This window comes from Triturus cristatus, chromosome 6 (assembly GCF_964204655.1).
Source record: "Triturus cristatus chromosome 6, aTriCri1.1, whole genome shotgun sequence".
Classification (NCBI taxonomy): Eukaryota; Metazoa; Chordata; class Amphibia; order Caudata; family Salamandridae; genus Triturus; species Triturus cristatus.
Genome location: NC_140589.1, coordinates 270,194,605 through 270,338,783, shown reverse-complemented (window position 1 = coordinate 270,338,783; position 144,179 = coordinate 270,194,605).

Below are 144,179 nucleotides of genomic sequence, written 5' to 3'. Positions count from 1 at the left end.
CATTGTAATGGTATGTGCATTGTAAAGTCCTCATTGTAAAAGCATGCATTGTAATGATATGTGTTGCAACGTCATATATTCAGCATTGTACCTAAAAGGAGGCAGCAACCTGCAAAAAAGATAAACAGATTCTCTCTAAAGCTGCAGGATTCAAACATGAGCACAATTCAAAGACATCAAATCCAGGGGTATGTGGTAGATACATGTCTTGCTTCCACCCGTTACACAGCACATATTGAGAGGGTGCTTACAATGTTTCTATTTATGCAGCCAGGAGACCAGCAAAGCATGGAATTGGCAGAAAGTTGTTTGTATATTTTTTTAAACAATGAGCTGTCCTCAAGCAGACCTTTTTCATCTTCCACCCCGTGTTTGTTCCCCACTTACCAGAGGCTCCTTTCATAAACAACCAGTGCATTGTGCTTGTACTTTAATTTCTAAAGTTATGTATATTCATGAATTTTCCTTGTTTGCAAACTCCCGGCAATGCAGCTTCTTACATATTTATTCTGTGATTGATTTTTTACATGATTTATTTAGCACCAACTATTGCCTCCAAGCTGTGGAGATAATTAAGTCAAGTCACTGTAAACATACAGAAAGCGTTAGGAGTAGGTTTATTACATTGCGAAGGGTAAGTTAAAACAAAGAGACTAGAGAATCTCTGCTCAATCCCTAGTAGGTGTAGCACATGTAGCAGGCAATTGCCCTGTGAAATATAAGTTACAATGAGGCAGTACCAACAACTGAAAAAGTCAGAGACAACAAAATGAACTTTCTGAACCGAGTTAGAAAAATAATTCATAGAAAGACACCAAGATCATCAAAATCAAACAAGGAGAACTGGAGATAACAATTTTAAAAAATTTAAGGCTTAATGCAACAAAAAAAGGAATAGAGCAATTTCAAACAGACCACAATGGAGCAAACATCAGCTACATCAACCAGGACAAAGTTTGGAACGCTTGACATAATATCAGAAATGGAGCTCAAAATGTTCCAGCTGGTCGAGCTCTAATGAGGTGCCTGGCAAAAAGTCCCTTAAAGTCAGATACGTTACTGTTGAGCTCCCTCTGAACCCATAGAATTTGGAGCCAAAAGTTCGGAGTGGGACAAACCTGGATTCTGTATCTGCCAAGGTAGCTTCATGGGTTAGATAGACTCACAGCTACACTTTCAGCCAAGGTTTTACCTTTTGAATTAGTAGCTTTTTCGGAAGTGAAAATCTTTGCCATGAAGCCCCACCTGACTAATTCTCAGCACAACAAAAAGGTTCAAGCAGAAAAAAACTGGTTGTCTTGCTGCATAGAGTAAAACCTTTCTGCCATGCCACGGTATTATATCCCAATCCTCTGGAGCTGGAAAAAATGACTGGGTCACACTTTTCCCCAACTGCTAGAGTACTTATTTCTGTTTAGTGCTGCAGCCCACAATTCCTTGGGACAGGCATCTAGGCAATAAATTCCTCTCCTGCAAGGTCTAATCCTTTTTGGTCACCCTCTTAAAGTCAGGAGTCCTTCTGCTTTTTGGGTCCCAGGAGTAGATAAACAGGACCCATGAAGGGCAGTTCTAGTCTTGGGGCCAGCAAAGGTCAGGGTACTTCTTTCTTTCAGCGGAAAAAGGAGTCTTTCAGTCCAGAGACAGGATACCATAACAACAGGGCCTTCATCATCTGCTTTAATCCTCCAAGGTCCTGGAAAGTTCAGAGGAGGTTTAAATTGAGGTGCAAAATGTATCTTGTGTACTAGCCAGTGATTGGAGAAACTCTGCTATACGATCCTATTTATTCGCAGTCTTCTTCCTCCTTTTGAAGCACTTCTTGTTTGCCATACTGTAATAATACACAAGAGCCATTGTTTTAACATGTCAGAACCCTTCTGCCACCTAGCAAACCTGTCTTCAGATCCTTAGCCAAAACCCTATTTATTCAAACTCTCCTACCGCCTAACAGAGTCCAAATTGGTTCTCTTCCCCAGTCTAACTGGAGCCTGGAGGTCTAGGATCATTCTGGAAATAAACAGTGGAACACCTCTCTGACATCTCCAAGTCAAATGAAATAGTGCTAGAGCTGCTTTTGTACTGATATTTTTTATGTCCACTCCTAATAGCTAATCCTTGCTAAATGGCCCGCAGTTAATACCAATGTTCTCTTCCTAGACAGGAGCAAGGTGATGTCCTCTGAGCCAGAGTTCCAATTCTGGAGTGTGAAACTAGTTTTAATCCAGTATTGATGGAGACAATAGCGTACATTTTTGCTAAAAGTATCAAACATCGGATTTCACAATTAAATTAAGCTTTGAAAATCCAGTGCAAAGTAACTTTGAAGCATATTTCTAGCATTTCCCCAGGTAAGAATAAGAAATAAATATTAAAAGTAACACTTTAGATCTTACTTCTGAATATAATCACTAAAAAAACAAAGGTTACAGGGACGTTATTGTTAGGCTGACATTTCACTCAAGAAAAACCAGAGAAATTCAGCTGTTATAGTTACCTGAGTTAACTGTAACTGCTACCCCCGCAATGCACTGCTTATGACCTCACATATTACATCAGTCATGATATGGTCAGTGACATCACTGATGACATCCGTGATGACATCTCAAATGACATCAATGATGACATCAGTGATGACATCATCCAAAAAAGTTAGAGTGAAATATATATACTTACGTGTATTGGTGAATCACTGGCAGTATGAGTGACTTTTTGGATAACTGAGTGAGTGCATGACTGACTGTATAAGTAAGTGATTAGGTATCTCAGTGAAAGTATGGATGAGTGGCTGATTGTGTGAATGTATCTGTATGTCAGTTGATGTAAGTGGGTGTATAAGAGTGCTAGTGGGTACGTGAATGGCTATATGGTTGATTGATTGGTTGACTATCTCTATGCTTGTCAGGGTGTCTGTGTGGGTGAGGAGGTGTGTGATTGTGTATGGATGAGTGAATGTGCGAGTCAGTGTCTGTATGGGGTAGTGAGTACATGCGTGAGATGCTGGTGAGTGAGTATCTGTATGGCTGTGTCAGTGATTGAGTGCTTGTGTCAGTATGGGTGAGTAACTGGGTATGTGAAAGACAATAAAGATGAGTGACTGGGTATATGAGTGACTGTACATGTTAGACCCGGCCCTCGTAACATGGTCAGACCTGACCCCTGCACCTCACACCAGCCCCGAGCCCCTGGCCTGGCCGATCCTTCCCACCAGAACACACACACCCGACCCGACTTCCCCCGTCCGTAGGCCTTCCTCCTTCGGCCACCCCAGGCCCGCGTGCCCACTTCATGCACCAAGATGGCCGCCCGGACCCAGCGCGACCCTGGCCTAGAGGCGCCACTCCGGCTGGAGGACATCACGCTCCCCTTGGGATGAGAGAGGGAGGAGCAGTTTCTATCACACCTCTGCGCTTCCCTGGAACGGTGGGTTTTTATCGACCCGCCGGCCTCCCCGAGGGCTGGCTCCACGCCTGCTGGGTGGCTGAGGCTCCTCCCGACCCGGCCCTGAAAGGATCAAAAGACAATGGCAGGAAACCCCCAACAAGCGACCCCCAGGTGACAAGACCCCTGCCTGCACAGACTCCGGACATCAAAGAGGAGTCGCCCTATAACAAGGGGTGCCCTGGGACCGTCCGGCAGATTCGCCTTGGAAACACCTGAGCCCTGCTGAGTGACTCGCGGCTCCCTGAAGATCGTAAGACCTCCGAACTTGTGCTTGAGCCCTGCTGAGTGACTCGCGGCTCCCTGAAGATCATAAGACCTCCGAACTTGTGCTTGAGCCCTGCTGAGTGACTCGCGGCTCCCTGAAGATCGTAAGACCTCCGAACTTGTGCTTGAGCCCTGCTGAGTGACTCGCGGCTCCCTGAAGATCGTAAGACCTCCGAACTTGTACTCGAGCCTGCTGAGTATCTCGCAGGGCCCCCAGACTCCCTTGGTCCCGCCGGACCCCACGACGACAAGCGTAACCCCCAGCTCGAGGATTGTGAGCTGTGCGCCGGATACGCTCCTGCATTTGATCCATTCCCCCAAAGACTGTCCCGCTACCTCCTAACCCCCCTCCAAGACTTTGTGAGCCCGCGCTCTACTTGTATATATATTGCCTTGCTGATCATAAAGATCTTACCACTCCGATCTGATAAAGATTTGCTCTTAAGAACTCTCGGTGTGGTGTCTCTTTGTCGTGTGGTGCCGAGTGTACGATCCTAGATACGAGGTTCCTCCCCTGAGGAGTCTCCCGCCAGTGCCCGGCTACGATACCTCGAGGGTTGGTCTCAGGACAGTCAGGGCCCCCTCCGGGCCCCTCTGAGGTCGCCTTCTAACAGTACACATGAGTGAGTGAATCTGAGAGTGGCTATATGGATGAGTACAGGTTTCTGTCAGTGAATGTATAGGTGGATGAGTATGTTTTACTATTTGTATGAGCAAGGAAGTGTATGTGTATGTAACTGTGTGGGTTAGTACGTAATTGTATGATTGACTGTATGGGTGAGTGTTTATATGTGTGAGTAGTTCTATGGGTGACTCACTCAGTGTGTGAGTGCCTGTATGGGTAAATAAGTGGAATTTGTCAGTGGCTGTATTGGTGACTGAGCGGGTGTATGAGTGGCAGTATGGGTGAGCAAGTGGACGTGTGTGTAGATCTATGAATCAGTGAGTGGCTGTGTAAAGTACTGGTATGGCTCTATCAATGGTTTTGTGAATGGGTGTTTGGGAGTGGCAGTGAGTGTATAAACGATTCTATAGGGGTCTGAGTTTGTGTGTCAGAGATGATGTGGATGATGTAATCACTGATGTCATTTGAAATTTCATCAGTGATGCCATCAGTGATGCTACTGACCATGCCATGAGTGAAGTAATATATGAGGTCAGAAGCAGTGCATTGCAGGGGCGCAAGTTATAGTTAACTCAGGTAAATATAACAACTGAATTTCTCTGGTTTTGTACGAGTGAAATATCAGCCTAACTAAAAACGTCCCTGTAACCATTTTTTTGTGTGTGAAATTCTAAGGTTTTTTCAATTCTATTTGCTAAATATAGCGCCCTGGAACCTTTGTTTTTTTAGTGAATATCTAAGATTTTCTGAATTCTATTTGCTAACTATAACGCCCCTGTAACCTTTGCTTTTTTGTGAATTTATAAGGTTTTTTAAATTCTATTTGCTAACTATAACGTCCCTGTAACCTTTGTATTCTTTAGAGAATTTATAAGGTTTTAGGTAGCATTCATGTTTGCAGAGTAGTGGAGAAGGGGACTGGGCCTCCAACCAGCTCTCAGGAACTCAGTTGAATAGGACTTTTAGGAGATATCAGGAGGGCTTCTGGTCCCCAAGGTCCCTCTGGAGCCAAGGGGACTTTATCCCCCAACTAGTAGTGCACTGGAAGGCACATTTGCAGAGTGATTGCAAAAGGGTGTGTGGTCTTTGACAACTTCTCAAAAATCCTGCTGTGTGGAACTAACTGGAGGCAACAGGAGGAGTAGTTGGCCCTCCTATTACCTCCAGTAAGTCCCATACAGCAGGATTACTCAGTTCTGATAGCAGGCCACACCCCCTTTTGCCACCACTCTGTAAACATGCCTCCTGGTACGCTCTTGTTTGGGGGAAGTAGTCCCCTTCACTGCTGAGGGTCCTTAGGGGCCAACTATGGGAGAGGAGGAGGCCTAATTGCTAGGGCCGTCAACCTCGAATATGGGGAACTGGGTTTGAGTCTCGGCAATGACGCTGAACATCCTGTGATTCTGGGCAAATCACTTAATCTCCCCGTGCATAACAAAAATGAGTGTGTTCTCATGTAATGCAACTGGCGCTATGTAAAGCGCTCTAATACCCGATTCGGGTCAAGTTCGCGCTATATAAAACTCTGTAAAATAAAAAAAATAAAAAAATAGCCGACCTGTTACCTCCAGTAAGCCCAACACAGTGGGAGGTGGTTGCAGGCCACGCCCCTTTCTCCACCACTCTGCAAATGCGCCTCCTAGTACACTTCTATTTGGGAGATGAAGTCCCCTTGCCTCTTGATGGTCTCTGGGGGCAACTAGACGTCTTGTTACCTCCAGTAAGCTCCACACATTTGTATAGCTGAGAGGTGGTCAGAGGCCACGCTGCCTCAGTTGTATATCTGAGAAATCTTCAAAATTCTGAGGAACTACTGAACGGCATTACATCATTTAACAAAATGAATGCTCTCTGGACCAAGAGCTACCTTTCTGCCAAATTCAGTGTAATTCCGTTCAGCAGTTCGGCCTGTAGCTGTGGTCAACAAAAAAAGGAGGCACCCTACAGCAAAAATAGGGACAGGCTGAATATAGTCTAGAAAACAAAAGTGTCCCTGCTAAAAAGAGTAGTATAACCAAAATATAACATGAGCCACATTAAAAATGAACACATCAACAATATCACAAATAATACAAAAGGGGATAATCCAAAGATTACTGAAAGAAAAAAAATAGTAAGGTACGTCAGACTAATACAATAAAAATTCGTAAACATTTATTATACAAACTAAAAACAAGTTTATACATAAAAAGGCACAACATCATCATATTTTTAGAAAACACAGTCGACGCAGCGTTTCCGTGAGTTGACAGATGTTCACCTTCTTCAGGACAGTTTTCTCTAATGTAGGAAGGACTGTTAGTCTTCCTTATTAGTAATTATTGATACCGGGAGAGAGGGACCTTGATGATATCCCAAGTTTTAAAACCGCTTGGTAATTTCCAATAGGGTATATAAAAATTGTTCGTTGGAGCCACCGTCTAGTTATTTTTGCAAGCCATGGATGCTTATTCTATGGTTAAAAATGTTCATCTGTCATGGATCCTATGCCCGCCAAATAGATGAGTCGCGACTGGATGCAGACCCAAAGGTAGAATAGGTGATCCTAATGTAGAATTTTCACACTGGAAATAATTTGTCTTTTGGGCAGATCTAAAAAGCTCCAAACAGGCCTGATATTTAAAAAGCGGCCTCCCTCCATCTAACGAACCACACTTCCGGATTACGGAGCTTTTTAGATCTGCCCAAAAGACAAATTATTTCCAGTGTGAAAATTCTACATTAGGATCACCTGTTATACCTTTGGGTCTGCATCCAGTTCCTGACCTGGCCTGGCAGTTCGGGCTAGCCTATTCCCATAGGGAGCAGGGTCAACTGATTTGCATATTGCTGGTTCCAAACTGGAATGGTATGGTGAGGAAAAAAACATTGCATTTAGGCCCAAATTTGTGACTAGGGGTGAATGTTTGACAATGTTCAGCATTCTATCTGTCATCTGTTTGTTTTCATTTTTTGCCCTACTTGGGAAGGGCATGCCCAGACCTGGGTCCAATGCTTGCTATGCCACTGGATTCAAGCAAACCTGGCTGATGAGGAGTGATACCCCGAAGCCGGTTCTAGGATGCTTGTATCCAGTGCAGGAAGGACCAGGCCTGGCAGTTTGGGCTGGACTGTTGCCATGCTGAGCAGGGTCAAGAATGATTTGCATATGGCTGGGTCTAAACCGGAATGCTGTGGTGAGCAAAAATCTATGGATTAAAGCCTAGATCTGTGACTGAGGGTAAATGTTTAACAATGTTCAGCATTCCATCCATCATCTGTTTGTTTTTCATTTTTGGCCCTAAGTAGGTGGGGTATGCCCAGACTTGGGTCCCATGCTTGCTATGCCACCGGATTCAAGCTAGCTTGGTTGAAGATGGGTGATACCCTGAAACCGGTCACAGGATGCTTGTTTCCGGTCCAGGGAAGGCCTGGCCTGACAGTTCGGGCTGACCTTTCCCATGGGCATCAGGGTCAAGACTGAATTGCATATGGCTGGTTCCAAACTGGAATGGTGTGGCATTTCAGCCCAAATTTGGGACTAGTGGTGAATGTTTGACAATGTTCAGCTTTCCATCCATCATCTATTTGTTTTCATTTTTTCCCCTATGTGGGAAGGGTATGCCCAGACGTGGGTCCCATGCTTGCTATAGCACTGGATTCAAGCAAGCCTGGCTGGTGAAGAGTGATAACCCAAAACAGGTTCTAGGATGCTTTTTTCCAGTCCAGGGAGCAGCGGGCATGGCAGTTTGGGCTGGACTGTTCCCATGGGGAGCGGGATCAAGAATCATTTGCATATGGCTGGGTCTAAACTGGAATGGTGTGGTGAGCTAAAAACAATGGATTTAGGCCCAGATCTGTGACTAGGAGTGAATATTTCACAATATTTAGCATTCTGTCCATCATCTGTTTGTTTTTCATTTTTTCTTCATGCGTGAGAAGGGTATGCCCAGATTTGAGTCCCGTGCTTGCTATGCCACCTGATTCATGCTAACCTGGCTGATGAAGTGTGATACCCTGAAACCAGTCCCAGGATGCTTGTTCCAGTCCAGAGAGAACCTGGCCTGACTTTGGGGCCGATTCCGATGTTGGACAGACCAGACTCTGTCTGACATCAGTCAGGAACTGTCTGAATGACCTCCTGTTGTCGGTTACAGGCCTGGAAGTAGGATGGGACCGAACCCTGTTTGGTCGCATGCCTATACTTTCCAAAGGAAGCATGCATTCCGAACGGAATACATGCTCTCATTGACAGAGCAGAGGTGCAGTTCATCCCTTCACCCCGTGGCAGGCACCCCAAGGTGCCTGCCAATGGGTGCAGGGATCAACAGAGGGGCCAGGCTGCCATTCGGCAGCCTTGAACCCATAGGGGCCCCCAAAGCTGTTTCCCAATGCTTTTCTGAGCCAGAAAGGCTGGCACAAAAATGCAGTGGGAAACTGCTATCGTTATCCCTCAGTCGGAAAGAGGCGGCCGGGGGATTACTGAGGGCCTTCTGAAGGGCAGACAAGCCCGTCGGAAGCCATTCAAAAGACTGATTCGGTTTCCCTTCTGACCAGCCCCATCGGAATTGGTCGGTCAGAAGGAAAACAGAATCGGTGACTCCGATGCAGTTAAGATGGCTCCGACAGACGGTCGGAGCGATTCCTAACCACATCGAAATTGACCCCTATGTGTAAAAAACAGCACTTTTAGCAGAGATTGCCAGTAACGGTTCTTAGAATGTGAGTCAATCCTTTAAAATAGCCTTGGAAATAGTAACACTGATGTATTTGGTTAAAATGTATTAATTTATTAAGACATGTAATTAATGGGGCTTTCCAAAATAGGCCATCCAATCTATAGACATGGGTTGTAGTATTATCTGGATTTAGAGGATGTTGAGCGGCTCTGAAGATGTCTGGATGCAGTGCATGCATGGATGCCTGCCAGTGGTCCATGAATTCTGAGGAACATAAATGAACCCATGTGTGCGACAAAGAAACGAGAATTATTGCAACATGTATACCTATATTGCAACCTCCTGGATACAATGCTTATCGACAATGTAGAACTTGTTGAGTAACCCATACTAAGTGCCATGTATTCTGGTGAGCTGGGAAAAGAGAAATGAAGTAAAATTCTATGCTTATGCATAAAGCAGGGTTCAATGGTGATAATCTCAACCTCCCAAGAGACTAAAGTGACCAATTACCAAAAAGTGAATGAAGATGATACTACATTTGGTGGGTATGCATGCACTCATTACATATAAAGAGTATATCTCCTATTGACATGTTGCTTTTAATTTTAGACCGTCACACAATCTAGGCCATATTGTCTCCAAAGTGAGGGTTAAATTAGAATCTTTAAATCGCAGGCCCACTGACAAGCACACACATATGCACTTTAAGGTTGTAATGGTCCTATGTGAGATTACAGACACATTGTTAAAAACTTTTATTGACAATAACAAACATGTTTGCCTCACATAAGAACACAGGAGCAATGTTTGGATTCAACAACTAAGAACTATATAGACTTGTAAAAAATGTTAAGATGCCGCCTAGGCGAAGATCTATTTGTTTGTTTGTCCTTCACTGGTATTTATTCCTTGTTTGTATATATTCCGCACCTTACCTTACGTTCCATACATAAAAGAGAATTAGAAGCAGCCGGGTCATAGGAGACTGCACCACCAGAATCAGTCACTAGCAGTATGCAATATTTGCCACCTCAAACGATCTGCTGCTTGTAGATTGTAAATATATACTTGAGAATTGTTTTGATGACAACTAATCAAATGAACAGTAATGTTTCAACATAAAACATTTGACATATAAATGTTGTTTTCTGCCGTCTTTTTATTTTCCTAGTTGTACTTCATAAAAACAGCCAGCCAACTCGTTTCGCCCAAACATGGGCTTCTTCAGGTCAAGATAATATGAATGTAAAGCTTGTCTTCCGGCAAGTGAGTCAACGAGAACTGGACACGGATTCTAAAGCATGATGATATGGCTCACAGTGAAGCATGAGTAATCAACCAATGTTGGTATTAGCCACATCCAAAAGAATACCAGGGAGCCGTATCCGTCTTCGGCATCCTACAACCAGCACGATTGCCCATCGTGCTGGTTGTAGGATGCCGAAGACTGATACTGCTCCCTGGTATTCTTTTGGATGCGGCTAATTCCGACATTCAATAACTCTTTCAACAGACATTGGTTGATTACTCATGCTTCACTGTGAGCCATATCATCATGCTTTAGAATCCGTGTCCAGTTCTCGTTGACTCACTTGCCAGAAAATACGCTTTACATTCATATTATCTTGCACTGAAGAAGCCCATGTTTGGGCAAAACGCGTTGGCTGGCTGTTTTTATGAAGTACAACAAGGAAAATAAAAAGACGGGAGAAAAAAACATTTATATGTGAAATGTTTTATGTTGAAACATTATTGTTCATTTGATTACTTGTGTTATCATATTGCCTCTCATCCAAACAATTCTCACATACAGTCAGAATATCGAGTTTTTTATTTCGACTTGCACTAAGCGCAAAATATCTTGATACATAAATATTGACTGTCAGAATATCGTGGTAAAGAATATCGAGTCTAAGGTAAGTAATATTGTTTTTAACAATATCGAAGTCATTAATATCGTTTGCAAAAATATAGTTGTTAAAAATATCATTTTTCTAGTTAGGGGTGGATTCCGATCCGGGTCAGACAGCTCTCCGAGAGCTGTTCGTAGCCTTAACTTGCGACCGACATGTACCCGTAGCCGGTCCGTCCTGTTGATGAAGTACGATGCGAATAACTGCCAAAAATCCGACCGACACGTAGGCTGTGATTCAAGATCCATTCTCCGTCCGAGCCATAACTCCTAACGCCGAACCGAGTCGCCCGGAAGCAGTATCCATAGCAGTTTCCGCCCTGACAAGTATGATGCGTACTTCCTACGCGCCGGACGGGTCGCCACGTACGGCACGTCACAGCATTCAGAAAAGAAGCATATCAGCTACGATTCGCGCCACAACTCATTCCACAGCTACGAGACGGACCAGCTTGCAACTGGTACGAGACGGAGCAACAAGCAGCGTGTACGAGACGAACACATCATGAATCCCATCGCGCATGTCATACCAGTACTCTACATCTATGACCGGTTCAGGAACAGACGCGGACGGCGCAGACGGTAAGTCAGACACCTACCACACAAACAAACGACACTTACCCGTAGGGGACCTGTTGCCCATCACCCCTGCCACCCCCACTCATAGGGCTTATGTTGCGCATCACCCCTGTCAACCCCACTCATAGGGGACCTGTTGCCCATCACCCCTGCCACCCCCACCTATAGGGGACCTGTTGACCATCACTAATGCCACCCCCACTCATAGGGCTTATGTTGCCCATCACCCCTGCCCCCCCACTCATAGGGGACCTGTTGCCCATCACCCCTGCCACCCCCACCCATAGGGGACCTGTTACCCATCACCCCTGCCACCCCCACTCATAGGGCTTATGTTGCCCATCACCCCTGCCACCCCCACCCATAGCGGACCTGTTGCCCATCACCCCTGCCACCCCCACTCATAGGGCTTATGTTGCCCATCACCCCTAGCACCCCCACTCATAGGGTCCTGTTGCCCATCACCCCTGCCACCCCCACCCATGGGAGACCTGTTGCCCATCACCCCTGCCACCTCCACACATAGGGGACCTGTTGCCCATCACCACTGCCACCCCCACTCATAGGGGACTTGTTGCCCATCACCCCTGCCACCCCCACCCATAGGGCTTATGTTGCCCAGCACTACTGCTACCCCCACTCATAGGGCTTATGTTGCCCAGCACCCCTGCCACCCCCACTCATAGGGCTTATGTTGCCCATCACCCCTGCCACCCCCACTCATAGGGCTTATGTTGGCCATCACCTCTGCCACCCCCACTCATAGAGGACCTGTTGCCCATCACCCCTGCCACCCCCACTCATGGGACTTATGTTGCCCATCACCCCTGCCACCCCCACTCATAGGGGACCTGTTGCCCATCACCCCTGCCACCCCCACTCATAGGGCTTATGTTGCACATCACCCCTGCACCCCCACTCATAGGGGACCTGTTGTCCATCACCCCTGCCACCCCCACTCATGGGAGACCTGTTGCCCATCACCCCTGCCACCCCCACCCATAGGATGGGTGATGCGCCACACATCCATCATACTCCAACATTAGGTATGTCAGCAAAATACATCCCCCTCACATGACAACAGTGTGTAGTCTGTGACAAATGCCCACAACAGTGATTATGACTTCGAACATACAATGTAACTAACAGCACATGTGTGACCAACAAATGAGTGTGGCCTACACAAGGCAAGCATCACTATAGCACTGTGTCAATGTAAAAATAACACCCCTTCACTGTGTAGAACAAAAGTCAAGTGTGGGGTTCCAAACTGCAGCAAATGTCGAGCATTGTGGTGATGGGGTCTAAACCCCCCTCATCACAGTGACCAAAAGGTAAGTGTCATCATGGTCAAAGCTGCAAATGCCAAACAGCATGTATGATTCCTGCTCCCAACACATGAAACACTTTTGGGGCAAACTAGTGGTTGTGTCCCATACCCACAGAAATGTGGTGAGGCTAACAGTGCTGTGAAAACAAAACATACTCTTGGCCATGTGCAGACAAGCACCACACATGGGGGCTGACAATGCATACAGTGTACAATGACACAAAAGCAGAAGTGACCATCACAAAGCATACACACATCTCGAAAATAGACACACTAATCAAAACAACCTGTGCAGACTGCAGGTGTCAGGTCACAAACTCCCATTCCATGCCAGCAATGGCACCTAACAACCAGGATGAATGTGCAGAATGATGTAATATGACTCACAGGGACAGCAGTGAAAATCACAGAAACAGCATCCAGACAATGGCCCACAACAGCAATACCAATGCACTGATGCAAATGCACAAACACAAACAGGCAACCTCCCACTGCACATCTGACACAACATGTGTGTTTGTGTGTGTGTCTCAGTATCCCCAGGCAACTATACAACACATGAGGGGGGCTGAACCACAGTGACACAGATGTGGACACAGTGCCATACAAAAGTAAACCATCATTGGGACACCCTTAGTGGGCAATCAGGCATTGTGAGATGAGATGGAGCACAACAGACACATGTGACACAAGCTGGAATGAACACAAACTAACACAGCAAGACACTGACACACAACAGCACTACCCCCAGGGACCAGACATTGGGGTGACACAAGCATGCATGACACCTCCACTGTGATGACAAAGGTAGATGTCTTACAAATTGTGAAAACCAGACATGTGTCCTGTGCCACAAATGTACATCACATCTACTCAAACACAAATCACTCAGCATGGCCCATCATCCATGGACAAACAGGAGCTAGGGGCCCATCCATGCAAACATTTACATCAGTCCACCCCCAACACCACACACCCTGAACTGCAACAATGTGCATCTGTGAAGCCCACATGGACAGGTGACATTGCACATGCACCCATGCCAAACACAGTAATGTTGGGAGGAACTAAGGTGCACAGACTTATCACACAAGGACAGTTTACAACCCTGGTGAATGACAGACATACTGCACAGTATGCGGTACATGGCTATGACGTCAAAGCTTACGTAACCTTCCGAATACCTGCCACAGTCCCAGGACAATGCAGAAGCCAAGGAGAACCACAAGGCACACATGCTGACACCTGCAAACATTGCAGTCCTGAACCGGACAAGTGGGATCAGTCACACACACATACACGTCTCAATCACTGAAAGGTATCACCTAGGGACAACTACATGATATTGCGAACTAACAAGTGCCTTGGGGACCCCTGACTGTGTCCCATCTGCGTCTGACAACATCACCACAAATCAGAACTGAAAAATCCCAATGATGAAACACCAATTAACAGTAGTGTGTCATGCACCCACACATCTTGTAGCCCATGGCAAAGTTGCGGGATGAACACAGTACCACTCAGCAAGCATAAACAACAGGAACATATCAAGGGGTAGGAGGGGTACGGGACTGTTGGAGGAGGGACACTGCTGCCGTCAGGGAGGAGGCCATGGACTGATTGGTCCTCTGTAGGGCAGACATGCCCGATGAAATGCCCTCCATGAACGACACCAGTTGCGTCAACAGAGTGGTGTGTGCATGGAGGACACTCAGCATCGATGTCTGCCCTACATGGATCTGTCTAAGTAAGTCCACAGACTCCTCACTCAGGGCAGCAGAGGACACAGGTGCAGGGGGTGCGGTGCCTGGCACAAAGGAGACATGCTCCTGAACACGGGAGACTCCACGGACCTCTGGGATGGGAGCCAATCGGAGGGTGGTGAAGGTGGTGGTGGGGGCTGTGGTGGGGACAGCCTCACTAGCTGGGGTTTGGTGGCTGCTGACACCCGCCTCCACAAGGGAGTCATCCTCAGAGCTGCTGTGGCCCTCAGCTGGGGTGGATTGTGCTGACGACTCCTCGGTGTGGCTTCACTCGCCCTCCGTGCCACTGGGTCCCCCCGACTCCTATCCCTCTGTCCCTGTCAGGCTCTGTGGCTCCTCCTTGTCCATGGACCTGTCCCCTCCTGTGGCCGTGGATGTATCTGGATAGGAATAGGAAGAAAGAGAACAACATCAGTCACCTGCACTGACTGCACACACCACAGTGATATACATCACATCACAGGGCAAGCCCTGACATCATCAGCTGAACACTGCTCAAAGTGCCAACACTGTTTAGAATAAGCCAATTGTCATTCTCAACATCACCCATGGCACACATAACCCTCCTTGACTTGCACCCATACGTCTGTTGCATGTTGGATGCTAATACCCCAATGTGCCGACATGCACCACCCGCACATTAGTTGCACATGTAAGTGAACATATAGGAGTATGTCACTATACACACAGCACATCTCATGCCACTGACTCAGTACAGGTGTGCGGATGAAGGGATGGGCAGAGACTCATTTCACATGCTTGTGATGCATGCCAGCAACACACACTATGGTGTTCTCATGTCCTGATAGTCAATGCCACAATTGGGTGCATAGTGCACACTTGAACACAATGCAGGATCACTCATAGCAAGTTAAATGCCATGGCACTGGCATGCCTGGAAAGTCAGTCAACACTGTCTCCTGTCACAGGTGCAGGGCATCCAGACAACAACAGTATGCACTGTGTCACAATCATAGCTCAGGGGTAAAGCTAACTCTGCAGATGACAAGTGCATTTGCCCATCCCCTGCAAACAACATATCCAGGACCCAGAAGACCCCACACCATGCAAATCAGACATATGAGTCTCTGCAAACACAACTCCCTGTACATCAGCACATCACAGTCTGCCGTGCATGTAACCCAGCTGCCTGAAGTACACAGTTGCATACACCTTTGTGCGCTGTCAGATGATCACACACCTATGTGTCACACAGGTCTTGTCTCTCACAGTCACATCTCAGATGTCCTGCTGACCCTCAACATCATGGACACCCCAGTTGTACGTAACAGGAAGCCACACCATAATGACACAGAGGCAGACACCTGAATGCACATGTCACTAATCACAACCTGTAAATTGATACATGGGAGTGGGATTACAGAGTGTTTCTAAATGCCCTTGAGGAGGCATGACTGCCCAGGTCTACGTGAAGCAGTGTTTGGCCCTGGACAGTAGTCAGGTGGCTAAGCAAGTGTGACATACTTTATATACATACTCCTGAGGCCCCCAAATTGGAGTCCCCTGCTTAATGGGTTTGTTTGAAATACCCCAGCCACATGTGGCGAGTTAGACCAGCAATTGGAACACATATCTAGGGCACACACAGATCACATATCAAATCCCAGGCATTGGGTAAACAATTGAACCACCCATAAAACACACAACAGAGTCACGGGAACAGATGCTGTCCGGAAGCTGAAGCATAGCTGACTGCAGGGACACAGTGCCCTAGTGACACAAGCAACAGACTGTAGGGGCCACACCTGTGGAACAGATGAGGAGGGTGCATCACACAATTGAGGGACCTGAGTATTGGACTACAAGACCTATGTAATGTGGAAGTATGACCAGGCCAATAGACTGCAATTAGCATGTCAGACATAGTACACAGATTAGGCATGGATTTACCACCTCCTTGCTGCTGTCTGGCCTTCAGCTGCCCATCCAGGTCCGGGAAGACCACCGCCAGGATCCGGAGCATGTGGGGGGTCAGGGTCCGGTGTCTGACCCTCCTGCGTGGAGGTGACAGCTTCAGCTGGACTCTAGCGATCCTCCGGGTCCAGCCCCGAAGGTCCTGCTACCTCTTCTGGCAGTTGCAGATCCGGTGCTTGTGGACCCCCACTGAACAAACTGCCCGGGCGATGGTCAGCCATATCTCCTGCTTCTGGTGGGCATCAACCTGTGAGGATGACAAAGTTAAAAGTCCATTAACACACATGTCCGATATTTGTGCTGCACACATTTGGATATACATGTCATCATCACAAAGGGAAATGAGTTACACAGGTAGTGCAACCATGGGAAAGGACAAATAACCTGCATGTCTGACATGTTAACAATGCCTGGGAAGTTTAAGCTTGCACTAATGCACTTTAGCAGCAGAACACCTGTTCATTACATGTACCTACCAACTTTGGGGGATGAAAGTAGTCAGTGAGAATGCTTGCCACTGGTGTACACACTGCTAGTACTGCTAGTCAGACAACATGCACAATTAGGAAGGCAGTGGACTGCACACACCTGCTCCCCTGATTTCCCATACAGCTTGCTGTACTGTGGAAGGAGCCTGTCCAGCAGGGCCTGGTTCTCCTCCTCAGTGAAGGCTGGGGCCCTCTCCACAGTACGTGCCATAGCTGGAGCCAAAGGATACATAGACAGCAGCAGTGGTAGCAGGGATGTGGTCCAGTAGCACGTAGTGCAGGCAAGTGAGCTCCCTGGGGGCCAGCCAGCCTTATATCTGTGCTGCAGAGGCAGACTCTATGCCATGTGTCCCCAGTGATAGGTCCAACACGGTTGCATTCTATGAATCTGGCCAATCCATGGAAATGTAAGACTCATACACGTCTTCCGCATTGTTCAAATCTTCGCCTTCATGTAACACTAGGAATTGCAACATTGTTATAGGCATCCAACTGAATTTCCAGCACACAACTCATACAAGTTTTGAATCCGCATCCATCTCAATGACAGTCCAGAGCAAATGGGTGCGCCCGGCTTGGTCAACTGACTGTACAACGCGTATTTTTGAAAATACACATGCAGCCGTCTCCATACGATTCAATGGCCAATGCGTACGCCTTTCTCGGACCATGCCTGCCCGACACGCATGCATGATAGTCACCCGCGTCAGGCGTCATTGCAGTCATTGGCAAAGCGCACGCACGGCTCGGTCATGAACCGTGCAATGTGTACGCATTGTTACCCGCGTCGGACCTCATTGCAGTCAATGGCAAAGCGTACGCACGGCTCGGTCATGAACCGTGCAATGCGTACGCATTGTCACCTGCGTCGGACCTCATTGCAGTCAATGGCAAAGCATACGCACGGCTCGGTCATGAACCGTGCAATGCGTATGCATTGTCACCCGCTTCGCACCACATTGCAGTCATTGGCAAATCGTACGCACGGCTCGGTCATGAACCGTGCAATGCGTACGCATTGTCACCGGCGTCGGACCTCATTGCAGTCATTGGCAAAGCGTACGCACGGCTCGGTCATGAACCGTGCAATGTGTACGCATTGTCACCCGCGTCGGACCTCATTGGTGTGACTATTTGACGGATTAAACACACAATTACTTGCCAGGGACACCTGTGCACACCTACCACACTACAGCATTGGCCACACAGTGTTCCATGGCATGTAAGGCTGCATTCTCTGTGTGTTGAGAGGGGGCAACATTTGGTTTGTTGGGTGGCACTTTTGTTCAGCCACTCCCAGGCTGTGCACGTGTACATGGGGGCAGAATCCTTTGTGTGTTGTGCACATTACCACTGTGATGTGCAAATGTACGGTAATGGGCATGAGTCACGGACACAGTTGCAGGTTGGATATGTTTAGGACATGTCACATACACCCTGAGTCCTGGGGGTGATAGCATGTACGTCACAGTGAGACCTGTAGCCACAATTCAGATGTGCACCCACAGTCTGTGTGCATGTTGTGTCTCAGATGTGTCGGATCAAATGTGCCCAATGGGAGACAGTATCCACATCCATGTGGTATATGCAGCAACCTTGATGGTGTGTGTGTGTCTAAGAGACGTACATGTAGGGCCTGCAGGGACAACAGTGGCCACTACCTGTGGGACTCACGCGTGCCTTGTGGTGTGTACGTGATACGCCATGTCCATGCCAGTGTCGATGTGGCAATACTGGGACCCTGGGTATCTGCATGGCAAAGATCTGTGATGCGTGGGAGACATCAGGCCTCACTTGTCACTGTGGTGTGTGTTTGTAACACCACAGCAGTATATAGGTCGGTGACACAGCCAAATAATTGGCCATTGCACTACATGGGACTTATGTGGACATGTGGAATTGAGATGTGAGGTGATGGTCATGTAGGTGACATATGTGTCCATGCCCAACAGCACACACCTCAGTATATTGTGTAATGTCATGATGTATCATGTGATATTGAGCCTGGTCATGGCCACATGGGTGGATGACCTGACAATTGTCCTTTGTTCATCTCTGTTCTGCAGGGCATCAGCTGTCCATCGACCGTTCCTAGTCCTTCAAACCATGCAGGAACGTGACTGCATCCGACGGTACCGCTTCACCAAGCCACTGATTGAGGAGTTGGCGGAGCAGTTGGCGCCACATCTGCTACCTGGACGGACATACCCTACAGCACTGACCCCAGAGGTGAAGGTGATGGCAGCCCTGCACTTCTTTGCTACTGGTACCTTCCAGTACACTGTGGCTACAGCAGGTGGGATGTCGCATACTATGTTTAGTCTTGTGCTACACGTTGTCTTGGAAGGGATGTTGCATTTCCTTGACCTGTACATCAAGTTCCCTAGCCCAGCTGAACTCCCTGAAATAAAGGATGCCTTTTATACACTGGGGAGGATGCCAAACGTCATCAGATTTTTTGATGGGACACATCTGGCCCTGATACCACCACAGGCACATGAGCAGGCATACTGGAACAGGAAACATTTCCACTCGATCAATGCTCTGGTGGTATGTCTTGCAGACATGTGTATCACACATGTGTGTGCACGGTTCCCTGTTTCTGCGCACGATGCCTACATAATGAGGAGTAGTCGCATTGCAACGCTGATGTCACAGATGCCAGATCAGCGTACCTGGCTTGTCGGTGTGTACTGACTGTTTATCATTGTGTGTGTTTGTCAATGTTGTATTCCGTACTCCTACAAAACTCAGCTACTTGTTCATTTTTTTGTGTGTAGGTGACTCCGGATACCCCAACATGCCGTGGTTGCTGACACCCCTCAGGAACCCTGTGACACCCGTCGAGATGCGCTACAATGAGGTACATGGTCGGAACAGGAAGGTGATTGAGCGGATTATCGGCCTCCTGAAAAGCCGCTTTCACTGCCTGGACAAGACCGGAGGGGCCCTCCCATATGAGCCTGCAAAGGTGTGCAAAATAATCCTTGTATGCTGCATGCTATACAACATGGCAGTGCGGAAGAAGGTGCCTCTCATCCAGGATGACGATGACCAACCTCAGCCACCTGTGGAGGATCCCGGCCTGGGCCACAATGCCAGTGATGATGAGGATGAGGGTGACGTCCGCTCACAGCTCATCAACAACTTCTTCACCTGAATGTGAGTTTACAGGGTTGTTATGTCAATATATGGAGTTAGCCTGGAATGTGTTGTGGCTTCTCTGTTGCTGTATGAGTGTGTCTGTGTGCCACTTGACTGGATGCGTGCAGTGATGTGTCCATTCAGGTGGTGTGTACTCCACAATAGGGTAGTACTGCTAACTTGTTTCTGTGTAGGTTTCTTGTGACATGTTTTGTGCATGTGCATTGCATTTCTCTCCTGTTCTGCTGTGCTTTTGACTGTGTCTTGTGTCTGTCCTTCACAGGGTACTTTGCCTGTTGTTTGGTCAACACTGAACCCCAACACCCAGAATCCGACACCAGTGTGGGAGTAGTCAATTGACATCAAGTGATGTGCCACACACCCCTGGACTACAATTCTCAGACACTCTGTGACCGTGTGTCCACTGTAACGTACAATTGCCTTGCAACTATTTTTGAATAAACATGTTGCTAATGTTTAATGAACCTGTGCTATGCTTTGTTAGGTGCGTTGTCTGTCTTCCCACATCTGAGTGACATTTGCTTACCTCACCTGTGGACTTGTTACCAATGACTGTGGATAGGTGTTGTGTTTGGGCATACCTATGTGTTTCAGGTCAGCATCATTGTGTGGGATGAGTAACATGGCCATGGTGAGTATGTGTTGTGTTGCCATAGTGGTGTGTCTCCCTCACATGTGTCACATCACCATGACTCACCTAACGTTGGTCACATTGTTGCAGTATTTGGCATGCACTGTGTTGTGTAGCAGATCGACATCTCCATGACACATGACAAGTTGGAATCACAACAGAGGCAAATATGGTGTACTGGTGAGTTTATTTTCAAACATGTGTGAAGAAAGTGCACAGTATGGTGGGTTCTGTACATTGGTTTTGGAATCCAAAGTTCACATTAGAGTTGTTAGTGCTGGTAGATAAAATGTCTTTAGTAAAGTCCACAGTCATCTGCTACATTGGACCAACATGAACCCTCCATGTCATGTGGGCGAGTTGTGTGCGATTGGCAAGGTGAACGGGTTGCGCACAAAGAACATTGTCCAGAACAGATTTAGAGGCTCTGGGGGATGTGCTGGGACATCTGCCTCTCTGATGTCCTTCTTCGGACGACCCCTCTTCTTCTTGGGGGGGCGATCCTCAGTTGCAGGCCTCTGCGGTGCAGGGGACTCTCCGCCAGAGTCCTCCTCCCTCCCTGTGGCGCTGGCAGATGGTGTTGCAACAGATGTTGTGGCTACACAGGGAGGTGTGGACAGGTTTGTGTTGATCTGGCGGAGACATTGGAGTATGTCCCGATGCACCGCAGTAAGGGCATCCCACTTTGCCTCCATGCGGGCATGATGGGCAGCCTGCTCCTGTTGTATGTCCTTGAGGATCCCCAATACCTGGCCAAATCCTCTGGTGCTATCCTGGTACGCATCTATGATGCATGCCAGTTGGGGGTCATCATGCAGTCCAGAACCCCTCTGCAAGACGCGCCCTCTGCCTCCCACCCCTCCCAGCAACCCTATCCACACGGGCAGGACCAGCGGCTGGACGCACAGGTGACACTGGGACCCCTTGGGTGGTGTTGCTGGTGGTGTTTGCTGTAGCTTCCGGGGGGGGTTCTGCGTCCCTGTGCAGTGGGTGTTCAGTGGCATTGTTCTGCCCGTGTTGGCGGGGGTGCCCTGTCGGTTTCCAGATGCTGGAGGCGTGGGTACAGGGGGTGCAAATGTTGATGCTGCTGGTGCTGTATGATGACACACACCGGAGGGGCCAGGTTGGTCGTCGTCATCCGAAGAGGACAGAGAGAGAGTCAAACCAGAGTGCTCAGTGTCCACCAGAGTCTGGGACTGGAAATCCTCTTAATTTGGTGCTGGGTCCCCAGCACCACCTGTGCTTGGAAGAGACACACAATGTAAGTTATGTTTCTACAGGCATCAATGGTTCACAGACATGACATTTTCTACTGTATGAACAAATGCCTGCCTGTACACTGCTTTTTTCCAGCTTGTCACAGACAGAGTTTGATATTGTTGTTGCCCATTTCCCAGCAGGGCCTTGTGCTCCCCACAACAGAGCCCAGTGTCAGACATCTTGTCAGTCCCCTCCCACTCCATGTGAGGCAAGCATGGTTCAGTGTGAGCTTGCTGGGCCATGTGGGTGGGTGTGGATTGTCTGTGACTGCAACTCCCATCATACTCTTAGTTACACCCCCCTTCCCAGCATGCCCATACTTCCTCCCTCTTGACTCTGCTTTCCTGTGAGGGTGTGTGACAGCAATGGCAAGATGGCTGACTGTGAAGTCCTGGTGTTTGTTGTTGCCCATTTCCCAGCAGGGCCTTGTGCTCCCCACAATAGAGCCCAGTGTCAGACATCTTGTCAGTCCCTTCCCACTCCCTGTGAGGCGAACATGGTTCAGTGTTTGCTTTCTGGGCCATGTGGGTGGGTGTGGATTGTCTGTGACTGCAACCCCATCATACTCTTGGCTACACCCCCCTTCCCAGCATGCCCATACTTCCTCCCTCTTGACTCTGCTTCCCTGTGAGGGGGTGTGACAGCAATGGCAAGATGGCTGACTGTGAAATCCTGGTGTTTGTTTGGCTACAAGTCCAAAGAGAGCCCCTGTGCTTCACACAGCAGCACCCAGTACGGGGTATCTTTTGCTGATATTTCACAGAGATGTGGGTCAATGCATTCTACCCGGTGAGTTGTGTAGAGTTTGTGTTGGGGGGTGTCTCTACATGCTGGTAAGTATGGTCAGAGCTGTCAGTCCTCCTTCCCACCCGGCCAGACATCCCACCATGAAACGTGCTTCCATTGGAGGGCGTGCAAGTTGTCTTTCAGGATGTCAGTCAGTGGTGTCCTGCTTCTGATTTGCACACAAGCCCTACCAGGGCCTTGTGCTTCCCACAGCAGGACCCAGTGTCAGCCATCTTGTCAGTCATTTTCCACTCCCTGTGATGTGGGCATGGTTCAGAGAGGTCTTGATGGACCAATCAGGAGGGGGAACATTATCTGTGACTACAAACCCCATCATGCTTTTGGATACACTCACTTCACCTGCATCCCCACTATTCCTTCCTGTCAGTCAGCTGCACTGTGAGGTAGTGTGTTTGTGGTGGCAAACTGTCTGACAGTGTTTATTTAGCTTTGTGCAACTGCCTTGCACTATTTGTTTGTAGGTTGGTGCATGTCATGACACAGTTCCAAGTCACTATGAGATGTCAGGTATTGTGTTTGTCTGACTGGCATACACATCTTGGGATGATTATCTATTGGTTACTGTGGCTTGGCTTGTGGTGCATGGTTTCACTGTCCCCTTGCCACACAATATTGGGTATGTTGTTTGTGTACTCACCAGGCTCTGGTATGTCTGTTAGACCATGGACGCTCTCTGGTGGTAGGATGTCCTGCACCTTCTCCTCCCAGGTCCTGAAGTAGACTGGTTTGGCAGGAGGGCCACCGCAGGTGCACTGACTCAGGGCGTGATCTTTTTCAATGAGTTTCTTGACCCTCCTGCGCACGTCATACCACCTGTTCTGGATATCGTCCTTTGTGCGCCTTGCTGGTGCTTGAGCGTCCACCTTGTCAACAATCCTCACCCACATCTTTGTTTTCTGTGACATGGGGGTCCTTTGGACCAATGTACCAAACAAATGTGGCACTACTCTGGTGATCTCGTCTACCAGCACTTCTAACTCACTATCTGTGAACTTTGGATTCTTCTTTGGGTGCATGGTGATGGGTGGTGGTGGTGAGTGATGTGTGTGTGAGTGTGCAAGTGAGGGTGCGTTAGTGTTGGTTTTACTAGCTGTATGTGTGTGTGCTTTTGGATGAGGTGCTGATGGTATGTGAGTTGTTGATGGGTGAGTTGTGAGTGTGTCTGTGGTTGCTGTGTGATGGTGTTTGCTGCTGGCTGTGTCTCCTGTTTGCAATGGATCATGGTTGTGATTGTAGTCCTTTATATAGTTGGAGTTGTGGGTGTGTCTTTGTCCCAGGTTTCTTTTATTTGATATTTATTGGCTTTGTCATTGCTTGTTTGGTCCTTTTTTTGTCTTTTTTCCTTTGGGTTTTGTAGGCATGAAGGAGATGTTCTTCTGATGGAAACGGACGCTGGTGTTGGCTCCTGCGGGCTTCTCCGCCTCATTCACGCTGACTATCTTCTGTGTTTCATACGCGTCGGTCGCGGGGATCTCTATTACTTTTGGGCCCAGTTTTCTGTGCGTGTCGGTCGTGTGGCTTGGTCTCTGTGCGAGTCGCTCTGGGTTTACATGCATTGCATCGTACTGCGCAGATCGGACATCGCGGGTACGGGTCGGTCGGGTTCATTCCGGGTTCGTGTCGGTCGGTGAAACTTGCGTCGGTTTTCTGGCCGGATCACTATTTTCCCTATGGCTCGGTCGTACGGCTTGTATTCCATACGTGTCGGTTGTAATTCACACGCGTTGCATCGTACTGCACGGGTCGTACGGCGCTGGTCCTTGTCGGTTGGTCTGCGGTCTGGGTCCATGTCAGTCGGTAGGATTTGCGGCCGGAATCGGAATCGACCCCCTAGTGTTATGTATTTTAGTATGTATTTTAAATGAATGTGTTCTATTATTTTGTATAAGTATTGCATTTGTTTTTTAATATATGTATTACATTTTTAGAAGTTATTAATTTTATTTTAAGTACATTTTGCATTTTAGTTCCGTAGCGGGTTGTGGGTTTATAGGGGAATAGGGTGGGAAGTAATTTAATTATAATACATTGATTAATAATTGTTAGAAGTTATTAATTTTATTTTAAGTAAATTTTGCGTTTTAGTTCCGTAGCGTATTTATTAATATTTATGTATTTAATATTTTATATTGTTAATTGTGGCAGTTAATGTATTATTATTATTTATTAATTGTTGTTAATTATTAATAATTAATTGGTAATTATGTTAATTGTGTTATTTTTTTAGGGGCGGGTTGTGGGATGATAGGGGAGTAGGGTGGGAAGTTATATAATTCTAATACATTTTTAAATATTTTTGATATGATTTTTTTTAATGTTATTTTAAAGTGGTAATTGTGAGAATTAATTTATTATTAATGATTTTTATTTTGCTTACTAAGTGTGATCAATTAATTAATTAATTGTAAATTAATTATGTTAAATGTGTCATTTTGTATAACATTGGTGGTGTAATTTATAGGTGAATATGGTGGGAGGTAAATCATTTTTAAGTAATTAATTAATTGGCAGTTAATGCTAATTAATTAATTAAATATAAACAATGCGTACATACGGGGGTGGGTGGGGGTACGTGCGTACATACGGGGGTGGGGGTATGGTGCGTACATACGGGGGGTGGGTGGTGGTACGGTGTGTACGTACGGGGGGTGGGTGGGGGGGGCCTGTTCGCCTTGTACCCCTGGGGAATCAGCTTTTATGGCTGTTTTTGGCTCCCGTAAAAAAAGAGCCGTACGGAGTGCCGTAGGGACGGATCGTACTTGCTGGGCTGTAAAACGCTGCTTACATCCATACGGACGGCGCGTACAGGCTGTTCCGGATCTGATTCGTAGGGTTTTTTACCCGTACGGTCTTTTGTACGCTTGGTACGGAAATAGGATTTCTGTACGAATCGTACTTCCTAGGTTGTACGGACAGTTTACCGGGTACGAGTCGTACGGAGAAAACGCTCAGTACGACGATTCGTAGGGCCTTTTTACCGGATCGGAATCGGCACCTTAATAGTTTATTTAATTAATTATTTATTAATTATTATTAAGTAAATATATATTACATTTTATATATGTATGTTTAATTTCTTTTTACATTACATTTATTACTTATAATTGTTAACATTTACTAATAATTCTAAATAGTTTTTTAAGTTATATGTTTTATTTAATTTATTTTACATAATGTTTTATACATAAAAAAAGATATTTTTTACATCGATATTTTTAAGAACTATGGGGCTCATTTATGAGCCCCTGCGTCACTTTTGCGCCGCCGGTGTGTCACTTTTTGTGACGCACCAGTGGCATAAAACATGCGCAATGTTGCGCCATATTTACAAAGTGACGCATCTAGGTAGATGCGTCACTTTGTAAACCCCTGCGCCACATTATACCTGCGCCAGGTATAATATATGCAAGGGGGGCGTTTTGACGCAAAAAAGGGTCGTAGAAGTGACGCAGTGAAATCTACGAGATTTCACTGCGCCACTTCTAGTGCGCAAATGCGTCACTTTCTTGCGCCTGCCTCACAGCAGGCGTAAGACTGACGCAGGCCCTTTCATATGGGGCTTGCCCCATGTGAAAGGACACATTGCTGGAGTTGCGTCACTTTTGTGACACACTGCAGCGATGCGTCACTTTTGCGCATACAGATACGTCAGAAATACTGACGTATCTGTGACTGCTTGCGACATGATGCATCATACTGTAAATATGACGCATCACTGGAGTCGCAGGGAGGGCGCAGTGAAAAGTGGCGCATCACTGTTTTCACGCAGTGGTGCGTCACTTTTCATAAATGAGGCCCTATATATTTTTTCGATATTTTAGTACTTAGCATTATGAAGATACAATGTCGATATGTTTAACATCGATATTTATGTCCCGATATTTTGGAACACGATATTTTGTCGGGGATCTCCATATACTTGAGCAAGGCTTGCCATGACGGCAGTAGTGCATTGTGACCCGAACAAGTCTGAAAAAAAACTATCTGCACCTTTGGACAGCCTGAGTACATGCTTTTCTCTCTTCTTAATGAAGGAATGTGTGGTTCACTGGATTTATATATATATATATATTAACCTAACGCCCTCATTAAATTAGTAGATTTATATAGTGCAGGTTTTCACCCATGAGGTTATCCAGGCGCTGTCCATGGAGAGAGTAAATCATTTGCCCAGAATCACAGGATGTTCAGTCAGTGCTGTGACTCGAACCTGGAACCCGAGCTCCCAAGTCAGCAGCTCTGACTGCTGTGCCACATCCTCTCCCAACGTGCCAACATAATGTTTTAAACCCAGCAATCCGCACGCTCTGCCTTCCCCATTCCTTAATTGGTCCTGGGAATGCATCCCCCTGAGCCAAATTCTAACAGGAAGATGGCGCTCGCCCCATCCCAGAGCCTTCATAGGGCTGTGAGGTATTTAAAAACAGATGGGATGCACACAGCCCCCTCCTGGAGCCTTAGCTCCGAAGACCCATTTCCCGGGTTCAAATTCAATTAAAAAAGAGAGGGGTTCTGTGGAAGCCCCCCTTCTTGAGCCTCAGTAGGCCCTGGGGACCCCATGCTTGGGACAATTTCAACAAAAAGGAAACAGAGCCATGGGGCCCCCTTCCCGAGCCCCATAAGGCCTCAGGTAACCCATCCAGAGGGCCAAATTCACCAAGAGGTGCAGGCGAGGCCACATAGCCCCCTCTCCGAGCCTTCTCGGACACCAGGGACCTATTCCTAAGGACCTTTCTTTGTCATAGGTGAGTGCCCTGCTGCCCACCTGGGGCCACCCACCAAGCAACACATTAAGAGCCACAGGGGGAGCCCTATCTGGTTTCCTACTTAGTGCAGGAGCTCTCATTACTCCCCCCTGGAGGGAGCAGCTATCTATGTTTGCTCCCTCGGGTGGGAGCAATATGTGCTCTGTTTCCCTGCCCAATGGAATGCGGGCAGGAAAACTGAATAGATTTCTGTTCCCAGCCAGCAGTAGCATTTTTACATTTTCTGCCAGCTGGGAGCAGACTTACTTTTCCTGTCCACCCTCCTGCAAGCTGAGAAGGCATGTTTGCCTCCATTTGGCAGGTGATTTAAAAATGCTTCTGCCAGACTAAAGCAACCACATGTTTCCCTGCCAATGGTAGTGCGGGCAGGGAAATTACTGTATCCCAGAGGTGGGCTCCCCAGGACACAGTAAATGAAACAGCACTGGGGGTCTCCAGGGCCTTTTTAAAGCTCAAGGAGGGGGCTGCGTGTCACCCCTCCCAATAAACCTATTTTTTTAAGTCCTGGGTGATGGGGTCCCCAGGACCTACAATGCATGCCTCTGCCCTCTTTTCTATTGAATATGTCTCCGGTGATGGGGTCCCCGAGGGCTTTTTAGGCTCAGGGAGTGGGACGGCATGCCCCTCTCCCCATTGTTTTTTACTTCAGCCCTGGAGTCTCTGGGCCTTGCAAGGTTTGGGGTGTGGGGATGCGTGCCCCTATCTTTAATTAAAGGACTGGGCCACAGGATGGGCCCCCCAGGCTACTGAACGGATTTACACCAATTAACAAAAAGAGTGCTTTCTGAACGAAGAGCTTCCTTTTTGCCAAATTTGGTGTAAATCCGTTCAGCAGTTCGGGCTGTAGCCATGCCTAAAGCTTCCCATTCAAATTAACATGGAGAAAAAGTGTTTTGAGACCCCCATTTTACTCAGCCCCCACTTGACGAAAACTTTAAACACAACAGCTGATGTGAGTGGACCTTTAGTTTTGAAAATTTCATGAAGATTCCTCAAACGACCCCAAAGATATTGGAAATCATAAAAACGCTTTTCCCATGGAAACTAGGTCCTAACTATAACTACCTACTGGTGACTGACTAGTTATAGTTAGAACCTTGTTTCTATTTCACTTTGATAGCTTTATTTCGGTTGTTGACCATAAAAGCACAGGTAAAATATGTACATACAAGATAAAACATAAATAATTATACATACAAGTAAAAAATTATTAAACAAGGGTTATCAAAGATGAAATTTACACATCATTAATTTGATTGATAAGGGCGGACCTCCTCCGCCACATACTATGTAAAAAACGGGAAACAGTGAACACAATTGGGGGTGAGGTATCATAACGCAATATCCTGCATGCTTGTGCACAGTGTTTTAAGCCTAAGTTTCTACATAGTGGCACAAGCCAAGATCTGCGTATTTCTTTGCAGGCAGGGCAGAAGAATAAGATATGAGCTAAATCTTCTTTAATTGCGTTACAACCCGGACAGAGTCCCTCACTTCTCCCTGCCCATTTGCAGGTCAGGTCCCCGATTGGAAGACAGCCATACCTTAGCTGAATATATAACTTTTTAGCAATCGGGGGCTGAATTTGGTCTAGGAACTCCTCCCTGCTGGGTACCATCTTAACTTGCAGGAAGTCTGTAGTCAACCTACCCATGGACTGTGAGCGGCATAACAGAGCTAGTTTGTGCTGTTTGAGTAAAGCTAGCAACTCCTTCTTCTGTACCGCTATACAGCTCACCCCTGGAGACTCCCAGAGTTGCGGCAGGCCTATCTTATGTGTTAAGGCTTTAAGATGGGATAGCCAGGGTATATTTTTGGCCTTCAATTGGTCCCAGATTGCTAAAAATTCAGCTCTATAGTCGTTGAGCTCGGGCGCTGTCCATAACCTTCTCCAATATAGGAGGGGTCGGTTTGATAGGAATTCAGAAATGGGTTCCAGATCTAGGTCTAGCCTCATAGGTATAAAAGGTGTACTCTGGGGGAGCCCTAGCAAGTTTCTAACGAATGTGTGTTCAGCCTTTGAAAGGGGTGATACACGAGTGTGGACCCAGAGTTCTGCGCCGTATGTGGCGGTAGGTCTGGCTTGAACCCTGTACATTTCGAGGGCTGGGGAAACTGGTTTAAATTGCGTTTTCCTATGGAACTTATTAATGCCACCCGCTATCTGCGTTAACTTTAGGGCAGATTTGGCCACCTGAGGGCCCCAGCCGAAATCTTCAGTCAGGATGACACCCAGGTAAACAAAAGTTCTGACCCTTTCAAGCGGGATGCCGTTCAGAGATGGGCAGGGGCGGGTGCGCTTTGGTGGGCCGAAAATCATGTACTTTGTCCTATCTAAGTTCATTTCAAGTCCCCTCAGAGCGCAGAATGTTACAAATCCATCCAAAACCCTCTGGATGCCTGTTGATGTCCGTGATAACAACAGGGTGTCATCCGCGAACATCAGAGCAGGCACCCGCCCAGTTGACAAGCGAGGGGCATCATTGTTTCTGACCGCATCCAGGTCACCAACCAAGCCATTTATGTAAAGGCTGAAGAGTGTGGGTGCCAGGGCGCAACCCTGGCGTACTCCTCTGGTGACGGGGAAAGGGTCGGATAAATCACCGTTCTTCCCACAGCGTACCTGGGCATAGTTCCCTTTATGAAAACGCTTTAGAACTTCTAGTAAGTATGGGGGGAGCTTTAGGTCTTCCAATACCCTCCATAGCTTTTCCCTGGGCACAAGGTCAAAAGCGGCCCGTAGGTCTACAAATACCAGGTATAAGCTGCAACCCTCCAATATTACCGTCTTCCAGTACAGAACCTGTAATCTAAAAAGCTGGTCTAAGGTCGAAATCCCGGCTCTGAACCCAGCTTGTAGAGTGGTTAGTATTTTATTTTCTTCTGCCCATTCTAGAATTCTATCCAAGATGATCCGACCCATAAGTTTCTGTGAGGTATCCAGGAGGCTTATCGGTCTGTAGTTTGAGGGGGCCAAGGGGGAACCTTTTTTGAATATAGGGACAATTTCAGCCCCGGCCCATGTGTCTGGGATGTTAGTTCCCTGAAGCACTGCATTAAACAGTGCAGCTAAGTAGGGTGCCCAGATCCTGGGTTGGGAGTGGAAGAGATCACCGGGGACTTTATCCAGGCCGGGTGCTTTATTATGGGGCTGCCTGGCGATGGCGTGCTCTACTTCCTTGATTGATATCCTAACAGTGCTTTCTGAAACTACCCCAGCTCTAGCACCTGCGTGGCCCGGATGTTCCACAGATGTCATAGACCCTCGTGTTCTGGACTCACACTGAGAATCCGGATTCGATATCATACAAGTAGAACCATCCGGTTGGAATGCCCTCTCACCGACTGGGTGCACCAATGTTTCCCCCGAGGGGGAACTATATAGGGTCGCAAAATGGGCTTCCCACACTGCGGGCGAAATATTTGGCAGAAAAGGTTCCGCACTATTTCTCCTGGTATTATTCACTAGAGCCCAGAAAAGTTTGGCGTCCTTCAGCATCAGGGCATTCCTCAATTTTCCCCATGTATCCTCTTCCCAGTCCATCCGACTCCTATGTAGTTCCTCCTTATATGCCTTCCTAAGGGTTCTGATATCTAACTTATTTTTTAGCTTAATTGCCGTTAGAAGTTCCTTTCGTAATTTCCTACAAACAGTATTATACCAGGGGTGGGTGTTTGGTACACGCCTCTTGGTACGAATTACAGGATGGAAAACATCAGCCAGTGCCACAACTAGTTGTTTATGGATATCCAGTATTTGTGCATGCTCTTTTCCTTTGGCCATCTGGGCTATAAAAGGCGTGGCCATTTGGTAAATTTTGGCAAGTTGTAAGGGTGACTCTGCCAAATGTGGCCATTTCACCCGCCTTCTATTATTGGTTAATGCGAGGGGGTGGGTTACTAAAGTGGGGTTGGTCTCACTATTTTTCAAGCCAAAGGACCCTGGCTTCAGGGTTAGGATCAGTGCATTGTGGTCACTGTCCTGTCTTTTCTCAATTCTAAAGTCCAGCAGCTTGTCCCAATTTTTGGCCTCAATCATTACATAGTCAATGATAGAGACTCTGTTGGATCGGTTAAATGTTCCAGTTGCTGGGCGATCAGAATCCAATCTCCCATTGCATGCCCGCAGAGACATTGCAAGGGAGAAGGATTTTATTTGTAATGCCAAGGGTGTCCAGGCTCTTACTGGTACAGTGTCGGGAGTTGGGATATGCCACAGCTCATCTACTTCATCCTGGTCACCCAACTCAGCTTCACCCAACGGTTCAAACTGACAATTGAAGTCCCCTCCGATAACTAAGGCAATAGAGGGGTCAAGCCCTGAAATAAATGAGGCCAGGTCACTAAATACGGCTGATTCTTTGCCGCTTTTGGTGGGTCTTGAGTATACGTTTATTATTGCTACTGGAGAATTACCTAGGGGTTTTAAAAGGACACACTGGAAGTCCAGGGATTTTGTTGGTACTTGGGTGGCCTGGACTCCCAAGTGTGTGGCTATCCAAATTGATAGTCCACCAGAAGGCCGACCTTTGCCTGCGAATGACGCCAAGATGTCGTAAGTGGCATAGGTCGTACTGACGCTATTTTCAAGTGCCCAGGTCTCCTGCATTAGGCAGATGTCAAATTTGGCCATAAATCCTACCCTCTCTGGGGTGGGCAGTTTATTTTTAATACCAGCTATATTCCATGAGACCAATTGTATGCAGCATTGATTCGGGCCCTCAGAGCCCTTAGTATCCCCGGTATTAGCATTAATTACCCTTTCCTTGGATCTCTGTTCGGGTGGTAAGGTGGCTGTCAGGTCTTCTTGCAGTATTTTCTCCACCGTAGCCTCTGCCCAGGTAGGAGTCTCGGTAATGGCATAAGAGTTTAGTTTTACTTCTGGGGTAAGTCAATCCACCTCCTCCAACACACTGAATCTATTCCAGTGTGATTGTATCGGGAAAAGAAAAGGGCGGGTGGGTCCGCTTTCCCTGTATAACCCTCTGTTTTCCGGGGTATAGGGTAGACGATAGTACCCTCTATTTGCTGGCCTAACTCTTTGCCAGGGTGGTTCCAAGCTGGGAGTGGGATAAAAGTGTGAGAGGTGTAATGCAGATATTTGGGTGTTTTGTGCGTAGGCCTTGGTGCTGCATATGTATTGCACAGCACTGATGTCCCTAAAATTTAAGATTATCACATCCCCTGCTATGGTCTTTGGGTTCCTCCCGATCCATCCCACTCTTCTAGCGAGAAGGATTTCACCTGAGATATTAGTTGGTAGGGGCATGTTGACCGTTAGCCATTGGATACACTTATTTTTGAGCTCATCCTCCCTTTCTCTTTTTCCCTCAGTTAAGGGTGGTACGCCCACAAGTACTACAACAAATGGCTGAGCTTCTGGGGGTAGGTTTATTGTTGGGAGCTGATAGGAGCTCGTTCTCGTCATCGTGTCATTTCCCATAGGTGTAATAGTTTTGGGCCCCTGGCTAACTTCCTTCATCTTTGTCGCAGCTTTATCAGCTGTATTTGTCAGGGTTGCTGTGGGTAGGGTGCTATTACTCTGGTGGCCAGGGATCGGCACATTTTTGGATGGAGCAAAAGTTAAACTTTGAGCATCTGTGCTTAGACCCGTGTCACTACTCTGTATTAGGAGTTTATTGTTTCCGACATTTGAGTGAGAAGGGGTTTTAGATAATTCAGCTTCCACAGTAATGGGTCCCATATTTTTAGGGGGATTAGCTATCCCTGTTTTATCTCCCCCTTTGGCATTTATTGCAGAAATAAGTTTATCGATTTTTGACACCAATGGCTTTAGTTGTGTTGTTATTATCCTCTCTAGGGACGTTTGTAAATCTGTAACCATACTAGCAACCCAACAGGGTATCCCTGGCGTGGAATCAGGGAGACTATTAGAAGGGGTCACCAGATCATGGTTTACGTGATTGTATTTGCTCGGCCTGTTAGTATTACATTTTTTCTTAATTCTAGGGCAGGATTTTCGTGTGTCTAGCTTTTTCCCTGCAACAGCGGGGAGGATTGAGGAAGTGGGTCCGCTGTGAGACTGTTTGTCATTCTCTACAGGTAGCTGACTGCAAGGCAGGTCTATATATGAAGGTGTCATGCATAAGCTGGCTCCCAACACCTCATTCATAGTAATAGAAGTATCCATTTCCTGTACTGGGATACATAGAGATGGGGTGATGGAGAGCCTTCTCTCTGTGTTCTCAATGGCGGTAGCCACAACCCCAATGGTCTGCTGTAACATTTTATCTATAGCAGTCAAAGTTGGTAGGGGCTGAGGTTCCACGGTCAGTAGTCTGGTATGTGACCGTGTGGCAGGAGATTTAGTATTGTTTTTTTTTCCCCGTTTCATCATTTCGTTCAGTGCTGTGCACTATTAATACAGTGCGAGCTGGTAACAGGTCTGGCACTAACAGAGAGTAAGCTGAATAATACCACAGAGGGGGATGGATAGCCTCGATACTAAACGTGGGTGCCAATACAATATGCTGATTGAAGTAGTTCACTGCCTTACACACTATAGAGTAAGTCGTATGGTCCAGCAAGAGAAAATCGGGGACAAAAGTACTGACCAGGAGATGTGGCCCTGCCCGGCCTCGATCGGCCCCGGACGGCCACAGACGGTCCCGCCCTTGTCCCGGGCTTCTCCCTGCGCCGCCCGCCCGCTCGTCCCGCGACGCGGAGACCGGCCTGGATTTTTAAACAGGTCCTGGCGGGAAGTCGGTGCTGGCGGTGGCGGCTTCCTGCCGCTAGGGCTGATGGGGTTTGTAGTTCCTACTGCCGCGCTGGTGGCAAAGTTCAAGCCGGCAGGATGTGACCCTCAGCAGCGCTCAGAGCCCAGGGCAACCGCAGGTAATGTTGGCAAGATTCTCAGTGCATGACAAACAAAGCGCCCGCTCTGCCGAGACCGGCCTGGATTTTTAAACAGGTCCTGGCGGGAAGTCGGTGCTAGCGGTGGCGGCTTCCTGCCGCTAGGGCTGATGGGGTTTGTAGTTCCTACTGCCGCGCTGGTGGCAAAGTTCACGCCGGCAGGATGTGACCCTCAGCAGCGCTCAGAGCCCAGGGCAACCGCAGGTAATGTTGGCAAGATTCTCAGTGCATGACAAACAAAGCGCCCGCTCTGCCGAGACCGGCCTGGATTTTTAAACAGGTCCTGGCGGGAAGTCGGTGCTGGCGGTGGCGGCTTCCTGCCGCTAGGGCTGATGGGGTTTGTAGTTCCTACTGCCGCGCTGGTGGCAAAGTTCACGCCGGCAGGATGTGACCCTCAGCAGCGCTCAGAGCCCAGGGCAACCGCAGGTAATGTTGGCAAGATTCTCAGTGCATGACAAAAAAAAAAAAAAAAAAAAACTATTTCTATTCAAAAATTGTTTTTTCTTTTGCCTATATCTTTGGCGCCATTCTGATAGCAGGCCAAGCCCCTTTTGTCCACCACTCAGCAAAAGCGCCTCCTGGCACACTACTGGTTGGGGGATGAAGCTCACTTTATTCCAGAGTGACCTTGGGGACCAAGAAGCCCTCTTGGTACCTTCTGTAAGTCCTACGTAACAGAATTTCTGAGGGCTGGTCGGATGCCGAGAACCCTTTCTCCGCCACTCTACAAACATAACTGATGGTTAAAAACCTTATAAATTCACTGAGAAAAAAACGCAGTTTTCAGGGAAGTTATAGTTAGAAATTAGCATTTAAAAAAACCGCGGAAAAAAACAAAGGTTAGAGAGAGGGTATAGTTAGTCTGACATTTCACTCGTACAAAACCAGAAAAATTCAGCCGTTATAGTTAGCTGAGCTGACTATAACTCGCCCCCCGCAATGCACTGCTGATAACGTCTTGTAACTTGGATGAACCGAGTCACAAGAAAAAAGGTCCAAAAACATTAAAAATTAGGAAAAGGGGGCAGGGTAGAACACCCTGACCCCTTAGGCCTGCTGAGAGAGACCCACAGGGAGCCACAGGGCCAAATACGCTTTTTTTTGTGTTTAAATCGGCGGGAGTCACGTTGCATCAGCGAATCCCACTGAAATTCTTTTTTTTTAAATGAAGTGCGGTCTCCCCTGCTTTGTTTCCTTTAGGCCCCCGGGTGGGCCAGGTCCAAGGAGCAATTGACTTAATAATGTGGGGGTTGTGCGAGCCGCCATGCCTTGACCTTATTAACATTAAATTGCGGGGGCAACGTCCTATCGCTGCCCCAGGGTCCACAACCTCCCCGGGGCTATATTTGAAATGCAATGCATGGGGGTTCCAGCCCCCCCACACAGCCCCCCGGAGCACAAATTATGTGAAGGTGGAATCCGTTGTGGGCCCCGGGGATCAACACCTCTCCGGGGCTATACATAAGATGGGGGGCTGCGTGGCCCACCCTCAAGGAGCCCTCCATGGCCCTGGAGACCACCACCCCCCAGGGCCAGCTCCAGCAATGTGCAGGGTTACCCACCCCGGGACATTGCAGTTTGCTAAGGCATGGGTAGAGGGAGCTGCATATTCGCAGGAGGTGGGGAGCCGGGAGGGATCATGGGGGCTTGTGGCTCCCCCCGCGGACCCAATGACCTGGCCATACCCGGGGGATGGGGTCCCTGGGGCAGTATCGGCTAGGGTAGGGGGGCCTCGCAGGCCCCTACCCATTTTTTTATGATAAGGCTTGGCCCTGGAGGATGGGGTCCACAGGGCTGAAATTGGCCTCAGAAGGGGGGCAACGCAGCCCCCCTCCAAAAATATAGAAATAAATTACACGGCAAGCCCCGGGGGATGGGGTCCTCAGAGTCAAAACTGGCCCAGGAAAGGCAGGCCATGCAGCCCCCCTTCTATAATAATAATAAAAAAGAAAGAAAATGGCGGGGCCCCGGGGGATGGGGTCCCCAGGGTCGAAATCAGCCTAGGGAAGTGGGGGGCATAAAATATATTTTTTTCTCTCCTGGTAGGAGTCGCAACCCTATTGTGGCACTCAGCGCTGCACCCCGGTGTAACGTCTCAGTGGATATGCAGATCCACCTTAAATAAATAATTAAATAGAAAACAGTTCCAGAGGTAGTGTTACAATTGTGAACTTTTTTATAGAGGTAGTGAGATTGAACTTCATATTCATATTAAAATTGACAAGATTTAGAAAAAAAATATTTAAAATTAAAATTAAAAGTTAAAGTTGGAAAGTGAAATGTGTTGTAGCACCTTGAATTCGTGCTTTTGTTTTGCGGATTTGCAATAGCTTTGTGAATTCGGAAAATATTTATAAAGAGTATATATGATAAAAAATATATAACTTTCACATTTGGGTTATAGGGTGGTTCTAACAAGAGTGTTGTGTTCATTATGCCTTTGTTGCAGCTACCTGTACGTCTGGATGCACAGCTTAAGGTTGTTGAGAAACACTCTGTTCCCTTCATCTGTGAAGTGAACTCCATCACTACCGTGGATGTCGTGCATGTCAAAACTTAGATTGTTGTTATAGATAGAGCCCATGTTATGGTCTCTGAGGTAAGCAGAAACAGCTTTATTAACATCCGTCCTATCTATGTCAATCTGTGGACAGAATTGATTTGACCACTTCCATTTCTGTCTTTGGTATATATTAGAGTATACAAAGAAAGTGTGAGGGAAAAGTAACATAATTTGTGCAAAGCTATTTTTCATTAGAATTTCCAGCACTACCCCAGTCAATGTGCCTAGGTTATTACCACCACAGTGCACAATCATGAGGTCAGGGTGTTGGAAATGCAAAAAGGTTTTAACCAAAGGCATCAATTGGTGCCACTTTAATTATCTCTATGCAAACAATTTAATATCCACATTTTGCAACCCTAGGTCTTTGTCAAATACCTCTGTGTCCAGCATACCTTTGGCAGCAGAAAACAAAGCTGTGCCCTACAATCCATACTGCAAGCATTTTGAAGAGATGTGTGGAAGGAATCAAAAAATGTCTGTAGCTGATTAAGTTATTTGGTAGAATGAGAGTTATCTAAAATGGTGGAGAAGATGTTGTTTTAGAAATAGTAGATAACTGATTGGTTGTTCATAACCATTGGGTACTTAAAACATAGGATGCATGTTACTTTGCTGACCAAGCATCTTTCTGATTAGTTATAGAAAAAAGTTTGAAAGGTACAGTAGATAGGATAAGCTACTATTTGACAAAAGTCAACCACACCTGCTATTTGCAGTTGTAAGCTAGTCTGCTGAAATAGAAAATATAGTGAACTTGTGACCTGCTGATACAGTTGAACGTTGCAGAAACTGTTACTATGCAAACTAAGATTAAGCAGAATGGGGGAAGGGTTGAAAGTTAACTGTGGTTTTAAAATATGAAATGGTAAGTTATATATATGTGATATGCTTCTAAAGTAAGTTTTTCCAGATCAGTACTATGTTTAGAAGTGGTGTGTCCTTAAAAAATAATACTACTATTATTGGAAATAGGTTTTTGAAGTCCCGTAAGGGTTCGCGACTCCATCATGATGCTACACTGCGGCACCATGGTGGAGGCGCAACTCCAGCAAATTACAGAACCAGATTGGGCACTTTTAGAAGAGAGTTCTAAAGGGTTAATATGTCTAGCCAATAGAAATGGATTTTAGAAATTGAAAAACTGAAGGGAGCATTTTTATTTGTTACTTACATTCATTTGTGTGTAGAACGAGAGGTAAAGTTTTCCATGACTGGTTTTACCATGTTGAGAGTGGTGCATCACATTTTTTGGGGAAAAGAAAAAATGGGAGTTTCTGATATTTTCATGTTCATATTCTGCAATAGTATTTTAGAGGTGAGTTACAAAGGTGTGTTGGTGGCTAAGATGCGCATGGAGTGAGACGTGACTTGCTGAGTCTCCGCTCCGGGACATCCCGTAATTACCTGTAATCCCGTCCACCGGGCCTGTTTTTGCCACAGATGAGCTGTCCCGCTGTGGTGGTGTGGCGGAGCTGATCGGAGCGGTGGGGACCCGCCAGATCTCTTCTGTGGGGCGGTGATCTCCTGGCATCTTGCGGCGCCCTTCCATGCGGGCGCCATCTTGGTGATTGGCAGTGGTGGAGCTCGTCTGGGTGATCGGCGGCCCTGTCTCTGAGTGCCAAGGGACCCCGCCTTCATTGGAGTGCTGCTGAGTGCTGTTGCCGCCGACGAGTAGGGTTGGGCCCCCGTGAGTGGCCCGGGCCCTTCTTCACCCCCTGCACTGCCCAGCCCAGATGCTACTTGAGGCCATCCAGCCGACTGGAGCATTTCTCCCCTGGGGACCTGCCACCACAACAACACAGCTACGGGGAGCCAGACTGCTGTGCAAACCCACGCCCGGTTGGGCCCCTGCTGTCCCTTCCTTTCCTGGTTTGGGCCCTTCATGCCTTCTTGCCTCTGCACCAGTTATGGCCTGTGTTTCCCCTGCTCCTGAAGCGGCGCTGGTACATGCTGGACTAGGCCTTGTAGATGGACCCTCTCCTGTGCGGTGCTCCACGTGGGGGCTCCCAGGAATGCACCGCCTGCCTTCGCCTTCCTGCCCCCTCTGGCTGCACATTGCCTGGGACATTGACTGAGTGGGCCAGGGGATGCTGGTGTCTACAGTGGACGGCATTCGGAGGGGGGCTTCTGCGCAGCTGCAACGGCCCTTACGAGGCTCCGGGGAGGCATCTATATTTTGCGGCCCTACAGAGTACCCCTCTTCCACAGTGCTTGCTGGCCGACCACCCTTTGGGACGGATGCCAGTGGACTTCCCCTGTGCTGGCACGGACACCCTCAGTTGAGCGGCCGCAACAGTTTACCGACGGCCGCATGGGGAGAGGTGGGTGTGCTTGCTGGGCAGCTGAAAGCCTTGTCGCCCCGGGACTTCTACTCTTGCCTCTTCCCGCCCCACCCTGGCCTGCGTCCCCTGGTGCCTTCGCTGCCGCTGCAAGTGATAGCGTCCACGCTGCCGGACTGCGTACCTGGGCAGCTCCTTGTGTGGGGGCCCAGGCAAGGCCAGTTTGCTTGGCGCTACTTGGCGGTGGCTGGCCTGCTGAGTTCTCCCCCCTGTGCGCCCTGCTGTATTTTTTGCCTTTTCTCTCTCCCCTGGGGGCCGGTCCTGCTCTGCACCATCTTGAGGGGGACCTCCTTCCTCTTCGCTCCTGGCCTCCCTGGTACTCCCCTTCTCCCAGTTGGGTGCTTTGCCTCACTGCCCGTGGCAGCCATGCCTCCCAAGAACAGGGGTGACAAAGACACTGACTCTGCGGCCTCCGTGATAACCCGGTCACCTCCTTGTGGTCTAAGGTGGCCCCACAGTCGCAGGAGGACTCCTCTTCATCCTCGGCGTCTGCTGGGTTGGCCGCCTCTGGTGCTCCGGTCACCCAGGCTTTTATGTCCTCCTTCCTCCAGGAGATCACGCCCTCCAACAGGACTTCAAATCTGGGCTCCAGGACATCTGTAAAGAGGTCACAGAAATAGGCAATAGGGTGGACTGCTTTGAGTGTACAATGGACATCTGGACGGAGGACCTCGAACACCTCTGGCACAATGTATCTGATCTTGAAGACCAAAACATCTCCTTGCAGCTTGAAGCAAGAAGATTGGTAGAACCATAGTCGGCGGAATAACCTGCCCTTCAGAGGTGGTCCTTTGGGAACAGAGGGGACGGACATCTTGAAATACACAGCAGACCTCCTCTATGCTAGACAGGAGGGTGAAGGTTCCTCTCCACCAATGCTTGACAGGGCGCACCGTGTGTCTGGCCCCCGCAATCGCCCTGAATTTATTCCTGACATCATCACAAGAATCCACTTCTTTGCCGACAAAGAGGCCATCCTTCGCAAGGTACAGGGGGTCAAGTCGATCTCCTACAATGGCCTGTCCATCCAAATCTTTCAGGATCTGGCCCCCTCCATGCTCCGTAGAAGGAAGGAGTTCAAACCTGTTACAGACAAACTCAGGGACCTTGGTATTAAATACCAATGGGGCCATCAGTTTGCTTTGATGTTCACCTGGGAGGGCAGTCGGAGGGTCCTTCGATCCTTGCGGGAGGCACGACAGCTTCTTCATCTTCCTGCTGAGGCTGAGGACGAGGACCCCCCTTCTCCCGCGCACGGCTGCCTGGTGTCTCCTGTCCTGAGTGGTCTACAGTTCCTCCCCCCAAGTCCAGATGCTGATCATTGGGACTCAAATCCTCGCAGGCCAAGCAGGACATCATCGGACACATCCGCTCCTTGAGTGGCTGACTGTCACTTCCGATCTAGATGCTTGGATTTATGCAATTCCTTTCATTGTAATTTCACCTCTGACGCCCGCTTGATGACCTCTCTAGCCCGGGCCTGGTGGTCTGGTTGCCTCTCGCTTGTTCTCCTGCTACACGGGATGCTGACTACGGTGACTCTCGTCCCCTTGTGTGTCTGCTGCCCCCCCATATCGGAGTCCCACAGGAGAATCTCCAGAATGGTCCACCTTCAGAATCCTGGACTGTTTCCATTAGACTCTGTACTCACTTGGCCCAGTTGGCCAGTTGTTTGTTTCTCTCTTCTATTTCCTCCTTCACTTTTTTTACTCTTCTCTCTCTACTACCCCCTTTTGAACGTGCCTCGGCTGGAGTTGGTGACACTGCAATCCTTCGGAGGTGCATTGAGGGGTCCTCTATGGTTTGGTGGGACCGATTGTGTGCCTGGCTATGTCCCCTTTCTGCTCCTCTCCCTGCTTTCCTTGTCCTTACGCCAGCCTCTCATTGCTGTGCGTTCATGGGGGTTGTCCCTTCCCCGCTCGTGGAGACTACAATGCGGGGGGCTGTTGGGGTGCGCTTAGTGGCTGCCGTGACTTGGCCTGACTTCGCTCCCGGTGGAGTGGCAGTGACACAAGCTCCTCTTTTCTCTGTGATATGACAGATACGGTTGAATTTCTTTCCCTCATTGTGAAGGGGCTGAACTCCCCTAATAAGCGTAGCCAGATTTGGCATTATTTGCTCCACCACAATCCCGACGTAGTTTTCCTCCAGGAAACCCACTTGCTCTCTTCCGATATCCACCTTATGTCCCATCGTAGGTATCCCATCCAACACTGGACGTGCTCTCCTTCCAAGACTTGTGGTGTGGCCCTTTTTTTTAAGGCATGCTGGCAAGAAGCGTTCATCAAGGGTACAGCTGATGCTGAGGGAAGGTATCTCAAGGTCCATATGGATTGGAGGCGGGGCTCTTATGCTTTCATTAATGTATATGCCCCCAACCAGAAACAAGACGCATTTCTGCGTCTGCACTTGAGAACCGTTCTCCGTTCCATTACTACTCTTGTTGTCCTTGGTGGCGATATTAACTTGGTTTGGGACCCGGAGAGGGACCGCACTGCGCAGGCCCTCCATGCGAGCGGGGCGATGCTGGCTTCACTGTGGGATGCCATCACTGACTCTGACCTTGTTGACTCTTGGAGACACCTAAATCCGGACTCCCACAATTACTCTTTTTTCCCACGTACATCGCTCCTATTCACGTATTAATTATTTTTTTTATAGCTCCCCCTGATCTGTCAGTTACGCTGCATGGAAATCTCCGATATATTGATCTCGGACCACGCTCATGTCTTGCTTACGCTTCAACCTCCGGAAGCTCAGTGTGCACCTCTACCATGGTGGCAACTGCCCCCTCAGGTTCTCTGGGACCCTTTTGATGTGGCAGATGTTTGCAGAGAAATTGAGGCCTTTTTCATCACTAATTAGCTCGCCGACACCCCAGAAGATGTCTGTTGGGATGCCTTTAAAGCCACCATTCGGGGGGTCATTACCTCCATATCCATTGCCCGGTCCAGGGAGGCACATTTGGTCGAATCCAACCTTTCCAGGGACATTAAAGAGATGGAGCGCAGGGATCATGCACATCCATCCCTTTGCAACAGGCGACGCCTTGCAGACTTCCGTGGCCAGCTATGCCTTCAACAAACTAACAAGTCACTCTCAAACAAAAGTTTTATACGGGTCGGCGATAAGGTTGGGGTATGCCTTGAACGACGCCTTCGGGCCCAGACTGCTCGGTCTCACATCGCTAAGCTTAAGAGGCCGGACGGCTCTTGGGCCATTTCGGATGCTGACAAGAGCTATACGCTTGAGGACTTCTATAGGGACCTCTATGCTTCTGCCCCTTATCCTATGAACTGTGTTGCGACCTTTCTCAATTCCTGCCCGTGGGACCCTACCGATACCTACTCGAAGTTGCTTGATGACCCAATCTCTCATGAAGAAATCGTTAAGGCGTTGAAACAGCTCCCGGTGGGCAAAACCCCGGGCCCTGACGGTTTGCCGGTCACTTTTTATTGGGTTTTTTATCCACAACTGTGGGATCATTTGCTCCACCGGTTTAACAACTTCACTGATCACTCGGGCCTCTCCCCTATGATGAATGAGGCAGAGGTAGTCCTTATTCCCAAGCCGGGCAAGGATTCGACTCAGCCTGCTTCCTTATTTATGAAGATTCTAGTGAATCGCTTAGAGCCCCACTTACCGGGTCTTATCAACCCCGACTAGGTAGACTTTATTCGCCATCGCCAGGGTCCGGACAACATCCACCGGATAGCTCACCTGGTAGAGAAGGCGCATATCAGAAACATCCCGGACTGTTTGGTGTCCCTGGATGCCGAAAAGGCGTTTGATAGTGTTGATTGAGGCTTTCTTCGGGCGGTTCTTCAGAAAGTAGGCTTGGGTCTGGGGATGATCTCTAAACTGATGGCTCCCTATGCAAAACCACCTGTCACTCGCATTCAATTTAATGGCTCCTTAACAACCCCCATCCCTATTCACCGCGGTACCAGACAGGGGTGTTCCCTCTCCCCCCTCTTATTCGCCCTTGCGGTCGAGCCCCTAGCTATTGCTAAACGTCATAACCAGGATATTCGTGGCATACCTATGGCGGGCACAGAGCACAAAGCCTCCCTTTTTGCTGATGACCTTCTATTGTCCTTGTCTTCTCCTGCGACATCCCTTCCAGCGGTGGCGACACTTCTGGGGACCTTTGAAGCCGCCTCAGGATATCGAATTAACCTCGCAAAATCCCATGCCCTTAATCTTGCGCTTTTGGCCCTGGCGGTTCAGGAATTGCGGGACCTTCTTCGGGTCCAGTGGACTGATGTCTCGATTCACTACCTCGGGCTGGATCTCACCCCTGCGCTGGCGTCTTAGACCTCGGCTAACTTGCCCAGATAGAGAAAGTCCATTCGGGACGAGATGCGTAGATGGGAAAGTCTCCCCCTGGCGTGGTTGGGGGAGACTTAATACCATTAAATAGTCTCTTCTTCCCAAAATACTTTACCTTTTCCAATCTCTTCTTACTCCCATACCTTGGACGGACATTTTGGCCCTCCAGCATGACTTTACTAAATTCATCTGCGCTTCTCCCACAAAATTCTTATGCTTCCTAGGTCTCGGGGGGGACTTGCTTGCCCTGACCTGCTGGAATACTATTGGGCCTGTCACCTCCAGTTTCTCTCTGAATGGATTGTCCCCGAGAGCGAGAAACACTGGTTTCATATGGATCAGGGGTGGCCTGTCAGCCCTTATGGGACCTTGCCTGGATCCCGCGTGAAGCCCGCCCCCGTAGTGCTTACATAGCCACTCCAACGAGATTGGTATTGGAGATCTGGGATAGGTTGGCAGTGTCCTGGGGCCTTACGACGTTCCCTTCTCCGAATACGCCTCTAACTCGCAACCCTCTGTTTCCCCCCGCCCTGCCGCCTACTACCTTTGCCGCCTGGACTGTGGAGGGACGCCGTGTTAGCCAAGATTTCTTCCAGGGCACGACCCTTCGCACCTTTGAGCAGTGTAAACAGGCCTTTTGCCTTTCAGACACCGCGCGCATGCAGTATTACCAGTTGCGCCACTGGCTTAGCTCTCCGGATTATGCTCGAGAGGCAACCCGACAGCTTACCCCCTTCGAGTATTTGGTTCGCAGATTTGATGGTTCACGGGGGCTTATCTCCAGAACTTATTCTGTTCTGCAGCACTCCCAACAACTCCCACCTCATGGATACCAGACAAGGTGGGCATCTGATCTGGCCGCCGAGGTCTCTCCGGAGGCGTGGACTCGCCTGTGGAGGGACATCCCCAAGGTGTAACATAGAACTCCCCAGCGTGAATCAGCATACAAATTAATGACACAATGGTACTATTCTACCACTCGCTTACATCGGATGTTCCCGAACTCTCCCTCACTCTGCTGGAGATGCCAAAATGCCGAGAGGAACTTCCTGCACATTTGGTGGTCTTGCCCGGGCCTTACACTGTTTTGGAAGGAGGGCCTCAGCCATATCAAAGACGTGGTGGAGTTCCCGATCCCTTCTGATCCGTCCTTAACGATTTTGAGCATTAAACCAGGCATGGTTTAAGCGATGACCACAGCGGAATGGCACCTGATCCTCCACTTGCTGGGGGCAGCAAGGCAGTCCATTGCTGCCAACTGGAAGAAGCCCCAACCCCCCCTCCATAGCGGCCTGGTTCCTGCGACTGTGGGATGTCCTGGCCCTCGAACTACTCACAGCACGTCTTAACCATAGAGACACCCGATTTGACCGTATTTGGCAACCACTTATATGGCACTTCACCAAAACTGAGCATTCCCGTCTGATGCCCCCCAGGTTACGCACCTTGCAACTTTTTGAGGACTCCCTTGCACCCTTTTCTCGGGGTCGAGAGACGGTATCCCTGAGCCACCCTATTTAAACCAAACAAGTGTACCTTCTCCACTCCGGTGGCCACGGACCCCCACTCCAGTCTCCGGATCCCCATGGCGCACCTAGCATTGACTCCCCCCTCTATTCCTCCTTTCCCCCCCCCGAAAGGAGGCGCTGCCCTCTCTCTCTGTTGACCTTCTTCTCTTCTATTTCTATTCTTTCTTCTTCTTTCCCTACAATTTCTGTCTTTCTTTTGGTGGTTGTTTTAGTTAGTATTTTCTAAAGTATAGATTGTTTCTTCATGCTGCAATGTGATGTTGTTACTCATGGGGTGGGAATACCGCCCAGGACATGGGAGTTTTAGCCGTCTAGTCTTTATTGCATACTCAGTCAAGTTCCTGTATCATTCCTTTTTTACTGGGTGTTCAGACTCTATATGGGCAGCCTTATTTTGACCCCTCTCATGAGCCCTCCTTAGACTCCGGCCCTTTGGCCTTGTTGCTTGTTCTCCGGGAGGACTCTGTATCACGCCCTATGTTACCTCACTAGGTCTGATGGGGAAGGGGTTGTTTTGACGGGTAGATTTATGCCCCTCTGGTATACTCTTCAACCTACTTTGTGCTGATCCTTTAATGTTATCACTGCAGCCATATGTAAGTACGATTTGCTTGACTTCAATAAACAGAAGTTCAAACAAATGTGTGTTAGGTAGGAGTGCTTCAGTGTTTGTAATGATATTTTTAACTTTGTAATACATTATTTGTAAAGCTTGCAAAGCATTAAAGAAATGTGATGTTTGAAATATGTTACAAAATGTAGGAAAGTGTATTGTAGTCTGTTTTATTGTACTGAAATGAAGATTGAAATAGGTTGTGAATACTAATATGTGTGCTTCCTGAGTCTGTAATTGAAGTAGTGGAGAAAACTGAGGTTTAAAACATGTTGGCAGATGTATTAAACTGTATACCACTCAATATAACTCTCTGTCTGTGAAACATTCATTACGACACAGGCATTACAATGGTCTACAGGTGTTGGTTTGGCTTTCTGTTGAAATAGTAAGCATTCTAAGTGAAGCTGCGTTGTAAAAATCAGTCTGTAAAAGTATGCGCTGTACTAGTTTGTGTTGTAACATCATATATTCTTGAAATAAGTTTAAAAGTATGAGACTTACAATAGTGCGATGAGAAGAGTTGGTCTTTCATATTTGCCTAGGCATAAGTTTGTGAGCCGACATTGAATAATGAAGCTGCAAGAGAAAAGTGAGGTTTAAAACATGATGGCAGATGGATTTGTGTTAATGGTAGTTCATATTAGTGTCTGGAAAGGTACACTTAAAGTAGGTCGCAGTAATTATGTGTCTGGTTTAAATAGAAAGTGCAGTCTGTCAAGTTTTAATATATGCTTACTAACATGCAGCTGGAAAAACTTTCTTAGTCCTACTACAGCATTCAGTCATTAAAGTCTAGATCATTTAGCTAGGTAGCGGTCATAGAAGCAGTGGAATATAGATTTAAAAATCTGATTGCCCTGTTTAATGAGGAAAAAGTAATGCATACATTTTCTTGTACACAAAGTTAGAAAAAATTGTTCAGAAATTTGAAAACATTTTCTTTCATACTTTCAACCGTTTACAGCTTTGCTAATGTGCATATTTAGGTATTCTACATATTTATTTGCTATGGAGAGAATGCAATGTAATTCTAAGCAACTGATTATAGATTATTATGAATATTAATATATGATTCATTTACAATTATTAATTGTTATAACAAACTATTAAAACTGTTGTTTGGTTTTAGATATTTATTTTATTTGGAACACAAATTGAAGATGGCAAGAAAACATGAGACAAGAGAAAAAAGAAAACAGTACTACCTAAAGAAGTTAGATGATGCGGAGAAGGATATACAAGAAAAACTCTTCTGGTAAGAGAAATAAACAGTTTCTTAAAACAGTTTTACAGAGATTGAAAAATGTTGAAAATATTCAAAAGAAAAAGAAAAGTTTTACAACAAATCAGAAGCAAAACAAGAATTGTCATAGTAAAACAACCACATTTTATGGAAGAACAATGCATTACATACAAGAAGGCAAAAAGAGCATAAGGAAATAATAAGAAGAAGGTTTAGAAGCAGAGTAATTCAAAATGTATTAAACGAATGTAAAAAATATTTTAAAATAAGATCAGCAGCTTATAAGAAGAAGCAACAGATTGAAAGTGTAGTAGATAAAGCTTTTGAAATGAAACAACATTTTTTATATTAATATGGAAGAGAATGAGCACATTGGATAAAACAATGGTGTTGATGACGGAGAAAAGCAAAAGAAAAAGACTTGCTAGTAGGAGTAACTTTTGTAAAACATTTACTGGTGAATGGAAGCACACTTCCAGTACTGAGCATTTCTTTAATGAAGTTATTTTCAAGAGAACACATTAGTACACGCAGTTTAAACTAGTGGCCAATGAAAGATGGCTGTCCCATTCCAAAGAAACAAATGGTTCCTAGGAATGTTGAAGAAGTAATAGCCAAAGAGGTTCAAGGAAAGCATACACAAGCTCCTGTATATAAGTGGTATTGTAGCAGTATTTGCAGTATTCAACAGGAGTCTATTGACATATTATGATTTTTTACGACGATATGCAAAAAAAGTGTTAAACAGAAAATTAAGATGTTACAAAGAATAGATCCATGTAAAAAGTACTTTTCATCATTTAAGAATGTTAGGTGTACACCACTCTAAAATGCGGAAGTTAGTAAGGAGACTTTACTATATACAAACTCCTGCATTATTTTTAAGTGAGATGAACACAGCTCTTTTGCACAGTTCTGTAACAGATGTACCGAGCGTTTGTGATGATATACAGTTTTGTTTTTTTGGTTATGAAGAAGAGTAGAGAAACTGAGACTTTGATACGTGTAGGTGTTGAAGAATAGGAGAAAGAGATTAGTATTGATGATTTTGCATAAGAAATTACAAGACGACAGGTCAGGCCGATACACAGCATCTGAAAGCAGCGACGGAGATGGCGGTAGCGGTCGATTCCTCTAAACCAGGGGGCGCAACCCGGAAGAAAGCCACACGAAGGGAGCTCACCGGACCATCAGTCGTGGACCTGTTACGGAAAGGCTCCTGTTCGCTTCCAGGTCAGGAGAGGCAGCGGCGGGCCTCGCACTCCGAGGGGAAGTCTCTCCCTGTCCCAGACCTCGCAAACGGCCCACCCTCTCTAACGACGACAGTGGGCGATAAAATCTGTACTGCAACGGAAGATCTCCAAACTCAACACGCAAAAAGGGATCTTGGCAACCCAGTCTCATCTCAGCAGCAGCCACATTCAAGTCTTGAGGTGAGCATGTTACCTATTGTACCTGATATGCCTGATATACACTCTAACTCAGGGGTCTCCCTAGATAACGAATTGACTAACACTGCAGAGAACGATTTGGTGTTAAATAAATCTGCCAAAATAAATGCAAGCATTGAGTCCGGGCTCAACAGACAATCGCAGCAGCAGAAGTCTCTTAGCTCAAGAACCCAAATGCAGACAGAGCCGCCAGCCACTATGAAGACCATGAACACTAACCCCGATTTGGCTGAGAACATGCCTGAGAACATGCCTAAAAATAGGGGTGCAACACCTGCTCTGGAACACCTCGGCACTGGCAGCGCAATTCGCAATGATCTTGAGAAGGAGGCTAGCGACTTTTTCTCCTTCTCTGATGAAGCAGACCTGGAGAACTAGGAGCAGCATGGGGCGATACATCAGCTTCGTATGTGTCTGATGAATCTGATAGTGCGACAGATGCGGGGGCAGAGCCAGTCACTATCAAACTAAAGCAAAAGGTCCTCAACAAAAGGGGGAATAAATCGCATGGAGCGGCTTTACACTGGGATCATACACACTCCGAGCAACTAACTCCACTGAATTCTATAAACTCGTCTGCTCCAAACAACCCTGCGGCTGCATCGATAGAGGCTGTCCTGCAGGCTATAGCCTCGCATCGCGAAGAGACCTCACAGGATGGGCGAAAAGCGCAGGCAGCATTGCGTAAGGTGCAAGGAGTGGTGAGAAAGCTGGTTAAAACATGCAGTACGTTCGGCGATCGACTAACCGAAATAGAGTCCAGAACCTTGGCCAACGAAACTGAAGTTGTCGCAATCCAAGAGCGGGTGGAGTCAAACGAGCTGCAGATAGGGGACATCAGATGGAAACTGGAGGATTTTGAAAATCGTCAGCGCAGAAACAACCTGCGTATACTAGGAATACCTGAGAAATCAGAGGGGGAGGACATCCGCTCATTTATGGTTAACATTTTTAGAGACTCTCTGCCAGAGCTATCAAATTGGAATTGGGACGTCGAAGTCCAGCGGGCACACCGAATGCCTCTTGTTCAAAAAACCCCCGACAAGCCCGGTGCATACCCAAGGGCTGTTTTGGTTTATTTTGGCAATTTTTTGCTCAGACAGGCAGTGTTTGAGAAGGCAAGGCCTGAAGCCAAACGCACCTCAAAGGATATTACCTATTTTTCACGTCCTGATTTTTGTCATACAACCGTTGAGAGAAGATGGAGGCTGCGGCAGCTTATAAAACCCTTCCAAGACAAAAAGGCAATAGTGTACCTGAATAACCCTGCACGGCTGAAAGTTATATATGGAGGGCAGGTGAAATTTTTTGTCTCGGAGATAGCAGCACAAGAATACTTGGACAGCCTAAAATGATTGCCTCCGTCTGATAACTTTATATGAGCTAGGGCACGTCTGAGTTGATCTGACCGAGCTATCTAAGCAATTCAAGGCACTCTCAAAACTTATTAACATAATGTGAATTATGTGAATACTACTAACTGGGGGAGAGGAGGCAAACACTGCGGAATATTCATTATTATATTATATTATATTCATTAATTTAAGGTGGGGGGCCAGTGGTTCGTGAGATATCTGCTTAAAAAGAAATATTCGTAAGGGGAAAAAAAAAAAAATTTTTTTTTGGAAGAGGGGTCTATAAAAAATTTAATAATAAAAAAAAAAAAAACGGTGACGGCTGACCGATCAGGGTCCTGATAGCGTGATGCACGTCCCTCACCAAAGGACTCTTATTGAGTCTTGTTGCCTTATGTTGGGAGTAGGGGGGGGCAGGAAGATGGGGGGAGGGTGGGGAGGGCGGGGAAGGGAGCAAAATGGGGAAAATGCTGACAACTCCAAACAAAGGAACTCAAACTATCATGACACATCATAAAATATTTCGGTATTACAAGACAAATCTAGAATCAAATTCCATTACCAGTAAAAAGACTGAAACCTTAGCTATATGGGGAGGATAAGTATCTGTAGCTGGAACATTGCAGGGCTACACGACAGAGGTAAGCGAGGGCGGCTTTCTGAGATAGTAACGCAAAATTCATTCGATATTATTTGTCTGCAAGAAACACACCTACCTTGGTCAATGCGAAGCCTATTAAAAATACAGGGGTACAACATCTTGGCCACTACAACTCAAACAACTAATAATCGAGGTGTGGCGATATTAGGTAAGAAATATTTAGGAATCCCTATACGCCAAGCAACTGACCAGCATGGCAGGTGGATAATTGTTGAGCTTGCTATAGGGCTAACCATATGTGCTGTATATGGACCAAACATAGACGATCCATCTATGTTTGAAAGCTTAGAAGTAGAATTGGCTGATTGGCCAGGCCCGCTGATCTTGGCTGGCGATCTCAATATAACACTAGATTCAGTTCGGGAAACTCTAGGCAGGAATAGGTATTATGGTCGTAAACCTAGGGTGTTTAAAGCTGTTAATTCACTCCTTACGAGTCATAATTTAGCCGATATCTGGCTGCTCAAACACCAAGGGGATCCGGGGTTTACATTTTTTTCAAACCCACACAATAAATACAGCAGAATCGACTATATATTTTCCACCAGAAATATCTTGAATTCAGCAACCATCGTCAAATATCCTAAGTTAGTCTCTGATCATAACGCCCTAGTGCTTACTATCAATCTAACAAACACCACCAGGAAACCTTCAGTCTGGACGTTTGATAGGAAACTACTGGCCAACAGTGACTATGTTGATTTTATCAGGAATTGGGCTCAGGGGTATTTTGATATTAACCGCTATAGCGCCCCTAGAAATATAGTGTGGGATTGTTTTAAGGCCTCGCTTAGAGGGGAAACCATTAGCTTTGTAGCTCGGACCAAGAAACAACAGACCGCTGAGCTCACTAAGAAATTGGGCGAACTAGCCAATTTAGAAACCGCGCATACCATATCACTAGCACAAAAAACGGATGGCTCAGATCTACTACGACAGATCCTGATCTTAAAAAACGACCTAAATAAGGCAATTTCAAAAAAGTCTGCTGAAACTTATAGAACACAGCAAAGAAATCTCTACGAGAATGGTGAAAAGGTCGGCAGGCAATTGGCCTTACGGAGAAGACAAAAGGCATCTCAAAACACTATCTCCTTAATTAAATCAAACGGACAAGATTATACGCAAATTAAAGATATAGTCGACATTTTCCAACACTACTACCAGAACCTCTATCAGAACGACATCTTGTATAATAAAGAGGATATTAATACATTTTTGGTTAACTTTGTAGCTTGCTCAGATAGGAGGCTAGATAATGCTATCAAAAATAATCTGGAGAAAGAAATATCAATAACCGAGGTAGAACTCGCCCTGGCAGAACTAGCACCGGGGAAAGCAGCAGGCCCAGATAAACTGCCGCTAGAGATCTATCGAGTCTTAGGTAAAATAATACTACCATTTTTATTAGATCTATTTCTCGGAATCCAGTGGAACGGCCACACGCCAGCATCATGGCAGGACACAAATATTGTCATTTTTGCTAAAAAAGGCAAACCTACTGATTCTCCATCCTCCTACCGCCCAATCTCACTGATAAACTCAGATTCGAAACTCTACTCAAAAATACTCGCCAATCGGCTCAGGGGGGTCATTGGGCATCTGGTCACGCCATGGCAACATGGCTTCATCCCAGGAAAGGGCACTACCGACCACATCCGTAGAGTAATTACATTATTTGATATCACTGCAACAACGGGTGGCCAGATGTCAATGATTCTCCTCGATGCCGAAAAAGCATTCGACAGAGTATCATGGGAATTTATGTGGGCTATTTTAGAACGGTTTAATTTTGGGCAAGGGCTTATCAAATCAATCAAGGCAATGTATATTGACCCAAGGGCTAAGCTTCAGGTTATGGGGTGCGAATCTAACACCATCCAAATCTCAAGAGGAGCAAGGCAGGGATGCCCGTGCTCCCCGATATTATTTGCCCTCTACATTAATCCTCTGATACTCAAAATGCTAGAAAGTAACAGGATTACACCGGTGGTGACAGGCCGATATGAAACAAAAGTCCTAGCATATGCAGATGACATTGCTATTGTTACACGTGACCCCGAGACAGCCATAACCGAGATAGAGGCAATCACACAGCAGTTTGGTGCCTATTCAAGATACTCCCTGAATAAAAATAAAACCATAATATTATGTACAGCAAACACACAGTGCGTGGATGTGAGACGGGCCGAACTAGCAACATATTTAGGGGTCCATATATGTACAACAGCACAAAATATTATCAAAATTAATTATGAACCACTGATTGACTCAATTAGACAAGATCTCACAAGGGTAAACAGTTTGCAGCTATCTATCATAGGGAGAGGGAACTTTATCAAAATGACTGTTTTTCCTAAAGTATTATATCTATTTCGTGCTATCCCTTTGCTAGTAGACGATACAATTATTAAAATTCTGGATTCACAGTTCTCTAAATTCGTTTGGCAAAATGGCAGGATCAGAAGATCGCTGAAATACTTGTCTCTTCCACTTGACAGAGGGGGGCTTGCAATTCCACAGCTACTTCTTTATTTCTGGGCTTGCTTTTTGAAACAACTCACCCCAATGGTTACCCTAGCAGATAACCGGGAAGAGCTAGATATTCCGTCTATATATGAACTAGCCCTCGGACATAATGCAAGAGGACTTTTGTTAAGACAACTCGAGCCCAGTTACTATAAGAAAGTCAAGTTCAAGATTGTCATCGGGGCATGGAAAGTCTGGTGCAGAATCAAAAAATATATGAATATCCCCAGACTTAGTCGATATACGCCACTCTGGCATTCATGTTTATTACCGCAAAACATGAATGATGCTATCTCTGCCAGGTGGGAGAGACAAGGAATTATATCCCTTTATGATTTCCTGGGTATAGACATGAAGGCCAATTTTACTACTCTCCAAAATCAATTTAATATACCTGCGACAGATTACTTAAAATTTCTCCAAATTAGATCAATTATAAACTCTCAGTTGCACAACGTAATCTGGACTAGAAGCCCTATTATTGAAGCCACCACCAGTCCTTCTTCCAGAATCGGCACGATCTATACGTTTCTACACGAGAACTCACCAGATGATATAATACAGACAGAACTACTATGGGTAAATAGGCTCGGTAACTCAGATATAGACATCAATAAGGTTCTTGCCATGTCAACACAACTATTTCTTTCCACTAATCTGAGGTCCCAACTCTACAAAACTATCTATAATCTTTATTTCACTCCAGCCAAGCTATTCTCATGGGGGAAAAGAACCAATGATCAATGTCCAAGGTGCAATTGTGGACCCGCAACGTTAACCCACATGTTCTATTATTGTGCTAAGCTGACATTATTAAAAAAAATGATCTGGGAATTTTGGGAGGCGATCTTTGGGCATAAATTGCCCGAGTCCCCTACGATTTGCTTGCTTGGATATGATTGTACGCTAAAATTGAACTCCAACGAGGAAGCTATCCTTTTCATCGGAACTGCGATATATAGAATTATTCTTGCTGCTCTATGGAAAAATTGTGATGCCCCTAGTTTCCAAATGTGGCTCTCTAGATTTCTGTCTGTATATAATTACGAGCTTGCAATATACGCAACTAGGGGCCCTAAGTCTAAAAGAAAAGGAGATAAGATTTGGTCCCCCGTCACTTTATGGTGCATCGCAGCTGTCCCAAATTAATTTATAAACCCTTGGTACTAAGTTTCTCACAATGCAACAGTTCCTATTGTCTATTTTGGATTATATACGAATTCTTATGCTCCCATTTTTTCACTTCGATTGTACCGGCATTGATGTAAGTTTGGCTTCCTATTTCTTTTTTTTCCTTTCGCTATTGATGATCTCATTGTCTGTGATTTTTTTGGAGTTGTCTAATAAATAAATAAAAATAAAAAAATAAAAAAAGAAATTACAAAGTTTAACAGATTCGTCTGAAAAACTGAACTATATTTGTATTTGTTGTCGACATACTCACTATAGAAGTCAAACTAGGAATGTTGATTCATATTTAAAAAGTGAAAAAGAAAAAAATGATAAGTGGCAGGAATTTGGTCTATGTTTGTAGAAGGTCAGTTTGAGTTGGTCAATGATCAAGTTGTTTGTAATTACTGTTACAATAAATTAGAAGAAAACAAAATGCCAGCTAGAGCAGTACATAACAACTTTGAGTTGGTACTTTTTCCTCAGGAACTAGCAGATTTAAATGTATATGAGTCTATTGATTTTCAATCTGTACACCCATTTCAGGCTATAATTTGTATGCAGCCTAAAACAGTTAAGCTGCCACCAACAGATTTGCAAAAAGGTCTCAAATGAAGAGTTGTACACTTACCTTTAGATTTTAAGAAAAACTGTGAAACTGTTGGTGTAAAGAAAGAGGAAAATTAGCCAGTAGTTATTCTAGTAAATGGTGCACCAACAAAGTGTATAAAAACTGGCAAGAGTTTGTCAATGTTAATAAAGTTTGAAAGGCTATATTATACCTGGAACAGATTAATATATATTATAAGAATGTAAATGTTAATAAACAAGTAATATGCTATAAGTTTAAACACTAATCTCAAATGGACATATTGAAAAAGTGGACAAGTCGAGGAGTGAAGAAATTTATGAACCTTATACTATACATCCTGTGCATTTGAAAGAAATCATAGGAAACAGTATTGAATTATTCCAAATGAAAGAAGCAAAGGGAACTCCCATGAGTATGTTGGAAAAAAGTTTAGAAGCTCGTTGTTTTCCACAGCTATTTACCACAGGAGAAGGTGGACGATTTGATGAGCGAGCTATACAGATTACAGCATCATTGTACCGATCAACAAGATTGCATTGTGAAGATCCAAGATTTCGGCAGTGCATTCCATATATAATTTATCTTCTGTTTGAAAGTGATTTGTCTGCTCTTTCATATGCAGTAAACCATATATTAAAAACAGGAGTGTATCTTCAACATGTTTCTGCAAAAGAGTTCATGGCCAAAGATCAAGAAAGAGATGACAATTTAGAATCTCAGTTAATGAACTTTATGGCATGCTAACATGGTACCAATGAATATTGGTATCTACGTTATAGTGCATGTTCAGCAGCCTAGATACACCTACATGGTTTCTATCACTAAGCTGTGCTGAATATACAGGGATGATTTGCTTGAATTCCTTCAAGAAGCAAATTCAAATGTGAAAAATATTGAACTAAAGACATCTGGAGAACTCTGGTGTTTGGATCCTCTAAATGTCTGCAGATATTTTAACCATACGTTGCAAGCTATGATATCTGCAATAAACGTGTTCCACCGCTTGGAGAGGTAACTGATTTTTTGGGCGAATCGACTACCAAGCCAGGGGTGCTCCTCATATACACATGCTATTATGGATAAAGAATGCACCAACATTTGGAACAGATAGTAATTAAACTGTTTTGTCTTTCATTGAACAGAATGTTGCGTGTGCCATTCCAAGAGAAGGAGGACAAAAGAGCTTGAGACAACAAGTTTTACGCTTTCAAAGTCAAAGCTGTGGGATATTCTGCAGATGGAAATATAAATGTAAAGGAACATTTTACACAAAATGTCGTTTTGGATTCCCACATCCTATAATTTCTAAAGGAAGAGTAAATAGTTTTTTCTCAGCAGTAAGATATAGAATAACTCAGAAATCTCCCAAGAATACATACAACTTAAAAATAACAAAAGCATTCAAGTACATTAATGACTTCAATCCAGTTATTTTGAAAATGTGGAATGCAAATATGGATATTCAGTATGTTTGCGATAATTCAATTGCTTTTGCTTGTTATGTTACATCATATATTACAAAATCTGAAAAGTCAGAGATGAAAGAAATGTGGGAAGAAATTTCGACAGAAAAGAATCTTTGCAAGAACTTTTACTGCTTTCTCATAGAGAGATTGGATCCTACGAATGTTCAGATCACTTGAGCACAACCAGTTTATATTCAAAGTCAAGAGGAATCATTTGGATAAGTCTAAGTCTAGCCTCCACACGAAACAGAGTATTGAAATCAATACAAGAAATTGAATACTTAGCACAGTATGAGTCAGAAAGTACTGATATTGTCGAAACTAATATGTTGGATACATACTATCCCAAAAGGAGTCCATATCTTGAAAACCTATGCCTGTATGAAATACATCAGCATTATAGGTTTCAAAAGAATGTTAGAGAACATATAAAAGAAGAAAAATATGCAGTAATTGGATGTGATGGATGTTTAGTGAAACATGTCAAAGGGAATCATATTAACCACAGAGTTCTGAAACTGCAGATAATAGAGAATTTTTCTATTTAGCACTTCTGCAACGGTTTAAGCCTTGGAGTAGTGAAACAGAATTACTTGGAAATTTTGACTGATTTTAATGCAACTAAAGACAGCATTCAGTGTACAATTTTTCCAACTTACTTACAAATGTTAAATAATGAGATTGAACAGGAAGATACTCTTGCAGCTGAAATAACTAGAGAAAGTTCCAAAAGAAGTCAAAGTTCTGGTCCCCTGACTCAAGATCCACTGGGACAACCAATTATTGTAAAGGAAGCAGCAATAGCCATGAATGAGGTAGAAACTGCAATGCAGCAAGCAGAGCAGTATATTATTCAGTTTGAAAAGTTAGAGGAACAACTAAATATTGAACAAAAAGAAATATATCTACAAGTCAAACAACAGGTAGAACAAGGTTTCATCCATGAGAAAAGGAATGCCGATGTTCATCATTTAAACCTATTTTATTGTACATTAGTTGTCAAGCTGGAACAGGAAAAGGTTTGTTAATTAAAATTTCGTCCAGTTATCTACACAAAACTACAGAATCACATTTATCTTGTGTTGTAACAGCTCCAACTGGATTAGCATCACACAGCATTAAAGTTATTACTTTACATCGAGTACTTATGCTACCTGTTGAACATGATAATAAATTGGAACATCTAAAGCTATCAGGAGAAGCTTGTTAGGAAGTCATAAGGGTACTGAAGAAACTAAAACTTTTAATCATTTACGAGGTGAGCATGGTTTCAAGCTTAAGTCTTGAGTTTGTACACTTGAAAATGCAACAGATTTTAAAAATAGATTATGATGTTCTGTTTGGAGGAAAACATTTAATTGTATTTGGAGACCTACTACAACTTACTCCCGTTAAAGGACAACCTGTTGTTAAAACAATTGTCCATGATGACACAAGGACATCTTTGGGAAGTATTGGGGATATTAATATTTGGTTAACATATTTATATTACCTACTGGCGGTCACCAGTAAGTAGTTATAGTTAGGACATATCTTCCATAGGAAATCTGCAACATTCTATTCCCAATAAGTCTGGCGCTGGTTGACGAATCTTCGCAAAATTTTCCAAACTTTTGGCCAGCTCCGGTCTGCTCCTATCCTGTAAGGTTCGTGGTGATTCGTCAAGCAGGGGCTGAGAAAAAAGGGGGGTCCCAAAACACGTTTTCCCCATGCAATGTCCCGTAGGACCTTTTGACACAGCTACAGCCCGAACTACTGAACGGAATTACACCAAATTTGGCATAGAGGTAGTCCTCAGTTCAGACTCGTGCCTTTTGCATAAATGGTGTAAATCCGTTCAGTAGCTCCTGAGAAAAAAGTACATATATATCTATGGCCTCGGAGGATCCACTCACCCTATGTGCACCCAGCACGCACCCTCTGTGAACCGTGCGTGCACCCTCCCGATCACGTGCAGAATGCTAATTGGCTGTCAAGTGTCTGTCAACATTCGAAACCAGAAACTGTTGGCAGCCATTTTGTGCCTCGGTAGAAGCGAGGCTGAGGAAATAAGGGAAATAAGTGCGTGAAAGATGTAAAGGGGGCAGGGTAGAAATACTCTGATCCTCTAGTGTTGCTTAGGGGGTCCCAGAAGGACCCCCCGGGCCCCCTTTTTTTAAAAAAAACCAGCAAAATGTGCGCAGGGTGCGCGGGTCCAGCCGTAAAGAAAAAAAAAACAAAGCGCGGACTTCCGCGCTTCCTTAATAATTAGCTAGAAAATAATTAGGGGGGAGCTGAACGGCCCCCCCAAGCCCCGGGGACCACCGCGGGAGGGGGGCTGCGTGGCCCCCCTCCTGGAGCCCTCAAGGGCCCTGGGGACTGCCACCCCCCAGGGCCGGCTCCTGCAGTGTCCTGGGGTGCCCAGCCCAGGACACTGTTGTTTGCTATGAGAGGACGGGAGTCTCCCACCCTCCCATAGCAAACTTCGTTTGGATTTTGAAAGAGAGAGCAGGGTAACCTTCTCTCTCTTTCAAAATCCAAACGATATTGGTTTTCCACACGGGGAGCTGCATGTCAGCAGCTCCCCATGTGGAAAAGCAATGCCGGCTCCCGAAGGACATGGGGAGCCGGCTGGGACGTGGGGGCGTTGGGGTTCCCTCCACGGTAACCAACGCCTTTTATAAGTCCTGGGGGATGGGGTCCCGGGGATAATAAAAATTAGTGATAGGGGCTATTTTTTTTTTACAGTAAAATTAGGAGTTGCGCATCCTAACGCGTTGGGTGCACGATTTCTCTCGCCTAGGGTGCACGGTTCCTAGTGCGTTGGGTGCGCGACACCAAGCAACAATTGAAAAAAATAATAATAACAAAGTATTAAAAATATAGTTTAAAAAAATATTTAAAAAATTATTAAAAAATAGAGTTAAAAAAAATTTACAAATATTTTTAAAACAAATTCCATTAAAAACATGTAATATATATATTTTTTTAAATATGTAAAAAAATAACTTACAAAATGTTGAAAAACAGTATAAAAAACATAAATAAAGGAATTGATACACTGAAAAATAAAGATTTAGAAATCCTGTGAAATTCATTAAAAGTCATAGGTTATAGATAAGTTATAGATAGGAATTAGCATTTAAAAAACCTTTGAAATTCACTTAAAAAAACCATAGGTTTCAGGTATGTTATAGTTAGGAATTATCATTTAAAAAACCTTTGAAATTCACTGAAAAAACCATAGGTTTAAGGCACGTTATAGTTAGGAATTAACATTTTCAAAAAAAATTAGAAATTCACTGAAAAAACCATAGGTTTCAGGGGCGTTATAGTTAGCTGGACATTTCCCTCATACAAAACCATTTAAATTCTGCCTTTATAGTTAGTTCAGCTAACTATAACTCGCGCCCCCGCAATGCACTGCTGATGATGTCACATATTACATCACTCATGACATGGTCAGTGACATCACTGATGACATCACTGATGACATCTCAAATGACATCACTGATGACATCACTGATGACATCATCCATGTGATAATTTGATGCATCTTCTCACAAGCTAATAGAACCTTTGATACACCCACTCTAAATTACAGGCTGCCATTCTCAAAACCATAGACACTCCAACACCAATAAGTACATACCCACTCAATGATTCTTAGGACTACACACCCATCCACTCACTCACCCATACAGTCACTCATACTTGTGGTCACTCAGTACAGGACTATCATATGCACTCATACACCTATATAAACACTCACACACCGCCACTCATCCATAGAGGTACTCACACACCTACTCAGTCATGCAAATAATTAATCACACATTCATTTACTCACCTATACAGTTATAAACACACTAGCTCAATTACTCATACAAATACTAGCACATTCTTACGCTCTTATACAATCAATGATACAAGCACACACTCATCCATACAGCCACTCTCACAATCACACACTCTCACTTATAGCCATTTCTCCAACACACATATATACTGCCATTCACATATGTACTAAATCACACATGTACTAATGAAATATAGATTCACTCACTAACACAACCATACACACACTCCCCCACCCATACAGTCCATTACAGATCTAGTCTTGAAACCATGCACCCAGTGAATCACCCACTCACATATCTATGCACAGAGTCACAGACACCCCACCCACACGAACACTCAGGCACCCATACAGATACTCAGACAACCAATCTATAACCCATATAGACAATCATGTAGCAATTTACAAACACATACAGCGACTTACACACCCGCAGACAGACAAATAAAGATATTCACACAGTTTAGTCACTAACCCATGCATTCAGTAAGATACGTTTAATCACTCACTTATACAGTCAGTAACGCACCTACAAAATCATCCATTCACACACTTATACACCCACTCATTCCTCAATATGCCTTTCCCTATATATAATAAACATATTTAAACTTTATAGAAACACACAGACACTGGATGATGTCATCAGTAATGTCATCAGTGATGTCATTTGAGATGTCATTAGTGATGTCATCAGTGATGTCACTGACCATGTCATGAGTGACGTAATATGTGACGTCATCAGCAGTGCATTGCGGGGCGCGAGTTATAGTTAGCTGAACTAACTATAACGGGGGAATTTCAATGGTTTTGTATGAGGGAAATGTCCAGCTAACTATAACGCCCCTGAAACCTATGGTTTGTTCAGTGAATTTCTAAGGTCTTTTAAATGCTAATTCCTAACTATAACGTGCCTGAAACCTATGGATTTTTCAGTGAATATATATATATATATATATCAATCAAAGCTCCAAGGTTCCCACCTGTGGAGATGCACTCTGACATCCACTGCAGTAACCTTCATGAGGTAAAAGCCGGATCGGCGGGCGGATCCAGTTTACAGCATGCCTGTCGATTCACGCCTGACGCGTTTCGTGCTCATTGCACTCTTCAGAGGCGCAACAGTCATTTTGGCATAGAGGCCACACCTCCCACTTAAAAATATGAGCCCTCCAATGGGCGACTCAAATGAGTCCGCGTTAGTTTGTGGGTCTTGTAGTGTGTGCCTCAGTTGTGTGCTGCTGTCTGAGACATTTCAAGCCCACCAATGGGCCTCCACTCGCACATCCGGCTTGTCAATCCTCCATGGATGCCTCCACATTGAGACTCTGTGATTTGGAGCTCCGTGGCCCCAAATTTCCGGGTGGTGCATCTCCCGCGGCTGGTAGGCCGCTTAAAAATCAAAGCTCCAAGGTTCCCACCTGTGGAGATGCACTCTGACATCCACTGCAGCAACCTTCATGAGATAAAAGCCGGATTAGTGGGCGGATCCAGTTTACATCATGCCTGTCGATTTACGCCTGACGCGTTTCGTGCTCATTGTACTCTTCAGAGGCGCGACAGTCATTTTGGCATAGAGGCCACACCTCCCACTTAAAATTATGAGCCCTCCAATGGGCGACTCAAATGAGTCCGCGTTGGTTTGTGCATCTTGTAGTGTGTGCCTCAGTTGTGTGCTGCTGGCTGAGATGTTTCAAGCTCTCCAATGGGCCTCCACTCGCACATCCGGGTTGTCAATCCTCCATGAATGCCTCCACAGAAGATTATGGAAATAATCTTAAAGACATAAGAATTGGTATGTTGACGGAACATGGTAAACAAGCTTTAGGAAGTCGGCTACTAAGGAACTTGTTTACATCTGAAAAAAGAACAGTAGAAGTAATGCATGATATGCTTGTAGAGAAGAAGTCTATAGTTTGTCTAATGCCTACACTGCAAGAGTGTGCTACATTTAATGAACAACTTCTCAAACTGGAAAACAACACTTTCTGGAAATCAAAGCTATTGACAAAATCAAACACCAGGGAGTGACAATTCTTCTTACTGAGAAACTACAGGCTAAATTGGATTCTTTATAAAAGTCTGTATCTAAAACTACAGGATAAGAAAAAACTTTACATGTATGTAAAAACTGTTGAGTAATTATGCGCCGTGATTTGAATGTAGAAAAAGGATTAGTAAGTAGAGCAATAGGAAAAGTTGTTGGTTTTGTACATTTTCAACATAGAGATGGAATAGAATTTTTGATTCTATATTTTGACCAGATTCATGAAGGAAGACAGACTGGGCATTGTGTTGTACATTTTTTGCTTGTAAAGGACTTGTGTGTTCGTAGACAACAGTTTCCTCTGGCTCTAGCATATGCAGTAACTATTCATAGATCTCAAGGTTTAAGTATAGACAGTGCTTTTGTAAATATTGGGAGTACGGTATACAAAGAGGAAATGGCATATGTTGCATTGTCTCGAGTAAGAACATTATCTGCTTTGTATTTTGATAGATTTTGTTGAGAAAAATATTAGTGCTGATGCAAATTGTGTAATAGAGTACAATCGTTTTTTTAAGAAGTCTTTATGCTCCTCATCTAGGTGAATATACAATATATGAGAAATGTGTAGTGTCCAAAACGGAAATATGTCACACATTCAGCTGAGGTTGAAAATAACAAAACGCTTGAAGAGAAAGTTGAAGGTGTAAAGAAAGAAAATATCTATTCATAGTCAATACACCATATTTTGCTAACCCGTTTTGAGTATATATTATGCCATTTGAGCCATACCCCAGATATCCAATGGCAATTCCTGCATGGGCATGCGAGACACAGGGCCCACAAAGACATTTCAATTTCTTTAGTTTTGACCATGTGAATCAGGACCCTAGAGCGGGTAACCGGGAATTAACACTCAGACTAAGAGAGGCCATGTGGATACTACGTCTGAAAGCTGTAGAGTTGGGCTTACATTCAGATCATAAATTACAATATTTTCTAGGTGACTAGGGATGTAATGAATAACATTGTACAGGCACAAGCTAGGTTTATTGTGATGTATTCATAGTAACATAGGATTGGGGCTTACACACTAACCCATCTCAACAATACAATTTAACAGGTCATGATAAGAACTATGAATGCATGTCACCCTTGTGAAATGAAATGGATGAAATTGTAGTAAAATTGTATGAAAATATACTGGAGCTTGGTCTCTGTCATATACCATAAGGTACCCCATCATAATAATATAATGGAGACATCATGATTGAATTCACCAAATGGCATAATATATAGTCAAAACGGGTTAGCAAAATATGGTGTATTGACTATGAATAGATATTAAGAAAGACTAGTAGGAATTACAACAATAGCAAAACATGAAATGTCAAGAATCATTGTATCTATCTATCTATTATGTGCTGGTGAAAGGGACATGACAAAATTATACTCTGTAAATGGCAGTAATTCACCATTTGATTTGGGATTGAGGGAACACAATTATAGGATATTTTAAATTTTCGGAGATTACAGAAATAAGTCAAAAACACAAGCATAATTATTATTGCACCATTGTAGTAAAAATATATATGGGCATGGTTACTACAAGAGGAGGGAACTCATACATGGTTAATAAAGCACCAAAGTTTGAATTGACAAAGAAACATCAGGACAATGAGGGTTGATGTTCTAGTCATCACAGCGGAAGAACTAATAATTAAAGGTCGAAGGTTTCTCTTTTGCTCCGAACACAGTACGACGGACGGATTATGGGAAACTTGAATCATGCGAGCGTACTCGCCTGCATGTATCTATTGCAAATTCAAAGTGAATTAGGAAAGATGGGCATTAGGGACTCTTAGAACGTAACAGAAAACTAATTTAGATATCTTGTGAACCATAGATTTCATTTTAGGAATTACGGGGACCACTAAGCTACACAGATTGAAAATGATAATTGGAAGTTACAGACAATTTGAACTGCACGACATAAGCGGGTAAGACAGGATTTCAATCCTTTCTTTCAGAAACAGGGACATATCTAACAGGAGTTTTTAATTACATTTTAATTAGTTGCAGAGACCGGTGGAATAAGACCTAGAAACAAATACTGGACTATTTGGCTACCGAGACGGAAGTAGAACCGGCAGTAAGGTAGGCATTTGGAAGCAAGAATCTATTGTGTTATCTGAAGACAATTACTGCCCCTCATTTGGCACATGTTGATGAATCCATACATTATATATAGTACAGGTCACTGATAATGTTAAATTGTGGATTAAGAAAGGTAAGGTAGGTGGACCACCAGATCACGCATGCATGCTTGTTAAGGGGATTCACAATATACTCACATTGAAGACTCCCATATTGGGATTATAGATTATTGGCACGTCCCATCACATGATTATAAAATGAACACTATATCAAAAGCTGATATGAGTTAACATGTACGACGATGATATATACAAACCTATGTGAAATTGAAATTGATGGAATTGTATAAGGATTTGGAGCATGGGTTTCCACTTGCACACTTCTAATAAGGTTAACAGTCAACAGCACTATGTCACAGGTACAGTGAGCTGGACTGTACAAGCACACTGCAACCAGGATGGTGTTGTTTATTGTGTCTTCTAGCCCTGAAGAAGTTGTGGGTTAATCCTGACATGACGAAACATGTGTTGGCTAAAGACTTAATGAAGAAAGAAAATAAAGATACAAAACAACATAAATATATTTGTATTATAACAACCCAATGTATGGTATTTTTTACGGAAAGTGTGTGCTCAGGGAAATGGTTGAATAATTTGTGGATTCTGCAGGAGGTCCTATGTGGGGGGATTTAAGGATGATTACCCCCTCCCTTTGAGCACCATAAAACTTGAATATCTAGAACTACACAGACACGAAAAGACAGTGAGTGCCGTTTCAGTTATTCGACTTTAAATTCACCCTCTCGGACTCGAGAAAGTGTATGTATTATATTCTTCTCATGATATAGGGCAGGTGGGTATTGAACTCTCTATTTGATGGCTTATGTGACACTTACATAGGTAACAGATATCTCCTACTGCAAATGAATGCTCTAATAGGACTGATAAGATTTGTGCATCTGTATGATAAGGTACATAGTTTTTAACTTAGGGTCATCAGATACTCAACACATGTTATGTAAAAGTACATACATACCTCAGTCATGATAGCACGCAGATATTCAAACTTGAAAAAGTGCACTTGCCATTTAAAGCAGACGCCTAAATTAATGCAGCCTACTTTAAGAGTACCTTTCCAGACACTCATATGAACTACCATAAACTCAAATCCATGTGCCATCATGTTTTAAACACCACTTTTCTCTTGCAGCTTCATTATTTACTATCAGCTCACAAAGTTAGGCCTAGGCAAACATGAAAGGCCAACTGCTCTCATGTCACTGTTGTAAGTCACACCATTTTTCTCAAGCCGTCAATTTGTGTGTTTGTGCCTCTTTGTGGTGTCATAATACATCAAAGGAAGCCTACACATACCAGAATATCTAAATTTGTGTACAAGAAAGTTTATGTATTACTTTTTCTTCTTTATACAGAACAGGTGAGTATTATAAGTGCTTTTTATTATATTTAAAAATTTGACTGTTCTGAAGTTCGATGTATGTTCTCATTTGAAGAAGTATTTTAAAGATACATCATAGAGCTAATAGGCATAAGTTTTAAACAAAAGAATCTATTTTATATGGCACAACCCATGCACTCATCAATTTATACACACACTACCTGAACACTTATGTGAATCGCATAGCGACTAGCTTTGCACTCATCTATTTACTCAAGCAGTACCTATGCACTCATTCATTGACTCAAGCACTATCCATGCACTCATGTATTCACCCAAGGACTACCTTTGCACTAATCTCAACAATCTTTCACTAATACTTGTACTTATCAATTTGTTCTTGCACTACCTATGCACTCATCCAATCATTCACGCACTATCATTGCACTCAACCATTCACTCAAGCACTATGGATACACTCCTCTATTCTCTCAGGTACTAACCATGTTCTTATCCAATGACACAGGCACTACACTTGCACTCATCCTGCTGCCCAGGGATTACCCATGCACTCATCCGATCAGCCAGACACTACTCTTGCACTCAACTATTCACTCAGGCACTACCTATGGACTCATCCATTCTCTCAGGTTCTACCCATGCACTCATCCAGTCACCCAGGCATTACCCATGCACTCATCAAATCACTTAGGCACAACCCTTACACTCAACCATTCACTCAGGCACTACGCATGGACTCATCCATTCTCTCAGGCACTACCCTTGCATTCATGTAATGATGCAGGCACTACCCTTGCACTCATCCATTCACTCAGGCACTACCATTTACTCATCCAATCACCCAGGCACTACCCATTCACTCATCCAATCACCCATGCACTACCCTTGCACTCATCCAATCACTCAAGTACTACTCTTGCACTCATCCAATAACTCAGGCTCTACTCTTGCACTCCACTATTCACTTGGGCACTACCCATGAACTCATCCATTCTCTCAGGTTCTACCCATGCACTCATCCAATTACTTAGGCAAAACCCTTAAACTCAACCATTCACTCAGGCACTACACATGGACTAATCCATCCTCTCAGGCACTACCCTTGCATTCATGTAATGATGCAGACACTACCCTTGCACTCATCCATTCACTTAGGCACTACCATGCACTCATCCAGTCACCCAGGCACTACCCATTCACTCATCCAATCACCCAGGGACTACCCATGCACTCATCCAATCATGCAGGCACTATCCATGCACTCATTCAATCACTCAGGTGCTACCCTTGCACTCATCCAATCACTCAGGTACTACTCTTGCATTCAACCATTCACTTAAGCACTACCCATGCACTCATCCATTCACTCAAGCACTACCCATGCACTCATACAATCATCTAGGCACTACCATGCACTCATCCAATCACCCAGGCACTACCCATTAACTCATCCAATCACCCATGCACTACCCTTGCACTCATCCAATCACTCAGGTACTACTCTTGCACTCAACCATTCACTCAAGCACCGCCCATTCACTCATCCAGTCATGCAGGCACTACCCATGCACTCATTCAATCACTCAGGTGCCACCCTTACAATCAGGCAATCACTCAGGCACTACCCTTGCACTCAACCATTCACTCAGGCACTACACATACACTCATCCATTCTCTCAGGCACTATGCTTGCATTCATATAATGATGCAGGTACTACCCTTGCAGTCATCTATTCACTCAGGCACTACCCTTGCACTCATCCATTCACACAGGCACTACCCATGCATTTATCCAATCACCCAGGCACTTCCCATGCACTCATGCAATTAGCTAGGTGCTACCCTTGCCCTCATTCTTTCAATTAGGTGCTACCCATACACTCATGCATTCACTCAGCCGCTACTCATGCACTCATCCATTCACATAGGCACTACCCGTGCACTCCTCCATTCACTCGGACACTAACCTTCTACTCATCCATTCACCCAGGCACTACCCATGCACTCATCCAATCACGCAATCACTACCTATGCACTCATCCATTCACTCATGCAGTACCCATGCAGTCATTCATTCACTTAACCAGTAACCATCCACTCAACCATTCACCCAGGCACTACTTCTGCACTCATCCATTCACTCTAGCACTACCCATGCACTCATGCAATCACACACGCACTATTCATGCAGTCATTCATTGGTACTGTCAATGGTGTGTCAGAACTTAAAATAGAACCCACAGAAGTACTGGGCCCTGCAAGTTCTGCATCCTGTGATTGCTGTTGAAGTTCTCGCTGGTGCTGCTCTGTTGTGAGACGGTTTGGATGGATGGTTTGGAGATGTTTCATCATGAAGGATGTCCCACATGAGAATTTTTTCTTGGAGCACCTCCTCGCGCAAAGTGCACATCACTTTAGGCACGTTGACTTTCTTCTCCCCAGGTGGAATGGAAAAAAGGTCCAGACTATGCTCTCCTTTCTTTTCTTGATAGGCTCCTCCTGCTCCTCTACATCTGCAACCTCATCTGCAGGTGGATTGGCAGTTGCCATTTCTCGTGAAGGTCAAGTAAGATGAACACAGCAGGTTTTATCCTAAAGAAGCTCCTGAAAGAAAAAACAAATTGGGTGGGGACCTCCAAGTACTAGAATAGAAAGCTTCTTAACCAATAAAATCCTTTTTTTTAAGTCACATGGGATTCGGGTACTAGACGCGTATTCACCGCTCACCGGACACAACTTCAGAAAATATGTGTAAACGGTATTATATATCTTTTCCAATTACAAATATAGTGGTTTTACAAATATGAAAGTAAATCTGTTGGTATAATGTATAATATAAAATTATATCTATATGTTTTTAGAACTACTTAATTTGTGCTTGAGATGTGAACTTATCTCGCACCCGGAAATACATGCACAAGGTTACGCAGAAGGGTAGCGGCTTCCGTAATTTTATCAAAAGACCTCAACTATTCAAAATATTTATATTAATGTAAGTTTTATAACTCTTTCTATAAAACATATACGAGTGATTTAAAATGTATATAGTATATATCATGTATTTAAATTTAAAAAAAATGAAAAATGTGGGAGTCACGCACCCATCGCGTACCCTACGTGGACATTAAAATATAGTGACACCCTGCTCAGATTCGCGCACCCACCGTGACCGGTACAAGATTGGTACATGACTCTCACAGTTCCTTTTTAAATAAATATAAATAAGTACATATATAAACTAAAAATGTTGAAAAATTATGTTACCTTTATAAATGTGAAAAAAAATGGAACAAGCCATGTTAACACATAGTATAACTTCTTCTACACAGTGCAATTCTTCAGTTTGTAGTACCATCTGCAATCAAAATCTTTTACTACTTGCATTTAGTTGGAGGTTCTTGTTTTCATGCTGTCGAGAGTGCTTATTGTTCTTTTGTGAGACATTGGCGGTGATGTCGCTGCCAAGCCCTGACCCATCAGGCTGGGTGGTTCTCTTCATCAAAATACTTATGGATATATATACATATATATATATATATATATATATATATATATATATATATATATATATATATATATATATATACACATGATTGAAGGAGAGAGAGAGTGCAGTGGAGCAGCTGTTTAGCGACGCTGAGGTCGTAGATGAAGTCCCCAAAGTGAAAAAGGAGGGAGAGCCTGTGAATGCAAATGACTATATGGAGCTTTTAAACGCATTAGAGTAGCTTATTAAGAGAGAAACATCCAAGTGGTGGGAAAGCAATCCCTCACAAGATACTTGGAGGTGGGAAGAATCTCCATAGGACTGCGCATACTGATAGCTCCCACGTACGAACACTAACCCAGACATGCTGCGAGAGTGGGCAGAGAAAAACGCTGATTCGTCAAAACGCATGTTGGCTATCTTGATTAAATACACAGACATAGACAGCGAGCCCTACTTAAAGAAATCGATGCACTCTCAGAGCAATTGAGAAAACTGCCGGAGCAGGACATCATAAAAAAACTTCAAATGGATATGCAAGAACGAGTAAAAAAGTATGAACAGACCATCAAGAATAGAAAGGCAACAAAATTCAGGAGGGACAAACTGGATTACCAGAGAAGCCACATTTTTTAATTTTCAAAGAGTTTTGAAAATATACAACACCAGAAGATGGGCACTGGTTCACAAGGCAAAATACTATGAGCCAATGAGGAATCAGAGTCAGAAAGCAGCTCAGAAGCAGATACTGATAATGAAGATGTACGTAAGATTAGGAGTAGAGGACGAGCTGCGTTTTTTGAGGTGGGACAGAAGCACAAATTTAAGACCATTACAGGAGCAAGAAATAACCTTCCTAGTTGGAGGAAGAGGAAGAGGAAAGACCGCAGGTCAAGGAGATGAATTGACCAAGAAAATAAACAACAAGAAAAACAAACAACTGACAACAGTATTAGTATAATCAATTTATCTGATTTAACATTAAATGCAGAAGAAACCAAGATTTTATCACGCGGTCTATCTTATTGTGCCCCAGAAGATAAGGACTATGTGCAAACTAGGATTGACTGTTTTAAATTTACCCGCAAACTTAGATTGGCGACATATTTTTCAGTAAGCAGGGCTGCTGAGGGCCTGATTACTGAGGCTACCAATGATGCTGCTACACTGCAAATTTCTGACATTGATATACTAAGGGATCTGGACAGTTTGGAAAGAGAAGGTGGACAGGTGATATCTGATGATGTTTTATTAAGGGGACAAGGTTTAAGCAAACCAAGTACACCTTTTAAACCCCTTTCCACCTTCTTACCCAGGGTTCCCAAAGATGCCATAGATTCCTTGACAGATTTAGTTGTCTATGATCTGAAACAATTATATTCTGATCAGCAGGCTAATAGTCCCACAGAGGCCTCAGACATAGGCTATAGGAATCTAGTTAAGAAACTACTTTCCAGACCAGATATAGTGGTTAGACAAGCGGTCAAAGGTGGGAACATCGTCCTTTGGCCGCTTGGTATGTACCTGTTAGGGTTTGTGCAAGGAACATAGCTCAGCCTCACACTGCATCATAAGAACATATTTATAAGCATGCTATTGTTGTGTACTGTTCTGTCATTAATATGCAGATTTTCGAAAGAGCTCCATTAACTGTACTAAAAGCTTAATAGATCATTGTATTTGCTTATGCTTGTTTTTATGTTGCCCCATCGTGAGCACTCAAGTGTTGTTACAATCATTGCACTTACCTGTGCTCGTTTCTAATATGAGAATCAGGGTGCATTTTTTTAAAGGTCACACTGCCAAACCAAGAACTAATTTTCATAAACTGCACGCGCCTGCTTAAGGAGTTGGGACATGTGCGCCACGTTCTCTTCCCCGCCAACCGAAGAACCCCACCCTACAAGAACTCTATAAAAGCCCTTGAAACCCAATCACACGCGCTTGCGCTCGTTTGTCCACTTCCTCACCTGGATTCCAGAGATCGTCTCTCCTCTCTTCCTGCAGCAAGAGGATTTCTTCTTCGATGCTTCCTTTCCCGGCTGGGTCTCCATGGCGACGCCGACGCGGTGATCCTTCTTTCCGGTCCCAATTCCTTTCTGCTCCGACCTGAAACAAAGATAAAAGAGATATTTATTATCGCGTGCATAATCAGAAGCGCATTCAAAGGGATACTTGATTTTATTATAACTTTAGTTTGGATTCAATGCACGTTGTCAACCAGAAGTGATTTATGACTTAAAAAAAAAAAAGAGAGGCTGTCAGTGTTGTATGAACAAAATACGATTTTTGAGACTCATATACTTCTACAAATACTCACCTTGAAATACCGGAACTTTTCCCAAACCTTCGGTGCAATGAAGGGCAGCAGTTGTGCCTATAAAGGAATAAAAATCAAGAGAAGAGGACAATAATTAAGGACATTTCAAGACTCATTTAATATGTTTTGGGAGACAATACATGTTGTATTAGAAGTTCGATATCAGTAAGTTAGTGACCAGCAGTACAGCATATTATGAGCAAAGATTGGCACATATGGTGAATACTATTCTTTTATGTTTTCTGCAGATACTAGCTAGAAATATAATTTAGGCTGCATTCTTTAACGAACACTGTTCTGGTGAAAATAACCACAAGCACTGGAAGGTATTTCCCGAATGATAATGTTTAATAGATAGAGAGAAGAAGACGAGTTAACATATTTCGCTTGATCAGCTCACAGATGCAAGAGTACTTGAAATTGTAATTAAAGAAAGGAGTGGCGTCAAGTGAAGTTGAAAACAGTGGAGTGTTTCTTTCTGTTTATTATTTTGTCACATTTTTCCCCCTTCCCCTGGAGATCTATTCTTGCCAGACTGCGTTGTGAATTCAGTCGAGCGGGTATAGGTTTTTAGGGGCAGAAGAGAAATAACGTCTCATCTCTCAAGTTGAACAACCTGGTCTTCAGGTGAGTGAAGGTTAAACAGTACCAAGCTGAAGCGATGTCACAGCTTAGAGATAGACAGTGCTACAAGTAGGTTGACAATGATACATCACTTACAGAGCCCGGTCGACATCGTAAGCGCTTTTAACACGAAGGTTATATCATACCTACTACGCTTCTACTCTCAATGTTTTAAGCATCCATCATTTTATCAAGACTCGGCATTTGCAAGAATTCACCATTAAACCAGGTTTTACTACACACATGAGCTCTTCGCAATGAAGTATAAAAGAATTATCATTCATTCGTAAATTACCATCAAATAAGGTTTTGCTATTTACATGGGCCTATCGAAACGAAAAGTATAAAAGAATAGTCATTCCTTCTCAAATCAACTGACTGTAACTGAATGAATAAACATCCATCAAGGTGTCCATTTATCAGAAAATAACCTACTTAATTTCCTGGAACCCCTACTTTTGCATCTTGGAGTACAGGAATTGTGGCTTTTTTTCCTGACGAAGGCGTTAACTACGCCGAAACGCGCGTCGAATAGTATACAGTTGTGCCACCGCATTTGTTTACTTTTCATCCCTATGTAGCCTACAACCTATTTTATTGTTTGTCATGATTTTTTACCATGTATGTAATAAATTTGTTTTTATCTTTGAATGTACTAAACAATTATAATTAAAAAAGAACTACAATTTTCATTTTTCGTCTCACTGCTTAAATTTTTCTGACTATTGGATAGAAAATACTTTCAGCTGTTATCTATAAGAATTGCCTAGGCTGTTACTTTTCAAACATATATTACCCTGTCCTAGGAATTATCAGGGGGTCCTTACTATTTGCGTTAAAAAACAAAAAAGAAAAAAAAAAGAAAAAAAAATGATACATCACTAGCCACCACTGTCACTTTCCATTTAAGATTAGAACATTGGAGATCTGTAGGGCTTATCTCTCAAGCAGAGCACAAGTTCCTAAAAGTAGATTCGCCAGTGACACCAATATTGTACATTATACCAAAGCTGTACAAAAATGTAAGTGTCCCACCAGGTCGTCCGATTATATTGGCAATCGGTAGTCTATTTGAAAATGCCTCACGATTTTTAGATTTCTTTCTGCAAGATTTTGTCAAAAACCTTTCTTCTTACACCAGAGACACTGGAGACTTCCTCAAAAAGATATTTGACATCAATTGGGAGGAGAATCTTATGATGAGCACATTAGACGTCTGCTCCCTTTATACCAGCATCTCACATGTGGATGGTATAAGGGCAGTGCAATACTATTTGAGCACGCGGCGAGTAACCCTGTACAGACACGCTGAGATGCTGGTAGACATGTTAAGTTGGTCTCTTAAGAACAACACTTTTCTTTTTGGTAAGGACCTGTATCAACAGGTCAGGCGGACTGCGATGGGCACCGGCTTCATCCCCAGCTATGCTAATTTGCATAAGGGCTGGTGGGAGGAGCAGGTGCTGGCGGTGCAGTACGCTAAAGAAATCTCAGATAATGTGGTCCTATGGACCCGTTATATTGATGATCTTTTCATTATTTGGTGAGGCGATATTCCATCAGCAGAGGCATTCACAACAATGACCTCAATTTACGTTTTACATCTCACCTCAGCAAGGAGGACGTCTAGTTTTTAGACCTCACAGTATATATACAAGATGGAAGGGTTAATACCAAAACATTTTATTTCATAAGAGCACTGCTGGCAATACAATACTCCATGAAAACGCAGTTTCCATCCTCCCTAATTGGTCAACAGCATCCCTTATGCTGAGAATTTGAGAATGAGAAGGAACTGTAGCTGTACAGATCTACTGTATCAAGCACAAGAAGGGCTAAATGAGTGCTTTGAGCAGCAGGGGTACAGCAAGACAGTATTGAAAACAGCTAGAGAAAATGCAAGTTCTAAGCCAAGGGAGCAACTGATATTCGTATAAAACAAAAGAGGGAGAGAGATGCATTCGAAAAAGATTCAATCAAAAAGAAGGGGGAGAGATAGAGAAAGGAATAATTCAGGGCAAAAGAATTTCCTATTTGGAAAAAGACCCATCACTCACCAACCTGGTTGGTGACATGCTTCATCATCTGGGTCCCACCCTGACCGCCGAATGCTGTCAGGGTGTGCTTCGACGCCTGAAATTCCAGCGGAGCGGGTTTTCGTGTGTGTAGGTGAGTGAAAACGTGAATGATGAAAAATAAAAGTGATATATTAAAAGTGTCAGCGGTGTGCTTCCTAATAATTTAATATGAAGCCACTTGGCACGATTAAAACCTGTGAATAGATATCGTAACTGGTATTAATGGCCAGTGATATAGTGTTGGTATGTATGTGTGGTCAACATGTTTCAACCTTTCTAGTAATTCTTAGGTTTTCGTCAGGACCAGGAATTTGAGGAACGGGGGGTCTGCACTCGCTAAGGTGCACCCACACCCTGAACCTCTGTGTACTACACCTTTATTAGAGAGTAGTTTGTTGTGCCTTCAAGCCGTTCTTGAAGGATGATTCGGATCTGTAAAAGTAAAATCAGAAAAAAGAAACTTTCTATTGGAATTATTCCCATTAACTCTCCACGCTCACTTATTATGGCATGCGACATGCAATGTGAGTTGTTGCATGCAATCTATTGTGGGTTGTTGAGGGTGGTTTTTGCATGTCTCAATCCATGTATAGGGCATGCATTGTTGATTTGGCGAAAAGAATTATTATTAATATTCTCGCATCACGTGCATTAGTTGTGCCTGTCTGTTGGCAATACAAGAAGGGCATACGTGATGATTCACACTGCTATCAAACACTTCTAGTGCAGTGCGCGAATATTTGTAAAAGTTTAGACAGAGACAAACAAATAAAGAGCGCTCAAGGACTCACGTTAAAAAGGCTAAATATAAAGCCTCATGGTTCCAGTGGGGAGCGTGGGCTCTGAACCATTACTGTGATAGAAAAGGAAACAACATTTTCAGCTTGATTTGTCTTACCTTGATCTTGTAAGGCCCTTCTATAGTTAGAGTAGGGATACACTTACGTTCTCTCACCGGTACGCCCGTTTACACACCTACTTCGGGGTCCCACAGTTACCGAATGCTGGCGCCGTGTCTATCATGGTCGGTATTTAAGAGAAAATGCTTCCGCCCTTGTGACTTGGGGTGTGGTTTAATTGGGTCATAGGGATCAAGGTAAAATTCTGTATTTTGTGAAAAGTGATAAGGGTTCTGCAATAAAGAGGTGTTTATTTGCAGATGTTTGCTAAGTCATAGGGCTCGGCTTAAAATTCAGTAACCCGTGTAAATAATAAGGGTTCTGCAGTAAAGAGGTATATTGCAGAGAAAAGGTAACAATGGATTCTGATTGAAACCTTGTGTGTGTTATAACAATAAACTGAGAAGAAGAGATAACAGAGACCAAATTCATCTACTAAGTACTGAGTTCCATGGTATATTGTCGTTCAGCCCTGTTATGTGGGTTGACAGACGGTACACCCATCTTTGTTCCTTTTCAAAGAGTGTATTCTGACTTTCGACAGATTCAATAACAGTCCAAATCATATCATTTGGAGTGTGGTTATTGCTGATAAAATGTTCAGTCAATTTAGTAGTCGCTTTCTTGCATCGGATAGTACTACGATGCTCTGTTATGCGTTGTTTCACTTTACAAGTGGTCATGCCTACATAACATAGATTACAGGGGCATGTTATGAGGTAGACTACATTGCAACTGTTGCAATTGGTATGGTTTTTTTGTGTCCAGATCTTGTTTTCCAGTGTCAGTGTTTTGGTGTGTGTAGTGAGGTGACATACTGAGCAGTTCCCACAGGGATAGTGACCTGTAACTTTCGGTAGTCCCCAAAAGGTCAGGACTGTGGCTGCATCAACTGCAGTGATTTTCTTCGGTCGAGTGTTAACCAGTGAGTCTTTTAGACTTCTTGCTCGTTTGTTTGAGAATAAAGGCTTCTCCCATTGCAGATTGCCATTGTTTAGGATTGACCATCTTTTTCTGATGGTGTTCGTCACCTGATTCGACATAATATTGTAGGTTGTCACACCGGTGAGAGGTGGTTTCTGTGTCGGTCTACTGGTTTCTTCTAATAGGGCATCTCGGGGTTGGTTTCTCGCCCGTTTTTGGCCCTTGTCCAAGATATGCTGAGGGTAACCTCTTTCTGAAAGCTTTTTGGAGAGAGAAGAGGCCTGTGTTTTGTAGTCTGTCAGTTTGCTACAGTTCCTTCTTAATCGAAGGAACTGGCCATAGGGTAGATTTTCTTTTAGTGCTCTCGTGTGAAAGCTATCATATTGTAGTAGATTGTTTTTGGATGTTGGCTTGGTATAAGTTTTTGTTTCAAGTTTGTTGTTTTCATTGTGGATTTCCACATCTAAAAATATCATAGTGGTTTTATCAATGCTGTGTGTAAATTTTAGATGGGGGTCACAGGTGTTGAGCCAAAAGATGAAATCTTGCAATGTTGTCATTGGGCCTTGCCAGATTGCCAGTACATCATCTATATACCTTCGCCAAAGTTTGAGGTACTTGGAGAAGGGTCTGTTAGCCCCGAGAATAAATTGTTCCTCAAAATCAAAAACATAGAGGCCCGCTACACTAGGAGCAAAAATGCTCCCCATAGATGTACCTCCTGTTTGGAGGTAAAGTTGACCTTCAAATTCAAAGTAATTCTTCATTAGGGCGAGTTCTGCGCATTTGAGGACAAAATCTCTTGGGACATTATGGTCCCAAGTGGGTTCTCCAGGGCTTTTGCTAAGACTGCCAATGTAGCCTCTTGAGGGATATTAGTATACAGGCTTTCTATGTCGAAACTGACAAGGATAGTTTCTTCATTAGTCTCGATGTCTTTTAATACATTGAGGACCTCTTTGGTGTCTCTCAGATATGTGGAAGTCTTCTGTATCATGGGTTTGAAGAAGAAGTCACTATATTCAGAAAGGGGTTGGAGGACAGAGCCTATCCCAGATACGATGGGTCTGCCTGGTGGGGGCGATTTATTTTTGTGCATCTTAGGATGTACATAAAAGTAAGGTATTTAACCTTCATTGCTGGTTAGGAAATTAGCCTCCTGTTTGCAAATATACCCTCTTTCCTCGGCGCTGTTGACAAGATTGGAAATTTCTTGTTTCAGTGCAACAGTAGGGTCTGAGGTGAGGGGTTTATAATTGCTACGATCTTCGAGGAGTCTCCTACACTCAGCCTGATAGGATGTTTTGTCCATTATGACTATCCCACCTCCTTTATCGGCAGGTTTTATGACAATGGTGTCGTCATTACGGAGCGCTATTAGGGATTCCTGTTCAGTTTTAGTCATATTCATAAAAGGTTTTTTTGGGGAAAGTTTTTCTATGTCATTGTAGACCGCCTGTTCGAAAGTTAGAACCTCAGGAGGAGTAGTATGTGGAGGTGGAATGAAAGTAGATTTCCCTCTAAAACCAGTCACATTAGGATTAGTACTGATGGACGTTGCGTCAACCTCTTCCTTTTCAAAAAAGGCTTTTAATCTCAATTTTCTAAAGAAACCTGCTAATTCTGCATGCAACTTGAATCTATCAAGGCTAGGGTCGGTACAAACCCCAATCCTTTGTTTAGAACACTTTGCTCGGACTCAGTCAGGTTTCTAGAGGACAGGTTAGTTACTAACTCTTGCTTATTCCTGGGCCCTGCCCCATCGTTTTGCTCCTGGTATTTTTGCCTACACTGTCGTCGTCCTCCCAGGGCACCTGTGTCTTAACTCTCCGTCTTCCTCTCCCTCCCCTCTCTAAAAAAGGAGGCCTGAAGGTGTTTTGTGGGAAAAACGGTTGTTGAAAAGGGGGTTGCCAACCATACATTGGGTAGTGCTGTGGGGGAGGAGGGGAGTGATTTTGGTAGGCAACTGATATTCACCAACTTAGCAAGCAAGAGGGAGTCTCGAGATGGAGCAGAACCAAAGTTTCGATTCATTACAGGATATAGTATACAGCAACAAAACATCAGAGCCATAAGGCAGAAACATTGGCATGTACTGCGAGGCGATGCCTTTTTGAGACAGAAGCTGGGTAAAGGTCCCCTAACAACCTTTTGGAAGGCTAGATCTTTGCGACAAGCGTTAGTGACAAATAGCCCGGGGATCAGTGAAAGCAGGGGTTTCAGAAGGTGCCACAAATGTAAGGCCTGCAAGTTTGGGGAGAATACCATGGAAGTGCGCTTACCTTTCACAGATAGGAAGTGGAATATCATGAAACCCCTGAATTGCAAGAGTCAATTTGTGGTGTATGCTCTTAGGTGCAGTTGCCTCAAACTCTATATAGGCAGCACAATTTTACTGATCCACCAAAGGATTTTACAACACATCAGGGCCATAAATAACAGAGATCAAACATATCCGATGGCCCGACACTTTGGGAAATTCCATGGCAGCAAGGTAGAGGATCTGGTATACTTTGTGCTAGACCAGGTTCTCCAAATGTTGAGAGGAGGCAACAGGGAAAGATGCCTAAGACAGTTGGAGTCAAGATACATCTTAAGCTTCAACAGTAAGATCCCCAATGGCCACAACACTGAGGAAGATCTACATATCCACTTGTAAGAAATTATACAAAATAGAAAAGGTAAATAGATGGCGGCTGAGTAGAGGCTGAGTAGAGGTTGCAGTATGTCCTCCCTGTCTGTGTCCCCCTGAGATGATCCTGCACAGCTAACCCAGTACAGCTACAGCTTCTGAGATTCGAGAGTCGAGACTGATCGCAGCATAAGGATAAAATTAAAAAGGATAATGTCGAGAACTGGTCGCTACTGATTTCTGCGGTCTGTAAGCGGGAAAAGAAAAAGCTCCTAGGCTCCAAGGCTCCTAGACTGTTTCAGCAGCCTCCGGCGGTCTTAAAAAAACTTAAAGAAACCTCCTGGCTGTCAGCAAGTAAGTCTTAGGCTTAAGTCTTGGTCGACGGTCGAAGGGGGATTCATAGAGGCCATTGTGTCTTCACTTTTAGCTACTATACTGTAAAAATTAAATAAAACCCCTGCAAGCCAAAGCCTAGCTAAGTCAAACGTTTCCTGATGAAGTTGTGAAGAGCTCGTGAATCGAGTGAATCGAGCGCCCAAAGGAACGAAGGAACAAAGGTAAAAATAGAGCCACGGCTCGACTATCCATGCCGCCATTGCAGCTAAAATCAAACGCACATGCTGCTACTAACCTAAAGTGTCTGGCGGGTCTTTCCAGGTCGCGCCGCGCACTCGGGTCTCCGTCCTCCTGTGGCCCAGTGCTTGGATCGCCAGCGGTGGAGATCAACATTGAGGTTTGCGGGAGACGGCGTGCGTGACGGAGGCTTCAGCCATCGTGGAGCCGTCGTCTGGTGCAGGCACGGCATTCACAGCGTCCGGAGTTACAGATCGGCCGGTTCTCTCTAGCGGTTGTCACTATAGTAACAAGGAGAGAGCATAATCTTGAAACAAACAGGTCACTATAGACAGCAAATAATGACCAGTCTAACTTTATCATGGCTAAACTAAAAATTATCTCAATTAATATATGTGGTCTCAATGATATGAAAAAAAGACAGAAAGTAGCCATTGGGCTACAGCAAATGGCTGCGAATATTGTTTGTTTACAGGAGACACATATCGAGGGTTCCCAACATTACCTGCTTAAAACATTTGAGTATAAACTCATCGCTGCCTCGACACAGGGGGTCCAAACTAAGGGGGTGGCCATTCTGGTGAAAGAAGTGGGGATCCAATGTACAAAATCTTCATATGATAAATACGGGCGTTGGGCAATCACTGAATTGCACTATAATAATGGATCAAATAAGCTGACGCTATGTACTATCTATGGGAGTGTCAATGATGATCCAGAAGTATTGATTCATGTTTCCAATGAGCTAGTACACTGGCCTATGCCCCTGATAGTCTGTGGGGACCTCAACTTACATCTACCAGGAAACTGGTTGTCAGGGAACGAGTTTAAATATCAAGGCAGGAAACCTAAAGTTTATCGGGCACTTCAAGATCTTTGCACACTACATGATTTGACGGATAGTTGGCAAGGCAAACATCTTATGGATCCCAGGTTCACATATTATTCTCATCTACATTCACGTCATGCCCATTTAGATTATATGCTTATCTCAAACTCCTTGAAAATTAATTGCTCAATAGAAAAATTACCGAAAGTTTTATCCGACCATAACCCATTAGAATTAAATCTAAACTGTATTAAAAGCAATCCATCAATTAGATTATGGACTTTTGAAAGGGCACTCTTGAAAAATTAGAATTATTGTCAAAAGATGAGAGAATGGATCCCGATTTTTTATTGGATAATTTGGGTAGTGCACCGATCAATGTGGTCTGGGATACCCTGAAAGCAGGTTTTAGAGGGGAAACACAGCAGTTCTCATTTCCTTCTAATAGAGAGGGTAAACAGCACATGGCCATATTACTGGAACAACTTGGAAGCGCAGAAGAAGATCTAATCAAAGCTGTACAAGAAGGAAGGACAACAGAAAATGACTTGGCCAGGGTAGCAATTGTTAGAAACCTCATTTCTGAGATTTTTATAGAAAAGGCAATAGCTAAAGCAACATCATGTAAAGAGAAGGTTTATGAAATGAGTAAACAAGTGGGACACCAGTTAGCGGTTCGTACTAGAGAAGAATTTTCTGCAACAACAATAAAAAAAATCCAAGATCCAGAACTAGGTTTGAGAACAGATTCATCGGAAATTAGAACATCATTCCAGAAATTCTATCAAGAACTTTATACAGAGCCAGACAAAGGACAGGATTACCCAGAAGCATATTTAGAGTCAACTATCCGTAATAAATTTAAAAAAGAGGATCAAGATAAGTTAGATAATCCCCTTGTCTGGGTTGAAATTCTTTTCTCTCTAAACTCATTGTCAAACGGAAAAGCAGCAGGTGTTGATGCGATCCCGACGGAGTTCTATACTAAGTTTGTAGAACAACTTAGGGTTATCATGACATATCTTTCAGGGCGGGACACCACCGGCCTCTTGGTCGGATGCTAAGATTGTGGGTTTTCCCCAAAAAAACTAAATAGCCACAGAAATGGGATCTTACCGCCCTATAACCCTGATAAATGGGGATTTCAAAATCTATTCTAAACTTTTGGCCTCTCGATTGGCACCGATTATAAACAAAATCGTGTCCGAACGTCAACATGGGTTCATTCCCGGTAGATCAACAATCGATCATGTGCAGAGAGTCATCTCCCTATTTGATTATACAGAGACAACAGGAGACCCTATGGCGCTTATTCTGCTTGACGCGGAAAAAGCATTCGATAGGGTCTCCTGAAGATTTCTTTGGGCCGCCCTGTCTTACTCTGGGATCACCGAGAAATTTATAAAAGCTATACAAGGACTGTACATCAATCCGGGGGCCCGTGTTTTGATTAATGGGCTTTTCTCTGAAAGATTTACTATTACCCGGGGAACTAGACAGGGATGCCCATGTTCTCCTCTCCTTTTTTCAATCTATATTGATTCATTCATTTGCCGGCTAGAGAACCATACGTCAATATTACCTATTCAAACACATAATCATAAAACTAATATTTTAGTATATGCAGACGATATAGAAATTGTCACCCCCGATCCTCATAGTGCTATAACTGCTATAGAAGATGAGGCACAACAATCTGGAACTGTATCAGGGTATAAATTAAACCCTGGGAAAACTCAGATTGTTCTGAATGATAAAATCAAGATGAGGGGCATAAGAGTTACCGATAATGCTGTATATCAAGGGGTTAACATAAGTGCCAAAATAGAAAATGTAGTCAGTATTAATATAACCCCCTTAATTGCCCGCACCAAAAAAGAACTGGCTCGATTGAATAATTTGCACCTGACAATAGGGGGCAGATGCAACGTAATTAAGATGCTGTTTCTGCCAAGATTTTTATATTTCTTTCTAGCTAACTGTCTGGAGTTCCCCACAGAATCATTAAAAGCAATAGATGCAATTTTTTCCAGATTCATTTGGGGATATAATAATCCTCGTCGGGCCCTCAGATGGATCACCTTACCTAAGGAAAGAGGGGGATTAGCATTACCCAATTGTAAATTATACTATTGGGCCACTGTCCTAAGGTATAGTGTAAACTTGATTTCCCAGGATTCCTATGATCATATTATACCGACACCTCAAGAAATTATTCTAGGGGAGGGCTGTGACGGATGCTTTTGGCGACACATCAACAATTGTTATTTCAAGAAAACTAAGTTTAAGACTATATCTAGTGCACATAAAGTCTGGTGTAATGTACGAAAGCTAATTGGGCTGGGACGATATTCATCCTATACCCCCTTAAACAATAATAACGATCTTCCTGAGATCTTTCACGATAGTTGTATGGAACGGTGGGTCATTGCAGGGCTGAAGCAGCTAGGTTGTTTTTATACTCCGAATGGTCTCAAAATATTTTCGGAGTTACATCTCAATTATGGAATCAGCAACAAAGATTTTTTTAAGTTCCTTCAAATCAGAGACTTTTTATCCAAGAAGGGGGGGGGGGGGTCGATTAAAATTTCAAACAAGTCAAATTATAGATAACCTATGTAAAAAACCTACCCCTAAGATCTGGGAACTATATGACGCTTTGAATTCGCTACTCCCGGATAATATGGAGAAACAATACACAAGCTGGCAAACAAAATTAGCAGTTCGACCAGAAATTCCCCCTTCTGCATTTGAATTATTGCAAACATATTTGATGTCCATTAAATTACAAACCCAATTTTATAAGACATTTTTTTCCCTATACTATACTCCTCATAAAATTGCAAAGTGGGGACCTGGAAAGGGAACTACATGCCCGCAATGTATGTTGTATGAGGCTGATATTATTCACATGTTCGCTTCATGCAATATGCTTACAAACTTGATAACAGAAATTTCTGGTTTTCTGTCCGAGATATTTCAAATCAGGATGAACATAACAACAGAAGAGATTATATTGGGAGTTGCAAACCAGAAGAGACTAAAGCATATGCAAGGCCTAATCTTTGTTGCTTTGGCAGTTTTACGGATGTGTATCGCTACATCCTGGCTCGATCCGAACCCACCCGCTTTTGCACAATGGAGAACTAGATTACTGGCAACATGTAGTCTTGAGGTGGCCATTTACAAAAATAAAGGGTATAATAAAAGAAAAAGAGGCATGACAATCTGGGAACCTTTGCTTTCATGGATACATATCCACACTTAATTATCATTTCGTTTCGTGACCTCAAACGTTTGTCGTTATCTTATTGGTTTTTCTCTTTATGTGATGTAGCGCCTTTGGTCCGGGTGGGGGGGGGAAATATGGAATGTAATATGGGGGGGGGAACCTTCAATAAAGTTTTTTTTTAAATAAAAAGGAAAAGGTAAATAATGTACTTATGGTTATTGCTCTAGAGGCTCACATTGGTAGGAGAGATTGAAGACAATGGATTTTAACTCACACCATTCATTAACATCACTTAATTTTATCAACAATGTTCAAATTCATTTGCACAGCACTTTTATTCTAATTCATATTTGCTATTTTTTATAATCACGTGATCAAGGTTCTGTACCGAAACGCGTTGTGTGAATTAAACACTCGGACTATACCATCCTGCTGGCTGTCTGTGTCTCACTGAGAGCGCACGTTCCACTACTTTCTTATTTGGATATTGCTGTTACCGGCGTGCTCCGCCGGTGTGTGCACCACCTCTCTCGGGTCCCAGCGATCCGGAAGGAGCAACTTTTCTTCGTGGATATATATATATATATATATATATATATATAAAACGTCTCACCAAGTGTATCTCGTACACAGAGGCACTCCTCCCCAGGAAACAACACAGCAAATCCGAAGTTCCTTTACAAGATTTTTAATGTGCTTCAAGCCAAGAATATACCCAACGCGTTTCGACGAACATATCGTCTTGGTCACGGGTAAATATCTGTTCAATCTCCACAGTTAAATACAATTACATGAAAAGAAAGGACAACGGCACTTTGCACACGTTTGGCATTCATTAACATAAAAAGAGGACTGATATTCATATTCGTGCCTGTTCCGAATTTTGACGGCCATCTTTAAATGGTAATGTACTTGTGATTATGCCGACTACATTTTCAATAAAGTTGTAAATTACAATAACTAAGGCTTTAGCGACCATCTTTAAACAATAGCATACTAATAGTGCTGAATTTAGTGATTCCATCTTCATAACGTTGTATCTTTCGAGCATACCCATTACGAGAACAAAAATTAGCGAAAACAATTATAAATTCATATTGCTGCAAACATATTAGTATGGGCAGTTAATCAATGACAAATGATAAATTAATCCTATATTCTCCTTTATATGTGTCAATCACACATTATAATTCATTCAACTTAGTTCTCAGGTTGCATTTCAATCATGTTCTGGGTCTAAAGTCAGAAGGCACAATTCATCATCATCGTATTATCCCAAGTGGGTAAGTATTCCCAGACTTAAATTCAATGAATAAGGGATATTATATCCAAGTGGATAGCCTGAACTAGTATCTGAGACAAAATATCGCTCTAATAATCTTTTTCTATTGTACGTAGTCTAATCTTACTACTTCTCAATACACTAACATCAGTTTTGCAACTTAAGTATTCAAATATTCAAATATTCAAATATTGTGTCTTACAACAAAATTAAGCCCAAGTGGGCACGCGTTATTCTGACTCTTGCGATTATATTTCAATTGATACTTTCAATCTTGATTGTTGTCTCTTTCATCCTTTACTCTACTTCTGGGATCACCTAATAACAAAACAAAATTCGGTCAGACTTGTCCTCTTAAAATTCTAGCGCCAATATTGTCCAACTGAAAGGATTAATACAGATTCAACGTAGAGCAGTTCGGAGCTAAATTACTATCAGTTTAACAAGAGATAATATCTAAGGTTAAGAACCTATGCCAAGAGAATAGAAATGGAAATCCGAACATTTCAATTATGCAGCAAAGTCTTACAAAACCATTGAGGTCACAGGAAAAATGACAATCATAACAGTTAGAACTTGCAGTTTCCTAAGTAAAATCTGATAGAATCTTATAGAATCAGTCGCCTAGGTGCCAGGATAATTCTTCCTCTGAATTTAAACCTGCCGGAATCTTGGTATCGAGTTCCATAATGTACCTAGACTCAAGTTGACGTAATTTGCGAATTCTATCGCCCCCCCTCATGGAGGGCAAAATTCGGTCTATAACAAAAAACTTTAAAAGGTTACGATTACTTTTATGGAACTCCTCAAAGTGCCTGGCAATGGGGGACAATTTATCCTTATTTTGAATTGCCCGCATATGCTCCAAGATGCGTTTCTTAGCAGCAAACATGGTGCTGCCCACATACTTCTTGGGGCAAGGGCATACCAACACATAGACACAATAATCTGACAAGCATGTTAAATGTTTCTCGATGCGTCTATTGCTGTCCGAAACTGGAAAGTACACTGTTTTAACATTGGTACTGGATTTACAAGCCTTGCATGACATGCATGTAAAAAACCCTTGGACATCCAAATAAGATCCTCTTTTGCCGGGTACCTCATTACTGCATAGTTTATCCTTTAAAGAGTTAGCTTTTCTATAGGTGACAACTGCGGCATCTCCTATAATGTCCTCCAATGTGGGTTCTGTTTTTAAAATCCCCCAATGTCTATTTAGACAGCCTCTTACCTCATGGGAACTAGAATTAAAGGTCGAAATGAATCTCACAGTTTGAACATCATTCGTCTGAACTTTGGTCTTTGTTAATAGTTCAGATTGTGTGAAATGGTTTGCCTTCGACTCATTTGTTCTGGACACCTGCTGCTCCCAGTAGCCCATAAAAAGATTAAAGATAATGATGAAATTTTGTCTGGAGAATAATTTTTTTATCTTTAATGATAAATTTTACAGACAAAGACAAGGGACAGCCATGGGCACCTGCTTTGCTCCCAGTTTTGCTAATCTTTTTATGGGCTACTGGGAGCAGCAGGTGTCCAGAACAAATGAGTCGAAGGCAAACCATTTCACACAATCTGAACTATTAACAAAGACCAAAGTTCAGACGAATGATGTTCAAACTGTGAGATTCATTTCGACCTTTAATTCTAGTTCCCATGAGGTAAGAGGCTGTCTAAATAGACATTGGGGGATTTTAAAAACAGAACCCACATTGGAGGACATTATAGGAGATGCCGCAGTTGTCACCTATAGAAAAGCTAACTCTTTAAAGGATAAACTATGCAGCAATGAGGTACCCGGCAAAAGAGGATCTTATTTGGATGTCCAAGGGTTTTTTACATGCATGTCATGCAAGGCTTGTAAATCCAGTACCAATGTTAAAACAGTGTACTTTCCAGTTTCGGACAGCAATAGACGCATCGAGAAACATTTAACATGCTTGTCAGATTATTGTGTCTATTTGTTGGTATGCCCTTGCCCCAAGAAGTATGTGGGCAGCACCATGTTTGCTGCTAAGAAACGCATCTTGGAGCATATGCGGGCAATTCAAAATAAGGATAAATTGTCCCCCATTGCCAGGCACTTTGAGGAGTTCCATAAAAGTAATCGTAACCTTTTAAAGTTTTTTGTTATAGACCGAATTTTGCCCTCCATGAGGAGGGGCGATAGAATTCGCAAATTACGTCAACTTGAGTCTAGGTACATTATGGAACTCGATACCAAGATTCCGGCAGGTTTAAATTCAGAGGAAGAATTATCCTGGCACCTAGGCGACTGATTCTATAAGATTCTATCAGATTTTACTTAGGAAACTGCAAGTTCTAACTGTTATGATTGTCATTTTTCCTGTGACCTCAATGGTTTTGTAAGACTTTGCTGCATAATTGAAATGTTCGGATTTCCATTTCTATTCTCTTGGCATAGGTTCTTAACCTTAGATATTATCTCTTGTTAAACTGATAGTAATTTAGCTCCGAACTGCTCTACGTTGAATCTGTATTAATCCTTTCAGTTGGACAATATTGGCGCTAGAATTTTAAGAGGACAAGTCTGACCGAATTTTGTTTTGTTATTAGGTGATCCCAGAAGTAGAGTAAAGGATGAAAGAGACAACAATCAAGATTGAAAGTATCAATTGAAATATAATCGCAAGAGTCAGAATAACGCGTGCCCACTTGGGCTTAATTTTGTTGTAAGACACAATATTTGAATATTTGAATATTTGAATACTTAAGTTGCAAAACTGATGTTAGTGTATTGAGAAGTAGTAAGATTAGACTACGTACAATAGAAAAAGATTATTAGAGCGATATTTTGTCTCAGATACTAGTTCAGGCTATCCACTTGGATATAATATCCCTTATTCATTTAATTTAAGTCTGGGAATACTTACCCACTTGGGATAATACGATGATGATGAATTGTGCCTTCTGACTTTAGACCCAGAACATGATTGAAATGCAACCTGAGAACTAAGTTGAATGAATTATAATGTGTGATTGACACATATAAAGGAGAATATAGGATTAATTTATCATTTGTCATTGATTAACTGCCCATACTAATATGTTTGCAGCAATATGAATTTATAATTGTTTTCGCTAATTTTTGTTCTCGTAATGGGTATGCTCGAAAGATACAACGTTATGAAGATGGAATCACTAAATTCAGCACTATTAGTATGCTATTGTTTAAAGATGGTCGCTAAAGCCTTAGTTATTGTAATTTACAACTTTATTGAAAATGTAGTCGGCATAATCACAAGTACATTACCATTTAAAGATGGCCGTCAAAATTCGGAACAGGCACGAATATGAATATCAGTCCTCTTTTTATGTTAATGAATGCCAAACGTGTGCAAAGTGCCGTTGTCCTTTCTTTTCATGTAATTGTATTTAACTGTGGAGATTGAACAGATATTTACCCGTGACCAAGACGATATGTTCGTCGAAACGCGTTGGGTATATTCTTGGCTTGAAGCACATTAAAAATCTTGTAAAGGAACTTCGGATTTGCTGTGTTGTTTCCTGGGGAGGATTGCCTCTGTGTACGAGATACACTTGGTGAGACGTTTTATGACAACAGGATTTCCTCGGACCCTGTTTTGTGCACCGCCGCAATTGTGTCCCGGAGGACTGAGGAAGTGGAAAGTGATATATATATATATATATATATATATATATATATATAATATATATTCCATGATTAAGACAAAAAAGTACTTACTGCCACTGTATGAAGGAAAAGCGTTGCATATTTATTTTAAAAATACCCACTGCCGCTTTGAATCGAACTGGTGGACAACAGTCCTTCTTCAATGTTTAGAGCTTTATTTAAATATGCTAACAAACCCATCCATAGAAACTCTGCATATGATTAAGCCTCGAGAGAGGCGAAACGCGTCATGCTGCTCTTGTCTCCAATAAAGAAATAAAGAAATGCAACAGCATGTTGGAGTGGCCTGTTTCATGTTTCGAAGGGTAACGTGTTTTGTGGAATTAGCAAAGGTGTCTGACACACCGTTGATGGGCCCCGACTCGCTTGGCTGTGGCGCTTCAATTGTCAGGTCTTTTTTGTTTTGATTGAATCCATTATTAGAAGCGCCCGCCGGACTGTAACTAATGGATTGTCAACGAAGAAATGATGGCAGGGCCACGTTGATAGGCCCGCCTCGACTTGGGAGATAAACATGTACACAGTCAGGGTTTGCGTAGGGGATTCCCCAGTGCACCTCATGCTGATCAATGTTTCTCGGAAGACAAATAGAAGGTTACAACAACTGGGTGGTAGCGAAATTGACCTTGAGAGACGCTGCAACCTTTTGAACATAAGCAGCAAAATGGAACTGTTCCTGTTAAAGGCAACTTTATGCACGGAAGTTATGGTGACAACAAGGTTTGAATTTTGCCAAGAACGCATTGAAGTACCAAGTAGGTAGAAAAATGGCAGTGATGGTGTATTCTGGGTATTGTGGTACGAGTACTACAATTAAAGACAATTGGGAAACTATGCAGTGATGGGACACAGTTATAATGAAAATACTTTTTTTTCAATGGTTTTTCCATGATTAAAGCAAAAAAATACTTACTGCCATTGTATGAAAGAAAAGCGATGCATATTTATTTTAGAAAACCCACTACCGCTTTGAATCGAACTGGTGGACATCAGTCCTTCTTCAATGTTTAGAGCTACGTTTAAATATGCGAACGAACCCATCCATAGAAACTATGCATATGATTAAGCCTCGAGGGAGGCGAAACGCGTCATGCTGCTCTTGTCTCCAATAAAGAAATGAAGTAATGCAACATCATGTTGGAGTGGCCTGTTTCATGTTACGAAGGGTAACGTGTTTTGTGGAATTAGCAAAGGTGTCTGACACACCGTTGATGGGCCCCGACTCGCTTGGCTGTGGCGCTTCAATTGTCAGGTCTTTTTTGCTTGGATTGAATCCATTATTAGAAGCACCCGCCGGACTGTAACTAATGGATTGTCAACGAAGAAATGATGGCAGGGCCACGTTGATAGGCCCGCCTCGACTTGGGAGATAAACATGGACACAGTCAGGGTTTCCGTAGGGGATTCCCCAGTGCACCTCATGCTGATCAATGTTTCTCGGAAGACAAATAGAAGGTTACAACAACTGGGTGGTAGCGAAATTGACCTTGAGAGACGCTGCAACCTTTTGAACATAAGCAGCAAAATGGAACTGTTCCTGTTAAAGGCAACTTTATGCACGGAAGTTATGGTGACAACAAGGTTTGAATTTTGCCAAGAACGCATTGAAGTACCAAGTAGGTAGAAAAATGGCAGTGATGGTGTATTCTGGGTATTGTGGTACGAGTACTACAATTAAAGACAATTGGGAAACTATGCAGTGATGGGACACAGTTATAATGAAAATACTTTATTTTCAATGGTTTTTCCATGATTAAAGCAAAAAAATACTTACTGCCACTGTATGAAAGAAAAGCGATGCATATTTATTTTAGAAAACCCACTACCGCTTTGAATCGAACTGGTGGACATCAGTCCTTCTTCAATGTTTAGAGCTACGTTTAAATATGCGAACGAACCCATCCATAGAAACTATGCATATGATTAAGCCTCGAGGGAGGCGAAACGCGTCATGCTGCTCTTGTCTCCAATAAAGAAATGAAGTAATGCAACATCATGTTGGAGTGGCCTGTTTCATGTTACGAAGGGTAACGTGTTTTGTGGAATTAGCAAAGGTGTCTGACACACCGTTGATGGGCCCCGACTCGCTTGGCTGTGGCGCTTCAATTGTCAGGTCTTTTTTGCTTGGATTGAATCCATTATTAGAAGCACCCGCCGGACTGTAACTAATGGATTGTCAACAAAGAAATGATGGCAGGGCCACGTTGATAGGCCCGCCTCGACTTGGGAGATAAACATGGACACAGTCAGGGTTTCCGTAGGGGATTCCCCAGTGCACCTCATGCTGATCAATGTTTCTCGGAAGACAAATAGAAGGTTACAACAACTGGGTGGTAGCGAAATTGACCTTGAGAGACGCTGCAACCTTTTGAACATAAGCCGCAAAATGGAACTGTTTCTGTTAAAGGCAACTTTATGCATGGGAGTTATGGTGACAACAAGGTTTGAATTTTGCCAAGAACGCATTGAAGTACCAAGTAGGTAGAAAAATGGCAGTGATGGTGTATTCTGGGTATTGTGGTCCGAGTACTACAATTAAAGACAATTGGGAAACTATGCAGTGATGGGACACAGTTATAATGAAAATACTTTATGTTCAATGGTTTTTCCATGATTAAAACAAAATAGTATAAAGAAATGAAGAAATGCAAAAGCATGTTGGAGTGGCCTGTTTCATGTTACGAAGGGTAACGTGTTTTGTGGAAATATATATATATATATATATATATATATATCCAAGTTGTCTGCTAATAAGCAAAACGCACTCTCAGTCGCTGTACAGGTAACTTTTAATTAGCACTGTAACGCGTTTCGGGAGACACGCTCCCTTGGTCACACAGTGTGGCATCTGATCACACGCATCCATAAGTACAAGGTGAAATCAACATAGTCAAAGGACTGCCGGTTTACAGTGCAAAACAAATTGTGATAATAGCGGCCATCTTGAAGTGGTGTAACGATATACAAACCGAATGGTATACATATACATAATCAAATCAGACTGGCCTAATGTACAAGGTGACAGTTATGCGTTAAACCCATGTCAATACACTTCGTCATAGTGACTGGTTAAAGACAGAAATAATGGTCACATATACTGTCGGCTGTCGGTGCGAAAATGTTCTTAGCGGCCATCTTGTAATTGTGTGAGATTAGAACCAAGTGGTATGCAATATCACAGATCAAAACCAGATTTCCTCTCTAAAATACGGAGTTTATGCATTTTAATCATGTCAATACATTATGTCATAGTCACCGATTTATGAGAGGAACTATCTCTTACCTGATATGGCCAAAGTATAAAGTAAAGAAATTCATTACTAGCTTGAAATCAGCCTCATAACTCTATATACAGTACGACAGTAATTCATCAAAGCCATGTCAATACATCTCGTCTTAGTGACCGATTGATGAAAAAAGGGGGCTATCTCATTCATAGTTTGACAAAAGCACAAAAAGTGATAGCTTCAATAAATTGCAATATTCGCGCCAGTTTGGATGTGCAAGTGCCGGGAGGAAGAGAATAAGGAGCATACATATTAACTGTACCGGCTTATAAGTCCAAATGTACTCTAAAGTGTACTACGGTGCAGGCGTGATCCCTACAATACAATTCAATAAGACGTGAAATCTAGAAGAAGAAAGAATATGTGAAACAATACTAGTGAAAAAGAGAGTAAATAAAATCCAAATAGAAAAGGGGTGTTTTCATATCTACTTATTTGCAGATTTCATTCCAATGGAACCGAAGAAAAGGGTAGGAGCCCGTGAAGTGCTCGTGAGGATATAAAGGGCCCCTTCCTTTCCTCCTAAAATGATAAACAACAAAGAAAAAATTGTGGTTAAAATATTGCCATTATCATGTTATCATAAACATCTACACAGACTGTAAGAATTACACATGCATAATACGATGAGAAACTACAGCAAGGAGGGCTAGTCCTCAATCAAGTGTGTTGCCAATTCCTCATCTTGATTATGACCTTTCGGGAATTTCGTTTCAAGGTCCATAATCCACATAGATTCACGTTTTCTCAAGGACAGTTCCCTGTTACCTCCTCTCCTCCCCACTCTCACTTGTTCTACAACAAAATAACTGAGTAAATTGCTGTTGGAAAGGTGGAATTCAGCAAAATGCCGTGCAATGGGGTAGTGTGGATCCTTGTTATTCACTGCTCTCAGGTGTTCGAGAACTCTCTTCTTAGCCATGTGAGTGGTACTCCCTACATATCTTTTAGCACAGGGACATTCAAGAACATATACAACATATGTCGTGCTACAAGTAAGGAATTGTGTTATGCTTCTTGTACCAACTCTGCCAGGTATACTCAATTCTTTAACCATCTTGCTGTTTCTGCATGCCTTGCAATGTCCGCAAGGATGGAAGCCTTTCAGATTATAGTGATATGGGTCTTTATTGATTGTAATGTCACCATGTACTAATATATCTCGCAAACTTTTACTTTTGCGGTATGTTATTTTGGGTCTGATGCTGATTTTAGGGCCTATGATGGAGTCATTCTGAAGAATATTCCAATTGTCAGTTAGGATTTTTTGAACCTTACTTGAATCTTTGTTGTAAGTTAGGATTACCCTTGTCTCATTATTTTCCATCATATTTTCATGTGTCTTAATTTCTAATGTTTCCTCTCTGGTTATCTTTTCGATTTTAGAGACAGCCCTGTTAAGCACCCAATCCGGGTAACCTCGTTCCCTGAATCTTTTTAGCATTATCTGTTCTTCCTTGTGGTATCCCTCATTGTCACTACAATTCCGTCTTGCCCTCAGCAGTTCCCCATAAGGTATATGCATATGCATAAGCAGCACCCACTTGGTGATTGATGGGACTTGGACTACTAGAACCATAATGCATTGTCATTTAACGCCCACTGGGGCGGGGCTTGTTACTTAATAAAGCAGTTGTCCCAGAATGCTTGCTCTCTTCGTTGCTGTAACATGCAAAAGCCAGTGATCAAGGAGAAATCTGAAACGCGTTTGGCTGCATATCAGAAGGCGAGAGGTAGCGGCAGCACTGCAACCGCCTGTGGCATCGTGTGCTAATCCCTTCAGTGTGCGGCATCTTCAAGGGGGCAACCTGTTGTTTTTGATGTTAGCGGCCAGTCCAGCCGCGGAGATGCCCCGCTGCCGGAAGTGGCGGCTCTTCCATGCTCATAATCACGCAGCATGGTGTTGAACTGAAGGGGCCTGAGCCACGGGGTGATATTGGGAGCAATGCGAAGCACCTTTTTCTCCTTCATCTACGAATTTCACTTACCCATTGTAGAAAACATTTTTGTACGAAGAAAGCAGCACCCACTTGGTGATTGATGGGACTTGGACTACTAGAACCATAATGCATTGTCATTTAACGCCCACTGGGGCGGGGCTTGTTACTTAATAAAGCAGTTGTCCCAGAATGCTTGCTCTCTTCGTTGCTGTAACATGCAAAAGCCAGTGATCAAGGAGAAATCTGAAACGCGTTTGGCTGCATATCAGAAGGCGAGAGGTAGCGGCAGCACTGCAACCGCCTGTGGCATCGTGTGCTAATCCCTTCAGTGTGCGGCATCTTCAAGGGGGCAACCTGTTGTTTTTGATATTAGCGGCCAGTCCAGCCGCGGAGATGCCCCGCTGCCGGAAGTGGCGGCTCTTCCATGCTCATAATCACGCAGCATGGTGTTGAACTGAAGGGGCCTGAGCCACAGGGTGATATTGGGAGCAATGCGAAGCACCTTTTTCTCCTTCATCTACGAATTTCACTTACCCATTGTGGAAAACATTTTTGTACGAAGAAAGCAGCACCCACTTGGTGATTGATGGGACTTGGACTACTAGAACCATAATGCATTGTCATTTAACGCCCACTGGGGCGGGGCTTGTTACTTAATAAAGCAGTTGTCCCAGAATGCTTGCTCTCTTCGTTGCTGTAACATGCAAAAGCCAGTGATCAAGGAGAAATTTGAAACGCGTTTGGCTGCATATCAGAAGGCGAGAGGTAGCGGCAGCACTGCAACCGCCTGTGGCATCGTGTGCTAATCCCTTCAGTGTGCGGCATCTTCAAGGGGGCAACCTGTTGTTTTTGATGTTAGCGGCCAGTCCAGCCGCGGAGATGCCCCGCTGCCGGAAGTGGCGGCTCTTCCATGCTCATAATCACGCAGCATGGTGTTGAACTGAAGGGGCCTGAGCCACAGGGTGATATTGGGAGCAATGCGAAACACCTTTTTCTCCTTCATCTACGAATTTCACTTACCCATTGTGGAAAACATTTTTGTACGAAGAAAGCAGCACCCACTTGGTGATTGATGGGACTTGGACTACTAGAACCATAATGCATTGTCATTTAACACCCACTGGGGCGGGGCTTGTTACTTAATAAAGCAGTTGTCCCAGAATGCTTGCTCTCTTCGTTGCTGTAACATGCAAAAGCCAGTGATCAAGGAGAAATCTGAAACGCGTTTGGCTGCATATCAGAAGGCGAGAGGTAGCGGCAGCACTGCAACCGCCTGTGGCATCGTGTGCTAATCCCTTCAGTGTGCGGCATCTTCAAGGGGGCAACCTGTTGTTTTTGATGTTAGCGGCCAGTCCAGCCGCGGAGATGCCCCGCTGCCGGAAGTGGCGGCTCTTCCATGCTCATAATCACGCAGCATGGTGTTGAACTGAAGGGGCCTGAGCCACAGGGTGATATTGGGAGCAATGCGAAGCACCTTTTTCTCCTTCATCTACGAATTTCACTTACCCATTGTGGAAAACATTTTTGTACGAAGAAAGCAGCACCCACTTGGTGATTGATGGGACTTGGACTACTAGAACCATAATGCATTGTCATTTAACGCCCACTGGGGCGGGGCTTGTTACTTAATAAAGCAGTTGTCCCAGAATGCTTGCTCTCTTCGTTGCTGTAACATGCAAAAGCCAGTGATCAAGGAGAAATCTGAAACGCGTTTGGCTGCATATCAGAAGGCGAGAGGTAGCGGCAGCACTGCAACCGCCTGTGGCATTGTGTGCTAATCCCTTCAGTGTGCGGCATCTTCAAGGGGGCAACCTGTTGTTTTTGATGTTAGCGGCCAGTCCAGCCGCGGAGATGCCCCGCTGCCGGAAGTGGCGGCTCTTCCATGCTCATAATCACGCAGCATGGTGTTGAACTGAAGGGGCCTGAGCCACAGGGTGATATTGGGAGCAATGCGAAGCACCTTTTTCTCCTTCATCTACGAATTTCACTTACCCATTGTGGAAAACATTTTTGTACGAAGAAAGCAGCACCCACTTGGTGATTGATGGGACTTGGACTACTAGAACCATAATGCATTGTCATTTAACGCCCACTGGGGCGGGGCTTGTTACTTAATAAAGCAGTTGTCCCAGAATGCTTGCTCTCTTCGTTGCTGTAACATGCAAAAGCCAGTGATCAAGGAGAAATCTGAAACGCGTTTGGCTGCATATCAGAAGGCGAGAGGTAGCGGCAGCACTGCAACCGCCTGTGGCATCGTGTGCTAATCCCTTCAGTGTGCGGCATCTTCAAGGGGGCAACCTGTTGTTTTTGATGTTAGCAGCCAGTCCAGCCGCGGAGATGCCCCGCTGCCGGAAGTGGCGGCTCTTCCATGCTCATAATCACGCAGCATGGTGTTGAACTGAAGGGGCCTGAGCCACAGGGTGATATTGGGAGCAATGCGAAGCACCTTTTTCTCCTTCATCTACGAATTTCACTTACCCATTGTGGAAAACATTTTTGTACGAAGAAAGCAGCACCCACTTGGTGATTGATGGGACTTGGACTACTAGAACCATAATGCATTGTCATTTAACGCCCACTGGGGCGGGGCTTGTTACTTAATAAAGCAGTTGTCCCAGAATGCTTGCTCTCTTCGTTGCTGTAACATGCAAAAAACAGTGATCAAGGAGAAATCTGAAACGCGTTTGGCTGCATATCAGAAGGCGAGAGGTAGCGGCAGCACTGCAACCGCCTGTGGCATCGTGTGCTAATCCCTTCAGTGTGCGGCATCTTCAAGGGGGCAACCTGTTGTTTTTGATATATATATATATATATATATGTATATATATATTCACTTAAAAAACCATAGGTTTCACACAGGTTATAGTTAGGTGGACATTTCACTCGTAAAAAGCCATTGAAATTCCCCCGTTATAGTTAGTTCAGATAACTATAACTCGCGCGACCGCAATCCACTGCTCATGACGTCACATATTACATCACTCATGACATGGTCAGTGGCATCACTCATGACATCACTGATGACATCATCCTTGTGATAGAGTGGCGGTCGCGCGAGTTATAGGTATCTGAACTAACTATAACGGGGGAATTTCATTGTTTTTTACGAGTGAAATGTCCACCTAACTATAACCTGTGTGAAACCTATTGTTTTTTAAGTGAATTTGCAAGGTTTTTTAAATGCTAATTCCTAACTATAACGTGTGTGAAACCTATGGTTTTTTAAGTGAATTTGTACGGTTTTTTAAATGCTAAGTTATGTATTTAATAATATATATATTTTTTTTAGGTTGCGCACCGTGCGCGCACCGTGCGTGCTCTTTGGGTGCACCGTGCGCTTCGCGCACCGTGCGCACGTGTTGGGCGCACGGTGCGCCGTGCGCGCACCCCGCGATTTTTATAAAAAAAATAAAATGTTTATTTCACCCATGGGGGTCCTTCTGTGACCCCCTGACAAAGGCTAGGGGGTCAGGAACTCTCTTCCCTGCCTCCTTTTCACATTTTCCACCTTTTTTCCCCCTTTCCTTTTCAGTGCGAGAGACAAAATGGCGGCCGACACTTCCTGATTTCGACCGATTCGAATGTTGACTGACATCTAACAACCAATCAGAATTTCGCTCGCGCACGGCACAGTGCGCGCACGTGCGCGCACCGTGCGCGCAATGTGCGCGCGTATAGATATTTATATGCTTTGAAATTCTATTTTCTCAGGAAATACTGAACAGATTGACACCAGACCTGCAAAAGGCACTCCCCTGACCTGAGGACTACCTCTCTGCCAAATTTCAAGTAATTCTGTTCAGCCGTTCCGGCTGTACCTTCGACTAAAGGTCCTATGGAAAAATGCATGGGGAAAACGCGTTTTGGGATCCCCCTTTTTTCTCAGCCCCCGCTTGACGAATCACCCCGAGACTTTCAGGGTAGGAGCTGAGCTGAGCGCACCATTAGTTTTGAAAATTTCGTGAAGATTCGTCAACCGGCGCCAAAGTTATTCAAAATAGAATTTTGAGATTTCCTATGGAAACACGGTCCTAACTATAACTATCTACTGGCGACCGCCAGTAGATAATATATATATATGTATATTACCTACTGGCGGTCGCCAGTAGGTAGTTATAGTTAGGACCACGTTTCCATAGGAAATCCGCAACATTCTATTTTGAATAACTTTTGCGCCGGTCGACGAATCCTCGCGAATTTTTCAAAATAGGTGGGGCGCTACGCTCCGCTCCTTCCCTGAAAGTCTCGGGGGGATTCGTCAAGCTGGGGCTGAGATAAAAGGGGGGTCCCAAAACGCGTTTTTCCCATGCATTTTTCCATAGGACCTTTAGACAGGGCTACAGCCCGAACGGCTGAACAGAATTACTAGAAATTTGGCAGAGAGGTAGTCCTCAGGTCAAGGAAGTGCCTTTTGTAGGTTTGGTGTAAATCTGTTCAGTAGATTATGAGAGAATAGCCTTTAAATCAATATATATATATCTAAGCGCGCTCCGTGCGCGCTGGGTGCGCGCACCTCGCCGTGCGCGAGCGCAATTCTGATTGGTTGTTAGATCTTAGTAAACATTCGAATCGGTGGAAATCAGGAAGCGGCGGCCGCCATTTTGTCTATCGCATAAAGAGGGGGTGATAAACAAAGGGGGAGAACTTGAAAAGGGGGCAGAGTGGGTAGAAATAGACCCAGTAGGCATTGTAAGGGGGTCAAAGTAGGACCTTGTAGGGCAAAAAAAAAGATTAATATTTTGTTAAAAAACTATCGCCGAGTGCGCGCACCCAGCGCGCACCCGGAAAAAAACTTAATAAAACAAATTTAAAAAAAATCGCATTTAAGTGTTTAGATATAAGGAGGCTCTAAAAAGAGCCCTTGTGTTTATTGTTTGTTTTTTGGTACCTACAAGTAAGTACCGATGCAGAGTCTGAGGTTCAAGAGGAAGACTCTGTTGCCTTCATCAGTGAAGTGCACACCATCTCCTCTATAAATGTCTTGCATGTCGTAACGCAAGTTGTTGTGGTAAATGGAACCCATACCATAGTCTCTGAGGAAAGCAGAAATAGATTTGTTGACGTGCTTCCTTGCTTTGTCAATCTGCGGACAAAATTGGTTGGACCAGTTCCACTTTTGCCTTTGGCATATGTTAGAATATACAAAGGCAGTTTGTGGAAAAAGCGACATCAATTGCACAAAGGTGTCCTTAATAAGCATTTCCAGACCTACCCCAGTTAAAGTGCCTAGATCATTACCACCACAGTGCACAATAATAAGGTTAGGCTGTGGGAGATGTAGAAAGGTTTTCACCAAAGGCATTAATTGGTGCCACTTTAACCCTCTCTGACCAATCCATTTGATGTCTACATTTGGCAAAGCAAGGTCTCTCACCATACCTCTTTTCTCTGCAAATTTTTCACTACAGAAGACATAGCTGTGTCCTACAATCCACACTGTGAACATCTTCAAAGGAGATCTGGATGCACTCAGGAGGTGTAATTCAGTAGAATGGTAAAAAGAAATGAAAGACAGTTTGGAAATGGAGGCATACATATTTTTTTATAAAAAAAAAGAACTGATTGGCTGTTTCATACCATTCTACACTAAAAACTAGGCTGTATGTGTAAAATAATAGAAGCATGTTTTGTATTGGTACAGAAAAATGTGTTACCAAAGAACAGTACTATGGATTTGCTGTAAGGTTTGAAAAGTCAAGCACTCTTGCTCTGTGGAATTGAAACATTGTTTGGCGAACTTCTGACCTAACTCCACACAGCAGTGTTCCATGAGCTGTTGCTATGGTAGCAGGCAGAAGTCAAGTTGGGGGAAGGGTACTAGGCAGAAGTCAAGTTGGGGGAAGGGTACTTTTGGAAAAGGGTTGGTTTTCAACCAATAGAAATGTGTGATTACATTTGAAAAAAAGGGGCAAGCACTGAGATTTGAAATTAACATGTATATGTGTGGAAAAAGAGAGGGAAAGTTTGCCATTATCTGGTTCTGCTGAGAGGAGAGAGGTGTAGAGAACAGAGATCCTGGCTCTGATAATCTGCTGTTTGAGTGCCACATTTCTATCACAACTAACTAATTTTAAAGGTGAGGTTAGAGTTTGAGAGGAGATGTATATGGTAAATTAAGAAATGAATAATAGAAATGTAATTCTTTTTGTTGAAGTTGTGTTTATTATTTTCTGTTTTGGGAGAAATTTAAATGTGAGGAACATGTAAAATAATATGGACTATGTTTTCACGATAAATTAAGGTGTATTGGTCTGGACATGGGCTTTTTAAAAAATCTGAAAAGTGGATTCATAATGTGTCAGTCTGTAAAAGTGATTATTACTTGTCAAAAAAAAAGAGCAGTAAGTGTGCTTTCAAATTGGCAAAGAAATTTCGTTTTGTGACTAATGTGAAAACATGACTCTGTGTGCAAATAGGAATTACAGGCAGAGATTTATTGCGTTTTGCTCTGGTGATTTCACAATTGCATTAGTAGGAAAAAGGGGGAGCGTTTTTTTGGTGCAGAAGCAGACTCTTAGCACACACCCAGCTCCTTTCCATGTATAATCATGCACAGTATTCACAAGCGAGTGGGGTTTGAGGTTTCAGTCTGTAATGCAAATACATTCAGCATCACTAAGGCTGGTTGCCCTTGCTGGAGTGTAGGCAGTCACCCAGCATACACATGGTGGTGGTCTGAAAAAGCAGTCTGGACATGGGCTTTTTAAAAAATCTGAAAAGTGGATTCATAATGTGTCAGTCTGTAAAAGTGATTATTACTTGTCAAAAAAAAAGAGCAGTAAGTGTGCTTTCAAATTGGCAAAGAAATTTCGTTTTGTGACTAATGTGAAAACATGACTCTGTGTGCAAGTAGGAATTACAGGCAGAGATTTATTGCGTTTTGCTCTGGTGATTTCACAGTTGCATTAGTAGGAAAAAGGGGGAGCGTTTTTTTGGTGCAGAAGCAGACTCTTAGCACACACCCAGCTCCTTTCCATGTATAATCATGCACAGTATTCACAAGCGAGTGGGGTTTGAGGTTTCAGTCTGTAATGCAAATACATTCAGCATCACTAAGGCTGGTTGCCCTTGCTGAAGTGTAGGCAGTCACCCAGCATACTCATGGTGGTGGTCTGAAAAAGCAGTCTGGACATGGGCTTTTTAAAAAATCTGAAAAGTGGATTCATAATGTGTCAGTCTGTAAAAGTGATTATTACTTGTCAAAAAAAAAGAGCAGTAAGTGTGCTTTCAAATTGGCAAAGAAATTTCGTTTTGTGACTAATGTGAAAACATGACTCTGTGTGCAAGTAGGAATTACAGGCAGAGATTTATTGCGTTTTGCTCTGGTGATTTCACAGTTGCATTAGTAGGAAAAAGGGGGAGCGTTTTTTTGGTGCAGAAGCAGACTCTTAGCACACACCCAGCTCCTTTCCATGTATAATCATGCACAGTATTCACAAGCGAGTGGGGTTTGAGGTTTCAGTCTGTAATGCAAATACATTCAGCATCACTAAGGCTGGTTGCCCTTGGTGGAGTGTAGGCAGTCACCCAGCATACACATGGTGGTGGTCTGAAAAAGCAGTCTGGACATGGGCTTTTTAAAAAATCTGAAAAGTGGATTCATAATGTGTCAGTCTGTAAAAGTGATTATTACTTGTCAAAAAAAAAGAGCAGTAAGTGTGCTTTCAAATTGGCAAAGAAATTTCGTTTTGTGACTAATGTGAAAACATGACTCTGTGTGCAAATAGGAATTACAGGCAGAGATTTATTGCGTTTTGCTCTGGTGATTTCACAGTTGCATTAGTAGGAAAAAGGAGGAGCGATTTTTTGGTGCAGAAGCAGACTCTTAGCACACACCCAGCTCCTTTCCATGTATAATCATGCACAGTATTCACAAGCGAGTGGGGTTTGAGGTTTCAGTCTGTAATGCAAATACATTCAGCATCACTAAGGCTGGTTGCCCTTGCTGGAGTGTAGGCAGTCACCCAGCATACACATGGTGGTGGTCTGAAAAAGTACCGTTCACCTGCCAAACATTGGGATATTTTGAAATCTGATGGGGTGGTTGGCAACTTGGTTCCAGACAGGCCCAGTCTAACCTATAGGAGAGATAGGAATATACGGGACATAGTAGTAAGAAATGACATCACTGATCGCACTACTAACACTGGACATGGCCTCATGGGATTTTTCCCATGTGGCCACTGTAAAGCTTGCAGAAACAGCACATTCAAAGACAGTCTGGCGTATGGAGGGGTGTCTAAGAAAATTACACAATTCCTTACTTGTAGCACGTGTTTTGTGATCTATGCCATCGAGTGTATGTGCAGACTCAGGTATATTGGGAGCACAACATGTCCAGCCAAAAAGAGGGTGATGGAGCATCTGAGAGCTATTACCAACAATGACCAAAAATACCCTGTTGCACGTCATTTTTATGAAAAACATGGTTCCAATACTAATGACATGAGCTATTTCATTCTTGAACACATACCTAGGAATCCCAGAGGTGGGGACAGAACTCTTAACCTCAGACAGCGGGAATCTAGGTACATTATAGATTTTCAAACAAAAAGCCCAGGTGGGTTGAACATGGACGAAGAAATGTCAATCCACCTTAAATAAGGGATTACAGCAGGCATTTGGTATTTTCTTAGTTGCTGCTATCATTTCCTTGCATGTTATGTATTTATACTTACTTGCCCTAAGTATTTTTAGCAATTTTTGCTTTTCTGTATTTTAGCTATTTCGTTTCTTGTTCCATGAGATTGTATTGCACTTTACTTCTTTGCTAATTTTCATGAGCTATGTTATTCATTTGTACTGACATATATATCTTTCTAGTATTTCTTACAGGAGAGAAGGAAGGAGCCCTTCACTTAGACTCACCAGCACGGGCATCCTACCCTTTTCCTCCATGGTATCACTCTTCACTAGCTCATCACCTCATCTTCTCCACTGGCGGTTCCTTGTTAAAGCATACGAGCACGTTTTTTGGTTTAAGATAAGTCCTTTTGACCTATGGTCATTACATGTATTTTACGATTAAGGTCTGTGAGTAGTTCTACTTTAGTATTATCTTGACCGCTTTCACTACATTAGCCCAGCCTGAGACTTAAGCATACCAGTAGGATGTCTGGGCACTTGCCCGTAGACTTTAAGTACCATGACCTTTTTGTAAGTTCACGCACTTTTCGTGATATTTACCTTGTGGCATTTTTACTTTTGTACAATATGCTTTTGGCGACTACCCCGTACTTTTTTTTTTTTTTTTTTTTTTTTCAAAACCTTTATTCAGCATGAATACGTAGTACGCAGCCCCATGCCTACAACCAACCTGTGGCCGGCAGCGTGGTACAAGAAGGAAAATGAACTTTAAACACAGCTGCCTGCCTACAACCCACCAGGGGCCGGCTGCGGCATAAGAAGCAAGATAGTTAGCATGCCAGTACGAAAGACCATCACCCCCAAGACATTTGCATTGCAACAGTCGACCCACAATAACATGTAGCAGTGGTATAAAGGCGTCTGTCTGTTGCGCCCAATGACTGTCTCAACTCTCATCCCAGTTTGCTGCCTGGCCAGGGGGCAGAAGGTGGGCCACTACCGCAGGAGCGGTGTCCTAGGAAGGTTAAGGGGAAAGCGGGAAGAAGGCCCGCTATGTCTGTGGATGTGACAACAGATATACCTGTAAGGGACCCCAGATGTCAGTCGGCCGTGAAACGGAAGGCAGGAGTTCAGCATATCGAAGTAAAGTATCCTGACAGTGTACCATATCACCGATCCAATCCTTAAACCTGGGAGTGCTGCCCCGTCCCCATCTACAGGCTATCAGACGTTTCGCCATAAGAAAGGCGATAGTGGCAAATCTGCGGACTGGTTTTCGTATAGTTCTTGTATAGCCCAGGAGTGCCTGTGTTGGAGAGGGTGTCAGTGGGACATCTATCATTTCGGAAATGCCGGAAAAAACTTGTTGCCAATAGTCAGCAATTTCCCGGCATCCCCACGTCATGTGAAGGAAGTCCGCCCCCGGAGCGCGACAGCGCCAGCATAGATCATCCTCTCGAAGGCCTATCCTATGCATGTGTGCTGGAGTACAATAGAGCCTATGTAAGAACCGATAATGAATCACCCTAAACCTGCTACTGGAGGAGATCTGTTCGGTTTGTAAGCAGCAGTAGCTCCAGAGGTCGTCATCTATGGGGAGTCCTAGGTCTTCCGCCCATTTTGTACGTGCCTTGCAAGGCGAGAGGTCTAGAGTGGCGCGTAGCGAGTGGTATAGGGTAGAGACTGCATGAGCCGGAGTGGTAGCCTTAAGTAAACGATGCAAGGGTTCCAGCGTGGGCGGCTCACTAGGGAAGTCCCCTGTTAATGCACGAATACCACTACGAAGCCTGGTATAGAGGAAGGTGTCCATGAAAGTGGGTGCAGAGTGAGTGAACATATGAGATTGGGAACGGAATTGTCCACTATGATAGAGGTCCCCCCATGTTGTAATGTGGAATTTGGCCATGAAGTTTTTAAACAGTTGTTCCTGTAAAAGGGGCAACCGGGGATGGTATGCCAGAGGAAGCAGTGGGGAATAGATGAGCGGTGCGCATGCCACCTTCGCAATGTATCGCCACGCTAGAATGGAGCTCGAGATCGTGGTGCGGTATGTCGTATGTGTCTCTGGTGTACTGAGTATCGCTCCCTCTAGCGGAATAGGCGCAGCCAGCCAATGTTCCACAGCCGTCTGCGGCAGGAAGGGCGTGGAGCGAATCCAGTGATAAATGTAGTGGGCCTGCGCGCTGTGATAGTACAGTTCAAAGTCCGGAAGGTCGAGCCCCCCCTGCGCGAATGGACGAGTCAACACCTCCCAACGAAGACGCGGCCTCCTCCCTCCCCAGACCAGACGAATGAGCTCAGACCTCAAAAGATGAAAGAAGGACTTCCCCGGGTAATATGGGATGTTCATGAACAGGTACAGGAGTTTTGGAAGAACCACCATCTTGATTAAGGAGGCGCGGCCCGCAAAGGAGAGGGGCAGCGTGATCCATCTAGACACGCATGCCTGGATATAATCAAACGTGCGGCCATAGTTCATCCGCATTAGCTCTTCTCGGTCATGAGAGAGGAGTATGCCCAGGTAACGGACTTCCTCCATTTCCCACCGTAGAGGGTAGTCCAGAGGGAAAGGCTGGGTGGCCGCAGTCAGTGGAAATATAGTGGACTTTCCCCAATTGATATGGACACCAGACAGACCCGCAAAGCGAATAAACTCACGGAGGATAGGGTTGAGGTTGGCAGCGGGATCATGTATGTAAAGTGTGATGTCATCCGCGTAAAGGGAGATGAGAACCTCTCGCTGAAGACAGCGCAGAGCCTTGTCTCGGTGATGTTGGCGGAGCCGGGCCGCCAGAGGTTCCATCGCTATCGCGAACAACAGCGGAGATAGTGGGCAACCCTGCCGGGTACCTCTCGACACCACAAAGGCGTCCGATATGCGCCCGTTCAACCCCACCCTAGCAACCGGTCGGTCATACAGGAGATCAATCCAGCGCGTGAAGCCCAGCGGCATGCCCATATTGCGCAAAATACAATGGAGATAGTCCCATTCCAGTGAGTCGAAGGCCTTGGTGGCGTCCAAAAAAACAGCCACCAATGGCAAATCCGGAGCTACATTATGCATGATGGAGAATAGCGTCCGGAGATTATTGGAGGTGGCCCTGCCAGGGACGAAACCCGCTTGATCAGATAGCACCAGGCCTCCGAGTAACAACTGCAGCCGGTTAGCCAGTATTTTTGTCAGGATTTTTGCGTCACAATTAATTAGCGAGAGCGGGCGGTACGAGTCGCAACATTGAGGCGGCTTCCCAGGCTTCAACAAGGAGGTAATCAGTGCCTCCTGCATTGATGGAGGAAGTGCGCCCGATTCGTGAGCCTCCATGAAAACCTCACGGATCACCGGAGCAAGGATGTCAATATACGCCTTGTAGAAGTCCATAGGCAGCCCATCCAGGCCAGGGGCCTTTCCCGGAGCCATCTGTTTGATCGCATCTCTAACCTCCTCCAGGCCTATCGGCTCCGCCAGGAATTCCCGGTGACGGTCAGAGAGCCATCCCAGTGTAAGCTCCCTAAGGTAGTCGTCCATGTCCAGTGCACCAACCCTGGTAGTGGAGTATAGCTTCGAGTAGTGTGTAGTAAAGGCCGCCAGAAGCGAGCGCGTGTCTCGTAAAGGAGTCCCATCCTCCCCCTTCAGTTCCAGCACAAAATTAGAACCTCGCGGTGGTCGGATCGCTCCCGCCAAAGATTTACCGGGTCGTTCCCCCTCCCCGTACGTGCGAGCCTTGAAGTATTTGCCCCGGAAATTCACCTCTCTTTCAGCAGTGGACATGTAGTCCGATAGCGTTTCGCGGTACTTCGCCTGCGCATCTGCATTGGTGTTGTAGTCTGGGCTATGTTCTAGAGTGTGGAGTGTAGTTTCCAGTTTGCGCAGTGTATCTCTCAAAGTCCGTAGTACCCCGGAGCTCTTGGAAATGCAGAAGCCCCGTATCGTTACCTTTAGCGCCTCCCAGAGAGTGGCCATCCGATCCACCGTTCCCCTGTTACGGGATAGGAAATCTTCTAGTTCTTGACCCAATTCTGTTCTAAATAGGTCATCAAGTAAGATGGTGGGTTGGAGTCTCCAAGTCTGAGGTCTGCCCATGATGTCGGGTAGCCGGAACTCGGCCAATACTGGAGAGTGATCGGAGTATGTGCGGCCCAAATGTCGCACCCCCACCAAGGAGGGGGCTAGGGCCTTATCCACCATAATGTAATCTAGTCTGGCCCAAGTTGCATGTGCATGATTCCAGTGTGTTCCTTCCATAGAAGCCGGGTGTAAGTGTCGCCAGGTATCCACGATCTCATGGGTGTCGCATATGTCCCTCAGGTATCTGTGTGTGTTAGTGTAGTGGTGCATGGAGGGGTTTGACCTATCCATCGCGGGGTCTAAGACAGCATTGAAATCCCCCCCCCAGATGAGGTGTGTGGATCCCACTTCTCTGACCTTGTTCCAGAGAGCAATGAAACTGCTCGGATTATCGCAGTTGGGGCCATAAGAGCAGGCAAGGGTGATGGTCTCGACCCCTATCCTACCCCATGTTATGCAATAACGACCCTCGCGATCAGTGGCGGTGCCTATGGGAACGTAGGGAACTCCCCTTTTAACTAGGATAGTAACGCCTCTTGCATAGGACGAGTAAGGTGCATGAAGTGAATGGGCAGCCCATCTGGCAGCAAAGGTGGCATTGCGAAGAGGGTCCATGTGAGTCTCCTGAAGAAATACAACCTGAACATGCAACCTGTCTAAGGTACCCAAGATTTGCCTGCGTTTCCTGGGATCCCCCAGGCCCCGAACATTCCAGGTGATAGCAGTGAGCAGGGCTCTCCCCCCTAGCTCAGTGCATGTGGTGCGGGTCATGTGTGCCGAGAGATGACTGATGGGTGACGAAGTGTAACTGGCAGCAGGGCCATAAGTGTAATGGTCGAAAAAGGGCGGCACAGTGTGCTATTTCAACAGATATATGCGCAGTGTTCATGCTGAATACCAACAACAACCCCAACACAGTCCCTGGGACTCCCACCCCCTTGTCTACTTCAACATCCCAATCATGTCGAACATTCCCAACCCCCATCCCACCCCCTCCCACCACTGCAGCCCAATCCTGCCGGAATGCAGAACCCCTCCCAATCTTAACAACAAACATATATGCAAAGGTGGGGTATACCCTATAGGGGACTCGCCGGTGTGCCGGACCCGCCCTTCCCAATCCCTTTTTTCACCCACCATACCATCACCCCATAGGGGGAGGAGTTCGGGTGGGACAGGGGGGGAGTGCCAGGGCGAAATCTAGTCGTCAATGTCCAGACCAGTACCTTGTTAACAATAGACGATGGCATATACAGGGCCCCAAACTGTAATGACTGTTCATCCCGTACATTTTGGCGAGAGGGCGAAGGGTTAATGTAGTCCCACAGTAGCTGAAGGAAACGGTCCCTCCCAAAAACCCGAGCCTCCCAAGTTCCATAGGCAAAGTACGGGTTACTCAAAGAGTGGGCTCAAGAGCGATGGGGGAGTAGATAATGCCAAGGTACAAGGAAAGATACATGAAGGGGTAAAGAGACTAAACATAAACCATAACAGCGATACTCATCAGTCAGGAGCAGTCGTCGGGGAGCTGGAGCCTGATCCCGTTCCAGGACCGCGTCGCCGAGGGGCCGCAGAAGACTGTTCCTTCAGAAAGTCCTCCACCTGTTGCGGAGTACCAAAGAAGAAGGGCTTGCCATGATGTGTGACCTTTAGCTTGGCCGGATATTGCATGGAGTAAGGAATTTCTCGTTGCTGTAGTTTCTTCTTTACTCCTGTAAATTTTCGACGGGCATCTTGCACTGCTTGTGTAAAATCCGGGTAGAATGAAATGGTGACGTTTTCATGTAGGATCGGTTGTTTCTCCCTGGCTAAGCGTAATACGGTGTCACGGTCCCTGTAATTCAGAAATTTGATGATAACAGGACGTGGCGGGGCCCCAGGAACTGGGCGAGGCCCCAAGGAGCGGTGGGCTTGCTCCACCACCAGTTGCGGCGAGAAAGAGTCCCTTCCAAATTTATCGATCAGCAGCTTCTCAATGAAATCCTCCATATGACCCCCACCGCTGGACTCCGCAAGGCCAATCAGGCGAACGTTGTTTCGGCGGGAGCGTGCCTCTAAATCTTCATTTTTATCGGCAATGACCTTGAGCAGCCGGTCCATCTGCGTCAACTTAGCTGTACCGGCCACCGCGCCATCCTCCAGCTCCGATATTCGCCCCTCCGCCTCTTTCAGGCGCTCTCCGTGTTGGTCCAACCGATGTACCACTGCCTCCAGTCGTGTGTTCATGTTGTCGATTTTGGTGTCAATGGACGTTAAGCTCGTCTGCAGGCCGAGAAGGATAGCCTTCCAGTCCACTTCCTCCTCCCCGGTGGGCCCCACCTCGCCACTCTCCGCAGGCAGGGTTCGCGTCTTCTTTTTGGGGGGGTTGAATTGTAGAGTCGCCTGTTTTGCGTCCGCTTTGCCCATGGCTGCGTCGGACGAGGTCGAAGAGAGACAGTCCGCCAGGCAGGTTCAATCTTGTAGGCGCTTGCGGGAGCTCCGAGTCGAGGCGCACGCCTCACTCCACAATGCCAACACCAGCTCGCAAGAGGGGCAGACCTTTCCAGATGGCGGGAGTCTGTGGGTCAGCTTGGCTGTAAGGCGCTCCGTATAGCCACAGCACCTCCTCAGCCCCCGCAAGTATGGGAGCACGTACCTCCGCTTCGTGGGCAGACCAGAAGAGACGTCCAAAGGGCACGGGTCGCTGCTACTCCTCAACGCCAGTGGAGGCGCTCCGCTGACAGCCCCCCCCTCAATGCAGCTCTCGGTGCCCCCGGCCACGGCACCTCCGCAGTACACGGGCCAGGAAGCGCGCTCCCCTGCCTTAGCGTGGTCCGGCTGGGTGGGCAGGGTACCTACACGCACGACATCAGCAGCCTCGATGTAGCAGGGTTCACCTCACGCTACGAGCACGCCCGGCACCGCAGGTAGGCACCGGCAGTCGCGAGGCAGCGAAGGGGACGTCAGGCCCACCGTGGTCGTCAAGAAGAGTGTCGTTCGCGCCAGCCACAGTCCACAATTCCCTCGCGGCCCGCAGGGCCCGATGAAGCACCGGTCTCGCGTTGTTAGGAGCCTCCGCTCCTAAGGTCCGCTCCTCTCGCCGTCTCGTCCACGACGGGTAGTATCCGCGCCGCCAGGGCGCCTACAGACTCGAAACTTGCGCCGAGTGGACCCGAGACCCTCAGCTGTCCATCGGCATCGAGTAAATATAGGTAACTGGCCTGTAGGATGTATTTGCAGGGTTTATTGACGCCCGGCTGGCGAGAGCCTCACTAAAGCGCGGCCATGACGGTCCAGCGCCACCTAGCGCCCCCGACTACCCCGTACTTTCACTATGGATGCTAGCCCAATATGTCTCAGTTTGTAATCTTAGGGGTACTACTCACTAGCCTAGTATTGCACGTACTGTATTCTAAGGGATCTTACCCCCTTTGGCAATTTGGGTTGGCGGCTTGCATTGCTTAATTTCGCTATAACATGTATCCTTGTTTATCTGCTTTAAATTTGAGCACGCAATGTTTACGTTTATAATGATGCTTTTTCTTGACATTTTTTGATATGACCATTCCAAGATGGCCGCTACCAGTTGATGCGTGTAGTCCTTTCTTGATTGTGATGACCTCGAACTTTCAATGCTTTATTAATGACTGCTTGGAGCGCACACTTTCACACGTGATCAAGGCTTGTCGCCGAAACGCGTAGTGTGAATTAAACACTTGGATTACTTACCTCGCTGCTTACCTGTTTCTTACTGAGAGCGCACCACTCAACTTGCTTTTCGTATGGATATTATCTTCACCGGCGTGCTCCGCCGGCGCGTGTGCCACCTCTCTTGGGTCCCAGCAGTTCCGGAAGGAGCTTCTTACTCTGTGGATATATATATATATATATATTCACTGAAAAAACCATAGGTTTCACACACGTTATAGTTAGGAATTAGCATTTAAAAAACCTTGCAAATTCAATGAAAAAACCAAAGGTTTCACACATGTTATAGTTAGCTGGACATTTCACTCGTAAAAAACCAATGAAATTCCCCCGTTATAGTTAGTTCAGCTAACTATAACTCGCGCGCCCGCAATGCACTGCTGATGACGTCACATATTACATCACTCATGACATGGTCAGTGACATCACTCATGACATCACTGATGACATCTCAAATGACATCACTGATGACATCACTGATGACATCATCCAGTGAATGTGTGTTTTTCTGAAAATTACATATGTTTTATATATGTATATCTCAAGGTCGATGGAAGAATAAATGGGTATATAAGTGTCTAAATGGATGATTTGTTTTTGAAAAATTGATTGTGTAACTGACTGATTAAGTGTATCTTAGTGAATACATGGCTTAGTGAGTAATGTTTAAATATGTAAATATCTGTATCAGTCTCTCTCTTTGTGTATAAGTGGCTGCATGGGTTGGTGAGTAGCTACATGAGTGTCTATATAGGTTATTTGTTGGTTTTTTGAGTATCAGTGTCTGATGTCTGTATGGTTTGGTGGGGGGTATTACGTAGTGCATAGGTGCATGAATGAATGACTCAGTCTTTGTATGTGTTGAAGACAGCATGTGTGCAGGACTCTATGGGTGCATGAGTGTGTGCATGGGTGTGTTAGTGAGTGAATGACTGTCTCAATAGTGTCTCTATGAGTAACTACATATGTTTTAAACTAGTATATGTGACTATTGGTGTATATAAGCGAGTATATGTGAGAGTGAGAGATTGAAAGAGTTCCTGTATGAATAAGTATGTGTTTCGTTAAGTGATTGTTGAAAAGACTAAGTATGTGTAAGTTTCCGTAGAAGTAAGTGTGGTGGTGTGTGTATAACTGTATATGCAAGTAAATGGATGTTTGATTCTTTATTAGCATGAGTGACTATGTGTGTGAGTAACTCTATGGATGAGTGGCATTGTGTAACAGGGTGTATAGGTGTATGAGTACATATGATGAGTGAGTACATGTATGAGTGACTGTATAGGGCTGTTGGTGAATGAGTGGATGTGTATGTGGATCTTAGAATTACTGAAGAGGTTGTTGTAACCGGTATTGGTATGTCCATTGTTTTTAAAATTAAAATTTCTATTTTTGAATGTGTGTATCAAAGGTTATATTAGGGGAAGAGGTGGTCTGCCACTCTATCACAAGGATGATGTCATCAGTGATGTCATCAGTGATGTCATTTGAGATGTCATCAGTGATGTCATGAGTGATGTCACTGACCATGTCATGAGTGATGTAATATGTGACGTCATCAGCAGTGCATTGCGGGCGCGCGAGTTATAGTTAGCTGAACTAACTATAACGGGGGAATTTCATTGGTTTTTTACGAGTGAAATGTCCAGCTAACTATAACATGTGTGAAACCTTTGGTTTTTTCATTGAATATATATATATATATATATATACACACAGAAGCAGAGAACTCTGGGTAGTTCTCAAGTTTAGGTGGAAAGCAGCTCCTGTATGGAGCACTCTCAACACTTGCGACACTCTAGATCTGCTCACCTCAAATGTCTGCTTTTCTATCAAAATCTTTAAGCATAGGATTAGCACAGTGCCATCCACACCGAGATAGAAAGGGACAAAGTCTTTTGTCATTTCTACAGCAAAGTCTTTAGGCATAGGACTTGCACAATGCTGTCTATGCTGAGCTGTAAATTGACAATAACCATTTATCACTCCAGGCACAGTATTACAGCTTTGAATTGGTAAAATACCAACCAAACTAACCTGAAATGAGTAAAACAAGCCCCTGACACAGTGTTTTGCTCTACTTAGAACTCTTGAGAGAGGTATAGCTTTGTCCAGACACAAGGGAGCACCCAGTATAAGTCAAACAATACCCTTTCAGGCATAGAGTGACAAATAAATTATATATATATATAAAGTTAGCGGTCTGTTAATGTTAGGTGAAAATGTCAGTTAAAACATACCATTATAAAGTAACTATAACTCATGCCCCAACCCTGCACAAATTATGTTATTTTAGATGTTGCAGTGATGCTATCAATGATGTTTTAGAACATGTCATGAGTGATGTAATATATGTGCTCATTAGTAGTGCATGGTGAGGATGCCAGTCATCGTCACTTTAGGGCTTGAGTAATAGTTTCTTGAGATAGCAACAACTAGTGAATTTCAGTGGTTATGTTTGTTTAAAATGCAATGCTTTAACTTACCTTTACACCTAACTATGACGTCCCATCCACATTTGGATTTTTTAAAGACTTCCTAAGGTTTTTAAAGCAAAGTAAGATATTATTACAATTCCTAACTATAACGTCACTTTAACCTTTGGTTTTCTCAGTGAAGGTGCTTTCTTTAACATAAGGTAAGATGTCCATCACCGTCTGTGCCATTGACTATGTCATGTAACAATATAAAAGGAATGATTTTAAGTAAGGCAGACCTACTGGCTTTGTAAAAGGCTCAAAATCCCAAAATATAAAATGTGTCTGGGACTATTGACTTTACCAGGGGTCAGCAGATCAACATATATAAAGTATTGGCTTTGTCAAAAAGTCACCAATAACTGCAATCAAAAGTATTTTTCATAAACTTTACACATTGCAATGTTTAATAATAGCTGTGATGGCTGGTGAGATTTTAAAGTGGTGAGGCGTAACACTAGCCACAATTGGCCGATGATGAAAGCAAACCCAACTCTTCCAAAGGGGAAATGATTGGGGGAATACTCCCCCAATAAATCTTTTAAAACAAGAGGATATTTTGCATCTAGACTACCTTTACTAAAAAAAATAGTTTCAACATCTATAGGTATAAAAGCAAATTCTATTAGGGTACCAACAAGGACCACACATACTTTAAGAAATATTTTCAAGAATTCATCAACTGCCAAGTGTAACCACATTTGAATAAAATCTGACAGGTGACAAAGTTCTGTCTGCCATTCTTGCCATTTAAACTATATATCTAATTGTAGGAGAGAATGTGTGGTGCAGCATAGTTTTAAGATCGAATCCTCCTACTCAGCGGAACCGTCTGGTTTACTAAGGATATTTTTGGGACATTTGGAAAGCTTACCTGGGAATGCATTCTGCCCGCGGCTTTGTGATTTGTGACTTACATTTTCTGGCATTCTATTTACTGGCTTTACTTGTTTTAAGCTGTCCAGGGTGAGTCCGCCCCTCCCAAGGAGCAAAGCCTTTTCACACCAGCTTTCCTTGTATTCTTCCACAAGAGTTCCTTTCAGTAAACAGGCCTGTAAATATTGTTCTTATCTTGACACATTTACTGTGCATTTAAAGACAGAGGAGAGGAGAACAGAAGGCAAGGAAGGTAGGAGGGAAAGATAGTAAGGAAGAAAACAAAAGCAAAGAAATTAAAAGAAAAAGAAAAGAAATTAAAAGAAAAGAAAGAAAGGAATGGTGGACTGAAAGAATGGAATGAAAGAAGAAGGCGACATGGAATAAGGAGGAGATGGATGAAGCAGAATGAAGCAAAGGATCCAAAAAGCAAAGAAGGAAGGAACAAAGAGGAGAAAGGAAAGAATGAATAAATCCTAGAAAAAAGGAAAGGAAAGGGAAAGGAAGAAAGAGAACGGAGATAAATCAAATTTGAAACAGAAAGTAAGAATAGAAAAATAATCGAAAGCAAACAGAGTGAGAAAGAAGAAAAATGTCGTGGGCCTCTCAATAACACATTCAGACATTGAAGCAATACGTTTTAGGGTGGTTCTCAGAAATGTTTTCAAGGAAGGTGCTTGGAGGTATTGTTCATTATCAGACTTCTGAGCTGGTATCAGTGGCACTCTTAGATAAATAGGATGAGGGCGGGCTGTAAGCTGTTTCTGCACCCGGTCTCTGCATGCTTTTAATTGCAGCACACGTAGTGAGACAGGGGGTCGAAGACCCCCGAACTCCAGGCACTGACCTGCTCCAAGACAGCCTGCGAGATTCTGCCATGGGCACTGCCAACTGTCCTTAGCATGACTCCCTTCTTACTAAAGCCAGCACTTGCCAAGAGTCCATGACCCGGCTGTTTTTTGTTGAAGAGAACACAGTATGTCAGACCGTTTCATTGTCTTTCAAGGAGAGCTTCACTGGTTGCTGGGAGCTTCCTGGGGTGCAGTTAGGGAGGTTTTTATTGCCCTTTGGGCCTGCCATGATTCAGGATCACATTTTACTTTACTCAAAACCAGCGTGTTCTGCAGTGGTTCCTTGTTAATGTGTTTTACAATTGCTGGAATAAGCCTGGCTTGAACTCTGTGAAGGAAAGCTGAGGCACGCTGCAGGACCTTTGCAGAGAATGCCAGAGCCTTCACAAGTTTAGATTGAAAATTAGTCAAATTACCTTACCTGAAAGCAAACCAGTGTCCGTATGGTCTGTCTGTCTTGACTAATAAGATGCTGCTGCAGATAGCCAGATGGATGACAAGTCTGAAGAATGGCAGGATGAAAGGCCGTGCTCCAGTCTTCTTAGGTGCAGGCAATTTGAATTGGCTCCTGGCTGGAAAACACACGCGCTGCTGAAACGCACGTGATACAGAACACCTGATTAATTAAACATTTTGTTAAACGACAGTTAAGCTGTGGGTCATTCGGATCGAGACATTTTAATATTGTGGTTCTACAGGAACGAATGCCTCTTGTGTTAAATGATCCCTTCAGCAATTTGCGACGATCTTGGTTTAGGGCTGCAGATGCATATTAAATTAATAAAATCCTGTGTTGGTGAACCACAAAGGCTATATGACTTTGGGCCCTGGTATCTCAAGTTTGGCTGGTCTGCGTTGGGTGGCAGCTTTCCAAAACATATTGCTAACAACTTAGACTTACGGAGAAAAAGACTGTCCCAAATACGTTGCTGGTTACGAATTTGTTTATGATTGCAACTACGCATGGGCTCGCTTGCTTAGCATGACTTTATCCTCCATTAGTGAGTGTTGCGTTGCCGCTTTCTTGAGTATTTGTTGAAAAGAAGTAAATGGGAAATTCCACTGCCAAAGGTCTGCCATGTTGGGGGGAGTGGCTAGACGCCCAAGGAGTATGGACGCGTCTCCGTGAGGCTCCCGGTCCCGGAGCGGAGAAGTCCGACTTCGCGATGATTTCCTGACAAGCGGCTGGCAGCATTTAGCATCGGAAGCGCTCCCACATCGCGCACGATGTTACACGAACAGATTTGAGCCGATTTACTTTACCTTTCTCAGGTAATGAGCGTCTGCCCGTCTCTGCAGCATTGCGGCCGCCATTTTGAATTTCGGCGGAATGACCTTTCTTTTCATGAGCTTCCACTACAAAGCGATATTGAGACATAATTCTAGTGGCAATTGATGTCTCCTTTACTCAAGATGCCTACAAGACCGTTTTTCCTGGTTTTTCTTAGTTGCTGTTTCTGTTTTTACCTCAGCCTACGTAGATCCTAGCAGTGGCCGCCATTTTAGGTGATGGTTCGCCTCATCATTCTCTCCTGTTATATTTTTGCTGCCCAATTCTGGATAGGCGCTGGCTGGGACTGCATAGTCTTGCTTTGGGTCCACGAAAGCTCCTCGCTGTTACTCTCCATCACCACTTTTTTCATGGACTGTAGCTTCTAGTAACCTTATTGCCAAATAAGTTCTGGACTGCTTTCTTCGCCCTCGCTACCACCTTGCTTGCTGACTCACGACTTGCTACTGCACACCATATTTGGGGGTTTCTTCTCTTCTGTGCCTTGCTACTAGTCCTACTAATTTATGGGTAGGACACGGGGCGCTCATACCAGTCCGTCCCTAACGCCGCGTTCATTTGTCAAAAATTCTACTTTATTCTCACAACTTTCCAAGCTGGAAGATTCGCAGCTGCCTGAGGAAGGGGCTGAGCATTTGACGATGGATCCTGTACCTGCTACAACTGCCAAGTCGAACGTGAAGAGGCTAAAAAAAGACCCTCCCTCGCCTCCCAAAACATCCTCGGATATCTCCATGGAACTTTTGCTACATGAGATAAGGGCTCTTAGACCCTTTATGGAGGAAACAAATTCCAAATTACAAGCTCTCTCTGACAAGTGGGGGCAACTCGACACAAGGCTTACAGCGGTTGAACATAGTGTTGCCACCCTCAGTGACACTACTAAGACTGTTCCTGTCTTGCACTCGCAAATTATTAGCCTCCAGAAGCAGGTCGAAGACCTTGAAAATCGCAATCGGAGGAATAACCTCCGCATTTTTGGCCTGGGGGAGGGACTTGAAGGGAGTGACCCTATTGCGTTCTTTAAGACTTTCCTCCCTAAAGTCCTTCACTTGTCAGACGGAACTATGCTCAACATCCAACGAGCCCACAGGTTAGGGCGTGTTCCTTCTGTTGGATCCTCTCCCCAACGACCGAGGGGCGTCATCATCTACTTCTTAGAATACACAGATTTGCTAAAGGTGTTGGCGGCAGCCAAAGCTCTTCAACGTGTCACATGGTCAGGTTCCACGCTGTTCTTTGCGCAGGATTACTCTAAGGCCACTGCCGACAGGCGCAAAGCTTTCCTGAATCTCCGACCTGATCTTCGTTCTATGGGGGCTAGATTTGGCCTCTTTCACCCTTGTCTTTTCAAGGTCACGTACAATAATAGGACTACGACTTACGAAGATCCTGGGCGCCTGCAGAGCTTTATCGATTCACACAGGATGGATGCCACCACCTCTTCAGGAGCTCCCTCGTCACATGTTGCTTAATCGTTACTCAATATTTTTGTCTTTTTATCATTTTTCCTGCTTTCTAGTCTCTCCAATTGCTAGTTGGAAGTTATTCCCATTTTATTCTATATAGTAGTGCTAGTTATTTGTGCCGTTCTTCACTGCATTAATGTTTCTGCATTTTCACAGTATTGTTCTTTTATATTTTTTAGGCTCGTATTTTCCTGGTGTTTGTCTTTTACAGTTGCCTCTTGAGATTAATTTTTGTCATATGTTCTTGTTTCACAGTTATGATGTCCTCTTATACGGTCTTTCCCGTTCCCCACCGGATCCTCCCTGGACGTGTGTCTGCTTCATGTGGTTTCACCCACCCTCCCACCCATTCTCTCCTTTTGTAGGTATGTTTTATATTTTGTTGTGCGTTTTCTCTGTTGTACTGTTTTTGTTTTGGTGTTCTACTTTTTCATGTGTATCTCATTGCCTTTCTGGTATCCCTATTGCTCCGACTTTCTTTCTCCTATTTACTTCTATCCTCCTCTCCATGCTTGCTTCGTCTTTTTCTTCTGTCTTTCTCTTCAACCAAAAGATTCCTTCTGTGCCATGCATTTTTTCCATTTTCTACGGATTTTGTACTGCATTGATTTTATGCTTTATAATTGCATTCTGTATTACTTATGATTGCTCATGTCTTTGAAACTTGTTACATGGAACGTCAGGGGTTTACATTCTCCCATTAAGCGGCAAAGGATCTTGACCCATCTGGCCAAATTAAATGCGGACATTGTCTTTTTACAAGAGACTCACCTCTCCGCTGATGAATCGTTAAAGTTGAAAAGGGGTTGGGTAGGGGAGGTCTTCTTCTCTCCCGGGGATGGCAAACGGAATGGGGTGATGATTCTTTGCCGCAAATCTCTCCCGCTTACGTTATTGACCCAGAATTCAGATGTTAACGGACGATGGTTAAATGTTAAACTGTCCTTTAAAGGGGTTCCTGTTTCTCTGTTCAATGTATATGCCCCAACCTGTGGAGAGCCATCTTTCTGGTCCACCTTAGCTGCTCAGATTGCCCTTGGTTTAGAGGATAATTTTATTTTTGCTGGTGATTGTAATCAGGTTTTTGATCCCTTTATTGACAGAAGCTCTAAGGTTCCTTATATTCCTAACAAACCTCAGAAGTCATTTGTACGAGTTATTTCCCAGCACAAGCTCTTTGACGCCTGGCGTCTCTGTAATCCAACCACCAGAGAGTACACTTTTTATTCACCCTCACATCACACTCAATCGAGAATTGACTACATTTTTGTTTCTCACTCTATCTCACAAACCCTTACACACGCAGAAATTGGCCCTATTTTGTTGTCAGATCATGCCCCTGTGTCAATTGGTCTCGAAATTCTCCCTCAAGCCACAGGTCCTAAAAGGTGGCGCTTTAACAATGCCCTCCTTCTGGATCCGAAATTTACCGCTGCTTTTACTATGTTTTTTGAAGAGTTTTTTGTGCTTAATACTGACCAATCCATGCCCTTCTCAACCATTTGGGATACTTTCAAGGCCTCAGCGAGGGATTTCGTAATTGGCTTTGTTGCTAAGAGGCGGAAACTTTCCCGCAAATTTACTGCTGACCTTTTACGGGACATCAAAGCATTGGAACATTCCTTTTACACTTCGCACTCGAGCCATTCCCTCACGGCCCTCATTAACGCCAAGTTAGCATTTAACAAGAAATCTACGGAAGATACTTCTCTGTACTTGCTAAAGTCAGTGCTAAATTTTATGGAGGCAAAAACAAGGCAGGAAAGATACTAGCTAACTATCTGAAAGTTAAACAGAATAGACTTAATATTGAGTCCATCTATGATGACCGCCTGGATTTAAAATTTAAAGATTCGGATATTCTGAACGAATTCTCCCTATTTTACAAATCCCTCTATACCTCAGAATCGCAGCCTTCCGATGACTCTCTTTCCCAGTTTTTTTCAACACTTCAGACTCCTCCCTGTCATCAGCCGGATCTTAGTCTCCTGGAGTCCGATCTAACGCACCAAGAACTGTTAGCGGCACTCCAGCTGCTCAAGAAAGATAAGGCGCCGGGGCCTGATAGCTTCACGGTAGAGTTCTTCCAGCACTTTTCCAAACTCCTGTTACCCAAGTTGCACTCCCTTATAGCTTTCTTTAATACCCTGGGTTGTTCTTCAGGTTCCTTTTCGGAAGCACACATCTGCCTGATACCGAAGGAAGGGAAAGACCATAGACACTGCAAAAATTATAGGCCTATTTCTTTGGTCAATATAGATTATAAGATTTTTTCCAAAGCCTTAGCTATACGTCTTGACTCCTACTTGCCTGACTTACTATATGCGGAACAATCGGGCTTTGTCAAAGGCAGATTTATCATGGACAATACCAGGCTTCTTTTCGATGTCTTGTCCAAATCCTCGTCCTTGAAGCATCCCCTGGCGGCAATTGCGCTTGATGCCGAGAAGGCGTTTGATAGGGTTGAATGGAAATATTTGTTTCATACTCTTCGTTGGTTTGGTTTCGGTCCCAAGTTTGTGTCCTTGATTTCTCTTCTTTATTCCAACCCGCGTGCGGCTATTTGTGCCAATGGTCTGATTTCCTCATATTTTGATTTGGGCAGGGGGGTCCGTCAGGGCTGCCCTCTCTCTCCTTTTCTTTTTAATTTAGCTTTGGAGCCCTTTCTCTCTAAGCTTCGTCAGAATCCAAATTTATTTGGCTTTCAATCAACGAACATTCACCTTAAATTAGCTGCTTATGCAGATGACATTTTACTTTTTATGTCCAACCCTAGTGTTTCTATTCACGCCTTTTTGACGGATGTACAGGCATATTCTAATATCTCTGGCTACAAATTGAATAGCGATAAATGTGAGATTCTTCCCCTGACCAAGTACACATTTAAAGCAGATTTCAGCGCCTCAAACTTTACGTGGAGCCCCTCTCATATTAGATATTTGGGTGTGTATATTACTCCCTCAATATCTGACACAGTAGCGCTATGTTTAAACAAATGTATACAAAAAATTACTGACTTAACGGCCAAGTGGCACCCACTGTACTTATCATGGTGGGGTCGGTTAGACACCATAAAGATGATGATAGCACCCATTGTACTATACACCATCTCCAATATTCCAGTCCCCATCCCGGCCAAATTCTTTAAAAAGATCAATTCCACCCTTTCTTCCTTCTTGTGGAATTCAAAGCGGCCTCGTATGTCATTAGCTAAATTAATTCGCCCAAAGGCTGAGGGAGGAGTTAATTTTCCTGATTTCCAGGTTTATCAAAAAGCTTTTCTTCTGCGACAAGCCTCACTCTGGTTGCTTGACCCCTCGGAGAACTGTCCTCTATGGCTTAGGACAGAGCGTCTTTTCCTTTCTCCCTTCTCCTTTTCTGAATACCTTTCATTTTCACGCAAACCGCAGGCGGTGTCCTCTCCTATAGTTAAATTGACTTCCAAGCTCCTGATGCCCTCACCTTCTCCCCCCCGGATTCGATTGACTACTTCCTAAATTCAACAATCTGGCATAATAAAGACTTGGTTGTCCGTGGTAAACCATTCTACTGGAAGACCTGGCGTCGAAAGGGTTTAATATGGATACACCAGCTATTCTCGGATTCAAATTTTATGTCCTTTCACTCACTTAAGCAGCGTTTTGACTTGCCTGCCTCATTTACACATAAATATCCCTTACTCAAGTTGGCTGTGATGGATAGATTTGATCGCCTATCTGCTTTGCCTCAGGTCCCCACATCCCAGACTTCTTTCTCACAACTCTCCTCCCTACTTAAGTCTAAACCCTCGGCTTCTAGCATATATAAGCACTTACAGGGGATAGGCGTTCTTAGACAGAAATCTAAAGTGGAGGATGCTTGGGAGCGCGATCTTCAACTCTCATGGCCACTATCTCTTTGGAATAATATCTGGCTCAAGTTGCGTAAATCCTCCAGGGCAGCTAATCTCACACAAACGCTATTTTTTGTGTATAATCGTATTCTACTTACGCCAAGTGCTTTGAGCAGAAGATTCACATCTACCCCAGATACGTGTTGGTCATGTTCGTCCCCAAACGCTGACATATTTCATGCGCTATTTCTATGCCCGCTTGTGCAAAGCTTTTGGGAGCGAGTTTGGTCCCAAATAAATTTAATTTTTGACACTACATTTCCCTTTTCTATCCCTCATATTTTCTTGGGGAGTCTCTCACCATGCTGGGAGAACGTCCCAGGTAACACTAAAATTATTGATTTGCTGTTAGCGGCTGCGTTTCAGCAGATCACGGTTAATTGGAAGGACTCTACCAAAATTTCTTACAAGGCGTGGTGGTATGTAGTCTGCCATAATCACAGACTGGACACCTCCTTTGTATATCCAATGCAGTTGGCAACGAAGCGTCTGGACCTGTGGTCCCCTGTTACACTTTACCTTGACTTGTGTGCCAAAAAATCCTCTCAACTAAAGCCGTCCCAACCAGAGGTCTTGAAACCCCCATGAACCCCTTATGCGTTCCCAGATTTATTTCCAAATTTTAATACTGTTTTGAGTTATTTTCTTTGCATCACTAGCCTATCTTTTACTCATGAGTTTGTTTTTTTATTTTTAGCAGTATAAGTCTATTGTAATGTAATGGCATGAACTTACCGCTTTCTTTCTGTTCTATGTCAATGGATTACCTTGATATGTATTTATTGTTATTGCTTACAGTATGGATACCTCTGTATGTCGCAATAAAATTCTTCTTTCAAACTTAAAAAAAAAAAAGGTCTGCCATGTTAGTGTAGTGATCTATACAGATGATTGACGATACTCGGTGTAGGAAAACTGTGGTTCGCCTTGTAGTGCATTCCAGAGCACATTGTTGATCTCATTTCCTCGATTGCTCCAGACTTTATACCAGGTCTTTATTGTTTTTTTTTTTTTTTTTTTTTTGTTTTTTTTGAAACCGTTTATTACAGGTCTTAAAAGTATACAAGTATGGGCCCACAACTTTCCGGCCGGCCGCTAGCAATGGTAGGAACATACGACATACATTTATGGAACACGTGGTATTACAGGAGAAACATTTCTCAGTAGGTAACAATGTCAAAGCCACATCATCCAGGCCCCATTATGCGGTTTCATTTTAAATTAAGAACAACAAAAATTAACAGCACACCCACCAGGCAACCCACAATCAAAAGTAGCAGCACGTGCTCCCCAAGATGGGGGATCCCAACTATACACAGAAGTGTGAGGAGGGGGAAGAGAACAGAGTGAGGACTGGGGGAACCCAGCGCCCGGCAGCGGGGGAATGAGTCGGCTAAGGGGATGGGGCTGGCGAGGCATCAGGCAGCAGCGGTGGTGCGCAGATACCCCCTCGGTAGGCGTTCCAGGGGCCCCATACTTTCACCCATGTCCCAGGCTTACCCCTCGCCACATACACCACCTTTTCGCGAAACATGCACCAGTCCATGTGTTCTTTCCAGGCCGAGACCATCGGGGGCCTCTGGGATCCCCACAGTTGAGCAATATCACGCTTGGCTATCATATATCCCAGAGTCACCCACCACGTCTGCGGCGCCGAGTAATCAGTCGGTTCCCACACGTTCAACAGGCATCTCCTCGCTTCAGGCAACAGCGCCACATGCGTAACCAGTCGCAGCACCTCATGTACACCACGCCAGAACCCCTCTACCTCCGGGCACTCCCACAAAATATGCATAAAGGTCCCCAAAGCACCACACCCACGCTTACACAACCCATCTCCAGCATAGCCCATACGCAGAAGCTTTGGCCCCGTCATGTAGACCCGGTGGAGTATCTTGAGCTGGACGAAGCGAAGGCGAGCCGGTATGGCCACCTCCTTCGGGGAGGCCACCGCGGAGGTCCAGTCCTCGTCGTCCAACTCCAGCCCGTCGGCAACCCAAGCCGCACGAAGGGCAGTCATCAGGCCCGAGCGGTCGTTTATGAGCTTTTTGTATATAAGTGAGATCGTACTGTCCGGGATGTGCCCATCCAGCATTCTATCCTCCAGGGGGGAATATTCCGGGATGGAGGCAACGTCCGAGAAGACGGAGCCCAGCGCATGACGGACCTGCAAATACCGAAAGTATTCACTGCCCTGCAACTGAAATTCCGTCTGCAGCATATCGAACGTTTTAAATCCTCCCCTCGTCCAAAGATCCCCCACTTTACTGATACCTATTATGTCCCACTTCTCGAAGCCCTTAGAGGTCCACAGGGAACCTAACCGCTCAGACGCGTATAGTGGTGATGCCCGGGTCAAACGGTCCTTCCACCCCATAGCTGCATTGGCCGCGTGCCAGACTTGCACCATGACACGCATGGGGCCCGTCAGACGAGCGTCGGGCGCGCTAGAGTAGAGCGCTCGATTGTAGTCGCCACTTGGCAGGAGCATCTTGTCCATTTCAAATGCCGGGTTTAAGGCGGGCCCGTAGAGGCCATGGTTAATGGCAGCGAGCTGGGAGGCCCAATAGTACCGTTTAATATCCGGGAGGGCAATCCCCCCGTCAAACCATGGGAGCGTCAGCTTAGCCAGAGCAATGCGCGGCCTCCCGTCCCAGAACAGGCGGCGTTGCAGACTCTCCACCTCACAGAAGTAGCGCGCCGGGACCAAGTCCATAGTGTTCTGCAAAGCGTACAGAAAACGCGGCAGAGACATCATCTTGAACAATGCCACCCGGCCGAGCGGCGAAAGCGGCAGGCGCCGCCAGCGTGCGACATCTACCCGCAGACGCTGGAGGGGGGGAAGCAGATTCCGTTCATACCGGGCCTCCGGGTCCAGAGTAAGGAAGACACCCAGGTACCGAAATCCCTGCGGGGCGACCTGGATCGGACAGCCCCGCGGGAGAATAGGGGCCTCCCCAGAGAGAACATATACACACGATTTAGCCCAGTTGATGACGAGACCGGAGTTACGACCAAACGAGTGTAAAACATCAACTAGCACTATAAGTGATTTATGTGGGGAGGCTAGGTACAGAAGGATGTCATCAGCGTATAGGGATACGCGGTCCTCATACTCGGGGGTCCAACGGAGACCACGGATGGAAGGCTCCCACCGCAGCCACTCCGCCAGGGGCTCCAAGGCAAGCGCAAAAAGAAGCGGCGACAAGGGGCAGCCCTGTCGCGTGCCCCGGCCCAGCTCAAACGGGGCCGATACTCTTCCGTTCACGACCACCTGCGCCAATGGGCCCGCATACAACAATTTGACCCAACTGATGAATCCTGGGCCAAATCCGAACTTCGCAAGCATCGCCCAGATGTATGGCCACTCAAGCGTGTCAAACGCCATGGTGGCGTCTAAGGACGCCAAAATGGCCGGTTCCCGTATAAATGGGACGCGCGCGAGCACCCCATGCAAGCGCCGCAGGTTAAGGGCTGTGTTGCGATGGGGAATAAAGCCAGACTGGTCCTGATGAACCAGATCTCCCACCACACCAACCAGTCGATTAGCGAGTACCTTGGCGAGAATTTTGGGCTCCGCATTCAGTAGTGAGATAGGCCGATAAGAAGTAACCCGATCCCGAGGTCTCCCCTCCTTGTGGATCACCACGATTGTAGCCAGACGCTGGTCAAGCGGGAGGGAGCCCAGCGAGTGGGCCGCGAGGAACATTGCGCGGAGGTGAGGCGCCAATGTATCCGGTCGCAGCTTATACAACTCGATAGGGATACCGTTCGGGCCCATGGCCTTGCCAGAAGCGACCGAACGTATGGCGAGGGCGATTTCGTCGGAGGTGGGAGCAGCGTCCAGCGACACCCTGTCCTCCCCGGACAGGGAAGGCAGCGCGATATCCCTGAGCAGGGTACGGGAATCCTCTTCCGAGCAAGAAGAGACCGGGGAATACACCTCGCGGAAATACTCCGCGAAACAGGAGACAATTTCTTCTGGCTCAGTTACACACACACCATTCGTTTTCTCAATCAACGGGACCACACGATTCGCTCTCTCCTTTTTATCCAACCACGCTATTAGTTTACCAGCCTTATCACCCACATCATACAGTCGCCCCTGCTGCTCTCTACTAAGGCCCCTGGCCGCCTCCGTAACGAGGGCCCTATAAGCCGCCTGCTTGAGCTGGAGGACATGCAGTGCAGTATCCGTCACCCCATCCTCTAGATTACCCTCCAGCTCAGTTATTTCAGCCTCCACCCGGGTCACCTCCTCCCGTTCGCGCCTCCGGGCGTGAGAAATAAGGGATAGGGCCTCCCCTCTAAGTACTGTTTTGAAGGCCTCCCACAGGGAGATAGCTGAAGGCACTGACCCCACATTCTCCTCGAAATAGCGCTGGAGGGATTTAATCAAGTCAGCGCGAATGGTGGGGTCGCGCAGGTACCAGGAATTGATTGGGACCACCCTGCTCTCAGCCCTCGGAAAGACATCAAAATGCAACAATAGCGGGGAGTGGTCCGAGATACCCCGTGCCAAATGGCGTACCTCCCCCACCCTCCCGACATGGGCCGCCGGGACAAGGACATAATCAAGCCGTGAGAGACTACCATGGGCCCCCGAGTGGAAAGTGTATTGCAGCTGCGTGGGATGTTTTAAGCGCCAGCAGTCCACCAATCCCAGTGTATCCAGGAGGCCGGATAGCCACGCCTGTGCCCGGGGGAGGTCCCTAGGGGGGTGACGATCCACAGTCCCAGAAACCACCGCATTGAAATCCCCCCCCACCACCAGAAGCCCCCCCGGAAGGCCAAGGAGGAGGCACCCCAGATCTGCAAAGGTGGTCGACTGCAACCCCGGTGGGACGTACACTGACACAAAGACAACCACTTTGCCCTCCATTCTCCCCACCAAGACAGTGTAACGTCCCCTGTCATCGTGGAGCACCTCATCAATTTCTAACGGGAGCGAGTTCTTTACCATGATACCCACACCCCTCGAACCTGACGTGAAGCCCGAGTGGGCCACGAGGCGGTAGCCACGCCGATTCATGGCGCAGAAGGAATTGCCAATAAGGTGTGTCTCCTGCAGGAAGACCACATCAGGCGAGAGTCGCTTCAGATACTGTAGGACCACACCTCGTTTGATCCTGTCCCCCAGTCCATTGACGTTCCAAGACAACAAAGTTAATTCCCTACCCCCCATCATACACCGAAACCATCCTTCGTCCCCCCGAGAGCACAATAAAACCAACACAAAAAAAGGGTTGCCTTGTGATAATAACGCACAACACCCCATCCCTGCCCACCCACCCCAACAAAACTCCCCCCTCCCTGCACCCCTGCATGAGCCCGGACAGCCCCCCCAACGTGCAGTGTGCCTGTCGCCCCATAGATAGTTAAACTAACTAGACCCCCAGAGGAGGAGGGAGAACCCCCGAGAGACCCCACACAACCTCCATAGGAGGGGAACTTAAGCAATCCGACGTATAGTCAAAAGTGGCATCATTTTTGTCCCGAGCGGGGCCTAATATTAGTCCCTCAGTCTTGATCCGGCGAGCCCTCTCCCCCGGCCGCTCCCCCCCCGCCACCCCGATCACGATCTCCGGACAGGGTATCCAGCCAGTCCCCGGCCGCTTCGGGGCGATCAAAAAAGTGTGTGCGACCTTCCACCTCCACTCGCAGCTTAGCTGGGAAAAGCATGGCGTATTTGAGATTTAGGTCCCGAAGACGGCGCTTGACACCAAGGAAGCTCAATCTCTGCTTCTGGACCGCAGGGGTGAAATCAGGATAGAAATTAATGTCCATATTGTCAAGTCTAATCGGTCCCTGTAGTCTGGAGGATTGGAGGATAGCGTCTCTGTCCCGAAAATTAAAAATCCGGGCGATGAGAGGTCTCGGAGCGGCTCCGACCTTAGGCCTTCCCCCGGGAACCCTATGGGCCCTCTCCACAGCAAAGAATTTACTCAGCCCCCGTGGCTGGAGATGGGTAACAATCAGGTCTTCCACGAAAAGGTCCGCCGCCGCTTCCTCACGTCCCTCAGGCACCCCGATGATACGGATGTTGTTCCTCCGGGCCCGACTCTCGGAGTCCTCCAGGCGACGATCCATCAGCGCACTCGCCCGAGCAAGCCGGCGCACCTCCGTTTGCAGGGCCGCCACATCTGTCGTAAGGCCCGATGCGGTGTGGGCCAAAGAATCGACTCGGTCGTTGGTCTTGGAGAGATCGGCCCTTATAAGGCCAACATCTACGAGGACCGAGTCGATCTTCTGCGCCAGTGTGTCAAAACGTTGGCCCACAGAGGCCTTCATCTCGGCGATGGCGCCCATGACATCCCGCAGAGTCAGATCCGCGGGCAGATCGGGGGCATCAGTAGGGCCCTCAGGGGACCTGCGTGGCACCTCAGGAGATCCCTTCTGGAGGGTATAGCGATCCATGCTGTTGGACTGATGGGCTGCGCCACGCCGGGTCGATTTTACCTTTGCCCGATCGCCATCTTGTTTCGTGGCCATGGTCCCAGTCTCCCGATCGCACCAGCCACGTCGTGAAGGGCGGGCAAGCCGGTCCACGGGCTCCGGGGGGGTGCCACCCCAGATCTGCGGGGCGGATCACAGCCGGCGGGCAGGCAGGGCCCCCCAGCGAGGCCACACCAACACACAAAGCCCCGCGACCCAACCTCGCATATACAGCAAGGAGGGTGCGAAAGCGAAAGTGAAAGTGCGGGTCGCGCGAGTCACCAAGCCCTGCCCGCCGCTGTTATTCACTTCGTCACGGGATCGCCCCACAACGCAAATCCGGGGTTCGGCTAGGAGAAGGCCGCAAACCTCAATCGCTGCTAGAGTCGGTGTCCGAGGTCCGATTTGGAAGCGGAAAACGGGCGCCACCTCAGCTCGGGCTCACCAACACAGTCCCCTCATCTGGGACAGGATATGTTCAGGATATTCATAGGAGGTCGCGGAGGTCCTCGGGAGCCTCGCACCTACGCGGCCATCTTGGTTGCGCGCTAGGCTCCTCCTCCCAGGTCTTTATTGTTACATATCTTCTGTGTAGCTGTTGCAGCCCAAATTCTAACCGGACCTGTGCCCATGAGGAATAACGTGGTAGAGAAAACACTTTTTTGTACGCTCGTATTTGGAGGTTGTCCAGCGTCACTGCATCTTTCCCGTGCTGAACTTCACTTCCGTGTGCTAAAGTTGGTAGAAGTTTTGCTTTCATGATCGCTAATAATGGAGTGAAAGAGGGTCCTTGTAGACTCTTTGATATTGAACAGAATGCAAATGTTAGGCCGTTTCCCTTTTTTTGTGTGGCCTTGTTCTACTTTTGAAAAGTTAATCTTTTGTCCAAATGTATCCCTAGGTATTTGTAACTGCTAACCACTTCCAGTTTCGTGTTGCTGAATTTGAATGGTGATTGTTTTTGGATGCAACGGCTTACAATCATAGCTTTTGTTTTTGTAACATTTATCTCTAGCAAATTCGTCTTCGTGAAGTTCCCCAGTTCATTGATCGCTCTTTGCAGGCCAATTCTTGTGTGGCTTAAAAGGACTATTTCGTCAGCGTAAGACAGATGTGGAATCGGTATTGTACCCAAGCATGGGGGATGGAAGTTAGCCTCATCTAGTCTTGGTGATAAATCAGCCATGAATAAGTAAAATAGGTGTGGCGCTAGGATGCATCCTTGCCTTAGGCCCTCATTCGTATAAATTTTTCTAGTGAGTCAGTGTATAGTTCCATTATTGGTCTCAATATTGCTTCCGGAAGGCCCCACGTCTTTCACTTATGCCATTGGATACCTCTATTGACTCGATCGAATGCTGCTTTAAAATCGATAAAGCATAAAAACATGTTATTTTGTTGTCGTAAGCTTTTGTCTGCCATTAGACCTAGGGCGAGGACATTTGTGATGGTACCAGTGCCTCGTCGGAAGCCGGACTGGTTAATGGGAATTATTTTGTTACTCTCAGACCAGCTTATTAAATCTGCCAAGATCAATGAGACGTAATATTTTGCTTCAGCATCTATTAAGGCTATCAGTCAACAGTTGGCTGGGTCGGTTCGCTCCCCACCCTTAAATAATGGATTTATTATTTAACTCTGGTAGGTAATTTATGGTGCTCACCTCATAGAACCGGCAGGGCAATGGTACCGGCCAAAAATTGGGGCTTGCTTGTAAATTGCTTGGGGTATGCTGTTCGGGCCTGGTGCACCATCTAGCCTGCCCTTGGCTATGACTTTGGAAATTTCATCTATGGAGTAATGTCTGAATGATTGTTTTATTACCCTATTACTCTTTGAGGTTCTTCCAGACACTTTGGAGGTCGTAACTGTAATGTGCGATTTGTCCTCCTGTTTTTGTGTGCCTGCAGGCTCTATAGTTGATGTTTGTTCTCCTGGAGTAGTTGAACTTGAATGCATTAATGTGATTTGGTTCTTTACTGGAGGGGAGTATGGAGATGCCTGCGCTGCAGTCGCTCTCTCAGGTGTTATTGAGAAGGTGTAGATTAGATGATGTGCCCAGGCTTGTTCTGTAACACAGTTCGCGTTTATCACTTTTGGCATTCTTGCAAGGGAGTTTACCTGATCCCAAAAATATCTGGTGTTCGATCAATTAGCATTATAAAAATGTTTCGACCAAAAATTGTCCTGCTGCGTTCTGTTGTCCTCCTAGACTTGTTTTTTATACCGCTTTTTGAGTTGTTGTATTTGTTCCCATATAATTCTTGATGCATTATGGCCCCTTGTGGATCTGATAGCCGCTCGTAGTTTTTTTCTTAAGTTTCTAGCTGTCCGGCTCAGGCATCTGCTTTGATCATACGTCATATTTTGATGGGAATTTGTTATTGTAGCATCCTCAGAAAGATTTTTTGAAAAGGTGGCATAGGATTCTATCATAGAGCTGTCTTGTGAGTCGTGAGTTGCTATCAGTACCTTTGCCCTCATGGCGTTTTGGCGAAGTGTACTACTTGTCCATTGTAATCATTTAAGATTTATCGTTGTTGTGGACCCAACCTCGGGTGCTGCTTTCCTGTGCCTTGGGAATGAGGTTAGCAGTTCAAGATGTTGGCGCGAGTGGTCGCTTCCTGTAGTGTATATAATTGAAAATGCCTTAATTTGCACTAGCTGCGGTAAAGTGACAATTGTTTAGTCTATAATGGAGCTAGCATTGGGGCCATGTTGTGTGCAGATTGGTGGTCTGTCTTGTGCCACTCTACCATTTAGCACTCGAATCCCAAGGTGTTCCAGGTCCATCACTAGTTGTTGCCCACCCGTATCGATCAGTTTAAAGGTGGGGTGCACTTGGTTTTGTACTGCCCACATTGTATTCACTGCAATTATGTTGTTGTCTTTCTAGGAAGTGTATCTCACATTTGAATTAAAGTCTCCTGGTCTAATTATTTCCCATGTGGGTTGTTTGAACCGGAGTTCTGCTATGGTAGCGAATAGTGTTTTAAATAGTTATTTTTTTAACTTATGTTTTGGGTGTACGTAAAGATTGATAAGAATAATAGTGCTTACGTCTTTGTTCAATCCCAAATCCATTTTTATTATTTGCATGTCCGTTGTTGTGGTGGTCAATTGGGCAGTTGTAATTAACCCCGGGCGTAGCACTACGCTTCGCCCACGTAGTGTACGTAGCGCTGCCTGCTTCGCACTTTCCGAAGTAGGTGAAGCAGGGCAGCGCTACGCACACGCCGAGGGCGAAGCGTAGCTGCTTGCCACCCGCCACCCACCTCCCGCCTGCCCTCCTTTTAATAATATAAGCAATGAAAAATAAATTAAAGTAAGTCGACTTACCGTAAGCGCGGCGTCTCCGGGGCTCCCTCTTTCTGTTTCTAATTTCTTCTGGCAAATGCGCATGCGCGGACACCCGCGCATGCGCATTTCTCGCGTGAAATGCGCATGCGCGGGCGTCCGCGCATGCGCATTTGTCAGAAGAAATTAGAAACGAAGAAGAGGGAGCCCCGGAGACGCCGCGCTTACGGTAAGTCGCTTTACTTTAATTTATTTTATATTGCTGATATTATTTAAAAGAAGGGCGGGCGGGAGGTGGGTGGCACGTAGTGGGGCTACGCGAAGCGCGTAGTGTGCGTAGATTTGGGCACACTACGTGCTGCTTCACGTAGCCCCACTACGCCCACTACGCCCACTACGCCCACTACGCCCACCCTTAGTTGTAATGCTTAATGTTGTTGAAATATAGACTGCTAGGCACCCTTCTGGACTGGAGCTGTTAACCTTGTTTCCTGAAGGACTACTATTTCGTAATTGTTCCTGTACTCAGGAGACACATTGTCCTGCAGGTCATGCTTTGCACCTCCTATATTCCACGACAGGATGTTTATTGGCTGGTGCTCTCATGTGCTGTGCGCCCGTATGGGTCATTCTCTTCATGCGAGCGGTAGAGGGTCCTTGTTGCCCTCTTTACCTCTCGCACTGCGTAGTACTGAATGAACTGGCCTTTTACTGGAATGGTTGAGCATGGTGTTACGCTGCTGTAGCAGGGATAGGAGGTAACGTTGTTTTGTGGGAATAGACAGAGATATGCCCCAAGCCTCAAATTGAGATGCATTGTTTAGAATGGCTGAGACCATTTCTTCGGACCTCCAAGTTGACAGAGTTTTTTCCATTCCTTTGAGGCCCTCCTGTTGGATGAACTCTATTGATAATAGGTCTGTTGAAGATAGATGCTTTAATGTTGGAATAGATGCCATTACGTGCAGGACATTACCTCTGTTTAAATAGTCATGTGGACCTTGTGATGTATAGTGTGGGGTTAATAGTATCCGGTCATTTAAGTGTTGTGTTAGGTCATTGATTCTTGGCTGAGATGTAAGTGCTGGGCTAATGCTTTGATTTCCAGGTTGCCCATTCAATTCTTGGCCGCTCTCTTTTTTGCGCTGTTGGTTTATTCTTATCAAAACCTGGCTGCTGGGCTCTGGTAGTCCCCTTGTGGCCCCAATGACAACAAAAGGTGGTGGGTGTCCCAGGTGGGCCAAGGACACCCACGATAAAAATGAAAAAAATTAAAAAGGATAAAAATAAATAATTAATGAGCTGCTTGTCTATTGTTACTGCTCCGAGCAAGGAGTGCCTCAGATTATCGTAGGCCTTTTACAAGTAGATACTTTCTTGCTGGTGGTGCCCCTAAAAGAGGCAGGGGTACCACTAAACTTTTTTTCAATGTTGTGGGGTCTGCAGGGAGTACAGCAGCCCCCCAGTAACATTATTAAAACAGGTATATTCCTGAATCATTAAATCCAGGATTCCAGAAAAGCTCACCATTATTTTAAAAAATGGACCTATATGCTCTCCAGCTGGAGTGTGGAAACCTCTAGTGGTTGGTTCTATGCTTGCACTTTGTGCCTTGAAAAATGTTAAAAGAAAGGCTCAAAGACATGTTATTATTTTTTTAAAGGCTTTATTCAAAATATTTTACAATTCTTGTTTTGATTTGTTTTTTTTCTGAAGTCGATGCATGCAGTTCTGGTGTCTGACCCTTACTCGTCAGATGCCAGAACTGCATGCATCAACTCGCTCAACCTGGACACGACGTATGTTGCCAAGACATACAGAATACAGAAAGAAATATATAAACAACAAAACAAAACAAAAATTGTGCATAGCTACTACACACCGCAAAGAACCGATGGATGAGAATTAAACCCCCACAATGGACAACTCACATTGGGAGTAGTCAAGAATGCTTTCTGCATTTCTGTCTAGATGCCCTGAAGAAGCTCGTAACTAGGCAGAACGCATTGGCTGCGCAATGTTTTATCTCTAATCTACATAACGAAACTTGTAGAATGAAAAAAACAAATCGAGGACAACACCTCTTGACTCATCTTTTTGCGAATAGCATTTGGCAGTTACACACCTTTTTCTCTTATAGTTGCCTCTCAAATGTGTGTTAGAAAACATTTTGGAAACTAGTTTAAAAGCAAAGAAATTACCATGCATTCATATTTTCAAACTTTAAGAAATTGGGTTTTTAATTGAAGGAGGTGTAAACCCTACTGCACCTACAAGTACAACTACAATCCTTGTCAGAGCGAACCACAAAAGTCACTAAATTCACTTGTGCTTACACTCTGCGATCTTGGCAAAGATGCAGTCAGGCTTAACTTACAGGCACTGTGTTAAGTATTTATGCAGTACACAAACAGCAGTAAAGTGAAAACACAGCACAAGAAAAATCTCACACCAACTTAGAAAAAGAGAGAATATTTTGATAAATAAAATGACACAAAAATGAACTTATTCCAAGCAGTGGAAATGAATGTTATGGATTTTTTAAGTTTTTAGTTAAAACTAGCGCCTAAAGAATCAAAGCGCTAGCTGCACGTATCTGGTTGTGCGAGACCGGGGCAAAGTAAAAAGTTAAGGACAACCGTGATGGAGCACGATCAGGATAAATGAGGTAGATTGGGCCTGGTCTCCACGCACCTTTCGACTTATAAGAAATTCAGAGAAAAAATCCAGGAGACGGTAGAGTTCAGCAAGGCAAGGCAGCAAGCTGTGACCAAGGAGGAGTAGTGGTGGCCAGGGAGTGCTGGACAACGTCTTGGTAAAGCCCTCTATGAGAAGGTTGTCATCAGCGATGTTGAGCCTGTCGCTGACGAGTCTGGTGATGATTTTTACCATCTGACTTTGTTCTTTTTTTAAGTCAAAAATCTCCAGCAGTACTACGCTGCTAGTCGCAGCCAAAGAGGGAACGACAAGGCTGCTTACGTCACTCGGAGGTCCTGCTGAACAGGATTTGATGCTGTGGAGCAGAACATAGTGGGAGCTACCGCAAAGTCAGGCCAACTGGAGATGCACCTTGGGTGGATTGGCCAGGAGGTAGGTCCCTTTCTTCTGCAGGTTCTTCTGATCAATGTTAAGTTTAAGTAGAAGCAGTCCCTCTAACACCACTACCAAGGATCCAGGACTTTGGGGGCAAGACTTGGGGATAGAACTTGCTCCAGCAGAAGCCCGGTGCAGGTACGAAGGTCTCTGGAGATTGTTATTTCCTTCTAGCTCACACAGGAGGTCAGCCAACAAGCCCTAGTCCTGGGTTCAAGGAGATTGTCCTCTCTCATTCAAGCAGCAAGGCAGTCCTCTGAAAAACAAAGCAGTCCTAAATCAGCAGGGCAGATGTCTTGAAAACAAGGCAATCCTTCTGAAGTCTTCCACAGGTCCAGGACGGTACCGAAGAGGCGGCTTAGGAGCTTCAATATTTATATCTTTGAAGTGGGGGTAACATCATGGCTACCCCCACATCTGGTTCTGGAAAGTCTTTCCCTTCCCCTGCCAAGGCTCCAAGTACTCTGGGGTGACATTGGTGTGTGTCATTTTGTGTGGGCGCTGGATGCAGCCTTTTGAAATATAATTGGGGCAGGGAAAATCTCCTCCCCACCCATCCAGCCAACACTTAGGGCGTTAGTATGACTACAGCGGTCCATTGGACAGCTGTATTCGTGGTAGCCGTGCGTGGACCGTTAGACTGGCAGCAACCTGCCATATTCTGACTATCCGTGATCCCTCAGCAGTGGTGCAGTGGTCTGAGGCCTCAATATGCTAACGGTCCTGCTGCTGCACCACCAAGCATATTACTAGTTTCCACACTGTCACAGTTTTCATTGTGGGGAGTCTGCCAAGATAAGTGTGGTGATGAGGAAACTAAGGGGGCCCTACAGAACTCCCTGGTGCCGCTACACCAGGGGATACATGCAGGGGGGGGGCACAATTGTCTGCATGCACCCCCAGTTCCTGCATGACATGAACTTCACAGTCCATGCTGTGCCGGAATGTGCAATGGTGTTCCCATTACAGTGCCTTGCTAAGGCTCACATGTGAGCCTTAGAAGGCACCACCATAGGCCAGCCACCGCAGGACCACCCAACCTGGATTCTAGTCGGAATCCGGTGGGCGGTATCCTTATGGGTTTGGCATTGTTGGATAGGGGGACTGGCATGGTGGCCCGCTCCAAGACCGCCAAACTCATTATAAGGTCCTTAGTCCCGATTTGTCTATCTAGGAAGGTGGAATCTGACAGCATGGTTACCCCCACCTTTTTCCTAGTGTTTTGCTGGTTTTCAACTAGTCTGACTGGGATCCTGCTAATCAGGACCCCAGTGTATCTGCTTTCTCCTCTAAATTGATTGCATGTACTTTAGGTACACTCCAGATTGGATTCTGGGGTACCCTTATTAGTCCCTAGTATCTGGTATACTATGTTATTGTTATTGTTAACTTCGGTTTATATAGCGCCAACTCACCTACAGGTCTCTAGGCGCTCAAGACCGACGACAAACAGAAGTAATGCAGAACGTATGAAAGGCAAAAAAGAGAGACATTCAGTGCAGCTAATTAGGTGAGCCAAAAGCCTCCCTAAATAGAAGCGTTTTTAACAGCTTCCTAAAACGCAGGAGATTTACTTCTCTCCGAAGTGGTTCTGGAAGTTTATTCCATATCTGTGAAACCAGAACCGAGAAGGATCTCCCACCTTTGGTTGCTAGCTTATATCGGGGGCAAACCATAAGCTGAGAATCAGAGGACCTAAGAATTTGTCTAGGCTTATAAACCTTCAAGCGCTCTTTAATATAGGCAGGGGCCTGTCCGTAGATTTCTTTATGGGCCGTACATAAGCTCTTAAACTCCACTCTCTGCTTGATAGGAAGCCAATGTAACTTGAGCAGCAAAGGAGAAGCATGAGCTCGTCTAGGTAGCCTGAAGATTAATCGCGCCGCATCATTCAGGACAACCTGCAGTCTATTAGTCAAGGTTTTAGGCAAACCTAAATAGAGAGCATTTCCGTAATCCAGCCTCGATATAATCGTAGCAGAAACAACCATTCGAAGCATAGAGAAAGAGAGAAGGGGAACTAGTTTACGCAGCAGTCTAATCAACCCAGTACACATCCCTACTACAGAGGCAATCTGACTGGCCATTGACAACTCATTGTCAATCTTGATACCAAGACTTTTTACTTTGTCACACGGTGTCGGTGTAGGGCCTAGTTCCTGGGGCCAATAAAGGTCACTCCAAGGTGAAGCTAAGGTCGAAACCACCAGAACCTCCGGTACCCCAGAGGCCTTCCATGGGCTGCAGCATGTATTGTGCCACCCCTGAGAGACCATTCAAAAGGACAGCACAGGTCTGCTGCTGCAGCCTGTGTAAGGTGGTGCATGCACCCCTTACTTAGATATAGGTTCACTATATCTATTCTAAATCACTGCACATATAAACCTATCAGTCTCCCCTATGGCAGGCATTATCAATCCTGAAGGCAGGGTGCTGGATGTTATGTGAGAGGGTGCACCTGCATGAGCAGAGCCCCTGTGCAGCCTTCGGAACCTATTTTCCGGGGTTGTTTGTGATGCAGCCAACCATATATATTTAAGTGCATTATAACCTCACGGTAAATGCTAACTTTAAAAAGGCTGCTTGGAAACATGTGGTGTTTGGTGTCTAACACCTTAGGTATGATTCCACCCTCTAAGAGGGACATATGTGACACACCGGGCTACCTGGTACCAGCTTTCTCGACCTGGGCATCACAAAATGGATGCTGCCAGCCACAGACACGAGTCTGCCCTCCTGCTGCTGAGCCAAGCTCGAGCAGGGGAAGGCTTGACAATAGGTTTCCTGTCACAGGGAGAAGTGACCACCTCCCAGACAGGCTTTAGTATATTGGGGCTGGGTGGGTGCACTCTGAGAGTGCTTTGAAGTCTGCACTGGGGGCACATTTGGTGTCCCTGTGCATAGTCCAGCTCAAACCGGTTGCAGGAGCCATTTGCTCCTGCTTTGGCGCGAAACTGGACAAAGGACATGGGTGTAGCCACCCCTCTGTCCTGACCCTCCCATAGGTGGGTCCCCGGAGTTTGTCCCACCCCTTCCTTGGGTATAAAGTAGGAACCCCTGACTAGATCTGCTACCGAAACCAAGTACTTCGACGATCTACACTACGCTGGATGATTGAAGAATCTCCCTTGGAGTAAAGGAGTTACTCCCCAGCAAGGCAGGCACCTTTAACGCAACTGACCGATTTGCATCTCCCGAGCTCCCAAGGACTCCGAAAATTTCTAACACAGGAGGTGGGTTCCTGAGGTCGATCTGCACTCTCAGCAATTCTGATACCAGTTTTCCTCATGGGGACCGTGCAACCTGAACCCCTGTGCACCGCGTACTTTGGCAGCAGCATAAGGTTTTTGACAATCCCTGAGGCTGTACTTTGGCTACGGGTAGTCCTGACCCTGAGCAGCATTTCTACTGAAGTTTTCCGGCCTACACTCCACGAGTGTTCCGTGGGCTGGTATTTTGTGATTCAGCTCGAAGTCCCTTCGCCATCCCTGGTCCATTGGCCTGTGGGTCCCTGTGAAGGTAACTTTGACTTTCCGTGGGCTTTCCTGGTTGCTCCAGACGTGCCATGACTCTCCATTGCTTGGAGAGTCACCAGGACCTTGCTGGTCCTCACCGAAGCTTAGTTCCTCTGCCCGCGTGGGTTGCAGTTGCCAAGGCTTGTTAGTGTTCAATCCGGACACTGACCCCCCAGCACTCGACATCCTTTGTGGGACAGCCCACCTCCGGACTTTGGTTGTCATCGACGTCTCCTGTTCCCGTGGCTGCAGAGTCAAGCATTGCATCTTCTCACCTGAAGAACCCGACATCGGTGGGCATTCATCTCTCGTGCCCCTGGTCACCCTGAAGTGACCCAGACTCTGTCCCCTCTGCTTTCAGGATCTTCTCACCTCGGATCCAGGCTTGGATTCCACCGGACACTTTTCATCTTCCCAGCAGCAGCACTTTTCCGCATCACGCCATTGAAAACGACGAAGGTTCCCGACATCACTTGACCCTATGCACCCGGCTCCTCTGGGATAAGTAACACGGGTATCTTGGTACTCTCAAGGGTGCTGGCCTTAGAACATTCTATGTTTGAAAGGGTTTGCTTAAAGTCCTCTCCAAAGTGTCCTTAATCTTTAAAATTCCAACCGCGACTTTCCCATAGGATTGTTCGGAGCTCCTGCCTGTGTTCACACACTGCACTCGTCCTTCTTGAGTCCCCTGTGTCACTACCTTGGGTGGTTCCTTGGGGTCCCAGTGATTCTACGTGCTCTAGACACTGTGTCTAGTCAAGTCGTGTTTGTTATACCACTTTTTTAGTATATGGTTAGGTCTCCCCCTGGAGCCCACTGTGTATTGTGCTATTTACTGTCATTCTAGTGATTTAATATTGTGTGCTTTGTTCTCTAATCTCATAAAGAGGTTAGTAGAGAATATTTAGTAATAAATACATATATTTTATATATCCCTTGTGTGGTTCTCCTTTCATTTGGTCATTCAGGAGGTTCTAATCTGGTAAAACAAGCTGCTTTACATTCCTCGAGACTTAGCCTGAAGCCTGCTCTCCATAGCTACAACTAGGATAGCTTTCAATAAAGGTTGTCTTTGACCTAATCATCAATAAGGGTTGTTTGGACTGGTACAAGGTGCCCACTTTTAATTAGTGGTCAGCATATACCAGGCCAACTTCTCACAGACTCACTATCTGGGAGGAATACACAAATACCAGCTGCCAAGCTATTCACAGTCATGTGGCTCAAGAAACAGGCAGCAGGCACCAAATGGTTAAGACAAGAAAATGCCAACTTTCAAAAAGTGACTTTTTTAAGATTGTGATATAGTCAGACTTAACCATTGAAAAGGGTTTAAAGTTGCAATTCATTTGAGCACAAATTGGACATTCCTTTCACTTCTCAATCAAACGTTAGCAGTTATTAAATGTAATAACGTAACCCAATTTTTTCCAATGGGAGAGACAGACCTCGCACTAGTGAAAAACAAACGTAGGGGTTTTTCACTGCCAGGACATGTGAAACCTAAAACCACATGTCCTACTTTAGAATAACAATGCACCCTGTCCTGTGGGCTATTTAGGGCCTACTTAGGGGCAGATCACACCCTTTAGTAAAAAGAACGCTACTCATGAAAGGGGTATGTAAAATACAAAGGGATTTTCTGCTGTGCAGGTCAATAGTAACTCATAACGTTTTCCGGGAGTATAACTCATCATTGCCTAGATTTTAATTAATTTAAATTAGTATAAATATGCACAGTTTTAGGTGTAACAATATGTTAATGCACATTTATGCTTTGACTTCTATGTTTGGGAATCAGGATACATTTTTAAACACTGTAATGACAGTGTCTTTATTGCTCTCTACATAAAGAGGGAATCGTAAAATGCCTATTATGACTAGAGTTGTAAAAATCTGGATGGCGGTGATGGGCTTTAAGATGCGGGTAACTTGTGCGTGCACACAATCAGGGGCATATGTACAAGGGGATTGTGCCACCGGAAAGTCACTTTTACTGATGTTCCGATGGCGCAATGCCATGATCCATATTTACAAAGTGGCATTAAGCTGATTTTTGTGGCTTAACACCGTTTTGTAAATATGGTACCCTTTCACGCAAGTATCTGCGTGAAAGGGGCGTGCAATGGGTGTCGCGGTGGGCGTTACACCCCAATACCCATTACTTTTTGGCATTGCCCCAGATTTACAAGGATCTGTAAATCTATAGCAGCACCAAAAACTAATGCCATGCAGAAGCAGGCCTTAGATTGGCGCAGCAAGGAGAAATTCTATTATTTCTCCTTATTTTTGCTTTTTTCTACGTGTGCTGCATTATGCAGCACACATAGAATGAGCACAATGCCATTAATGATTGGTTTTGTGCATGAAGGTGCCCTGTCATGCACACAAACAGTCATTAAATAATGGCGCTTTGCTACTTCTATGTGTGCTGCAGAATGCAACACACATATAAGTAACAAATCGCTATTATTGATTATTTATGTGCATGAAGGGACACCTTCCTGCACATAAACAATCATCCCTGCAACTCAGGCACCCTTGCACTATGGCGCATGGGTTTCTTGCGTTGGCACTAGGCAGCTATTTTTATCGCCAGCGCTAGGGAAAACAGTGGTGCACCGTATTCTTGTAAATATAACCCATACCTGCATTTTGGAAATGGCGCAGTGCTGCAAAATTTGCCCCAAGGTGCGCTATTTCCTTGTACATGTGCCCCTCAGTGTCTTATTTAAAATGAACTGTTTAAATGAAGTACATACCAAGAACATAGCTTTACATCTGATTCAAGACCTACACACAGGCCACAGCTATTCAGCTAAGAGTTCTTCTGCTTTTTTTTTAATTACCAATTTATTTGTCAATTACAGCGCCATACGCCAGAAGAAACACTAATGTGGCCAACCATGACCATAGGGAAGAGAGAAAGTGTGGTGAAGAGGTGATGAGCTAAACGTAGTGTAGAATAAGGAAAGACGGCTTCAAGCTCGTAGATGTTGGAGACCAATGGGAGGCCGGGGATTGCTGCTTTTTTGACAGTAAAAGAAGTTCTAAACAAAAGAATTGCATGCGTTCGAGGATGCTCCGAAGTAACCAGTGTTAAAAATACACTCTATCGATGAAGTTTTAAAAACATGTTTTTAGTCCAATAATGTACATTTTTAGTAACAAAAGCCAGAGATTCTATGAATAAATCTTGCATGGACCAAAACAGTTTTTGATAATATATATTTTTTTGTAATTAAGCAGCCAGATTGAGAACGGTCCCCAGGAAATGTCCAAGTCTGTACAATAGTTTACACGGGTATCTTGGAACATTGTGAAGCCCAAGCCCCCACCCAGCATCGAACACCCCTCCCCTGAGTCTCCCACTGCAAGGTCGTATACAAGATGCGGAAAATAATTACCTATCACGCTATATGATCATTATGTATTTCACATTCCCTAATAATCTGAAGGTAATTGCTTTCAGTACAGTTATGTCTGCTGGGGAAATGTTCCGAGCAAGAGCGCGGGAAAAGGGGGCCATCTGACATGCTTTCAGTGCCCTCTGGGACTCCCTTGGCCCCGTCCTCTTTCTTTCCACAGAACATCGTTGCACGTGAAACAGAGGGACCTGGGACAGATTCCTTCCTAAAGACTTCAATCTGGAAATTACCCATAAATTGGCCGATGAAAGTTATTAAGACTCTACATTCCCCAAAGGTTTGCAAGTTGAACAACTGTAAACCTATATAGCTCCTTCGTTGAGAAGGGAAGTGACTTCATCTGAAAGTTAGGCAATATTTCAAGGAGACATCTGGGCACAGCTGGCTGAACCCGTGGGCACACCGTGGCCCAGGCACTGGTGTCTGAGAGTATTGCCGGAAGTACTGAAACCAAACACCAATAGTAGCCTTTGTTCACAGTGGCATGTGATCTCCTCATCCATCAGGAAGGTGTGAAATAAATCATTCCGTGAATACTACAGATCTCTCTGGCAGTTCATTCACCACAAAGTTGTTGCAATCCTTTGGGATGTCTCCCTCTGTGAGTGATCCACTGCGGCCCTACAGAAAGTAATGCCTCTTTGTAAAGTTTGTGCAATGATATGGTCCAGAAAATTCTGCTCCCGTAGAATAATCCACTGCTTCTCCCCATGGTTAATGAATGTGAATTATTCTGCTCAGACTCATATTCTCAAATATTCCGCAGTCGTGTGCCAGTCGCCGTAAAGCTTTTGAAAGCCTCGTCAGGGGTGTTAAGCGCACGATAAAATCAATTATAGTACAGGAGACTTTCTGTTGCTAAAATGCATCACAATCTACATTGGTTGATTACTTCTTTCGTAGAATACACGTTTTCCTGAAGTTTCTGTCTTCCGCTTAGTGATATCCCACTAAACCACACATAATTCAGACAGACACTTTTACATTCATGTGTATGTACACCTTACGAGGAGGCTGAGGCAGAAGAAATGTCAAAATCCTTTATTAGTACAGCCATTTAGGCGAAGAGCATCACCTGGCTTGGCAAGACCCTTCTATTCAATAATAACAACAGGGAAACATTCTAATTACAACACCAAATGTAAGACACAAGATCTGGCATGAAGAAACACTAGGTATCACACACAGCACAGCTCTTTTTCATAAAAAACAACACAATGCACATATAGCTGCACACGCTCACATTAGACACCATGACACCTTTGAAGATGGTACTGCTTAACATGCAGGGCCTGAACTCTCCTATCAAGCGTTGAGACCTCTTACAATGGTTAAGCACAAAGCGGTGGACGTGGCACTAATATAGGAGACCCACCTTCTCAAAGCAGACACTAAACATCTACGTTCATACTGGTACCTTGTGCAGTTCCACTCCTCCTACACACACAAGAGATGCATGGTAGCAATTCTGCTACACAAAGACCTGCCCTTCCACATAGATAGCATATACCGACTGCTAGGACCACCTTATGGGATACGAGGAACCTTAGGCAACAGCACAATGGCTATTATATTACTTTACTGCCCCAACGTGGAAAGAGATAACTTTTACGCTAGCCTTTTTTCCATAATCTTACACTTCCCAGTAGGCGATATTTTAATGGGAAGTGTTTTGTAGTTCCTAAACATGCATAAGATCTGCACATTTAGACAACATAAACTAAGGGATTGGTGTCCAGACTGATTCCAGACACCCCCAAAGGATATGTTAGCCTTTAGACCATCTAGCTTACAGTGCCACCATAAGCCCCCTAACCTTACCAAGGTGAATAGTTTCTGAGAACTATCGAACATGACAACTCTTGTTCCTTCAGGGATCGTGGAAACAGTGCAGTCATTTTTCGCTCAGTCAATAATGCTTGCTTAGTCTCAGAGAGATACACAGAATAAACTGTGGGGACGTTTTGAATAATCATTTATTGAACCAGGGTCATTCTTGTATAAAATGTGTTTGCTGCAATAACCATTAGATAGAAACAGATGTACAAGATTGCAAGCACCAACAGAGTAAATAAAAGGTAGCATTCTACCATGGTGCTAAAACAGTGAATATATGCAGGCATACAGATACATGACGGTAATCAAGCGTACTCCTAAAATGCAACCCCCACCTAAGTGTGCCTAAGTGTATCTAGCATGTATGTAGGTGTAGAGCCACAAATCGCCTAGGAAAGAGCCAACCCTATTACCTGATGTGAGAGAATGAAGGACCCCGTCTTGGTCTTGAGTTGGACACCCCACAAGGGATGTCAGAGAGCTGCGTGTTATAGCTTCGGCATGCCGGGACCTCAGCATCAAGTGTCAGCGTGGAAGCTTCTCCTCTACCTATCTAGTGTTGGTATGTGTTGGAAACGGCCCTTTTTGCAGGGTTATCCCCAAACTTTTTGCTTCTTCTTCCTTTATTTTTTCTGACCCGTGGTTGTTGGCAATAAGACTCTGGGCACTTTACCACTGCTGATCAGTGCTAAAGTGCATATGCTCTCTGTATAAATTGTTATATTGATTGGTTATCCATGATTGGCATATTTGTTTCACCTGTTAGCCCCTAGTAAAGTGCACTGCGTGTGCCAGGGCTGGTGATTCAAATGCTACTAGTGGGCTGCAGCACTGATTGTGCCACCCACAGGAGTAGCGCTAAAATGATGTCTTAGGCCTGCTTGCAGTGCCTATGTGCAGTCCAGGACTGCCATGTCGACCTGGTCAGTACACCCACTGACCAGGCCTTATCCTTCCCTTTCTGTACATGTCAGGCATCCCTATGGTGGCCCTAGGTACCCCCCTGGGCTGGGTGCAGTGTATCTGAAAGGTAGGGCATGTACTGAGGTGTGTAACATGCCCTGGTAGTGAATTACAGCCATTTTCGTTTTTCACTGCTGAGAGGCTATCTTGCCCATAGGATAGAATGGGGAAGGCTGTTTACATGCCTATCTTCCCATAACGGCAAGATAGAAAATCCAAGTTTGGTATCTTTGTGTTCAGAATTGAATTACACATCTTTTTAGCAAGATGGTTTTTAAATTCACTGTGTGAGAATAGCACTTTTTAGAAAGTAGCTATTCTCCTGTTTACCCTTCCTGTGTGCCTGTGTGCTGGTTGGCTGACGGGTGTCATGTGATGGGCTAGGTGGCTCCAGGAGTCTGGATGAGTCAGCAGCAGGGTGAATAGGGAGATCTGCTTTAGATGGGTGGGAGGAGTAGCCCCTGGGTTTGAGTAGGGCTGCCTCCTCCAGTACAATAGTGGCTCCACCCCCTGCTGGCCAGGCTGAGGACTCTGCCTCTGCTGGCACAAAGAAGGCTCCCCCTCCTGCTGAGCGTCTAACGACCCTGCCCCTCACTCTGAAAGGAACCAGGTGCTCCAGAGCAGAGCACACCCAGGAACCGGTTTGAACAGGGGAATCCCCCCACTGAAACAAAGAGAGACAAAGACTTGGAGGGGTATAAGAAGAGGACCCCAGACACCTAAAACTTTAGATCACTCTGGAACTAAGGAGGAACCTCTGCCAAGGAGAAAGCTGGAAGAAACTGAAGAGGAGAAGACTGCCTGCTTGCTGTTTTGCTTTGCTGCCAAGGAGAGGGGAAGGACTTTGCTGTGTCCCCTTCTTTTGATTCTGATCTCCAAGG